We start from the raw sequence: 138,850 nt of genomic DNA, 5'->3' as shown, positions 1-138,850 counted from the left end.
GTGTCCTCCTTTCATGTGGCCATGCGGCTAGCTGTGCTTTTGCTTCTGTCATCGTGCTTAGCTCGTCGCCGGTGTGCCTTGTCCCTCCGTGTGTATGGCCGGCCTTCATGCTGTGTTGCCTAGGGGCCTCAGGCCCTGTTTCTTTGCAGGTTGGCACCTCCCAATGCAGGGGAGGTCCTGCTCATTTTGTCAGCACCGTTGCCCTCTCCTTCGGCCGTCGTATGGTGCTGTTCTCATTGCCGATCACCGTCGAGGAGCCCCTAGACGTGTTCCCCGTAGTGCCTAGGTCGCTGGCATGAGCTTCTCATTGAAGAACCCCGGCGGGGCGCGTCTCCGATGAACTCCCTAGTGTGCACCACCGTGGATTCCTCGTCGCCGGCCATTTCTCCCTCCCCTCCGCCGCTCGCGCGCCCACTCGCCTGTGCTCTTGCACCGATAGGCCAAAGGGTCGTAGCTCGGCCTGGCCGAGTGGGCCAAGGCTCAGCCCAGTGGCTGGCCCAGCTTCAAAGCCCATTAACCAGCCAACCCAAGACCCGGGCAGGTCTGCACTGTGCGGGTCCGACACTGTGTAGCCTGGCCCATCCAAACCCAAGCCTAGCCCATCCAGGCCCGGTTTGAGCCCAACTCGGCCCAAACCAGTACCGTTCATATGGGCCCCACAAATTCACTGTTCAGTGGGCCCCACCCGTGGGTCCCACATATAAATAGTGTTATTTCGTAATTTTCTGATTTAAATTTAGATTTAATCTTTCGGAAATCATAACTTCTCCGTTCTGACTCCGATTTTGGCGATTCTTTCACCGAAATTTATCTAAATTCAAGATCTATCTATCAATCCCAGTGTGATATCCTTTAGGGCTCATTTTGGATTTCCATTTGGTGTTATTTAGTTCTTCCCTAGTATAGCCGTTATTGATCATAGTCACCGTTGCAAAATTGCCAGAATTCGACGAGTGCTGCGTGGGAAGTGGTAGGAGCGATAAAGATCCTGATTACAACCAAGACTTTTAAGATAACTCCAGAGAAGATAAGTCCTATTTTCTTTATCATATTGGACATATCTTTTCAAATAATCTACACAATCAACTAAAATTAGACTTATTATCGCATATGCTATGTATTGCGCTTTTACAAACTGCTTATGGTAGTTAATCCTATCATACACTTGCTATGCCTATAATATCATCATCCAAAACACATATCACCCTAGGAGTAACTGTTGTTTTCTATATTAATGATAGATGACGTCTTGATATCTAGCATGCTTAGGATTGAATACGTCTCATCAGAGATGCCGCTTTTAAAACACCTCTCCTCAAAAATAAGATTTACTGTTACTAATGATAAATCATATACCATGAATCATTGATGGTTGTGAATTCCGTGAAGGTTGTGAAATCCTTGATGGTGTGTGGAATATGGTGGATGGTGTGTAAATTGGGGGAAAACTGATTTAGCGGGGGCATGTGGAGTGGTACTCTGGGTGAGTATGCTCCTAGGGGCTTGAGTTATCTCTGTGGTATTCATTGCCAAAAGATATCTATCCTGACTGCTTAAGGACCGAGTCATTTCACCGCCATGCTTAAGCAACCCCGCGCAACCATGCGTCCTGAATGGGCAAGACTTGACTTTTCCTCACCGGACTGGATTGGGCATCATACTAGGAGGCTGCGGAGCAGTGAGAGGCCAAGTGTCCATCTGCCCTTCTGTTCGAATATTTCGAGAGACAGCATAGCCAATCTGGTATTCGGTTCAAAGACTCTGGGACTTGGGGTGTTTCATAGAAAAGCCCAACAGGAAAAGTATTTAAAACATCTCAGTATGATTCGCTCCTCCGCCTGCAATAGATGGAGGTAGAGCATATCGTATAGGTAAAGCTGTACAACCTATGCAGAGTGTAAAACTATTCGAATAGCCGTGTTCACAGTCATGGACATGTGAAGGCAAAACTTTTTTGACTAGACTCCGGGTGCGTGTGTTTTGAGGAGTGAGTGTGTGGACTAGATGTCTGTGTGATGAGGTTGTTAGCTCAATCTGCCAGGATCTGTGTGGTACTAGAGGTACACCAGAGGTGACAAAAGAGACTACAGAATGTGGTGTAGCCCCTCCTAGGACCGAAAACCCCATAGATATAACTCGTTACCTAGTTTTGGACTATTTAAAATGTTTTGAAGTCAATTATAGTTGATACAATTGGATGCCTGCATAAACTGCTTTACGCTTAAATCTAAACCATAAAAGCCTTATCCTTGAATAACCCCTTTTATGCATCTATCAACACCTTGAAGTAGTATATGGCTTGCTCAGTACCTTCCGTACTCATTCTTGTTGTCATTCAGATAAGGAAGCCGATGCCGACTTCGCCGAAGGTGAAACCGAGGATGAAGAATAATTTTATAAGTCGGTTCGCACCCTAGCTATTTTCGGCTTAGGGTTTTGCTTTCCACTGTGTTTTGTTGGCCTCTCGGCCAGGTTTGTAATATACAGTATAGTTTGTAAACTTTTTGTACTCTGAACTATAATACTTATGTATGAAGTTTGACTATGATACTACTACTGTTATACTGTGCGTATCAGCTACTTGATCTAGGGACTGATATAGAAAGCACATGAGATATCGGGTTTGGGGTCTTACACTTCTCTTCTCAGCCATGATATATCCCTCTTGCTCTCACTAGACGAGTGGAGGCACCATCCATCGCCGCTTCCTCCTTCTCCTACTATAGAGTTGAGAGATCTTAACATCGCGTCCGTCGCCATGGTGGTGGCCAAAGCCTTTATCGTTACACGCGAAGCAGCCATATTAGCTCTTCCTTCGAACATGATCCTAAGGGCTTGTTTGGGTGCTTAATCAAAAAATCCACAGGAGATTACCCCCAACTACGATTTGAGATGGTCATCATGAATCCCTAGCAAAACCCTAGAAAATAAATTGCTACATTTGGGAATTGGGAGGGTGAGCAAGAGTATGAAATCCATGTTCGTCCCGCCACAGACTCTAGGGCGCTCAATGGCACTGTCACAAAGAGGCCGCGTCGGATCACGACTTGAAGCTCATGCTCCATGAGGTAGCATACCTTCTCATCGTCGCTCCGTCACCACATGGATCATAACTCTATCTGTCGCCATTGTGACATACTTCGGCACCAAGGTGTGCACCTTGTTCGTGCTGGCCAAAGCTAGGCCGCATACGAGGCATGAGCCCCCCCCCCCCCCCCGGTGGAAGACCATCCATGCTCTTGGAAGACCGTTGACACTCTTGGCGGCCATGGCTGCGCTCCTCGTCTGCCTCTTTCAGAAGCTGTCGTCGTCCTCAGGCTTGAATGCTCCTCCTGGAAAGGCTACTTCTCCTCGTTGCTGTCGTCTTCCTCGTGTACTTCACCTTCCTTGTGCCCTCAATGTCGTGGCAGAGATGGTGGCACCCGTAGAACCGCGCGAGAGGAGGAGGTGTTCATGAGAGGGAGACGAGGTCAAGAGGCGCCACCCGCCGCAATCTTCCCTTAGCCACAGAGGAGGCGAATCCCACGTGGATCCGTGAGAGAGACAAATCGAGATTTGAGGGATCGAGCGAGCCAAAGACGACAGGGATAACTTTTCATATGTGAGCAGATATTTTTTTATTTTCCCGTGGATGAAGGAGGAATGGAGTGGAACGGCTTGTGAATTTTTCAGCCTGCTCTGTATCTAAATAGCCACCCAGACTGAAAGGGGAGTATATCCATAGGCCAAACTATCACAGGGAAGAGCCCGGGATCCGGACGGGGAACAGAGTATCCAAACAAGCCCTTTCCTCAAGCAGCACGGGATGAAATAAATAAAGGAATGATGAAGGACTAATGAGCGAAAGATGGCATGCCACTAATAAGGGAAAACTGCAAAAACCCCCCCAAAAGTCACTTGGATTTTGACTTTCCCCCCCAAAAGTTGTTTTGTTGCAAAAAGCCCCCCAAAAGTTTGACTTTGTTGCAAAAAACCCCCTAAAAATTCAAAAAAATAAAAAAATCATTAAAAAAATTCTAAAAAAAACTAGAGACAATTCTAAGACCTTCTGTGAAATTTGTTTTCAAAAATAATATCCTTTGCATCATATTTCATGGAGAGGAAGTTTGGAAAAAAAGAAAAATGTGCAGCTCATTTATTAACTCATGTTATTTTAACTTTGTCATGTCTACCATTATTTTTCTTACACAAATAATTGTTTAAGTAAACTAATAAAAGTGGTTTCACTAATTTTGGGGGTGTTATGGATTAGTTATGAATTAATCTATTTGCAACCCATTTACTGAATCCTGCACGTTACAATAACTATTTCAAGATTTCATGTATTTTTACAAGATAGAGGATCATGTAAGAAGACTAAAAAATTTTGTTTCATGATTTTTGGATTAGTAAATAATTAACTATGCATTTAACTCGAATTAATAAATGAGTTACACGTTTTTCTTTTTTTTCAAACTTACTCTCCATGAAATATGATGCAAAGGATATTATTTTTGAAAACAAATTTCACAAAAGGTCTTATAATTGTCTCTAGTTTTTTTTAGAATTTTTTGTGATTTTTTTTAAATTTTTTTGAATTTTTGGGGTGTTTTTGTAACAAAATCAAACCTTTGGGGGTTTTTTGCAACAAAACAATTTTTAGGGGGGAAAGTCAAAATCCAAGTGACTTTTGGGGGGGTTTTTGCATTTATCCCCACTAATAAAGACTACACTACCGTCTCCTTTTCCGTCCCGTCCGGTCCGGTCCGGCGCAGATCCGATCTCTCCCTCCCTTCCCTTCCCTTCCCTTCCCTCCCACGGGAGAGACGAGTGGAGGAGCCTGGCACCACCCGCCTCCGCCCCCTTCCACTCCAGACTCGAGAGAGAGAGAGATAGAAAGATCTTCCTTCACACCGCCGCCCGTCGCCATGGCGGCGGCCAACGCCCCCATCGCCATGCGCGAGGCCCTCACGGTAACACCATCCTCTCTCTCTCTCTCTCTCGTGTCTGTTTCCCTCGCAGATCTCCCTGCTTCGGCTTCACTGATCCACTAACCATGCTGTACCCGGCTGTTTGCTGCAGCTGACGAGCCTGGGCATCGCGCCGCAGTTCGTCACCTTCACCCATGTCACCATGGAGTCGGACAAGTACATCTGCGTCCGCGAGACCTCCCCGCAGAACAGCGTCGTCATCATCGACATGGCCATGCCCATGCAGCCGCTCCGCCGTCCCATCACCGCGGACTCCGCGCTCATGAACCCCAACACCAGGATCCTCGCACTCAAAGGTTCCCCACCCACCGCTCCTAGATCTACTAGAGTTACCCACTCGCTCTGTCGCTCCACTCCACCGGCTGGGATCTCATGCCCTAGCCGCTGAAATTGCGATCCCTAAGGATCAGGCAGCGATCCATGCTGTGGTTTTGGTTCCTTCTTAGTTGGGGCCATCTGAATTTGCCCAAGTGAGATCAAGCTTTGGATTGGGATCTGGCGGTGTAGTGCGATCCATCTCATAAGGCCTAGCAGCGTTTGATCAGCACCTTGCTGTTCCCCTCATCTTGTACAAGTCGTGTACCTTCCCGTTTGGATAATATTCTGGGGGCGGGAGAGGTAGCCAGCTCCGTTGGACTATAATTCTAGCCTACCGTATATGTTGTTAATATAGTTACCATCTCCATGAGTCAAATCCCCTTCAATTGAACATACTATGGAAATGAGATAAAGGAGCAGTAGAATTCTAACACCCAAGTTCGTGAGGCTTCACTGCTGCTCTTGTCATTGATTTGACGACTTGTCTACTGGCTTGCTTGGCATTAGTTGTTTGAAATATGTTGTTGCTAAAGAAAGTGCTTGATTGTTAACTTCACAGTTTGTTTCGGTTGAGTTAGTTGTGACTGAGTGGAGATTTAATTTGGAATTTAGTTCAGTTGCTCCATTTTTGTACATAAAATGCTTGCTTACTGGTTTCAGATTGATGCAGCCATCATCAGTTGCAAGTAAGGTGATACCTGCATGAAACTGTGCTCTCAAAGTCAGTCCAAATTAGTGTAACCATTTAGGTTGAGACATTGACACTGAATATCTTACTAGCCATAGTTCCTTTCATAAATTATATAGGGAAATTGCCACATCCAAACTTCCTTATGTCAAGCACTGCTTGCTCTCTACTTCAAACCCTATTTTGGTTACTGTATAATTTGCAATAACGATAAATCTTTGCTGAATTTTGCAGCCCAAATACCTGGAACAACACAGGATCACCTTCAAATATTTAATATTGAGGCTAAGACCAAAATAAAGTCTCACCAGATGCCGGAGCAGGTACACAAGTCTTTCCAATATTCTTGCACCTGTTTTTTAGATTCTCGATAAAATCTACTTGAGGTAATGTGCTGTGCATCTGCACTTTTCAACTGCAGGTTGTGTTTTGGAAATGGATCACTCCTAAGTTGTTGGGTTTAGTAACACAAACATCAGTTTATCACTGGTCAATTGAAGGCGATTCTGAGCCTGCCAAGATGTTTGATAGGACAGCTAATTTGGCAAATAATCAGATCATCAATTATCGATGTGACCCAACGGAGAAGTGGCTTGTGCTTATTGGAATTGCACCTGGTGCTCCAGAGGTACACTCTTACTGATATTTGTTGCTAGTGCCCACATAATTGACAAATTTCGCGTCAGCGAGATATCATGCACAAATATTACTCTTCTGTCCGTTCCTGCTAATGTTTGTTCCAATCTTATGATTTGGAACATTGTGTTTGTAAAACCTCGTTTTGAACTAAGAGCAGTTTCTTTAGGGAGGAGAGGAACTAGTATTACATAATACTTTGTTTTATGTGCTTCTCATATTGGCATGCCCTCCATTTCATGCAATCAGAGGCCACAATTGGTGAAGGGAAATATGCAACTTTTTTCTGTTGACCAGCAGCGTAGCCAGGCACTTGAAGCCCATGCAGCATCTTTTGCAACATTTAAGGTACCATTTCAGTTATTTTGTGGTGCTTATATCCTTATATTCTTGTTTTATTTCTAGTATTTAGTAATTTACCAACCTTGCCTTTTCTCACCTGTCCAGGTTGTTGGTAATGAGAACCCATCAACCCTTATTTGTTTTGCCTCAAAGTCAACTAATGCTGGACAGATCACTTCAAAGTTACATGTGATTGAACTGGGTGCCCAGCCAGGTTTGCATTTAAGAATCTCAAACTTATTTTGTTTTTGATTCTTTTAATTCTTTTTAGTGCTGTATTCAAATTTCTAATAATGCAAACAAGTAGACATGCGCCTTGTTCTCTCTTGCACTACTTATTTGTACCTTGTGGGCTTCCCCTTTTTTTTTAAAAAAAATATTCCAGTCCACTGTTTAATGTTTTTCTTGTTGATCGCTTTATTGCAGGGAAACCTGGCTTTTCTAAGAAACAAGCTGACCTCTTCTTTCCACCGGATTTCCAGGACGATTTTCCTGTAGCTATGCAGGTGAGCATCTTAGGTAAAAATTATGCACTGTTAAATTATCACACTATGGATCTAATGTGTTTTTATTCCACTACTACAGATTTCACAAAAGTATGGGCTTATCTATGTAATTACAAAGCTTGGACTTTTGTTTGTATATGACTTGGAAACTGCCGCAGCAGTTTACAGAAATAGAATCAGTCCAGATCCTATATTCTTGACAGCAGAATCTTCCTCAACTGGTGGGTTTTATGCCATCAACAGAAGAGGGCAGGTTTTACATGCCACAGTTAATGATGCAACCGTTGTGCCTTTCGTCAGTGGTCAAGTATGATCTCCTACCCTTCTGGTCTTCCTTCCCTGATCTGTATATTAGATAATTCTTTTAACACAATTTCCTCAAGCAGTTAAACAACCTTGAGCTAGCTGTGAATCTTGCCAAGAGAGCTAATCTTCCCGGTGCAGAGAACTTGGTAAGCTATGTTACATCTATGACTTTTGTGGATGCAATTATGTTGGCAGAACTTTCTTGGCTGTTATCTATGCTAGTTTTTTAAGCAGTTTTTTGTACCAGTTTTGGACTGACTAGTGACCAGTAACCTATTTTGTCCTGTGAACTACTGTTACTTGTTAGACCACTGAACTATGTCTCCCTTCTTTATTAGTATGGTGTATCTTGTCAAAATGTTTGCTTGATCACTTCTTAGCACAGCTTTTATTCCCAGATTAGTTTATAGTTAGAATTGTCACAAACTTGACAAAAGGCTGATATGGCACTAGCTGTTTTCCACCTGTAGCTATTTTGTCAATGGCACTGCCACAGGAGTGCTTATTACTTATGCTGCTTGTACTTAAGTGATTCACAAACACCTCTTGCACCATTATCCTTAGAGGCACACTAATTTTGATGTTCTACACTGCTTGTGGAGGTTACAGACTGTGCGGTTGGGTTTACATTTCCGCATTTCATTTGATGTGTCAAAAGATTGTATGAGTTTTCTTATTTTCTGGATTGTATTTGCAGGTTGTGCAAAGGTTCCAGGAACTGTTTGCACAAACGAAATACAAGGAAGCAGCTGAGCTGGCTGCAGAATCACCTCAGGGCCTCCTGAGAACACCTGAGACTGTTGCAAAATTTCAGGTGAGTTTCTGTTTCTTTTGCCTATGAAACTATTAACGTATATGTACCTCCTTTTCGCTGGTGCCACATTTGTACATTCTCAATGTGCTAACAATTCTTGATGGTACCAACTGTGTGAAATTATGAAGCGTGCTTGATATGCTGTTCGTAGAGATTAGTCCGACTCTTACATAGTAAACTCAGCAAGTGACTACTGTGCTAGAATGTTGATAATCATGGGGCTTTGTTAACTAAAGTTCTTCTGTGTACTGCAAATGAGAAACATGTGCTTACTAGTCATTCCTTGGAGTATTGTTTGTTGGATACAACCGAAAAGTACTATAACTAATCTTATCTCATTTACTCTTCTTTCAGGACTAATTTACACATGTACAATAAATCAGATTTTTGTGCAGGTTCCTTTGTTTAACTGAATTGTTGTTGGTATGCTTAACATTGCAGAGTGTTCCTGTGCAAGCTGGGCAAACACCCCCACTGTTGCAGTACTTCGGTACATTGCTAACTCGAGGGAAGCTCAATGCTTTCGAGTCTCTTGAGCTATCTCGACTTGTTGTCAATCAGAACAAAAAGAACCTTCTTGAAAATTGGTTGGCGGAAGACAAGCTAGAGTGCAGTGAAGAACTTGGAGATCTTGTGAAGGTAAGACGTGTGCTGTGCTGTGTTTATTGATTGCATGGGTTTCACTGTTTTACCAAATTGCATTCACTGTTTAATGTCTGGATTGTCCACTAATAATTTCTTGTGCCCTTTGATGTAGACTGTGGACAATGATCTTGCACTGAAAATATACATAAAGGCTAGGGCGACCCCTAAAGTTGTTGCTGCTTTTGCTGAAAGGAGGGAGTTTGACAAAATTCTTATATATTCAAAGCAGGTATGTTGTTTTTGTTTTGTTGAAGTCTTGATTTCAGTTGTTACTTGTTAGACCCGAGTTGAGCTTTGAAATGTACTATTGACCTAAAACTTTCGGTTTTCCAGGTTGGATACACTCCAGATTATCTCTTCCTCCTCCAGACCATCTTACGTACAGATCCACAGGTAATTGGTTGTTTAGACAAAATTGGGCTTAAATGCGACATTTGGTTTGTGTTTGTGGGGTTCTTTAATCTTTATGAATCCTTGTCTCACTGTCTATCCTGTATCTTGTTGAGCAGGGAGCTGTGAACTTTGCTCTCATGATGTCACAAATGGAGGGAGGTTGTCCAGTAGATTATAATACTATAACTGATCTCTTCCTTCAGGTATCCTTTGTATCCATATATAAATGCATTTCTGGCTAGCAATATTCCTTTTGGTCTTTCTTGTCTTTACTATGAAATTCGGTTGCACGCCTTGGCTTATACGCTTCTGTTAACAGAGAAACATGATACGGGAGGCAACAGCTTTTCTGTTGGATGTGCTGAAACCAAACTTGCCAGAGCATGCTTTTCTTCAAACCAAGGTTAGCATTTGTTTTTCCCCTTTGAATATGAATAGTTACCCTACACCTGTACATTGTTTCGTTGCTCAGCGGCTTCTGTCTGAATGTATTGTAGGTTTTGGAGATCAATTTAGTGACTTACCCAAACGTTGCTGATGCCATTCTTGCTAATGGTATGTTCAGTCATTACGATCGCCCTCGTATTGCTCAGCTGTGTGAAAAGGCTGGCTTGTACTTGCGAGCCCTCCAGGTCGGTACCTTTGCACTGGTGTGGTTGATTTCTTCTCTTTGCTTCTCTGTTTAGCTAATCTTATATGTTGTGATGCAGCATTACTCAGAGTTACCTGATATCAAGCGTGTCATTGTAAATACCCATGCCATTGAGCCACAGGTTTGTGTTGTAGTCTTCAGTTATGTTCAAAATATATCATGTTATTGTCTTTTCCATTAACAACTTTCTTGCACAGGCACTCGTTGAGTTCTTTGGCACCCTTTCAAGAGAGTGGGCATTAGAGTGCATGAAGGACCTTCTCCTGGTCAATCTGAGGGGAAATCTTCAAATTGTTGTTCAGGTAATCCTGTTCAGTTTCCTGTAACCTTTATTTTCCTTTCCCCTGTTGCTTCTTTCTTCCTTATTGGTTCTAATAATTGCAAAACCTGTGGCACATCTGCAGGCTGCGAAAGAATACTCTGAGCAGCTTGGAGTTGACGCTTGCATAAAACTATTTGAGCAATTCAAATCTTACGAGGGCCTTTACTTTTTCTTGGGATCCTATTTGAGCTCCAGGTAGTTACTCCTGATGTTGATACCTTTCAAATGCCTTTGTCTTAATGCGACACACCTTAATATTATATTTCTTTGCATGCAATAGTGAGGACCCAGATATCCATTTCAAATACATAGAAGCAGCTGCAAGGACTGGACAGATCAAAGAAGTTGAACGTGTAACCAGAGAGTCTAACTTCTATGATGCTGAGAAGACAAAGAACTTTTTGATGGAAGCAAAACTACCTGATGCCCGCCCACTGATTAATGTTTGCGATCGCTTTGGTTTTGTTCCAGATCTAACTCACTATCTGTACACAAACAATATGCTTCGGTATATCGAAGGCTATGTACAGAAAGTATGTACCTCTTTGAACTCAGTGTTATTTTGGGTGTCATTATTCCCATAGTATGTCGAGCATGAGAATGATTATTTATTTTTCTCTGGTTTGTAGGTGAATCCTGGAAATGCTCCCTTGGTAGTGGGGCAGCTACTCGATGACGAGTGCCCTGAAGATTTTATCAAGGGTTTGATTCTCTCTGTTCGTTCTCTCCTTCCTGTTGAGCCACTTGTTGATGAATGTGAGAAGAGGTTTGATTCCTTTATTCCTATAGTCTGCAGTCACATGATTGACATCCCCCTTTCCCTGTTGGTCTCATTTGTTTGATATGTTAACCAGGAACCGCCTACGGTTGCTCACACAGTTCTTGGAACACTTAGTGAGTGAGGGTAGCCAAGATGTGCATGTCCACAATGCTCTTGGGAAAATCATCATCGACAGCAACAATAATCCAGAGCATTTCCTTACCACAAACCCATTTTATGACTCTCGTGTAGTGGGTAAATACTGTGAAAAGAGGGATCCTACACTTGCTGTTGTTGCTTACAGACGTGGGCAGTGTGATGATGAACTTATTAATGTCACTAACAAAAACTCACTGTTCAAGCTGCAAGCTAGGTATGTAATTATTTCTGTTCCGATGCCTTGTGTTTTTTTTTAATATCCATCGAGTGACTCTGACATGTCCATATTACATTATTTGAAATGTCAGATATGTAGTTGAAAGAATGGATGGTGATCTGTGGGATAAAGTTCTTCAGCCTGAAAATGAATATAGAAGGCAACTCATTGACCAAGTGGTTTCTACCGCATTGCCTGAGAGCAAGAGCCCTGAGCAAGTGTCTGCTGCTGTTAAGGCTTTCATGACAGCTGACCTCCCTCATGAACTGATCGAGCTTCTTGAAAAGATTGTCCTTCAGAATTCTGCTTTCAGTGGAAACTTCAATCTGCAGAACTTGCTCATCTTGACTGCCATCAAGGCGGACCCATCCAGAGTCATGGATTATGTTAACAGATTGGACAACTTTGATGGGCCTGCCGTTGGAGAAGTCGCTGTTGAGGCTCAACTGTATGAGGAGGCTTTTGCTATATTCAAGAAGTTCAACTTAAACGTGCAGGCTGTCAATGTTCTCTTAGATAACATCCGAAGCATAGAAAGAGCTGAAGAGTTTGCATACCGTGTTGAAGAAGATGCAGTTTGGAGCCAGGTTGCTAAGGCCCAGTTACGTGAAGGTTTAGTAAGTGAAGCAATTGAGTCCTTCATTCGTGCAGATGATGCAGCACATTTCCTTGATGTCATTCGTGCTGCTGAGGAAGCCAATGTGTACAATGATTTAGTTAAGTACCTTCTGATGGTAAGGCAAAAGGCAAGAGAGCCCAAAGTTGATGGAGAACTCATCTTTGCATATGCTAAGATTGATAGACTCAGTGACATTGAAGAGTTCATTCTTATGCCAAATGTTGCCAACCTCCAAAATGTCGGTGACCGTCTGTATGATGAAGAACTGTATGAAGCTGCAAAGATCATCTATGCCTTCATCTCAAACTGGGCTAAGCTGGCTATTACCCTGGTTAAGCTGAAGCAGTTCCAAGGTGCTGTGGATGCTGCTCGCAAGGCTAACAGCGCTAAGACATGGAAGGAGGTCTGCTTTTCTTGTGTTGATGCTGAGGAGTTCCGTCTGGCACAGATATGTGGTCTCAATATTATTGTCCAGGTATACAAGCAGGAGCAACATACTTGATATTTATTCTAGTCTCTGAGAAAGCTTTTTTATCTTTTACTTTCTGACATACCTTCTTTTTCCTAGGTTGATGACTTGGAAGAAGTGAGTGAATACTACCAAAATAGAGGATGCTTTAGTGAACTTATATCTCTCATGGAGAGTGGTCTTGGACTTGAACGTGCACACATGGGCATCTTTACAGAATTGGGAGTACTGTATGCTAGATACCGCCCTGAGAAGCTAATGGAGCACATAAAACTTTTCTCTACCCGTCTCAACATTCCTAAGCTTATCCGGGCTTGTGATGAGCAACAACACTGGAAAGAACTTACCTACCTATACATACAGTATGATGAATTTGACAATGCTGCCACCACTATCATGAACCATTCTCCGGATGCATGGGATCATATGCAGTTCAAGGATGTTTGTGTTAAAATTGCAAATGTTGAGCTATATTACAAGGCAGTGCACTTCTATTTGCAAGAGCACCCTGATCTCATCAATGATATGCTAAATGTGCTTGCACTTCGTTTAGATCATACCAGAGTTGTAGACATAATGCGCAAGGTTTGTATCTGAATGAAAACTTATTTTCTTTTTAGTTGGATCTTGTGGGTTTCATCTCTAGCCTACCCCAACTTGCTTGGGACAAAGGCTTTGCTGTTGTTGTTGTTGCACTTGTCTCAGTTTCAAATTCCATTCCAAATTTTAACTCTTTTGTTGCTCTTTGAGCAGGCTGGTCAGTTGCATCTTGTGAAGCCGTATATGGTTGCAGTTCAGAGTAACAATGTCTCTGCTGTGAATGAAGCGTTGAATGAGCTTTATGTTGAGGAGGAAGACTATGAGAGACTCCGTGAATCAGTTGATATGCACGATAACTTTGATCAGATAGGTCTTGCCCAGAAGGTAAAAAGAAACTAGATAAATGTGCAATGCTTGTTGTTTTGGCTTATTATAATTTAATAACCTGTGCGTGCATTTCTGAGCAGCTAGAGAAGCATGAATTGCTTGAGATGAGGAGGATTGCTGCCTACATTTACAAGAAGGCTGGCAGATGGAAGCAATCCATTGCTCTATCGAAGAAAGACAACATGTACAAGGATTGCATGGAGACATGCTCACAGTCTGGTGACCGTGAGCTGTCGGAGGACTTGCTTGTCTATTTTATCGAGCAGGTTTGTTTTGAACCCATTCTATTTCAACATCGCTGTGACACATTCTTGATGAATTGAGTGATGACTGATGATTTGGGACCTTGCAATAAGCCAATTCAACATACACAAAAAGCCTAGCAGTAGTTATTTTCTGCTTGGCATTGCATTCTGCTTAGTCACCATATCCAATTATGTAATGCAGGGGAAGAAAGAATGCTTTGCTTCTTGCCTCTTCATTTGTTATGACTTGATTCGGCCGGATGTTGCTCTTGAGCTTGCATGGATGAACAACATGGTGGACTTTGCTTTCCCATATCTGTTGCAGGTATCTAATCTCTGTCCATATCTTTGCCCGCTTTCATTTATGTACAGTTTTTTATAATGGCATCCCTTCTGTGTATGCAGTTCACTCGTGAATACACCAGCAAGGTTGATGATTTAGTGAAGGACAAAATTGAGTCACAAAAAGAAGAAAAGGCCAAAGAGAAGGAGGAAAAAGATCTTGTTGCTCAGCAGGTAATCTGAAGTGCACGCACCTCTTTTTTTTCATTAACCAATCATTCATGCTTGAACAGTTGGGATGACAAGTTGCATTCTGTTGTGCAGAACATGTACGCGCAATTGCTCCCTCTTGCCTTGCCTGCTCCACCGATGCCTGGTATGGGCGGTCCTCCACCTCCCATGGGTGGAATGGGCATGCCTCCAATGGGTGGAATGGGTATGCCTCCGATGGGTCCTGGTCCAATGCCAGCATTTGGGATGCCACCAATGGGGAGCTACTAAGTTGGCTTTCGGATATGTCAGATGATTGGAAATTTTCAGTTTAAGCGGAAGTAAAACTTGAGGTTCCAGAGGCATCTTTGGAGTTGTAGATGATTTGTTGTTTCAATTAATATTCTTTTTGGTACCAGGACAATTTTGGCGAGTAAATCTCTAGCCGTGTTTGAGATTGTTACTGGTTGATATATATTAAGATCGGATAGGATCAGGATGATTAGGCTCAGCGTGAGCTGTGCAACGCTGGTACCATTTGTATAGCTTGTGATAATATCTGTAGACATTTTCTTGTACACTTGATCATCTCAGCGTTGGTGTTGTTAGACATAAACAATGTATATTATTTACCTCTTTACGCCCAAATTTTTAGTGGTTTGCTTATGGTTACATGAGTGTTTTTCTTGAACAAGACGAGTATTTAATACTTTTGTCTGTGTTGATGCTCATTGTTTACGCCGTTTCCTATTGCTGTTTTGTTGATAGATCAGTATGGTATGAGACGATATTTCTACTTGAAGTTTTAATTTGGCTTGATTGGTGTGTGTGATATTTCTGGAGCTAACACAGACTGCGGCGATAAAGGAAACCGCCGCTTTCTGGAACATTGTTTGTCAGTTCGCATCTGATCTTTTCCTTTAAGTTGCTCTGTTGTTACTTGTGGAAAATATGTGCCTTGGTTCGTTGACAATGACCGGATCCGTTCTGGAAGTTGCATCCATGTGAGTGGCAATGGTGGCTAGAGTTGTTGGAGAGTCGGGTGGGTCAATGAAGGTGACATGCATCTTCTTCCTCCCAAGTTGCATTGCACAAATCAGGCGCCCTTCCTGTCACACCTTTGCACACCATGAAATTCAAGTGCAGTGAAATTTGTTTATGTGGGTCCCGGTACTCTGAAATGGACGTCTCAAGACTTCTGGAGTCTGACCGGTGCAAGAGTCTGCGACAATCCTACATGGTCCACTAATCCTGAAGCTTCCTATTAGATCTATATATTTTTAAAACAAACCGGCATGAGATAGCTTGACGGGCTGATCTGCTTGGTAATTGAGAGAAAATTAAGCGAAAACCTATCTAACTAAACTAAGCCGGAGCACCGTAGAAACAACCTATACTCTTGACCATCTATCTAGCTAGACTAAGTCTGCGATGGTCAACAACATCTCGAAACAGAAGAAAACCCACAGGGAATGTCTCCTAGATGACGCCTTCAAAGAGGGCACGACGCTAAAGATGCCACCGTCGACCAATTCGAAACATCAGAAATGAGTTTTCAGCCAAAGACCCTCTCGAGATCTATTCATCTTATAACCCTAAAAGCCGACGAGCTCCCACACATTGTCACCCTTTTTTTTTTCTCGAATAAGCAGGAGAGATACATATTTTTATATTAAGTAGAGGAATAAGACATCGAGTTTGAAGCAGTGACCTCCTAGAGGTCTAGGTACAAAGATACACAGAACAAGTTAATGCGATGATACAAAGCAGTAATCAACATATAGGCTAGACATAAATGGACCCTACAGGACCAAGCCCCAGGACCGCAGCCTAATTAAGATGATCGACAAATTCTACGCCCTAGCTACGCACCAATGATCAGCGCCCTCCCAGATGAGGGCCAATAAGGAGTCAGAGGAGGCGCGGCGGCCGTTGAAAATGATGTTGTTGCATGAGAGCAAAATGCACCAACATGTAAGAAGAATGAGAGAATCCAATCCTCTACGGAATTCGTCGGCCACGCACCTACGGAGATCAACCCACCAGTCGAGAGAAGGAGACTCCTCCACTGGAACTTGAATCCCCAGAACTCTCCACCAAACTTCACGCGCAGTGTAGAAGCATGTGTTCATTCATCTCCAGCAGCTACGAGCAATGCGTGCACGAGTCATCCGGTTGAAGTCCATGTCGCTTCCTTCGAACCGCGGTCCAGAGGCAGCCATGGAGGCCAAGCTAGGAAAAAGTTTAACTTTCGCCAGCGCCCATGTTTTCCAAAGAATTGGAGCACCTCCGAATCGGATGGATCCTTGGAACATGAGGTGGTAAGCAGACCCTGCCGAGTATTTCCCCAAAGGACACCATTTCCATGTCACACAGTCCTACTCGTCGCTCAGGTGAATGGAACCCAGTTGGGACAAGAGGCGCAAGAACTAGGCGATTGAGCCGGTGATGTCCCTTACCCAGGAACGGTTATGAAGGGCGTCCTTCACCGTTGTGGTCTTCAGGCGCGAAGGAGCAATGCAACCGAAGAGGTCCGACGCTAACAAGCAGATAGAGGTGCTGTCCAACCAGGCATCAATCCAGAAGAGAGTCGATTGCCCATTGCCGATCTCGAACTTGGTCGAAGCATCGAACAGGGCAGCGACTTCACGCTCATGGACAAGGGGGAGGTTCGTCCATGGCCTGGAGGGGTCTGTGTGCTGCTACCAGAGCCATCTAAGGCGCAACGCAAAGCCGGTGAGCCAAAGGTCTTGAATTAACAATCCACCATAAGCCAACGACCGGCAAACTTTTTGCCAAGCAATAGCACATCGACCCCCAATCATCCTCTTGTCGCCGGCCCATAGGAAGGCCTTACGGAGCTTGTCGATTTCCTTGATCACCCGCGGAGGTACAACAATGGAGATGATCGTGTGCAGTGGGGTCGAGGACAACACCGCTTTGACCAGGGTAGCACGACCATATTTGGAGGTGAGGTTTGCCTGCCAAGTTGGTAATTTTGCGGCAACCTTGTCCACCAGAGGCTAGATATGGACTTTTCACAATAGACTGGTCATGAGAGGCGTTCCCAAGTATTGGATGGGGAAGGAGGACATCCCACATGGGAGGATCTCGCTGGCAACTATTAATTCATGGTCGCCACAACTAATGGGAACGACTGTGCATTTATCCAAATTTGTTCTTAGACCGGAAGCCTCACCGAAGAATTGCAAGATGTCAAGGTGTGCTCGGATGTCTTGAGTTGTTGGTGAAATGAAGATCACAACGTCATCGGCGTAAAGAGAGAAATAGTGCTGGATGGAGTTGTGGCCCGTGGAGTCAAGGATGCTTGCCTCCCTCGCCTTATTCAGCAAACGATTAAGAGTGTCCATCACCAACACAAACAAGAACAAGGAGAGGGAGTCTCCCTGTCACAACCCACACACATGGTTGAAGGAAGGCCCTGGAATAGAGTTAAGAAGAATCTGAGTGGATGAGGATCCAAGAATGGACTCGATCTAGGAGCACCAACGGTGGTCGAAGCCCCAAGCGTGCAGAATCTCCAAGAGGAAGGCCTAGCTCATGGAATCGAGTGCCTTAGAAATGTCCAACTTGAACAAAATCTTAGACCTTAGTTTCTTAAGCAGTCTCGCGGTGGAATGGAACAATTTGAAGTTGTCATGAATTGAACGACCGGCGATGAAAGCACTTTGACCGCTAGTGATTAAGGAGTTAAGCCAAGGTGCGAGCCGGAGAGCGAGAGCTTTGGAGATAAGCTTACCAACACTGTGAATGAGGCTAATGGGGCGGTAATCAGAAGGCGAGGTGGCCCCATCCCTCTTCGGCACCAGGGTGATGAGTGCGCTGTTCAGACTATAGAGGCCTCGACGGTCGCCCAAACCGAAAGCACAGATGGCCAGAGTGACCTCATGCTTGATGATAGGCCATGCAGTGCGGTAGAACTCCACCGTAAAACCATCCGGACCTGGAGCCTTGTTGAGAGGCAAGCGCTTGATTGCCCCAAGAATCTCATCCTCACTAAAAGGGGAATCGAGCAGCTGCAAATCAAGAGGAGTGATGCCAATACTAGCCAGGTCCAAGAAGAAAGCTCTGGATGGGTTGACGCTAAGAATAAAAGTGAAGTGGCCAAAAAGAGCCTCCTCCATAGCGGAGTGAGAGGAGACGGGGCTGTCCGACGTGGCTAAAGAAGTGATGGTGTTTTTTCGTGCCCGGAAGTTTGCAAAGGAGTAACTCGGAAGAGCCTTGTATTGGCATCCCCATCCCAAAGCCAAGCCAGCCCCGAACGACTACGTGCAATTGTGCATTCAAGAGAAGCAAGGCCTAAATAGGGGAACTTGAGGTGCTTACGCAACACGGACTCTGTGGATGAAAGGCACCTACACTCCTTAGCGGAATCGAACTGGACGATAACCTCACAAGCCATGAGCAACTGATGCCTAATGTTGATGATGCATTTGCATATCCAACGTTGAAGGGCTTTAGCAATACGCCGAAGCAAAATGTCAAGCTAGGAAAGTGGTGGCTTGGTTTGCTCTCCTGGCGGCAGCACCCATCCATTCCACATGATGTCAAGGATGTCCAGAATGACTTGAAATGAAAGTGTATGCGCCTTCTGGTGGACACCGAAGATGAGAGCAAGAGGGGGTAGTGGTCCGAGCAGTCAGAGGACAAGGCTTGGAGGAAGCAATCCGGAAACATATTGTCTCAATCCGTGGACGCTGGCGCTCTGTCGAGCCTCACAAGAGTGGGAGAAGCCCTCTCATTGGACCAAGTATAGCGATGACCGAAAAGGTGTAGGTCCTTGAGCTCAAGTCCTATAATGAACTGCCGGAACTGCGCAATGGACCGTGTGTTGAGGTTGGCGTTGTTCTTGTCCGCGGATGCAGCGATCATGTTAAAATTGCCAGTAACCAGCCATGGACCAGACATCAGCGCACAGGCATTTGCAAGTTCAGTAAGGAAGACATCTTTAAGCCTCGCATCAGTAGGGACATACACAACTGCTAAGAGGAAGGGGTCGTCTGTAGGTGAAGCTATAGCAACGTTGACCAAGAAATGAAGCACTTGAATCACGGTTAAGGAAAAAGGTTGCCAACAGGCCATGATGAGGCCACCCCTGGTGCTGTTGGCAGGCAAGAAGGAGAAGTCAAAAACAGCATGGCCGCATATCTCATTAACAAGAAACAGAGTAACAACATCGAGCTTGGTCTCAAGCAAGCATACAATAGAAGAACTGTGATCGTAAATCAAAGATCAAACGACATCGTGGCAGGCCTTGAAGTTGAGGTCGTGAACATTCCAACTGATAATGTTGAAGTTTTCCATATGAATTGGCAAGGACAACCGCATGGAGAGGCACCTAGCAGTCTGGGGACTCCGCATTACTCACGGCAGCCTCAACAGGCAAACCTTGGCCAGGAAAGAGTTCACTGATCGCCTATAAATGTTCTTCAAACAGAGGTTTGTCAAAGAGCACCATGTAATCTTGGTGAATTGGAGTGGAAATAGTCTCACCGTCCTTGGCGAGGCCGAGGCGACGCATGAGCAGCACCTCCCCTCTCTTGGATGGCCTGATCGATGAGATGCATGGTTGAGCAGCTAGCCGTTTGCTCCGACGTAATGTGATAGCCGAGCATGGAAAAGCAGTAACAGCACATGTAAGAGATGCCATGGGGTGGTAATCTCCCTCATAAGCTTCTGGACGGTCAAAACAGCACAAGCGTTGCCAGGAACGTCCACCTACAGCTGTGGCACGGAGTAGATCTTCCGAAAATGGGCTCATCGATGAGGCTGGCTTCCCAAGTGCAGAGAAGAGGATCGCTTGGTAGAGCGCGTGGCGGACCAGCATATTCGACCCACAGAAGGTGGGCTGTCGCGGTGATGGCCCAAGTCACCCTGGGAACTGAGCACCATACTGGGACCACCGGGGGAGAGCGTGGATGCATCAAAACCCAGCGTTGGAGTAGTAGCAGGCGCATAATGCCTACATCTCGAGTAAACAAGAGCGAAGTGTCGAGAAGCAACCGACCTCTCGCACGTTTGATTGACCTTGGTGACGCATGGACTGAGCTCGTCCAGCATAGGGTCGTAGGCTCTCAGGAAGGAGTCACGTGAGTGTGAATAGAGTGCAATGGGTTTGTGCTCCCCATGCTACAACATGTCAAAAGCAGTTGGTGCCCCTTCAACGCCAGCAGGCGAAGACATGTGAGCGGGGCGTGCCTCAAGTGGTGCAACAGGAACGATCCTGCAATAGCACGGAAGCCGAGAATGGCAAAAGGACGCCATCCGCCATTCGGATGCCATGGGCACTGCCATGAATCTGCGATGGACCAGACCCAGTCGACAGGCATGACAAAGGCAGAAACGACAAACACCGCCTCGGCGGAAGGCCGAAACAACCCATGCCACCTTCATCGGGCTCATCCCCGGAAGAGAACGCGTCGCTGATACCGGAGGGGGAGGAGGGGACCTGGAATTCTACCAAGGAGATGAGTTGGATGCAGACATCATATCTCAAAGTCGTCACCTCCATGAGGTATGGCGAAACGGAACTGAAGAGCTGCTGCAAGTCGAGGTCATCGTAGCGCATGGCGAGGCCCGGTCCTGAAACCTCCATGACAGCATTGCTGGGGATTTTGTCCGAAAAATCACACCAAGCAACAACGCAGAAATCGTAAGGTTTTCCCTATCCGAAACAACGACCTCGTCCTCGAGCCGCTTGGCCCAGCAGTGGTTGCCCAAGAGGTGCTGGGCCGTAGAAGCAGACCAAGTGAGGCGGGACTCCACGGAAGGAGATGATGACGCATTAAGGCAAGACGCTGCTGGTCGCGTAGGCCAGCTACGTCCAAGGCCTGAAGAACCAGAGGGCGTCGGGGGACAAAGGCTTGACGCTGGCGACGAGGATTGCTTCACGTGCAGCGAGCGACTGGTAGAGGGGAGAGAGGGGAGGAGGCCACCGGGGAGGGGGGGTGAGGTTCGAGGAGGGGCCGGCGGCGAGTGATGGCTGGATGTCGAGCTCAAGGTGAGCGTCGGCGAAGGGGGAGGGGAAGCTGACATCTCCCTTTAGTAAATTTGCATTGTCACCCTTGTTCAGCTACTCCGGCGCCGCCGCGGCCAACACCTCGTACGCCACTGGGAACAGAGACGCCATTGGCTGCTGGTTGTTCCCAGATGGTAATGGCACATTAGTGATGACCTCATCGGTCTTGATCCGGCATACACCTCATATGGCTGTATGCAGTTTCTCAGACTCAACAGTATGCATACATATGCATGTTCGGCTCAGTGGAATGGTCACTGGTCAGCAATGATCTGACAACTACGGAAGTATAAGAAGATTATTGATTGACTTATTGTAGTGCAACTGAAGGTGAATGCATGGTGATCTGTGACTGAGTAGAACAAGAAAGACAGACACAGTAAATGGAGCTCTCCCTGGAATCTTGGCAATTGTGTGTAGATTCATGTAATGTGAGAGCATCGTATCCTGGGGTCCGGAACCATGGTCTGCAGCCCCAAGGCAAATCTACGCTGACCTGTCTCCTATTCCAGTATTGGGTTTAGTGTTGGTAGTAGCAATCAAGATGTGGAATCACTCAGACCATATCGTTTTTAACCCCAAACAAAGTCAAGCATGGAATGGAGCCTGGCCCCATCCCTCTCCTCACAGCAGTACAAATGTTTAATGACAGGTAAACCTATCAACAACACGCCCTACCGTAGAAAAAGAAAATGATTTCAACAGCAAAGTTCTAAACAAAGCTGACGCCATGACATTAAGCTTGATTCAGCATACAACTGAACTCAGAAAATGAACCAGACATAAAAGCCGCCGCTTCATCCCTAGTTACGCATACAAAAACCTCGTGGAATATCAGAACCAATCGCATTGGAAGTGCAATTACTTAGAAGAATAAACACTATGATATGCTATATCAATCAGCTTACACCATGTAAAGAGTTCAGAGAAGACGGAACTTGTGCAGATCACATCCTTCTGATTTCCAACGCTCGGGTACAAGGCCGCACGCACAATAGCAAAAACTGTCGGAACACAAGACAGCAAGTGCGTTCTCATTGCATACGGGAAATGCAAGTCAACAAACTTAAGAGGAATCATCAGCTCCTAGGTGCACCAAGCCTTCTTTGTAAACTTCGAAGTCATCAAAAGACCAGCGGCAGACAAGGTACAGCCGGAATGTTGCCATCTGTATCCCAAGCAATCGCTGCAGACAGAAATCAATGTGGCCTCAATAAGAAGAAATAGACTGCCAAAAAATGGTCAGATGTATTTAAACAGTTACAACATAAATGGTACTGGAACACCCTAATGAAGAGCAAAATTTCAGTACCAAGTGAATCCCCAATCAACGTGTTTTGGAACTTACTAACCAAGATACATAATTTAAGAATGAGTTGGAAATGTAATTCTTAGCAAATTAATAGATTCTTCCCTTAGTTCGATCAAAAGATTACATAATCAACTTATGAAACATTTTCTAAATCAAATATGTAGATAATATCACATAGTATGTACTCCATACCAGAGTCTGTGCTGCTTCTGGCGAAAGGGGCTTCCCTTCTTCACACACTACATGATCTGCAACTAACTCTACATCACCTGCAACAACACCACTGAACTTTATAATTGTTCTGTGTGGTAACTAAAAGCATGTGTGTAAACGGAGGGGACACTACAGACCTTTGTTCAGGCGAACCGGCAGTCCTTGCTTGCGTAAGAAGGGTTCCATTTCATGTGTAAACTGTTCCATAGGGCCTTCCTTAAGCTCAACCTGGGGCATTGTAAAGTTGTAAATTGGTTAACCACATTATACCAGCAATTTAAAATGTTAGTTATCTGAGAACAAGAACAGAATCTAAAATAGCATTGAACGTTATTCAGACTAAGCAGCTATTGCTGTCAAAAGAGTACTACTTCAAGTGCAAAGTCATACTACTACTTATATGTCAAAAGTCACCAAGAGCATAAGCTTGCCATTGGTAAAAACAGTACAAGGTTTGGTTTAAAAGGTCTTACTAGTTGTTTGCCAAAACTAAGAGGTATGAATATCAGAACATCTACATGGAAAGAAAAGCAACAGTAACAAGAATACCGTTTCTGTTGCGGTACTTCCCGTTCTTGCAAAATCATGCTCCTCAAATTCTCGAAACAATCTGTATGCACAATATATGGTCATAATGTTCATATAGTACCATCATGTATATGGACAAAATAGATAATTTTCATATGCAAATAAAAATGTTAAGATCAGGATACTACCTTTCAACATCATCCCTGGGAAGATTAGTAAAGAACAGTCCAGAATCACCTTGGAGGAACTAAATACAGCAAAGTTACTTACTCATATTGATGGTGAGGAATACACTATCCACTGAAAGCTGACCAAGAAACTCACCTTGGAAAGTTTATGCAGGCCTGTTTTAGCTTCATCAGCAGCTGAGCGTCCCAGCGCTATCTGCATGACTTTCTTTCCAGCAAGGAATATCCTGAAAAAAAGATGTAGCCGCTAAAAACACGTACAATGGAATCAATAAGTTTAGTTAGCATCACAAATAGTTCAACTAGCAAGGTGCGCTTCTCTACGGAGTAACTTTGTGTTCGTTCAACCTGGAATATCTTAATAATACATGCACAGAATTGTTGTGGGTAGGAAGAAAAAATCGAAGACCAAAGCGCGACCCAAATTGCTTGAGTCTACCATAGCATCTGGGATATTGGATGGGAAGACATAGCAACAGACAAGCAAATAATATAATAACAGTACCTGCTAGAGGACTTTAGCTGCTCCCTGAGGTCCTTGAGCTTCTGATTCCTCATGTTGCCGTAGGTAAATACATAGACACTGGTGTAGTGCTCAATGGCATCTTTGATTTCGGTGACTACTTTGCCCTTGCGCTCTAGACCTGGCTTCTTCTTGGTCTTTGATAGGGTCACTGCGTCCACCCAGCATAGAATTGGTGCACATTAGCAAAATTGACAACAAAACTACCATTATTTTCTCTTTTTTTCTTCTTTTTATTTTGGTTTCAGATGAAACTACCATTCTTTGGAAGCTTATATTTCTTCTGTTCTTAATTATCATAAAAGTAAAAATATCCTCACAAGAAGGGACGAAAAGGCAGACAAAGTACAGTAGGAAACTAGGAATACAGAAAAAAGATGATGCTTGAAAAAAAAATTATTTTTTTATACAGGCGACAAACTAAGAATCGGCGAAGGGAACAAGCGAGGAACATACAAGAAATTTCAGCAAACTGATATGAATTAACCCCCTCCACAGTTCAACCAGCATACTAGTGTTAGTACTGTACATGGAACTCGACCAGTTGAAGCAGATACTCGTACGACTAGATAGCAAAGAATCGAAGAAGAGAGATCTCAAGGAAGGGAGAGGAATCCCAAGGGGATGGATCACCTGGGCGGTTGCGCTTGGATTTCGGCATCGCTCTTCCTGCCGGTTCTGCTTCTTTCTTTCTTGCGGCGGCGGTGGCAGGGTTTAAGTTGTAGCTAGGTAACTGGAGGGAGAAAGGACAGTTGAGTGTGAGAGCTCAGAGGCCAAAGCAGGCCCAGCCCAGCCCATCCCAGCCCGATTAGGAGCCCATCAGGCCCAAGAAATCAGATATGTAAGTTACTGTTTATTATTTTATATGTTACAATATTCGCAAAGCAACTACCGTGTTATGTATTCGAGCATCACAAACGCATTTTTTACCTATTCCCCTTCACATTTTCCCCTCTCTTCTCCTGTCTAATAATTCAGGTTACAACTTACAAGAATGCAGACAGTTGTAGCGATCCTATCATCACAACAGAGGGACGAAGGATTTGAGAAGGAATCAGAGGAAGAAGGAGCAAGAACGGAGGTGAAGACGATGGACGGAGATCATCTCATTACAGTGTTCAGAGTTTTGTTCTTCCTTGTCTTTCCCCTCACGCACACCCACAGTTAAATACCCCCCCCCCCCACACACACACACAATCCTATTACACAACCATGCTTTGGGCCCATTCCTAGTTAAGATGGCGCCTTTTCCTCCTTGCGCGCTTGGAGCTCCTGCCGAGACAGCGTCCGTGGCATCCCCCTCCTTGAGACACAGCTTGTCCCCAAGCCGCGGAAGAAGGAAATTTGTGGCACAGCTCCGTTTCATCTTCCCATGTTGCGAGCTCTGGTGATTGACTACTCCACTGTACCAGTACTTGTCTTGCTGCCTTGGAACCTCGACGATAGAGACGATGATGTAGGACCATGATTGGACCACCTCATCGTCGTCCTGATCAGCTGGAACCGAGTCATGCACTGGTGTAGAAGAAGGCATGCCTTTCTTTAGCTGGGACACATGCACAACAAGATGAATTTTGCTTGCTGTCGGCAGTTCGAGCTTATACGTCACTTCCCCAATTTGATCTTCCACCTAAAATGGATCGTAATAGCAAAAGGAAAGTTTGTGATTAGTGTGATTAGCAATTGACGATTGCACATATGGCTGAAGGCCCAATCACCAATAGAAAATGATCTTTCATAGCTTTCTTGTCGGCCTGATTCTTCATTCTTTGTCGTGCTCTCTCCAAGTGCTACTTAAGCAGATTAGTTTTCAGTTGTTTGTCAGCCAATAACCGTGCTACATTCGGCACCGTGCAAATAGCAGAGTCTGTCAGGCCAAAATGCTTGGGTGGATGCCCATAGAGATGACATGTGGAGTTATACCAAAATTTAGCAAGAGGGAGCCAGACATACCATTTCCGGGGGCAAGCACGAATGAAGAAACGTAGGTATCCCTCCAAACATTGGTTCACGTGCTTGGTTTTCTAGTCCGATTGAGGGTGATAAGCCGATGACATACACAACGTTGTGTCAGCTGATTTGAATAGTTCCTTCCAAAAAGCACTGATGAAACACATGGTCGCGATCAGAGATAGGTGACTGAGGCATACCGTGGAGCTTGTATACTTGCTGCAGATAGAGATGTGCCACTTGAGCTGCAGTGAAAGGACGCGCTAGTGCCAAAAAGTGGGCGTATTTGTGAGCTTGTCGACAACCACCAAAATACAGTCAAAACCAACCGATCGAGGTAAACCTTTGATGAAGTCCCAACTTGCCATGTTGTGCTGGGTACCGAAAGAGGTCGGAGTAGGCTGTGGTACTTCATGTGTTCAGACTTGGCTTGCAAGTAGACTGAACAGACAGCAATGAAATTTCGGATGCACTGTTTCATTCCCAGCCAAGAGAATAGCTTCCTGATTCTTGTGTATGTCACTTGAAACCTAGAATGCCCTCCAATAGCTCTCGAATGCAAAGCTTCTATAATTGATTGTTGAACTTTGGTGTTGTTACCCACCCAAATTCGTCCTTTATAACACATGATGCCATCTTGTAATGTGAAGTGCCTTAATATAGCACCATTTATCGCTAGCTGGGTGATCAAGTTATTTACAGTATCATCATGCTGATAACCAAGCATAATATCCTCCAACTAAGTTGGCACTACCAAAGAAAAATCATAGATTTTAGTGGTTTCAATCATTGGGCCCCTGGACAGGGCGTCTGCCGCTTTGTTGTCCAATCCCTTTTTTTTAAGATAAGATGGAATTGGAGTCCTAAGAGCTTGGTCATTATCTTTTGTTCCATGGTGTTGCAAGTCGTTGATTTTCCAGGTGGATGAGGCTCTTTTGATCTGTGCAGATGAGGAATTCCCCATGGATGAGGTACTGGCGCCAATGATCAACAACCATCAGAGTAGCCATTCCCTCTTTCTCGTATGTAGAAATGCTTTGGTTGCGCTGGCCAAGTGCTTTGCTCAGAAATGCAACTGGGTGACCATCCTGAATCAGCACAACACCAATTCCCTTGTTAGAGGTGTCTGTTTTGATCACAATCTGTTAAGTGAAATCTGGTAACAACAGAACTGACACTGACACTAAAGCCTACTTCATCGCTTTGAAAGCTTCCTGGTGCTCGGCCGCCCAATTGAACACTGAGTTTTTCTTGAGAAGATTGGTGAGAGGATGGCAAATCCAACCGAAATGGCACACAAATTTGCAGTAATACCCCACTAAACCCAAAAAACCATGAACATCTTTCACGCACCTGTGCACTGGCCAGTTTTGGACTACTTGCATTGTCTTGTCATTCGTGGCCACACCTTGCACGCTGATCACATGTCCCAAGTATGTGAGGCTTGATCGAGCGAAAGCACACTTGGAACGCTTAATCTTCAAATTGTTCATAGCCAGAATTTAGAAAACTTAGCGCAGTAGCTGCACATGGTCCGACAACGAGCCGCTATAAATAAGAATATCATTGATGAACACGAGAACTCCTTTCCGCAAAAGAAGTGTCAGTATCTTGTTCATAACACTTTGGAATGTCGCCGAAGCGCCTGTCAATCCATACGCCATGACAGAAAATTCATAGTGTCCATTGTGCGTTTTGAAAGTGGTCTTTTGTTCATCATCTAGATGCATCCTAAACTGATGGTACTCGGCACACATGTCAAGATTGGAGAAGACACACGCATCCCCTAATTCATCGAATAATTCATCGATTACTGGAAGAGAGAAACGATTCTTCACTGTGATTGAATTCAATCGATGGTAATTGACACAGAATCACCATGATTTGTCTTTCTTCTGTACCAACAATACCAGAGAGGCGAAGGGGTTGTTGCTTTCCTGTATAACACCCTGCTCAAGCATCTCTGAGACTTGCTTCTCGATTTTGTTTTTCTGAGCTGGGTTGTAGCAATATGGGCAAAGATTCACCGGTTTGGCCCCCAATATTAGTGGAATTGTATGATCACAAGAGCACATGGGTGGCAGTCTAGTGGGCATGGCGAACAAATCCTTGAACTCATGCAGTAGTTGAGCAATTAAGGCCGACAAGGATTCAAGCTGATCCTCCTGCTCAGATTGAGGGTCGAGCTAGACTGGGCACAACTGAACCAACTCTGATATTGTGTCACGCTGTATGAGGTTCCATAATTCGGCCGTTGTCAGCATGCTGCTAAGCCTCGGGGTTGCCTGTGTACCGCATAAGGTAACTGGTCTACCTTGATGATCGAATGTCAAGAGCTTGTTTCACTAATGCAATGGGACTGTAGCGCTCAAGCCAGTCCATCCCGAGGATTACATCGTATCCTCCAAGCGTGAGCACCTTCAGATCAATGCAAAACGATACACTCCGAACCCACCATTCACAGTGCACCATCTCTCGGTCACACCTCATGATACCACCATAAGTGATCTTCACTTTTAGATGGGTAATACGGCGTTTGTGTCCTTGTAGCTGCTCGACAAATTGTGAGATCACAATGCTATGAGAACTTCCCTAGTCTATTAGCATTAAGACCTCTTTCTTTTGTATGAAACCTTGGAGTAAAATGGATTTTGGCCCTTCTCTGCCAGTCATGGCTACTTCTAAAATTGACAATAGTTCTTCAGAGCTCAGCTATGACTGTTCCTCATCCAAAACTTTCAGCAGTCGCTCCTGTCCACGCCAGAATTCTAACGCTTCGTTGACCACATGCAGCTAGACGGTGGGGGCACATTGATGGTCTCGTGCCCACCGTTCACCACACCTCATGCATAGACCTTGGGCCTGACGATGTGCGCATAGTGCCAACAATTGATCATCAGATGATGCAGTTCTGCCAGCTTTCATGTCTGGATCTAGCAGGTGATAAAGGAAGTCTAGAGTGTGAGGAAGACTTGGAGGTTGAGTGATCAGCTCATCAATGATCTCGAGTCCGAATGCTCCACACACTCTGAAACTCACCCCTCCCAAATTAGTCACACACCAGTTGCTTAAACCTATCCCACTCAGCAAATTGAACAGATGGATTGTCCTGCAACCACAACGCTACACTACGACCTAAATGCAAAGTGGCGATGCTCACCCAGTGTTCACCATGCATTCCAAAGACTCAAAAATAAGCTTCACATTTGCCTAACCATGCCCGAGGATTCTCTCCTTTAACGGAGGAAAATCCATCCGAGGCGGCTAATGAACATGCCAACCACTCCAACAGCGAAATTGACCTTCCCCCTTTGAGTCAATTGAACGAACATGTTCATGCATATAGTGCTTACCCTTGTTTGGAGGTGGTATGGGGAAACAATTCCCCATTCACCGATACCCGGTTCCATTACTCACGCGGTGGCTAGCCAGCCCGGGTGCGACATCCTTGCGGAAGATGGTGGACTTGCACTCCGCATTCCCATCTCCCGTCGAAGGGGTCCTAACCACGTTCGAAGAAGGTAGCATCGGTGGTGTGGTGATCAACGGTGGTAGATTGAACGGCTTCACCGAAAATACCAAGTTCCTTACGATCTGGGCGACTTGCTGATGGAGCTTGATGATTTCCTAATGCACCTCCTCCATGGTGGAGTCTATCTTCAGCTTCCACCCCACCAAGCCTGCCACGGTCTTGAGGATGGCCTTGTTTGATTCCTGTAGAGCCACCAACATCTTGCTGAGCTCCGCCAATTGCTTCTCGATTTCCATAGCTTAGCGTTGCTTGGGCTCCCACAGGTATTCAGGGGGCTCCAGGATGATGGCTCTGATACCAATTTGTAGCGATCCGACCGGCACAATAGAGGGATAAAGGATTTACAAAAGGAATCAGAGGAAGAAGGAGCAAGAATGGAGGTGAAGACGATGGACAAAGGTCATCTCATTAGAGTGTTCAGAGTTATATTCTTCCTTGTCTTTCCCCTCACGCACACCAATAGCTAATATACCCGCCACACAGTCCTATTACATGGCCCATTCCTCGGCCGAATAATGTGCACTGGGCCTCGCCAATCTCATGCCGCGTGCTTATGCTTTCGGACCGTTCCTAGTTAGGATGGCGCCTTCTCCTCCTTATGCACCTAGAGCTCCCACCGAGACAGCGTTCGTGACAGGAGTGTACACACGGTCACGAAACAAGATTCCAGCACACATCATGTTTGCACAAGGATAATATACGCTGTGAGATCCTACTCGTGCGATGTGGTTAATTTTTTTGCTGCTGCTGATGCATGCAAAGATCATTTCAACGATCATAGGAATGTTGCTCCGACCACTCACTACCCCAGAATGGGTTATTACATATAGATTTTAAACCCTATCATAGACGATTATAGGTTCCATCTTTGGAAAAGTGTCTGTGATATCGATCTTGTTACAGATGATTTCAAAACCATCTATAATAGAGTTACACACAGACGAATTTTTTGTAAAACTGTCTATGTGTAATAAGGATAACAGACAAGTTTTGTTGTAACCCGTCTGTGAGTAGTTAGAGTCACATATGATTTTTGCTTAAATTCGTCTATGTTAATTGTCACAAATAGAGTTTTTTTTAAAAAAAAATCATCTGTGTGACCCTTTCCCTCTTATAAGCAAATTTTCTTCCTAGCTGCCCTCATGATTGCCATACACACTTCATGATTCACAAATTAAACAACGCACTGATACATTGTTCAGAACATCGATTAAACATTGTTCATAGCATCCATCACACATTGTTCAGAACACAAAACACAAGTATTTACATATCACAATGGCTATGAACATCACACAAATGCACATCACACATTGTTCAGAACACAAAAAAAACTAGCTAGCTAAACACAATCCCTAGCTATACATAATTGATGACGTTATCTTCCAAAAGGATGAGATAATGTCGTCTTTCAAAAAGATGAGATGATAGACATCATCTCAGCCTCATGCGTTTTAGCACAACATCAACCCAAGCATCATCTTCAATGAGCAGCTCACAGTCATCCGGATCAGGCTCCACCTTGACTAGCTCACGCATGAGCCAGAACCAGACTGCGTTCCTGCCAAATTGCTAGCCATGGTTCAACAAGAAATATGTGTTCAAGATTGTCTTGCAATTGACGAAAATATCTCTATTGTGACGAACAACAATGGAGAAATTTCCATCTGGAAGAACATAATGGAGAACGTGATTCACAGCATACACAAGGTCCATGGAGGGGGCCTTCGCAGCAGCAAACAAGACGAAGTCCACTCGGCCGAAGTCGAAGCCAAGCATCCGCACTATCGAAGCAGCCATAGCGACAACCATATCCTACCACCGCCTGATACTGTGAATTGCACTATTGTATATCTATGATGGAAACAAGACTTTGCCATTAGTTACACAAATCGAATCAATTAAAACCTAACAAACCCTAACTAAACTACGATGAGAACCATATGATACTCACCCCGGTGCAGTAAAAGGGATTCGGCCCTGAGATCTCACTTCTTCGACTCTGATGGTGAGTGAGGATGACACTTCGCAGTGCAGTAGAAGATATGAATGGTAGGATGGTGTAGGATCAAGGAGGCCGACTAGAGGGGGGTTGAATAGGCGGTTCTAAAATCTATCTATCAACTTAACCGATAAAATACGAAATTAAAAAGATCGGTTACAACATATATAAAACCCCCAAAATCTATATCTCAATAAAGTGATCAATTCTATGTCTATATCAAGGTTTGCAACCTAGGGTGACATGTTAGTAATTATAATTCTAGGACTGTAAATTGCACAATGTAAATAAACTTAAGTAGACAAACCACAAAAGAGACGCCAAGTTTTTTACTATGGTATCGAAGACTTGCCAGTCTCCTCTAATCCACGTTGAGGTGGGTTCAAACTTTTAATCGCTCCTCTATTAAGTATGCAATTCTCAGCATGAGAAAATGTTCACCATGAGCAACTTGATCTTGAGCCGGATTAATCCAATAAACCACTTACTACCTCAATTTCACTAGAGTTGCACTTTACAGCTCTAGCAAAACCTCTCACAATCATACTGAGCCTTCTCACAAGCTTCTTTGAGAAGATCACAGGATCACAATGCCATCGCACTGTCTAGGTGTTGGCAAACATCAAGAGTAACAAGTTAAGACAAACTTGATTCTCACCAAGTGCCTAAAGTTCAATCTCTAATGCAAATGCACTTGATTCTTGCCTCATAACCCTCTCTATGTGCAACACATGCACAAATATATGAGGAGGACTTAACTTAGCTCAAGGATGCTCAATGTTGGCAGAAGTCCACCTACAAGTCGTTGGACAAGAGGTATATATACGTCACACCACCAAAAACTAGCTATTATACCCGAGATGACCCAAACTTCTGTTTTTGGTCAAACTGCAGTATAACTGGTGGTCAGATCGTCACTCAAGCCAACAACTCTAAAACTAGCCGTTACAATCTTTCCAGGCCTCTGACAGTCAGACCGGCCACCTTGACGGTCAGATCGTCAACCGTTCCAGAGATATAAAAGTTCTATGTTAGTTCTAGTTATCAGACTGGCCACCTTGGAGGTCAGGCCACCAACCTTGACGGTCAGACTGCCAACCTCTCCAGGAAAACAAAGTTTTCGTGTCAGCTCTAGCGGTTAGACCGGCAATCTTGACGCTCAGACCGTCACTCTCAGAACAACACAGCTGACACTCAGAGAAACGGCAATAACTTTTGAACCTAATATCCGATTTTGGTAATGTTGAACTCTACAGTAAGCTTATTCAGAGGGCTACAAATCCTAACTAATTGCTTAATCTCAAACACATTAGATCTCATATCTATATGTTCCTTCAAAAATTAATCAAAGTACATAGAATGTTGTTGAACATGACAAGCATTCTTATCCAAGGTGATATATATACTGTGTTGCTATTCTGTGCCTATGCGCAGCGTATGTGCAGCATGCAAACAGCTGCGCATAGGCACAGAATAGCAACTCACGAGTTGCAATTCGCCGTATACTGTATTGCAGCTACAGATTGAGCGGTTACAACTATTAGTTGCAACCACAGACAGAGTGGTTACAACTATATGCATGTTGTAACTAGATTATCTATCATATTGTAAATGTAGTGTTCAACATATTGTAACTGTTTTTAGTTGCATGATGCAATTAATTTGATTTGATTTTTTCATGTTGCAACTAACTGTAGTGTTCAGTATATTGTAACTAAAGAGTTCACCATGTTGTAACTAAAGTGCCTATCACCACCAGAGAACACTGCAGTTCACCATATTGTAACTACAATATTCACCAAGTTGTAACTGCGATGTTCACTATGTTGTAACTATATGGACGTAACTCCTTTATGATTTTAAAACTTCATCAAAATATAGTCTTGATGGATCTTATTTTGTTAAGCACATTTATTCCAACAATATGCATTAAACGGATCGAGAATCGAATATGTGGTTCTAGAGATATTGCATTTTAACGATTCGAATCAACAAAAGATTCTCCGCATGCAACGCTCTGATGGGTGGATGATGGGTGACGTGGCACAAGCTGGTTGGCTGGCTCATGTTGTTTGGTGCGTGTTGGAGGTCGAGTTGTAACTAGTCTATGTAACAAGTTGTAACTCCCGATTCTTCAGAGTGTAACTGGCGGTTGCGGGATGTGCGCAGCATGAATGTTAGCTGCGCATAGACATAGAATAGCCTCGTCGTGTGTCTATATATATCTATATCTATATATGTATGTATATCTATATATGTATATGTATATATATATATGTATGTATGTATATATATATATGGGAAAATATCAGGGATATGAAAATGTATAGTTATTGAAAAGATCATGGCCTAGGGATGTATATAAGAAAATGTGACAACACTATTCTACATAAACAGAAGTGTACTATATGTAGGCAGTGTTGATTAAATCCTAACTATATACTACATGATTAATCACATACATTACTTAAAGTAGACGTACAAAGACTTGGCTAGAATCAAAAGATCATATATAATCATCAGCAACATATGCAGATAGAGTACAAGTATCTTCCCTCTACACATATATGGGTAAGTACCACAAGATATCACCGCATTATTGCACCAGATCATACGGTGAGATCAAGAGTACTTGCCCTTGTTGCATGCGCTTTCCCTTTATCCATACTGACACCTAAGATTGTATGATCACTATCACTACTTGTCCTCGCAGGAGGAGATGAGAACAAAGAAAGAGATAGCCCAGTTGCAGTAGTATTCTCCACTTCTTTATCACCGCCACTATCGTTTTGTTTGCTCCAGCTGCAACCTGATATCTTTCTCTTCTCCCGCCGCGGCCCGATATCCAGTGTGAGTTCGAGATCAAGAGGATCATGGTTATCCCCATTATGCAGAAGTGTCTCTTGCAGCAGTCGACGTCTTTGATGATTCATGATTTGATCATTTTGAGATGAACAGCCTTGAGGGATCAAATCTGGTGTTCCAACTGCTCTAGCTAAATGTCGAGCACGGGTTCTAAGTAAAGCCTCGGCTTCAGCTGTTGAGTAGTAGGGTTTCGATCCAAGAAAATGGTGGCCATGAAGCAAGTATGGTTGGTGATGACAATTATTCCATGGAGGCCAGGCACCACACCTAGTGCATTATCAAGGAGATTAGTCAGAACAAGGACTAAAACCATGTGTGCGCTGGGTGCTAGACAACAAATTAAGGTGTAGAAATTTAATGGATTTTGTTTGCAAGGGTTCCATCACCATGGATCCAACTACCTTGCTGACAATATAATGCCAGCACCAGTCTGGTTCTGATGAAAGCCATGAGGCAAGGAGAGACCGAGGCTGTACACTTGTCCCCCATCTTGCAAGTGATCTCTCCATGAACCAGCTATCACTGCAAATGAATAATCTACCAGGTGAGGGGGGAATTATATTAACCGAGTCTATAGAAAGAACAAGAAAAGGAAATTTATTCAAGAATCAGTCTCACCCTGGCCCGAGTCGTCGATCTTCTTGCTCCTATACATCTGAAAATCACCGAAAAGGAAAAAAATGGCACATGATAAATGAGAGATTCAACCAAAAGCTATGAAGGAAGTACTAAAATTAGGAGCAAAACAATTTTGAGTACAAAAGAAGGTGAAGATATATCCATATATACTTGGAGATGGCTCTTGACATGGCCTATGCTAAGCCCTTTAACGTTCATCAGTTGAAGAACGAGCTTGGGAGTTGCACCTGTATATACATGTACAATCAGAAAATCAATCGACATCACGCTTGAGATATATACTTCGGAAAAACTAATTACTTGCGTGAAGAAAACTGAATATGAAATTAGGTGGTGATTGCTTACGATCTTGGCCGCCAAGCTTCTCGACGGCGCGGAGGAAGCAGAGGTGGAGCTCCGGCGTCCAGCGGAGGCGGGGGTTCTTGGAGCGGACGTAGGGGCGCACCGACGACGAGGAGGCGCCGGTCTTCCTGCTGCTGTCCCCGCCGGCTTCCTCCAGTTCCACCGTGCTGCTATTGCTCGAGCTTCCGTCGCGCCCGTGGGGAGCATCGGCAGCAGCGTCCTCCTCGGCCTCGCCGCCGGATGGAGGCTGATCCGTAGAGCTCTCAAAGCCTTTGTTACTTTCCTCCATGCTCGATGGATGGATTTCTCTCATGCTACTAGTAGATGTTGATGGATGAGGTCCAACTCTCCGTTGTTACATGGATCTTGTTGTTGCTGCATCAATACCGGCGCCAGCCATCGCCGATCTAATAACCCTCAGCTGGAGAAGAAAGAGAGGACCAAAATAAAGGTGAGGTCATGGATCATTCCAACTATATATCTATCTACATATATATGTCCGCATATGGGCGTGTCAGATAACAAGTGATCTCATATATGCACATAGATATGGCTTTAATTTCTAGCTTCGGAAGGAAGCGTCATCAAGGCAAGATTGGGCGGAAAAGGTGAAACTATAATGAACCCTAACTTAAAAACCTTATAGAACATATAGTACTATAGTGGACTAATCAGTTACCCTAAAAGTCTTTTGTTTCTGATATTAGTCATGCTGCTATAACTATTACTTTGGTCTGTAGCTTCTTCCTGTCTCGATCTAGTAGGAGCAGCGTAGAATACTAAAAGGTGTGAATGAAAGAAGAGTAGACCAATCTTAGACAAAAAAGAAGAGCCCCATTCAATTTTTAGCCCCATTCGATTTTTTGGTATAGAAGAGGAAGACAAAAAAGAAGTAAAGGAAGACAAAAAGAGAGCTCTTATGCCCTAGATCCGTCACTGAATATAAGCTGGTCCATTGCATATGCATGCTGGTAGTGACTAGTCTGAGGTGAATCTGCTCATGGATCTCTCTGGCGGGCGCGTTTTCTGTAATATTTATCCAGTGGTTAGGCGTGTACAATTAGTATATATATCTTGGCGTTGATGCATGGAGGTATCACCGTGCGCGCGCGTATGTAGGTACGCTGCATGCATGCATGCACATATACAAGGACCACTAGCACTCTATATCGATGAATCATATTTCGAAGGTACAAGAACTCTATTTGTCTACGAAAAGAATTGCGATTAATTGCATGCTCGTGCATGTGCGTTACGTAGTACCTGCGAGGCAGGAGAGACCGCGACCATTCAAACAAACAGAAGAAAGAACTAAAGGTGACTAGCTAGTACAGTTAGGTAGAACGGCTCATGCACGCACACCCAATTCAAGGCCTCCAAAATAATTAATTTTCCCCCAAAAAATATAATTCAGTTTTAAGTAATAGGCAAACTGGAGACTATGAAGTCTCATTCGCAACTACTAGGAATAAGCAAATGCAAGAATAGGGTAAGGAATGCATGTGTACACAGAGGACTGAAAAACACAAGAAGAATTTCTAAAAATGGTCATTTCGATGACCTTGCCTCGATTCTACGTGAAGATAGAAAAAATGAGGTTAAATGTGTGTTTTGATTTCTGTATAATTTCTATTAAACCAAGTAGAAGATAATCATATCATACTTTTTTTCCTACGTGAACTCTTGCATTCCAAACCCTGGTAAGTGCAAATTCCTATGGATTTGTCAATCCCGTGTTTTTCCTTCGAACCAAACGGGATCTGGGTCGGTTTTGTCACAACACCATTAATCCATGGGTGAAGTCATAGAACCTTAAGATTGCTCTAGATCAATGAACATATAGGTTCATGCAAAGTTGGCAATATGTATCTTAGATTAAGATTTGAAGCCTTTAGTTGCATGCATTTGTGCAAACGGAAGATCATTTATTCTTTTCTTAATACAAGGATAACATATCAAAATATGAACTGATAGGACCGTTTTTGTATAACTAGCTTGAGGGTAGGCATTTGCTGTTGGACAGCCCAAGAAACTGGTTTTGCTGGCGGACACCAAACTTTGTAATAATTTGCTGACGAAGAACACCGAATGATGTCCTTCACACTTGCCAGAGGACATACTTTGGTGTTCACTAGCAAATTACCATATAGTTCGAGTGTGTTCGCCAACAAAACGAGCTTTTTGTGTCTGCCGGCAAATTACATGAACAAAGATGCCCTAGAACAAAATTCGCCTATTCTTTAGAGGGAGGGGTGACCCAAACCATTATTATATTGTGTTTGTGCAACGGGCTAGCTCTCTGTAGACGAGCTACGTTGTGATCAGCTGCAGAGACATACCTGAAGCTTGATGCCTGGAATTAACTGACTAATCACGTACGAATTGATACAAGAAGGACCAATATATATAATTCTGCAAATGCAATAGTACATGAGGATTTGAAGAGAAAGCTCAGCTACGGTGGTTGCAGAAAAGTTGAGTACGTGCCTTTTTCAGTCCGCACATTCATATGGACCGACGGCTTTCCCTGGACGGGTCCCACTGATCTGACTTCATACTTTTAGAAAATGCATAAAGCATATGGCTTTTTCATCGGAGACACGCATACAGCCAACAGTTGAATATTATAATATTTCAGCCTATGTAGCTAACATTATACGAGAAGAAAATAAGATAAAACAAAATAGAGCGTCGTGAAACTGGTAATCTATAACTATATGACCGCATATGCTTGGCGAAGAGTTCTATTGCCGCCACCTCCAATATATGGTAAATCTTCGAAAACTCTTCCCTTTGATTCTCTCTGTGTAGCAGTCTTCAGAACCTTAACCAGTAAGTACCTCTAAATAGAGCTTGCATAAATGACATATTTGTTCTTTTATGAAACACTATATTATTACGACAAAGTCAAATAGTCCAAAACATTACCGCTATCCCAACTAAGATTCTTCTCTTTTTCTTAACATCTATCTCATATAACCAAGTAACCATCATATGTGAAATGTTCCTCGGTTTCTTAATCTCTATGGCTATTCTGATTATATACCAAATTGTCTTAGCCAAGTTGCATTCAAAGAAAAGTTGCTGGATATTTTCATTATGATTACCAATGGAGTACTTGAGGCTACCTTTCATGTTTCTTTTGGCTAAGTTATCTTTGGTCAAAATCATCTCACGCCTTATGTACCATAAGAAGATTTTTATCTTTAACAAAAGCTTGAGTTGCCAAAGCCACTTGTCTGGGATGCTGATGGGGTGATTTAACATTTGCTTCTTTTGAGCAAATGTTTTTCAAACCTTGGTTCAATGGTAATTTGTTGCCTTCTCGGTTCAAACCAAAAAAAGAAAGAAAGATCACGTAACCTTTTTAGTGATGGAACGAATTTACAGATACGAACCGAGAGCTATTAGATCAGTCTCAACCCACTGTAAACCACTCCTTTTTTAATTGCAATCAATATAAATTATAACTGGATATATTGGGTATATATGGCCGGAAAACATAAATACTTCGAAGATGTTAGTATAGTCAATCATATTCACATATGTAGCACTTATGACACACGAGACAGCTTAACTAAAATTGTGGTTGAATGATGGATATTAAACTCATGGCACTTTATCTTTTAGGTACCTCTTGTACAAAATTAATTCCTCTTTTGACTCTTGTTTTTTGGATTTCAATTTTTTTTAGAGAAATTGAAATCTCCTCCAAGTATAGTAAGTACCCTTTAACAGTGCAATCGTTGCCTACTGCTCATCTCATTTTATTTTATTTTTGCATTTTCTCCTTACATATTCTAGACAATAGTATATATGCGCTTTGTTTGCCATATTGTCATTTAGTTTTCCGACACTTCTCTTGAATATCTCTTGCATTCTAATCCCTGTTGTAATTTTCACTAGTCATTCAATATTCTATTCGTTCTTTTCTTTTATATCATGCACTTTATCTCCAATAGACCAATCTATAGTACTAACAAAACAAATTGATCACCTAGGAGGAACAAGGTGATTATTATTTAAGAAAGAAACAAATAAATTTGAGCTGAAGAGGACTTTAAGCTGAGTGGAAAACCAAGCCATATATTGTTGTGTGGTACTATGTGTGCACCAACCTAGCTGCCATCTCCATCCATCACCTCATACATCGTAGGTTCACCCATCAACCTATTCTTCTAGTAGCCAATGATTTCCAACTGTATAGCGAGTATGCTTACTTTTTTCGAGTTCTTAGACTTCGTGGTGTTGATCGGAATTGCTTCGTTGGCTGTTGGTTCTGTACCATCGCTTCTTCCAGGGCATGTGGTGTGAGAAACAAGAAACATCTTTGTCAGAGTGATGATACATTCTTATGTGTCCAGCAACTTCACCAACCTGACCTGTGCTGCGTCTTGGCTGTGTCAAACACGGTGGCTGCCTCACCTGCACCTGCAGAAAAATGCCGCTCCTCTACGACTTGTACATAGCACCTGGATAGAGATGCCACAATCCCCTTTGATGTGTGATGTCACGGCATTATTCACTCACCCAAGTTCAGCGTGTGTATACATTCTAGAAAGTGTAAAATACATTGACGGTCCTCAAATTTATTCTAACGTGTCATTTAGATTAGGAACTCTGAAAATACATTTCTAAGTCATTAATATTGTCAGACCGTGTCAATCAGGTCTATTCCAGCTCAGAGGGGGTCTTGACATTAACATAGCATACTACACGGTACCTGCATAACAAAGGCGATATAGACATAGCATCTTTCCTCCCTATCTCTCATCCGTCAGCCCATCTGTCGGCCTCCTCCCTCTCTCTCTCTTACTTCAGATCGCGTGCAGAACTCAACTGCGACGTGAATGCCGATGACCTGCCAGACGGAACTCCCCCACACGAAAAGTTGAGGATACCCTCGTCTCCTGTTGCTTGCCGTCCCCCGACCGTCATTCCCCACCATGACAAGACAAGTTCGAGGACCACTAGCTACTGCATTTTACTCTTCTAAAAATATCACACTTCGGTTTGAGATCAGCAATACTGGTATTACGCAGGGAAGCATAACTGTTCCAAAATTCTCCCTTCCCCCTCTCCCCAGGAACCGACCGTTTGGATGCTGAAAAGGACTGATGTGTCTACTATGTATATTACATTGCAAACAAGTTCTCGTCCGACGACGTTCTATATGACAACACTCTAGTTATGGCAGCAATAGATCCTTTCTGCCCATGCATTCACATCGGAAAGAAATCCAATATGCAACATATTCATCATGATTATGGTACAATCTTTATTCAGTATGCCAATTCATACCAAACTTAGCCAGTCCCAGCCATTCTCACAACCTAAACTGGGACAGATATCAGGTAATACACTGTACTGCATAATCTACAGGATGGCATTCCAGCATCTGCATTACCCATTCCTACTATTCTACAGAAACAGATCCCCATCAATGGACCCCACTACTGTTGGCTCATTGACAGATCTTTGTACAACACTATTTCATCAATTGCAGTCCAGAACATGCAGATCAGCATTGAAAACTGAAGCATCCCTGCCTCTTTTGCTTTCCTTTTGCTTTGAGGCTTTACAAGTCACGATATTAAATCCATAAGCCAGGACAAACAATTTATCACTTACAGTTTGCAAGGCCCTTTTCTTTTGGAGAGAGCTAGAGAGATTTGATAGATAAGCTCTTGCCAAAAGGAAAAAGAAATCAGAATAGTGAGAAAAATACAACCATTCATTTTGATGAGAACATATTGACAAAGAAATTAGGGTGAAGAGAAGTTAAACTGTATGCCTGTCTTTCCCTTGTCATGATCAAACTGTTTCAGGATGTGGCAGTAATTCATCTGGATAAGAGGAGAAACACTTGTTCAGAAAAAGTAAAACAACAAAATAATGTAGTTTCATTGATAACTTCAGTGGCGCAGCTGAAGAATGTCAAGGGCAAACCTCTATGCGAAACAATCTGGTTGGCACAACTACACCAAATCCTGCAGAACTCCTGAATGTTTGTATGAAGTCAGTAAGGGGAAATTTCCGAAGATCACACTCAGTTAATTTAGCAAGATTTCCAGCAGAGACAAATGCATGGCCATGAACCCCCAGATCCCTGAGTAGCTTCAGAGGTATATCAAATGACAGGTCAGCAAAGGCTGTCACTGCTATGTCCCCTCCCAGCCCATTTAGCCCTGGAGAACTGGAAGCGCCATTTTCACAATTATTCAGGCCACAGATTCTGAAGTCTCTCGGCCCCAGCCCTCTTGCTTTGAAGCCTAAGAGTGATGATGGTCCACCCAAGCGGCAAACAAGAGACCTGTTACCACCCAAGTAAAACCTTTCTGAAAGTGGTGAGACAGATCCTGTGGATCCCCTTTCCAACGGATGGATGACTCCTGCAGCCACTCCAGCGTTGAAAGCACCATTCAGCACACCCAGCGGCAGCGCCACTCGAAGATCAAATTCCTGATAGGCAATCGAGAAAATGAATGATGCTAAGGAGAAATGAATAAATATGTTTCAGATTGAATCGTTCAGTTGTGTAATAAAAAAAATCTGATGTGCATGAATTAGATTCTAGAAAATAAAAAATGGTGAAGTTCATTTCATTGAAATTCAAAATTGCCGAATTTTGTGCTAGAAACAAGGACTGAAAACAAAGGGAACTGCCATTAGGATGCTTTAACAGATCACAGAACTTTGAAAATTTTGGTCTTTGATCCACCAATATCATACAAACAACCAAAAGGTATATTTGAAGGGAGAAAATATGGACTGTGACCACAGACTATATTGTTAGTATTAATAGTGCAGTTGGCAAAGAAAGCAAGACGTACAAATACAATAAAGAATAAGTACAAAATGTCCAAAGATTCATAACGCTATCAAAGAAAAGGCAAATAACAAGATTTCTTTATGATATAATTAAAAGGTTACATGGTTTTCAAGGGAAACAAAGGATGGAGTACAAACAATACCTGCCTAAGAAACCACGAATTTTTGCTCCCTGGTGCAAGGCCTCCAACTTGAGAAGACGACAGAAAAGCATACCCACGTGTAGGTCTTATGGTTGAATCCCTCTGGTCAACCTTGTACACGTACTTAATAGAGGACAAAAGACTATGTCCTAATTGCTCTTGTATGGAATTGGATGGCATGCGTGCTTGGTCAGTTAAAGTTCGCCATGTCAGATTATAAGCAAGGTTATGGTTCATGGTGGAGAGCAAGCCAACAGAAACGTCCATCAGGTATTCTTTGAGTGAGGACTTTAACCAGTCCTTAGACAGAAATGATATGCGGGCCATCAGCGGAGTTGGTATTGCTCCGATTCTTGGCATTCCCACTCCAGCGCTTAGTTCTGCTGTCTGATCTAATTCAAGAGTGCCTGATGCATCCTAGGTCTCACAGAATCCAAATAGGTTCTTCAACTTCAGTGAACCTTCCAGTGAACATGGTCTAGTCTGCAAAAGGTATACACGAAGAAAATTGGTGAGACTTGAGACAAGTACATTCGGGAACCAATTGAGGTCATACAAATGAGGCATCCTCTACCTACGGAGTAGGTCTGAAGATTGATTATTTAACAGCGTGCACAAATCTGTTAAATGAGCATGTTCATCCAAGCTATGTTGTGGAACATGTATGACTTTGACATAGAGGGATATAACAACAAAATTACTATAATGAAGGTTGTTAGAAATACTGCAATACTGAACCAGAAAATAAAGGAAACTACTTGATTTTGATTCAGGAACCAGAGCAGGGGGATTCAAGAAACTGCGATCATATAATCATTCCGCAAAGCACCTGAAGAGACCTGACTCAATCCCAATTAAATGCAATTACTACAGGCCCCATTCTTCCTAAAAATTCACACTAACTTAAACGGATACACATCAATAGTCCTAGTTCTATACATCATCCAAGACAATGTATTGGTACCGGCATAACACCTGCTCACATCAAAATTATGTAAGCAAGGGCCTTGTCTGATCCTTCTGAAAGCAAGCACATTAGTAAAATCCAATTAATTGTATTGACCAGCAGTCCACAGGACTGCATAGTTCAATGAAAGCACCCTCTTTTAGAGTCAAATTAGCTTAGATTCTGGACCGAGGTCTCTAAATTGAAGCAAGAATAAAAGACTGTGTGAGTCCTAATCTGAATTGCTCAAGCAAAGGCAGTAAACTGAATCCACTTTACTCCTATTACAACATGGATAGTGCAAGACAACTCAATTCTGTAGAAAGAAGGCATTTTGAGTTGAATGCGCACCTGGGCGTTGGCGAAGACGCCGAGTTCGCCGGCAGCGCGGCCGCGTGCCTCCGCGACGTCAACGAGGACAACGACGGCGCCCCCGCCGCCGCTGCCGGGGATCCCTGGCGGTGCCGCGTCGAGGGTGATGGAGACGGTCTCGAAGGTACCGAGGCGCCGAAGCCGCTCTCCGGCCGCGGCTGCAGCGCGCACCAGGTCTCGGACGGTGGCGGAACGCGCGAGGTCTGGGCCCACCGCAGCCTCCACTGCGGCACGCCGCGTGCGGGCGCAGCCCCGGATGGCCACCTGGTGCACCCGGATCCGGACGTCCTCCGCCGTGAGCCGCCGGAGCACGGCTTCGAGGCGGGCCTCCTCGGACGGGGAGGGTTCTTCATCATCGTCATCCTCCCCATCGGCTTCGTCATCGAGGTCGTCGTCGTCGAAGTCTTCATCATCTTCCTCGTCGTGGTCGTGGTAGTCTTGGTTAAGGGGAGCAGAGGGATGGGTGCTGTTCGATGCGGTTGCCATTGGAGACAATTGGGGAGGGGTTGGTTGCTTCACCATCACCGGTGAAGGTGAAGCGCACCGTCCTTGGATGCTTCTGAAAGTTCTCAACTTCTGATGGATGGAGGAGGCAACTAATGCTATGCTACAGAAAGAAAAAAACTTGGAAAATGATTACAATATTTGCAACTTAAATAGACGAGATTTGTTACTTTACTTTGTATTTTAGGGGAAAACATGCTGCGTCTAGCATTGTAGCAATAGATGGAATTGGACTTAGCAGAGAAACCATGCCCTGCTGCATTGGCCAAAACATGCAGGCTCAAATCCATTGGACTCGGTTCTCTCGCTACAACTCACTATATAATATAGCTCAGGTATACATCTCATCAGGATCAGAAACCTTCAAGGACTAGTAATTTTATACAGATTAGCAACCATGATAAAAAAAAAATTAAAAAAGCTTGCAGATTCACAGTGATCCGCAGCAAAAAAAAAAAAGGAAAAGAGACATCAAAATAACTGAAGACGAAATAAAAGAAAATTCAGTTTAGCTATCCTTGCTCCCTTGTCTCTGAATTTCAACCGGTTTCCGCCGAGGCAATCTCAAGCTCGGCCCACCACAGGGGGTTGTCCCGCGGGGTCGCCTGCTCCGGCGACAACGCGGTGACACCTCTCATCATCCTCGCAACCTCGCCCGTGGCTGGTCTCTTCTCTCTCTCCGGGTTTATGCACAGTCTCACAACATCACACAACGCCGCCACATCCTTGTCAGGCACAGACGACTTCAGAGTTGGGTCAGCCATCCCACTGAGCGGCCTCCTGCCGTCCAGGTAGCTCGACGCCCACAAGACGAGCAGGCCGTGGTCTTCAGAGAACGGTAGCCGACCGGAGATCACCTCAAGCAGCAGGATGCCGAACTTGTACACGATCATGCTTTCTTGGTCATTAATAGGATTTTGCAAAGCGGCGTCTTTGTCGTCCTTCCAGAATTCCATGTCGGAGATCTTGGCCGCGTAGTCATCGGTCAGGTAGATGGATGAGGAGCTCAGGTTTGTTGGGGTGACAGGAGGGTCTAGCTGGCTCATCTGCTCTAAGCAGTATGCTACTCCCATGATGATGCGAAGCCGTGTAGGCCAGTCCAAATCTTCTGCTTCTCTAACTGCACAATCATTCAGAGGATATATTCCGTCAGCACAATCAATAGTTACTTCATTAACTTGTTCAGAATCAAGGTACCATAAAAAAAGGATGGATAAAGATTAGGAAACAAGAATTAAAGTAGCACAGTTATTTCTGAAAAGAATTTTAACCAAAATTAAGTCTAGAACGCCATTTGGATGGTATCAAGATGCTGAGGTAGGGCTATAGGACACTCACTATGCAAATGCTCAAAGAGGGAACCGCAAGGAGCATACTCGAGCACCATCATCCTTGTGAATGGTTCCTCGCATGTGCAGTAACCGAGTAGGTTCATGAAGTTCTTATGGTTCACTCTGGACAATACTGAGATCTGAAAGAAGAGCAGTTAGTAATACACAGTAGTAACATGCTAGCTGTCTTGACAGAACGAGTACCTTTGTATTTTTGCATATTACACGTTATTAGTACCTTGTTCCTGAATTGCTCCTCGGACCGATCTGACCAATCTTCGGCAGAGTTGACTGAAGTGGAGACAACAACTATTTCAACTCCACTTGACAGAATTCCCTTATATAACGTGCAGTCGGATGAAGTGCCAATCACATTGATGAAGTCCTCGCATGCAGTCTGAAGCTCTGCCCTTCCTAGAGAAGGCACACCTGCCCACAAGGTACAACAAACCCATCTTCAAGTTCAGTTTTATCACACCCTGTAAGTAATTTTCTATATATGCTTGTTGGATGAAATGTGCTGGGTAAAAATACAAAATTAGACAACATACGCGATCGTATTTACCGAAATAGATAACATATCGTCGTATTTATAATTTTAGCATACGTATTCGGCACCTCGTTTACCGAAAATTGACTTTCGGTACACCGTACCTCAAAAATAGCATATTTGGTACACGGTGTGCCAAAAATGAGGCTACAGTGCCATTTTCGAACAGTGTCGTGTATGAACAGTAACAGCAGTGCTTTTGAATTTCGTTTTCCCTCTTTTTCCAAACGGTAGTCTTCTGTTATTCCAAAAAATTTAAAACTTTTTTCATGTGTTCCATAATCCATGTGCAATCCACTTTAATTGGATTCACCGAAAAATCGTTTGTATATTTAAAACTAAAATTCTCCAAAAAAAAGACTACTTTTATAACTTGTAACAATTGTTAGCGTCTCAAATAAATTCCAAAAATCTAGGAAAATTCACTAATATTCTTCTTATATGATGGACTAATTTCTAAAATTATTTCCAACCCTAGTTTATATGATGAAAAAGTGAGTTCATTTGTAATGCTTCATTTATATGTATTTTTATCATTTCATGTGATATTCTCTTTTTAGTTCAATTTGAATAAAAATAAATTTAAACATGCACAAAACCTACAATCAAGGGGTAAGTTTACCAAAAAATTATCGTAACCAACTCATCATCTTTCTGACGTACTCCACGACGAACATATTATTTTTTTGTGTTTGGATAGGTTTAGAGATAGAACTCAGAGATAAACTCGGTTTTGTATCCATGCATTATTTCATGTGATCGAAATCATCTTTATGAGGTGTAATCCGTTTGTAACTCTAGTTGTGGTTCGGCTATACATCCACACAGTCTCGAGAGAGGTGACAACGCTTCCCAATATGGCATTAGAGCATCTCCTCTAAATTTCATCGATTCCATCTTCAATTCCGTGGGTTTTCACCCGCTGATTATTTTTACTCGGTCGCTCGCATCCTCTTGATGCGGGGCGACTTGGTCTAGACTACTCTAGATAGTTGAATTTTGTTCGAATTCAAATTGAATTAAAACAAGAATATGACATGAAATGATAAAAATAGATATAAATGGAGCATTACAAAGGAACTCACTTTTTCATCATATAACCTAGGGCTAGAAATAATTTTAGAAATTAGTCCATCACATAAGAAGAATATTAGTGAATTTTTCTAGATTTTTAAGAATTTATTTGAGACACTAACAATTGTTACAAGTTATAAAAGTAATCTTTTTTGAGAATTTTAGTTTTAAATATACAAAGGGTTTTTTGATGAATCCAATTAAATAGGTTGCACATGGATTATTGAACATGTAAAAAAAGTTTTAAAATTTTTGGAGTAACAGAAGACCACCGTTTTGAAGAAGAGGGAAAGCGAAATTCAAACGCACTGCTATTACTGTTCATCAGCACATGGTGTGCCGAAAATAGCACTGTAGCCCATTTTCGGCACAACGTGTGCTGAATATGGTATTCCCAGTGTACGGTGTACCGAAAGTCAATTTTCAGTAAACGAGATACCGAATACGAATACTAAAATTGTAAATACGACGATATGTTGTCTATTTCTGTAAATACGGTCGCATATATTGTCTAATTTTGTATTTTTGCCAATGTGCTGTTTTAGTTTACCAATAAGCTTCAGATGATACAGATACTGACCTGTCACGAAAGCAGTCCTGAGTGGTCCACTGAGTCCAGTAGTCCATGGCATGACAGTGTTATCCTTCTTTCGATGAAAGAAGAATAGATATATGATAGTAGCTACAACCACAAGGAGAACTGCTCCCGTGATGGCCCATGTGTAGATTTCCCGGTGAGGTAGCATGAAAGACTTCCTAGTTTCAGGTTCAAGACCAGCAGGCTTGGACGAATGATCAAAATGTGAGTTTTCTCCTGGTGCATGGATAGAAGATGCCGGACCTAGATGGTCATTTGGATGTAGGAGTCGCCGTTGGATGGCACTCTGAATTGTTCTGTGTAGTGTTACAAATGAACATAGGTGAAGGAATGTACTTGGTGAAGTTGTAGAGTACAGTTAGGAAACTACATATTGTGTAAAAAAAAAAAGACTGACTTTGTTAAGAATTTTCTGCAAGATTGTGTCCCTCCATCAGAAAGAGCCTCTGAAATCACTGTATGTTTATGCAAGTCAGGTGGCAATTCACCAGATAACTTGTAGCCTTTGAGTATGCTGCAGAGATCATCAATCATCATGTGGTTTTATATTATGTATCAAGAACTGGTGAAATACCAGGATTTCATGTTTGGTATGCAATCCTTACTCATGGGCCATGCCAGTTACAAAGGCCCTATTTTCCTAGATCTGACGTAATTGCTCTATGAGGCAGTTTGACTTAGTAGCTCCACCTCAAGTTACCCATTTCTCGAGGTATGGGTCCATAAAAACAAGAAGAATTTGTCCAGTTGTAATCTGGCTCCACAAAAGTTAGCAGTGTAGACCGTTCTCTCTTTCTCACGATTAATGATAGAATTTTAATATTTTTCTTCTTAGTTTCCCCTGTTTAAAGATTATTTTGGTGCCTTGAATCCTGCCAAGTGTATATATATACAGTTTGTTAAATTCGAAGAAGAAAAAAAATAGGAGCATCAAGAAATGCTCAAAAGTCAAAATTCTTCTTTCACAAGCATAGCTTCATCTAGAAGTATTTGACTAATCCCTAGTGTTACAAGCTAAAATAACAACGGTGGGCGATAGCAAATGTCTCCTGAACTCAAATAAGGACCTGTCCCATGAGTGGTTTAAATCATGACTAACTAAACATGCTTGGCTACAAGCTACTTATAATTTATAAACTATTTGCAATTAAGAGACAGCTTGGATTTTTTCTCCTCTTGTAGAAGGAACTATATGCATCATTAACAATAACTATTTACCATGAATTCAGAATCTACCGAGGACTGAGATTAGCAGAAGAAAAACTGAAGATCGAACAAAAACAGCACTTATGGCCCGGGCTTCCTCCTTATGGCCCGCGGGTTTCCTCGGTGCAGTATTTTTGGTGGTCATGTGGTGGGAGCTTGATGCCTGCTGCGCTCCCGCGTGGCCAGGGCCCCTTCACCATCGTCTGCTTTGTTCCCTGAGGAGCCGACGTCGTTGTCCTCCGTTTGGGTCGGCTTCGCCGATGTCTTGGCGGCCGCACTGTTCCGCCTTCCCCGTGCCCACCCCATCAGCCTGGGCTGCTCCCGGCTTCTCCCCTCCTTCACGGGGGCACCTGATGGGGCTGCGGGGTCTCTAGCTCTGGGGAAGCGTTAGGAAGGTGCGGCTTCGTGGTCTGCTTTGGGCCAGGCGTGGTCTTGCTTGGTTTCTGCCTCTTGCGTGGTCCATGGGGCGGAGGAGTCATGGACGAAAGCCTTGCCCGGTTGCGGCCGGTGCCTATGATGTTTGGCGTCCTGGGCGTCATATCCTTCCTGAAGACGTCATTGGGCGACTCCTCCCATCCCTTGCGGCTTCTCTGAGTGAAAACCCTGACTGGTCTCCGGTCGAGCGACGGCGGCGTTTTCGTCGCTCTCTTCCTTAAGGTGTCGCCTCGGATGGCCACCGCGCTCTTCGACGTCTGCCTATTTCTTCAATAGGATGACCCCTACGTCCTCGTTCCTCGGCGACTCTTCATTCTATTTGGCGTTTCTCGACAGCGTTTTGATCCAATGTGCGCTCCTCCGAAACGACGCGCTGCCGACTTACGTGGCAGAGTGGTGCGCCGTGGGAGCAGGGCTCCGCCGACCGTGTTTGTGAGGGGGTAGAGAGGTGTGGCGTGGGAGCAGGGCGGGGCCACCTAGAGAGATGCGGCGTGGGAGAAGGGCTCCGCCGACAGAGTTTGTGAGGAAGTCTGTTGTCCAGTCGGCTAGTGCGCGAGTTGAGTTAGGTTGGTCCTGTCTGTTGTTTGTTTGTGTCGTTTGGTGAGAGCGTCGTCTGTTGTGCTGAGGTCGTATTGTCGTCGTGGGGTTCCGATGCCAGTTTTTCTCTATGAACCTGTGCATTTGTTTAGAGTTTCGGGCCCGGTTTCCCCTAAAAACTGGATCAACTCTATCTTCTTCTTTTTAATATATGCTCGACTCGAGCTCTAGCTCACCGGATTCTTTCAAAAAAAAAACAACACTTACAAGTCCACCATCTTTCCATCATCTGAGCAACTCACTTCCCAATTCGACGAAGATGGATCTTCTGCTATGCTATCTCTGAATCTCAAAAGAGGTCTCCCTGAAACAGCAGCAATAGAAATGCTCAGGCAAGAATCCATTTCAAGCAACCAATTTGTGATCTCTATCTATTTTTTCATTGCCCATGAAATTCTTCTCTCACCTTGCCCATTGATGGAAGCACAAGACCCAAGTCTATCAGACACAAGCAAGGAGAAGAATAGGAAGTAGGCCGCTCTAATGCTCCATGACTCCATTTTTGTCCCAAGCCCAAGGGAAGAGCTCAGACCTCTTCTTTCTTCTGCCTGCAGGATGTTGAAAGATAGTAAATTAAAGCAACGGAAGGAAAGTTGGGGAACAGAATAAAAGAGGGGCACCATAGATTCCAATGTTGACCTGTGAAGCATGGTGACTGATGGTACTAGCTAGATGTCGGAAAGCTCACATCTTTTGCGCTGTGGAAGGGGCGCACACACCATCGCATTGCATACCACCTCAAGAAACGAATCAAGTATCATAACCTCCATTTCCCCCCCCCCCCCACCTCCCCCTGCTAAACAAAGTTTTTCATAATGAAAAGGGATGTCAAAAAAGTAAAACGAAACAGAAAAGTAAGATTTTGAAAACAGTACAACTGCAACTGTTCAAGCAACGAATCCATACTCGTGCCCCATCAATTTGAAGAATCAAAAGAAGAACAGGCACAAGGACTCACGAAAATCAAACCGGCAGCAGAGAAAAGCTAGGAGGATCCCCTGATCTGTAGCCCCTACCCTGCCATTTCTTTACTGTTGGGTAAAAAGAGCAGAGAGAGCAAGCAGCACTAGGGAGGGGACGCAAGCAGTCTTCCACCTCAGGAGCCAATGTCTTGTTGGAAACGAATTCGAGAAGCCAACGAAAACGAACAGCTAGGATCTTCGAGTACCTATAAAGCCTCCAACTTTCATCAAAAAAATGAGTCAGGAGCGTAGAATATTGAAGTGCAGTTTGGCGGACTAGACTTGAGGATGTCTGTCCGTTTGTGGCCAGGCAGGTATGCAGTTGAGATGTGAGTGGAGGACTCGATGCAGAGAATGAACCGTTCTCTGCATTGGAAGAGGATTTTAATCGTCCGATTGGGAGGCAACAGTTCAGATTTACTGTGCAAGCAGACAGTGCCTCTCTGTAGTTACTGCAGATTGCGCCGACCTAAGGACAACTCAAGATTTCCTCCAGATCATCAAACGTGACGGGTTAAAAATTTATCGGAAGCCAACGTACTTCAATAATTCAGAACACACGAGCTAAGTCTAGGATTGAAACTCCTAGTGGACAAGAGTAGTTGCAGACTAGACAGCTTCCAGTAGCTTTGAGCCTTTGATGTATTTTACTGGTGGCGAATTGCTAGACAGTTTTAAAGAAAAAAGGTTTTCGAACTAGCATAGGTTTCTGGGTTGGTAAGTCCATTTCCATGCCGACGCAAGCATGGTAGGTGAGGTTCGGATAACTTAAGCTTAAACTTAAGTGTGTAAAATATCATAATAGTTATCACCAAAGGTTCTTGCTCCAGCTATTTTTTTCCCCTATGATTGATGTCAGGGATTATCATTTAGGAAATAATGCAAATGGGGGGGATTTTTGGAATTTTCGTATCAGAGAAATTGTTTGTCTTTTGTGGACTTGTTCATCTGAAGCGTGACTATCAAGAGTCATTTTCCTTTGCAGGAACCTGTTTTGCAGTTTCGTGCCAATTCTGCACGCACCTACTGGCGTGTTTACTTGTCATGTTCAATATTCATATGGCCGGATAAATCCAAACTGCGTAGTATGATGGTGATGTGTGCAGGAAATTGTTTATTTGGTACTTGCCGTCGCTCCTTATTTACCCGTAGTTTTTTTTTTAAACTTGTTCATATGTAACCTTTCTTTCTCTTTTCTCCGTTACAACAAGACAAGTGCTTATGCACATCACCACTCACACTATGTGTCCTCTTATCATACGGCTACAAATAAAAAGCTAAAAAACTAAGGGAGGAGTCCAATAGGTGAGGGTTTGTTTCTGTCGGTGGTATGGGAACCAGGGGTCTCTGAGTCCCGAGATCAGAACAGCAAATACCACGTGGCGCCCTCTCTCGGGGGTTATCTCCCCGAGATCCGAGAAGACCAAGTCCCGAGAGAAGGTGCTCGATGCCATGTACAGTGGTCCCTGAGTACCCGAGTTCCCCGATGATCCAAGAAGATCGAGTTCTAGAAGAGGGTGCTCGGAGTCATGAATGGTGGCCCCTGAGCACCCGAAATCCCCGATGACAAGAGAAGTCAGTTCCGGGAGAGAGTGCTTGGGGTCGTGAACAGTGACCCTCGAGCACCCAAGTTCCCCGAGGACCCGAGCAGTCAAGTTCCGGAAGAGAGTGCTCGAGGCCGTGAACAGTGGTCCCCGAGCACCCGAGTTTTCCGAGGACCAAGAGAGGGTATATCCGGGAGAGAGTGCTTGGGGCTGCGAACAGTAGTCCCCGAACACTCACAGTTCCCCGAAGGCCTAAGAAGTTCTTCACTGGTGGTCCCCATCGGGGCTCCCCACCGGGGCTCAGCGGTGAGGTGTCAACTGGTGAGATGTCTGATGCTGCATTTAAGAGGGCGCGTGGCTTGTCACTTCCAACCACTCCCCCCACGCTTATTGGCAGTCCCTGTCACGGGCTGGCAGAGAGGCGTGGGGACATTTAATGCGCGGGTCCCGTCGCGCGTCATCCGGCGTGCCTCTGGATAACGTCGCAGGGCTCGAGGCGCAACGCCTGTCACCCTGCTGTGTCAAGTTCGCTCTGACCGGGGCGGACCCTCATTGCTACGCCCGCTGGAAAGCGGAATGATGATGATGAAGACCAGACGGGGGCGCGTTTTCAACTCTCCCCATCACCTTAAGCTGCAGCTCATGATAGTTGCTTTCCATTTATGGCGTCTTGGAACTTGCATCAATCCTTTCTGGTCACGCCACCCGCCCCGCTGGGTATAAAAGAGGGGTGGGCTCCCCGGAGAAGAGGACGAAGAACACTAAGACAGAGCCTGAAGAACACATCGGACGGAGATCGGTCAGGGCACATCCGATGAGAGCGAACGACAACGATGGAAGAAGCACGAAGTTCTAGACTTAGACAAATATTCTTGTAACACAGCAGATCCTCAGAGAGACATTCTCAGAGCATTTATAGCATACACATAGGAGTGGGGTGTTACGCTCAGTGCGGTCCGAAACTGTCTAAAAATCCCCTAAGCATTTACTTCCTCCTGCATCCGATCATCCACTTCACCTGCATCTCATTTACTCCCATTTATTTCACGTACGAGGCGGATTCAGAATCATCCCCCCACCAAATCTCAAAAGAGGTCCCTCCGGATCCCTACTTGAGGAGTTCACCTTCCGACGGTCCCGCACCCCTGTCCTCCTACAAGGCCACGCAGTTGAGGAAGCGCCGTTAAAAAACACTATGTGTGTGTAAGAAGCTTTTTTTTTTGTGTTCACATTTGTATTGAGTTTTATTTCTAATGAACATATATATGCTGGCTAAGTTTTGAACTCAGGACTGTTTAACCGTATCGTATTAAGGTCAGTTTGTTTTTTGTTTTTGGTTTTGGTTCTAGTTCTACTACTGTCAGAAGCTAAAAGCAAAAATAAATAGGGTTCTGGAGAAGCTTGCTGAGAGACATTTTTTTAAAAGCTATGTACTGAGAAGAAAAGAATTTATTATAGAAAATAACAATCTATTTTTAAAAATAACTTTTTAGATAAATAAAAAATATAGCTTTTCAGAATTTTTTTTTAAAAAAAAACCCAAACAAGCAAGCCTTGAGTTACATCAATAACCCGTAAATAAATTTTTATAACTACCTTAGGGAGAGACTAGAACCATTGGATCGGGATCCGACAGTTGATTCACATAAATTGTCTTGGGTTATTTCCCACTTGCAGTATATATATAGATATTGTGTTGTATCCAATAGGTACATACATACATTACTTGGAATAATCGATCCTAGTTGTGAGGAAGCTTAATTCGCGCTCTCTCTGAGTATATCCTTCCTTGTACGGAGAAAATAAAACTTGTCCTTTTTTTGGAAAATTGAGTTTTATTAACTCACTGGTACAATCTACAAGAATTTACTCTCACCAAGATGCATACAATCACATAAAATTCGTGATGGACGGTTGGCTCTTCATATCATACAAGGACGTCTGGACTAGACATCATAACTAGTACTCAGTATGTTACAACATGCAAAATTAAATTCGTCATGTTGGGGGTTCCCAACCCACATGCTGTAGACTCGTACAGTATATCCTATACAATCAACGCGTCAAAGTTGTCACGTAGTTTTAAATATTTTTACATGTACACATCATCAGTCGGGTGTTTGGTCTAGTGGTATGATTCTCGCTTCGGGTGCGAGAGGTCGCGAGTTCGATTCTCGCAACACCCCCTATGCTTTTTGCCATTTTACATTCAGGTCCTTCTTTCTGCACTTGTATATATATACACGACAAGCTAGCTAATCTCTCTCAATTTTTGCCCCTCCTGTCATGACAGAGCACCTCCTCGCAGCACGCCAGTATTAGTTGTAGCATTACAAACAAAAAGAAAGATGCATGTGCATCTGAATTGATGGATGACAAACTTAGGCATCATGTGCATTCATATACTACCGAGTACCGACCCCTACCTCACGAACCACACAGCAGAGCGTTATCAATATCTGGACCGATTTCCTGGGAATGAGCCCTTTTAAGTTCAAGCCCTACGATAAAAAATTTTGGTTACAACCTGTTTCGCCAAGAAGAAATGCACAGCATGCGACGAACAGAGATGAGACTGCCGCAAACAAAGCCCTTACGATTCACATCACAGGGATCGCAACCAGAATATATATGATCCCACTTCGCACCAGTACATGCATTCAAGTACTAATTAAGATGACGATATTAGGTGATGACAGTACCATGCATCAACTATCAAGATCGTATGCTTAAAAAATCTTCATAATTCGGACACCAAATCTCCGTGAGGATTCTCCACGACCTCTACCCAGATGGAGATGGTAGCACGAGAAATCACTAGTATGTGACTTGAACCCCACCTAGTTCATAGTCGCTGCTGCAACTTATACACTGTCCTTACAAGATCAAACACGAGCCCCTCCTCACCGGAAGTAAATTGATACCAGTGGGATGTCAACGTCATTGTCATCGTCGTCCTCACAGGCCACCACAACATCTAGATGGCGCCGATATGAGGGCACCTCCACCTTGGCCACCTCCCTGGCCACATCCACCACCTTCTTGTCCAGCCGTTCCTTGTGCCTGGGGAACATGGAGTTGTACAGAAGCGAGGCGCCGCAAGATATGCTGTATGCGTTCAAGCCCTTCTCCTTGAGCCATTCCAGGAGCTCCCTTAGCGTGATGTTGCCAGTTATGGTCCAGCGGTCCCAGACCGTCCAGGACATGTCTTGGTGCTTGATGGTCTGGGGAGGGACAGGCTCCGCCATAGAGAAGAGAGGGATTGCAAGGTTTGCAAATGTGTTCCGGTAGTCTTCAACCTTGTGCCCACCAGCAAGGACTTTGTAAAGCTCTAGGCAGACGAGGCCGGTGGCCATTGCGGTTGAGGTGGCGATGGCTGGGATGATCCTGCCCGCTATAAACTTTGCCTTCAGCTTGTCAACTTCAGGGATGCTGTAGTTCCTCGCCCGCATGTTAGCAAAGCCAGCAATCAAGTCCATATGGAAATTGGTATCATCATCCTGCATATAAAAAGTATAGCTCAGCCATTCTGAATCTCAAGATGAAGCTTCATTTAAGAGACATATGGATACCCAAGAAAACAGCTAAAAGAAATTACGCATTTAAAAGAGCTACAGTACATGAGTGTAAGAAAACTCTTCAGAATAAAGCGTTGAAGTTTTAGAAGTGATTAATTGGACATACTGACCTTCTCAAACTGTATTGGGTTCATGTGGAATCCTGGTGGCAATGTTTTAGAAATTGCTTCCAACTTTGCAATAAGCTCTTCAATGATGGCATCATCATCAACAGATGCAGAGGATAGGCTAGTAGCCTTCTCATCTGTCTCTATCTTAACCCCTTGTTTTGGTTGGAAATCAGGTACAATGATCTTGTCGACAGCTTCAGCCAGTTCCTTTGGGTTTTTTGCCCAATCGGGTATGGGTATTCCAAATGTCTCCGCCCTTAATTTTGAGGCAGCCAACAAAAAGCTAAGCTGACTTGGGTCAGCCGACGAGAACTCCAGAGGTCGTGGGAACCGCTTAGGAGCAGACCAGAAAGGAGCGCCAGAGCTGGTCATTGCGTCTTCAGGGAAAGTGAACGTCAGCTGCTTTACACGGTTGGAGAAATAATCCTCAAACCTAATATAAACCATCAACAGAAAACAGTAGAGCAAGCAACATTAGATTTATACTTCATCGGGAGTGCATGCTGTGAAATAGATAGCATGATCAAAAGGCAAAGGCTTTGGTTGCAGTATTTCAACATTTCAGAACTTTGACACACATTGTAATACACATGAAACAAATGTGAAACTAAGCAGGTGTTCACAGCACCGAGATGGACTATACCAATTAAGCAACAATTGTGAAGAGAGAGAGAGAGAGAAGGGGTGCACAACTTACTTAAGCCGGGCCCAGGTAATACAATCTTGGAATGTCTCACACTTCTCTCTGTCAAGGCATTCAATAACTCGCTCAAGCTGATCCCTAGCCTGTGCATCCCCAGCGGTTCTTGCCGCAGTTGCATATCCACTAGGATTAGACAGAAAAGCATTTACTTCAGTGGGAGACTTCTCAAGAAGACCCTCAAACTCGGACCTTGCCCACGTTAGGCAGTGATCAATATTATGAGGAAATGAATGTACAGTGCACATTGGTGCCTGCTTTTCAGGTGGATCTCTGGATGCCCCATAGTTTTCTGTTAGGTGAGGTATGACCATCTGTGTGTTGCATTTAGCACCCAGAGTCCCCGATTCAAGAAGTGGCTTCTGGAAATATACACATCTGGAGTCAATGTACATTCTTGCGGTCACATTGTCCAAGGCATTCACAACAGCATCCAAGCTCTCCCAAAAGGCATCATTAAACACATTTTCAGTCTCAGGACTTGCTCTGTTTTGAAGGGCCTCGACATGAAGCTTAGGATTAATTGTCATAGCAGCAGTAGCAGCAACTGTGGACTTGGGCTGCCCAATGTTCCAGTCACGGAAGAGAAACTGGCGACTGAGATTGCTCTTTTCTATGACATCATCATCTGTCACAGTCAGCTTACCATTATGACTGCAAGAAATGCCCATTAGTGCAAGGTTCTTCAAGAACTCACATCCAAGAGCCCCAGAACCAACCATGAAGATTTTTGCATGCTCCAGTTCATTTTGAAGCTTAGCCCCAAATACACTAATTTGTGCATCATATCTACTGTTCTCTGGCTTCAAATCACTAGGCTCCAAGGGTTCAACTGGGAGAGATGCAACAGAATCAAAGTAGAAGAACTGCAGAATCAAGACGGAACAGCAATATTAAAAAATTTCTGCAAACAAATAGAATATTAAATTCAAGAAAGGAGCAACAGGTTCTAACCTGGTAAAGTGGATGGAATTTCCCTGAGCATGCTTTAACAACCTCCTGACCTACAATACCTCCAAACATTGCAGCCATAGGATTCAAAACAGCCCTGGAACCATTTGCAAAATGGTGCAGGAGCTTTTTGTCAATTTCTTCGAGCTTGCTATCACCAAGAGTTTCATTAATATTAATAGCAAAATCAATCAGCTTTTGTGCATCGTCAGACGACCCAGCAATAGGGAATCGCATCAGCTCATTCCTAAACTTGTCCAAAGCTTGGAAGGCCAGGTGCAAAAGAGGTGGGCGATCGAACTTGGAGAAATCGCTCATGAGAAATTCTCCTGGTTCCTTAATTGCCTCCTTCAAGGGTTTGAATTTAAGGACCTTAGGTGGCTTCACCTGTGTGACAATACCACCTCTAATATAAGTGCCGTATGAGGTGGTGTCTTCCTCTAGAGTAAAGGAATAAGGCCTAGCATTCTTAATCTTTCTTGGCTTTCCATCATTTAGCTCAGGCATTCCCTGGACTTCAGAGAAAACAACAAGATCACCATCCTGGAACTCTAGACGCTCATCATCCACACTAGAAACAAGTGCTGGGTTGTCATTGCTGATCGATGCCACGATTCCTGTATGTGGTTCCTCTCCATCGATATCCAAAACAGTAAACTCAGGACCAAAGTCACAAAAGACACTGCCAAAAAGACCACGAACTTCAGACTTAATGAAAGCAATCGGCGGCTGATGGCTGTGGCAGTAACTGTCAAACTCAACTGCTTTATCTAAGCTGATGTCAGTAAAGACCACAACCTATAAGTTGATCAGAAAATTAGTATTGCGAGAATTTGTTAACAGATTTCATAATGCAAAATACAAAAATCATCTAATCCTACTGACAAGTACAAAAGGCACTTCCATAGGTCCAAACAGGAGTATGGCTTCAAAATTCCAATTATCCTGACAAGAGTGAACATCTTTGCAGAACATGCTGGCATGATGGAACATGTCGCAAATTTAAAGTAAAATGATAATGAGTCTAGAGATTCTGAGAGAGCATTTTGCAATTTTTCAACTATTTTTTTCTTCTCAGCAGCACAATACAATAGAACCGTATGACTTTGATGAGGGTAGTACTATCCAACATTCCCTTGGTCTCTATTCTATCCAACATTCACAGTTAAATAATAAAAAAACAGTGCTATTTTCTGACGAAAATCAGGCAAGGAACAACTGACAAGGTAATAATTAGAGGCCTATGAATGCAATTTGGTTTTAAGCTATTTCGAATAATCATGCAGATGAAGCATACTTAGAAACTAGCAGCAACAGCAATTGATATGCACGGCTCCTAGTAAATTTAACACATTTTGACAGAGCATGCATTTATCAATACATTAATTATGTAGGTCCTGACCAAAGATTTATAGTCATTGTGCTCAATAACGCATTCAAAGAAGCAATTTACAAATGCTAAAATTGCATTGACTCCCTTCTTTTTAACATTTTAGTCTTCTCTCAACCAAATAACAGGATGGACCCCCTGTTGCTACAACTCACATGGACAAAAATACAAGCAATGTACCAATTTCATATGGAATATTCGCCGAAGAAGAATAAAGAACAGCAAATCAAAGCGACCAATTTCATGTTCATGTACCTGAAAGTTAGAAAGCTGCTCCTTGGTCAAATCACCAGTTATGGTAGAGATAATAACAGCATTGTTAAGCTCTTGTAGTTTTGTAACACAAGCTTGAGCACGGTTTTGTCCAACATCCTTCTCTGAGAGGAAGAAGTTGCTTGATAAGTCCCATAGCTCCACTTTGTCATCATCATGCAAGGTTACGGACTTGACACCCGCGAGGACAAGGTTCTTTGCTGCAGGAACACATGGGCATAAAGTAAACAGAGTGCCTCGGAGAAAGACAGATAAAGAAAAAGCCTTATAAAATTGAATAATCTGGATTCCTTGAAACCACTTCAAAATTCACAAGTTAAACATGGTATACTGAATGCCAAGCATCGATACAGTAAAAGAACTGACAGACTAGAGCACACATAATTTTGCTTCAGAAGCTCCCAGATTGTGACAGTGACTAACAGCATTACACCAAAAATCCAATAAAAATAGCAACAAGGTTAGCTACCGTTTGGTGATAAATCAAGCCCAATCATTTGATCACACGACACAACAGATCTAATTGACCAGCAATCCAGTGCAGCTTCTAGATGGCAATTGGAAATGTGGAGCAAAACTAAGGGTGAGCTTAATGCACGTGTGTCATAATTCATGTGCAATGCAGAAATCTTTCCCAAGATAAGGTGTGTAGAGACCAACGTTACTGCTGCACTAACACAGATTTCCCTTCACAAGAATTAAGATTGCAACTGATTTCAGAAAAATAACCCCGCTACATCATTTTCATATATAATGAAAAGCAGTAGCAAAAGAAAAACTAGGCGAAAAGAAGTTACAACTTGATGGTTTGAATACAGTCATAAGCGCGCATGTCGAAGAATTGAAGAATTTTAAGACAACTGCCCCTTTTTCATAAAGCTTACAATTCTATAAGTTCAAATGTTATTGAAGCGTTTAAACAAACATGGAAAAAAACCAATGAGAGGAGCACTTGAGGTATGTCCTGTCTGGCGGAGATGAACTAGGGGAATTGAGAATTGAGGAAGTAACTCGACATATGAAATCCTAGATATCATCAATATATCAGTGGGCGGCGACAACTTTTTTTTTTTTTTTTTTTTTTGGAAGGGGGAAAGGATCAACTTTTGGATGGATACTAACACAACAAATAGTGCAACTTGGCTAGATCAGATCAGGCAAGGACCAAAAAGAGCACAATTAATGTAACCAGCAGGCCCCTATCTTACAGATTGGCGCTTGAACCACGCTTACCGATCTCAGCGCCGAGTCCCTGGAGACCAGAGACGAGGACGTTGGAGCCGAAGAGTCGCTTCATGGTCTCGCGTCCGTAGACGGCGAGCTGGCGGCTGTGGAGGTCCTCATCGATCTCGGGCGCCCTCCCTAACATGGCGTCGCCCCTGGTGACCTCCTCCTCCTCCTCCTCCTGGTGGGCGGCGGCGCGGGGGGCCTTGTTGTGCAAGTCCTGGACCTCGCCGTCGACGAACCCCCGCTTTCGGGGAAGCATATAGTGTAGGAGGCCGCCGAGGAGCAGGAGTGCGGCGGCCGCCGCGAGGACGTAGGAGGCGAGGGACGGCAAGGGGAGGCGCGTCAGATCCAACTCGTGCAGAGGCTGGGAAAGCGGCGGAACTGCACGGATCGGGTGGTGGTTGGGCGGAAGAACTCACCTTGGACTCCAAGCCAATCGAGCGAGGAGACTCCACTCCGCTCTGCTCTGCTCTCCTCTCCTCTAGGGTTCTTTTTGCCGGAATCGGTCGGAAAAATGCTTGTATTTGTATTTGAAACCATTTTTTTCTGAAAGCGGATACGAATATAGACCGTTCGGATATAAATATGATTACGGATAATATTGGAAACCAATATAAAATAAATATGAATAAAAAATGAATATTGCCGGCATAGATTACCGAAACATGAAAGGACACTCAAATCATACATAAGACTGTAACAAAAGTAAAAAAAACATATTCATACCAATAAGTTACTATGCAATACAATTTAATTTATCATAATTTCACAAGCTCACATGTTATATACAATTTTAAAATATATATATATATGTATATATAAATAAAAAGATTGTGATGTTGTATGGATTCTTATCTTAAAATGGACCGTGCAAACCAGCTAGTAAGACGATACGATTCATGGGCTTCTTTTGTCTTTTTTTTCTTATCTTGCGTTGCCTATATCATATGTATCTGATATGGGTCATTCGGATAATATCTAAACTTATTCACTCTAGCTAGTTTATTTTAAAAAAAATATTCGACGTCAATTCTGAGCAAAAAATATCTGATTCTGATTTAAAATAACTAGCCATTTCCGATTTCGACTTGGATGGACCGGAAATTATCCGACCCATTTTCACGTTTATGTGCTTAAATCATTAGCAACCAAAATCTGAATATAGTTCGGCAGACCGACCAACACAAGTTTAGTTTTCATAAGACACTATTTAGCGTGGTTAGAGCATGCATCATACTATTACAATTCTCTAGAATTATACTTAACACAAGCGCTAATAAAAACACATATGTAACAAACTCCTGACTTTAGCTACGAGGCACACCCAAAAGCACACACTACCGACTAATCCTTTGAAATGATTGAATGGTCTAAGAAGGGGTTGAATTAGACTCTAATTAGAAATATTTCTATCAAATTTTAGAACAAATAGTAATCTTATCCTTAGATGAAAGATAATACAACTACACGAACAAACTAGAAGAAGATAAATAAACAAGCAAACTATAACATAAAGTAAATTGCGGAATTAAAAGATTGCAAAAATATAAATGCTCAAAGTAAATGCGGAAAAGTAAAGAGATGGATAAGAAGACACCAAATTTTTTCCTGATATATCGAGGAGTTGGTACCCCCTAGTTCTCGTTGGAGCATCCATTAAGGATATCGCTTCCTTTTGAGCCACCAAGACTCAAGTGCTTTCTCATAATTGTCAATTCTCCATTTTTGGATTGACGGACATCAAACCAACCATAAAGCTTCTGGAGCTCCCACAAGATCTTCAAGAGTTCAACAAGACACTTCCAATCATCAAGACTGACTAGGTATTACCAAACACCAAGAGTAACAAGCTAATAGCTTTACTTGATCAAGATCAAATCTAAACTACAGTTAGATGCACACTTGCTACTTTCTATACACTAATAACACTCTTAATAATCAATTAAGAACTTTACAAATCACTCTAGTGCACTCTCTTGTTTCTTGATAACACAAACAGTCTATAGGCTCTTATGAGTTTGCAAGATCATTAAGTGATGCGAAATGAACATGTATTTATAGACTAGAAGTCTAAATCTAGCCGTTATCTAACCACCCATATTTTCTATGAACATCGGATGATTCGGTGTACACCTTCTCTTACACACTGGATCATTCGATGTGTACCTTTTACCAATGACTGGCCACTGCCAGCTATCACTAGCCATTACTACTAAAATACTTCGATAAAATTTTCCATCCACACACCAGACCATCCGATGTGCACTAGTCATCACTGCACCGAGTCAACAAACAAAAACTCTAGAAAATACTCTGGTGAGGCTATCTCAGTGGTCACCGAACAATCCGATGAATTCATTCATCTTCTTCTGAAAACTACACTTATCCTGTAAAACACTTTAGTGTACATACCACTCTAACACTGGACCATCATGTGAGTGTAATTTTCTCTAAACTGGTCCAATTCCAACGATCTTGAGCTCTAACTTATTGACATCTCAATCATGAACTTTTTTGAGGTACCTAGTGTTAAAATTTTATAATTGTATATCCAATCAAGTCTAGACTCAACTAGATCAAACGATTACTCTTAGCCACTCTTTATAATAAAATCAAAAAAATAAGAAAAAGATTTATACTACTCTAAATATTTTTCATCTTTATGTAACACTTAGAATGAGAACATCTTTAATTTTAATACTTATATCCTTTGATCATTGGAAACATTTATCGTAAAGAAAGTAGATACTTTATCCTAGTGCATAAGCATGGGCGTACTCCTAACTACCGAGGGAAAAAGCCAGCGCTTGAACTTACTATAAAGAGGGATGGTCAGATGTGGCCAGTGGCGAATCTAGGATTTTAGGTAAGGGTGGTCCAGGCACCTGGCCAGATGACACTGCAGCCCAGCCCCTTGGTCGGTAGCGTGTGCTGCAGTCGAGCCCAGGCCAGGATGCAAGCTGAGCTGCTGAGGGACGGCCAAACGAACGGGAGTCGAGCGTGTCGATGTATGACACCCGTGCCACCCATTCGCAGAGAAAGGGAAAACATAGATCAATGGCATGCATATTGTAAAGAAACATCTCAAGGTCAAGCATATACAAATCAGAGATGAGAAAATAGAAAATCTCAAAAAACACGGCTCATGATGCCTTGCGCGGACAGCCAAATATATGTTAGCGTGTAAGCTCCTGCAAAATTTTCATTTGGTAAATTTCTCTGCTTTGTTCTGCAGCAGAAGCAGCCCATGGCCACACTATCGTCGCCGCAGTCAAGTGACTGTACACACCCAAGAAGCAAGAGCAGGAGCGGGCGAGCAGCAGGCCCCATCGAGCTCGCGCAACTCCGACTCGTCGCGCCAGACCATCGGCCACTCATCTGCGACGTCCGACAAGCCGATGCCGTCCTTCCTCCACCTCACCGTGAGCTCGTCCCCTGCACAACTCCTCCTCATCTACAAGCAAATTCTTAGGGTGGTCCATGGACCACCCATGCCACCCGCTGGATCCGCCTCTGGATGTGGCTTATCTTTTTGTTACGATGACAGATGGGTCATAGAGGTTTTGGGACCACTTGACAGAGACTGGGGCGCATCTTGTGCTTTCCTTGCAGGCCGGGGAGGAGAAAGGAGAATCTGGTTCTCCACCCAACTGTCCTCTCCAGAAATTAAAATTAGAGACTGCAAGGTGGGCCAATATGAAAGATGACACGTGGGCCCAATTATTCTTGGCGGGCCCTCCCCGGGTCAACTATACTTGACTTGGGTACAATACGTCTACGTATGTAGCACATATGGATTAGGTGTCGTTTGCATAAACAACAGTATACGTGGAAGGGGATGGAAGCCAGTTTTCAATCACAGCCGATTCAAGCATGCGCATGTTTGAATTTACAAAACAGCATCGTCAGAACTGAAAGGGTGCTTCAATCTGGGACCTCCTTCAACAGACCATGCGATTTCCAAAGAATTTTTCCGCGTTCCCTGGATCACCAATGGAAAGGCACCAGTCCTGACAGACGAAAACACAACTCTGCACCTCCCGTTTTTCAAAACCAGAAGTCGAATCAAACAGCTCCATTATGAGCTGACTTTTAAAAGCTGAAAAAGCTAATTTACGAGAAAATAAACTAAAAACTAAAAAACTAGTTGGAATGAAATTTTCTGACTTTTGGTATGCTAAGAAACTAAAAATACCAGTAACAAAATGTCAGAAGACAAAAAAAAGCCAAAAGTCTCGCCTCAACCAAACATACCCTAAGCATTAAGCACCAGCAATGAAAAATGAAAATGACCATCTCCTCAATGCTCCCAACAAGATGTTGACATGTGCAGGATGGGCAAATGAGACCAGTAAGGTTAGAATCTAAACCAGAATATATCGCCCCTTGTTTTATTTCGAATAATCCCATCCCAAGAGGGGTAGCAACGTCTCTAACAACAATGCAATAACATCAGGTGTTCTGCTGCTTTCAGTGCCCCATGTTCCTATCTTAGTAGATGGACATCACGTGATCTATGAAATACCATACGACTACTACCCTAAACCGATTGAAAAAACCCGCTAAAAGTCGACACCCAGTGCTTGGCTGATGCAACTCGCTATTCCTCAATTTGATCTCTTCACACCTCTTTCCTTGAGCAGCGTCCCCTTACTCCATGGTCTCTCCTTCCTTTAGGCCTCTTCCTCAAGCAGCATTTGATCAAAGTGCCACACCCCTGCACACAAATCATGTCAACAATAAGAACCCACAGTAACCGCAGACAAAAGATACAGCAGGTCAAAGTGCCTTGGGCGACAAACTAACCATGCCCCTTGCCCACTCTTCTCAGCTGGGCGACGTACTCTGAGATCATTTTGATGGCATCAACCTTACACAAGGAAATACAAATTTTCAGCCAAGAATTACTTCAGGTCTTAGGCAAAGCACAAACAATTGTTTTAAAAAATGGTGCATGGTCGTTCTTCTACTGTGAAGAAAAGAAATGTTTGGTGGATTTACCTGCTCCTGAAGAAATTCACTCTCGATGAAGTCAGTCAGCTGAGGATCATTACACCTAGTCGCCACCTGTTAATTATGGATGAAAACCGATTAGAAGCTATGTATAGTATAGGCGAATAACAATATTGGTTCCAATAAACTAATCAACTTTTAATGAATTTTAAATAGTCCTTAAGCACACAATATTTCTCTGTAGGTAAGCATGTAAGACAGTAGAGAGCAACTTACACTATGCAGGTTGTGCAGCTTCTCATTAACCAGCTTTTCAAGAGCCAGAGCCACCTCCATAGCTGAAATAAGACAAAGGCACAGATTATTCGCCAAAAGAAAATTGCAAAATAAAAAGAGACAAGCACAGATTGAAATATCTTTAATATCTAAAACACATCGTTTTCTCTCTCCTATGATCCTAGTACGACTAAATTTGCAACGTCCAATTCGAACCAGTAGAGCGAACACTGACATCGGGCTCCCCCTCGAGTCTTGAGTCTTCCTCCCTCCGCGTCGTCATTGGATTCCCGACTCCCTCCCCATCCCCGAGCGCGTCTGCCTCGCACCACTGCCTCCCCGCACACCCCTTCCACCGCAGCCGCCCATCTCCCCAGCCGCTCTCCGCCGTTCCCCCAACCCCATGACTACTCCGCCCCCTCCCTGCTACCCCCGCCGTGCCACCACCCTCCCCCTCGACTCCATCGGCCAGCCTCACGCTCCCTAATACACGTTGCCCACATCCTCCGCCGCCGCCGTCTACACACGCCGCCTGCCACCACCTCCACCTTCCCCACTTGCGCTGTCCTCCACGACTCCTTCTTCCACCGTGAGGTAAGGGTGCAAGGACGGCAGCAGTGATGATGGCAGAGAGAAAAGGAGGCAGAGATGAGCGTGGCATGAAATAGCATAGGGAAGGCTCATCAAGCGTCACGGCCTCCCTCCCCGTACTACTTCCTCGCAGGCCAGGTGCTAGGCAAAATTCCTCTACTAACAACGTCAGCGGGCTGGGGGCATGGGAGAGGCGAGGAGAAACAAGGCGGCAGCAGGCCCCTCCCTTTCCCCATGTCTCTGGTGACCTCGCTATGGCCGCTTGCGCCTCGCTGATGTAGACCGCAGCTCCCGTGCTGTCCGAGTCCTCGGTCCCCTGTACTGGCGTCGTTCTTCATCCCCTGTGGCTGCGGCACATCAATCTGAACTTGCTGCTGCTGCTGCACTTCATGTTGCCGTTTACAGCTATGGTTGGTCTACATATTCCCTACTTTTATCCTCAATTTAATTGTGTACATTTTTTTTAATAGGAATGGTTTGAGATAGATGACATTTAAGTTGCCTATAAATTTTCCTTGTGCATTAGCTGACAGTTGTTCCTGACATTTAGGTTTTGCTTAATTATGGAATTAGTCTACTGGAGCAAGCAAATAACAAGTTGAGCCACTACTCAGGTATAGATGCTCAGAGGTCACAAAATATAAGACTAATAAATAAAGTTTGATGCATTCTGTTTTACTTTTCCTTTGTTATTGGACTGCAGTAAAGCTACTGAATAAAACTATATGATTCATTACAAAACTTGCTCAATACAGCTGCAATAAACCTAGGATACTCTCTGGTTTCCTTGCAGAGAATTAGGAAGTTCTTAGCTTCTATCTTTCAGATTTCCCATTTTTTAGTAGTCAAGACCATCCAAAAATTTAATCTGATACGCATCACGCTCATGCCTTGGCATATATACATAACCTCTACATGGTCAGGTTATTCAAGATAGTCAAAAGTGCTATTGAACCACGAAACTGACCCATATTTTGTCATCAAGCAAGAGCACACAAATGTGATTAGTGCGGTTAGAAATGCCTTCCACAGTAATGCGGCATTCAATTTCAGGTAGTCCAGAGCAACTCTGCAGGAAAGTATATTTTTTATTCTCAATCCAGGCAGTTCACGAGCTAGCTCATGAGCATCTCATGAGCTAGCTCAAGCCAGCTCGTTAACGAAACGATCTAAATCTTCAGCTTGGCTCGTTAAAAATTAAATCGATTCCAGCCAAGCTGAGCCGAGCCAAAAACAAGCTAAGCCGGCTCGCGAACTACGAGTTTTTCGTCCAGCCCTACATGCGATAGACCAACGAGCCAAATTAGGCCCCAAATTTATTTTCTAATTCGGCCCAATATAACATTTCTTTTCTACCTAAATCAACTACCTTGACAGGCGTTAGCGGGCTGGACACGCGCGGCAAATAAAAGCTTCCAAATACATCACACATGAGCAAAAGGCCAGTATAAGTTCCTACCAATCGCAGCAATCAACCACGTAACTGATAGTTTGATACACAACTAAACATTTACTAAACATAGCTGAATTCTATTCTACGAAAATTCTAACTTTTCCAATCACTATCAATCTTTATACTGAAAATTCCAACTCATACAACTAGACTCGTTGTAGAATAAATTCATTTTGCAATAACAGTGAATGTTTGTTGCTTTGCCTGATCTAGCACAACACGTAGCCTCCTCGGGGACATTTAATTTTTAGATGAATAATCAGTTGAAAAAATTTATAGAATAAGCAGCAGATGCACCGATGCACCTCTCATGCAAACATATTGTGAAAACACCTGGAACCAGAAAGCAACTTACCGTACAAAGCATCGCCTTTCTCAGGGTGATCAAACTCTGTTATAGGTGTCACAATTGATTGGAGCCTCACCCTCCCACCACGTTTGTTCTGATGGCACAGTGATATGCAAAGCATCAGTAATTCAGTACTGCGGTGCAATGGTACAGACCAAATAATCACATCAACTAGTGGGGCAAGGGAAATAATACCTGGTACTTCATGAGTTTTTCAGCATGCCCCCTCTCCTCATCACTTGATTCCTTAAAGAACCTGGAGAAAAATATGTGCACAAGAACATCATTACAGAGATTGTGCCATGATATATTTACAGATGGTTAATTGAAGCTCTGTGAACGTTGCTTACTTGGCAAAGCCCTTGAGAGCTACATTATCACGGTCGAAATAGGCGAAGAGGGAGTGGTACGCATATGAGGCATTGAGCTCCACACTGCAATGATAAGGTTCGAGCATCCAGAGCCAGATTTATGACATTTATTTCAGATATAGGATTCACATACAAAACCAATTCCATATTTCGTGGAAAAAAATCATACATGACTAGAATGGTTGAGTGCTAACATAAAAATTAGGCAAATAATGAAGTATTTTCTCCCAATTTGCATCCATTTCAATTGAAATTTTATACCATCGGTGGATATGTGGTGAACTTGGGGGAATTGTGAGCAATTACCACCCGCACACACAACGGTAGAAAAGAAAATACGGGAGCAACACATTATGCAAAGAAAGAGTCATCCATTAACAAATATCAGACCCCCAGATACTCGTCAAAATCCAAACAACTCGAGAAGTAAATCCGCACATGAAATCCAAAGGCGTCACAGAAGGAGGATGAGCGAGCAGAGCACTGACTTGATCTGCTCGTTGATGGCGGCCTCGCAGTCGTCGACGAACTTGTGGCGCGCGAGCGACTGGTTGGGGCTCTGGGGCACGAGAGAGAGCTCCCCCTTGATCTCCTGGAAGGGCTGGAAGACGACCCCGCTGAGCAGCTCCTTCCCCTTCCCCGCCGCCCTGCACGCCGTCCCAGCGGACTGCCGGCCGCGCGGCGCCGCCACCCTCGCAGAAACAGGGGTCGGGCCCGCACCAGCGAGCTGGCTGGCGGCGGCCGGAGAAGGCGAAACCCTAAGCATCATCTCGGACTGTGCAAGATGGGAGGGTGGTGGAAGAGGAGTGGATTGCGCGGAGGAGACAGGCGAAAGAGATAGATAGGCGCGTGTGCCTCGTGGATTGGAGCCACGTGGACGGTGCAGATTGGGAGAAAGCTGAGGGAGAGCGTGGCGGATATTTTTCTTAACTCTGTTGTTGATAAACTCAACTGAAGTGAAAAAGCTACGCTAGAGTCCCCTGCTTCAAATTAAAAACTCTTTTAATTTTATTTTTTAAATAAAAATTATAAATATATAAAAATTATAAATCTAAACTCTGTTAAAATAGCCATGAAAAATTATGAAAAAAATATTAAGATAGATTTAAAAATAAAAATATTACATTCCAATACTTAAAATTCAAAACACTATCGAAATACCATGAAAAGTTTTAAAAACAATTATATGATGTAAAAGATGCTATAATCTAATTTTAATAAAAAATAATTTATACAATGAGAAAAAAACAAATTTCAGAATACTTCCAACGGCGACACGAATGTAGATTCGTAATTTTTCAAAAAAGACACATATATTTGCAATTTTGTAGAAATAAAAAATCAAATTAAAGCTCTGGTCGTCCATTTTTCATCATGGCCGGGCCGGGCCGGGTCGGCAGAGCAGATATGGCCCGGCCCATTCAGTTCAGCAGCCATCCCATCCCACTCCAACAAAATCCTCCTCCGTCCCGGTCCCACTGAAATTCAAAATCATCAAGGGTACCTTGCTCGCCGCAACGGAATGGTGGCGGCGGAGGAGGAGGAGGAGCGCGACGCCGCTATCCCCGAGCCCCTCTCCCTCTTCGCCTCCTGCCTCTCCCAACACAGGTACGCCCGGGCCGCTCACCTCCCACAAAGCTTCTACAACCTTCCACTCCAACTCCTCCGTCTCTCCAGGTTTGGGGATCAGGAGCTCCGGGTGCTGGAAGCCGCGCTTTCCGCCGGCGGCGACGTCCCCGCGCTGCTCGCCACGCGCGCAGAGGCCCGGTGTCTGCTTCGAGCGAGCGCGGTGGAGGCGTTCCCCGCCACCGGTCCGGTGGAGGAGGATGGGAGGAGGTTCGCCACTGCCGATTTCTTCGCACGCGCCTTCGCCCTCGTCGGCGATGTCGAGGTGAGCGCCGATGAAGACAATGGAATTAGTGGTTTGTCCCTACAGCGTGGTACACCATGCACTCTTCTTAGTATTTCTGACTGTCTGCTCTGGGGTTTGCTTCAATTTGGGGTGCACTTTCTGTGCTTCGGTTCAAATTGCAGCATGTTTGATTCAAACTAGCAAGCAACATTCTTCAATCATGATGCTTTTATCATTTATTTATCCTGTTGTGACTTGAAAGCATCATGTTGCCTTCTGTCAACAGAGCTTGTTGTGCGCTGTTCTCTGCTACTACTTCACTAATTGCCTTCTTGTACACTGTTAGAGCTGCCTTGCTATGAAGTATGAAGCCCTGGTTCTGCGAGAGTCTAAATACTCCGATGACCATCATCTGCAAGTGTCCCATGACGAGTGGTTAACTTTTGCAAAGGATTCTCTTGATAATGGGTTTTACACCATTGCGTCCAAGGTAATTTTTATTGAGTTGCACATATTGCCACTTCACTCTTCTTATCGGTTGGCATGTTGGCAGTCAATTTGCAAGTTTAATTGCACAATCCGGTAGTAATTTGCAAGTTTAAAGCAGAAGCATTACTGTAGCCTGTGTAATCAGATCACTGAAGAGCTACGTTTCTACCAAATGTATCTAAGCATATATTAACTCATACAGCATAGTTTCATACCCTAAATTGAAACTGGTTGTCTTATTCAACTGGAAAAGTATCATCTCTTAGCACATTCTTTGAATGAAGTGATGAAAGGTGCTTCATGACTGCATGTAATATTGTTATTATTACCGGTGAGTACTCTAGGATATGACATTAACCTGATTTAAAAAATTTAGGCTTTTGCAAATGCTCTTGCGCACATTCGTCCCAGCCACGCAAGGCACTTGGATTCCGCTAATTCAATCCAGGAGAAGGACAGGATCAATAATATAACAGGACTCCAAAACTTGGCCAAGTCGTTGTCTGCACAACATTCTGGTGAGTTTTGCAATGCCATGAATAGTTTAAATTACATGGAGAGAAAGTGAGAAGCTGAACTTCCTTTAATTTTACAAGTAAAGTAAATGCAAACATTGTATACATGTTTAATCAATATAGACCATAATCTGACTGCTTGTATGTCTTCCTTTATGTTTGAGTAGCTAATGGCTCGTTTTATCAAACATTAGCTGGGACAATTGGGGGACTGAGTCTGATTTTGAGCACATTTGTGTTTACGCTGGATTAAACATAACATTCTTGAACATACCTCAACTCACAACACAGGACACTGAATCTTCTCTTAGATCTTTTAAATGTCTGAACATATTTTTCCAAGTAGCTTTCCAACTAATACTTCTTCTGTGACAGTCCAGACACAGTCTGCTGAATACATGAAAAGGAGAACTTCAGGTGTTCATGAAAAGTGCAATTTGCAACCAGGAAAACCAAAACTGCCAGGAAGTTCAATGTTTAGGTTAGGGATCAAAACAAGGAACATAAAGAAACTGCTTCGTAGTCAAGAAAGGAACTTGGACGAGATTTGAAGCAATCTTAGTGTGTCATCTTCCACAAGACCGAGAAGAGCGGACATGATCTTTCGTAGGAGCTGTTTTTTTAGATACCGTAAGAGGTGAATTTTATGCCTTATTTTTGCTTATTTCTTTCCTAACTTTACCTTTTTACTTCAGTCTAGTGCTTAGTTTAACATCTGCAGGACATAAGAACGATATAGACTTTATTCAGTTTCTTATTCATTGTTTTTTCTGGGGCCTTCTCGATAGCTCGAGATGTTACCTTCCCACCATTAATCTTTTATTCGTTAAATGACATACCTTCATATGTGGTTCTATAAGACTGCAGTGATTAGTGCTTTGATAAAAAACATAGGGCCACTTTAAATCTTTTTGTAAGATACTATTTCATTGCATTCATCTGATTATCAAAAATGGGTACGTGGGTGTTGCATTGGTAACATGTGCATGCCAGCCGTCCTCATTTTCTAAAGTAATCTGCAGTTATGCATGTTCTATGTGGAGACCCTGTTCATCCGTCCTCCAAAATAGAACCTACATTTTTTTCCCTTACTTTCATAGCATTGGATTCCTGAAATAAAAAATTGTGAGTAGACCACATCTGTTGTTTAAGCTTAAAATTTAATAGAAAGTCAATCTCATCAAATTAGGACTCTTACGTGGCATCAGACTATTGGCATATTCTCTGTAAAAGGTTTAGTGATTGCATTATTACAATGTTTAACTGCGTATGTGCACAGTGTTACCTGGACACATGTATCCAAATTTTTTTTGGCGAGTCCACACGTACCCGCGCATTGACTTGCGTCTGACACGGTGTGACACACATCGGACTCTTCTCTGCCGAGTCGCCACCTTCGCTTTAGCTGATGGCAACTCCAGCGGCAGCGACAGGGGAGAGGAGGAGGAGGCGGCGGCTGGGAAGGATGTGGTGGCGGCTAGGACGGGCGGCGACGGCTGGGGCGAGGAGAGGGAGTCGAGAGGGTATGTAGGGCAAGAGACGAGCTGGAAATGACAGCCCAGTAATTCATCTAATCCTTTTTTTTACTTAAATAAATATATGAGAAATGGCTTAGACTTCCACTGAACATGCCATCCTACAGTGCCTGATTACTAGTTTAGCATTGATATTTGCCCAGGACTCCTTGTGGTGGTCCCGCCTAGCCGAGGCGAGCTCGTCAGCTGCCTTCTGCGTAGCTCATCTTCGGATCCAACGTCGGACGTGAAAGTACATCTAGCCCCTATGTGTGGTTTTGGTAATTAATGACAATACCTATGGACTAACAATGGTGTTAAGTTTGTTAGTAGATTGTTCCATAGGTGATGCATGGATGAGAGACATGCATGACCTCTAGGTGAATGGGAAGATTTAAAATATGCATCTAGATAAATGAGCTCTTGGTGATGCTCATAAAAAGAAGAAGAAGCTTGAGTGATGACAATGCCTATGGACTAACAATCGTATTGAGAATTGCTATTAGGTTATTCCATAGGAGATGCATAAATGATGAAGCATGGATTCTTTGAGAAATGCCATGAGTTCAAAGAATTGCATCAAAAGTAAATGAGCTTTTAGTGATGCTCATGAGAAGAAGAATAAGCTCAATAAGATTAGCAACAAGCTTGAAGGCTAAGTTACTTGTGGAGATCAAGTAACTAAAGGTATGACTTGTCAATAGAGTTTTATGGACTAACCCGTGTGCTATGTGTTTAAGAATGAGTGGGGTTAGGTTCTATATGAAGATTGACAATATGCATGAAGGCTAATAAGTTACTTTTCGAGATCAAGTAACTTAAGGTATAAATGTTGTCATTTAGGTTTTATGGACTAACCCATGTACTTTGTGCTTGAGAGTGAGTTGGGGTTAGGATCCATAAAAAGGCATAAGTTGAATTGAAATCATATATGCCAAGAGTGAAGAACAAGAGTGGACTCCATATATGAAAAAATGAATTCATTGAAGATGTCGAATACAAAGTGGTTTTCTATGGCAAGACGGTGAAGGGCAAGCAAGACTCGGCTGCGATGGACCATCCGTGGTGAAGGGCAAGCAAATGGCTTGGCGCCGAAGGACCAAGGCGGTGGTGAAGAGCGAGTGAAGGCTTTGCGCCGATGGACCGTGCGAGGCTATGTGAAGCTATGGATGATTCACATCAATCATATGAAGAATCAAGAAGAGATAGAGTGAAGAATATATGGAAGTTGGTAACCCTCAAGGTTTGAAAGAAAAAGAAGCGGTACTTGAAAGTTTTCAAATGCTCAAAGTGGTTCAAACGAGTTTTATCTTTGAATTTGAGTATAGGTATGCCGCACTATTAAGAGGGATGCAACGTGAGCTAATTGTCGCGTCTCAGTGCTCAAGAGTTCCCAACCAAACCCAAAGTGAGAGTTTGTTGTTAAGAGTCCGGAGCGGAAAGTGCGGAAGTGTCCAAAATGGGTCTTGGAGTGTTCCTAATTTGATCCTATGTGTTTTAGGTCATGAATTCAGTTGGGATGTGTAGCCCTCTGAATAAGCTTTCCATAGAGTCCAAAATCGTCGAAATCGGACTCCGGAATCAAAAGTTATCGCCGTTTTTCGGAGGTCAGCTGTGCTGTACTCGGAGACTCCGGTGAAGACCGGATTCTCCGGTACCTGGAGTGGCCGGAGACTCCGGTGTAGGCCGGATTTTCCGGTAAGTTCCAAAAAAGAGCCCAACGGCTAGTTTTTTGAAGTGGGCTATTTATACCCCACTCACCCCATCCTTTGGGGCTGCTGCAAGGGCACGAAAGAAACACTTTTTAGAGCCAAAAGAACTCCATCCCACTCCATTCTAGTGTGTGATTTGAGAAAAAAAGTGAGTTGGGTTGAGAGATTGGAAGATTGAGTGCAAGTGAGCTAAAATCCAATCTTGAGCACTTGAGTTCTTGACAAGAAGTTCTCGAAGCGTTTGTTACTCTTGGAGGTGAAGCCTCCTAGCCGGCTAGGTGTCGCCGGTGAGCTCCCGTGCTCGTGGTGAGCCGCGGGAAAGTTTGTGAAGGGCTCGATTTCGCCTCCGCAAGTGAAGAAATCAAGAGTGGATCGAGGAAAGCGGTTGAAAGAGACCCGGCTCGTTGGAGCTTCCTCAACGGAGACGTAGGATTCACGGTGGTGAATCCGAACTTCGGGAAACAAATCTTGTGTCTCCTATCTTGTTTCTTTACTTTTGAGTTCTTGTTCAAATCTTTGTGCATATTGCTTGATCTACTTGTTTGTGTGTATTTGAGTGTAGGTTCTTCGTGGATTTACTTGGAATCATCTCCGGGAACACACGATATCACTTGGTTTGAGCTAAAACTCTCTACACATCCATTTCATTCAGTTTCGGGCTCTGTTCTGTACAGAACCCGGAGAATCCGGCCTTTACCGGAGTTTCCGGACCTGTACACACCGGAGTATCCGGACTACACCGGAGTCTCCGGATGAACAGTAATTCCAGGCATATGAACAGTATTTTCAGCCTTTTTCAATTTAAGTTTTATTGCATATCTCTAGCTAGAATTGAGTAATTTTTGTCACCTTAGGATTGTAATTTCCACACTTATTTAGGGTGATTGTGCACTAGTTGAGCCTAGCATATTTAGGTTTTTCTCTTGTGAAAAACTCGTTAGTTTATATTCCGCTGCAAGTTTAGGCCAACGGTAGAAAGGGTTGAATTTTTGTAAAAACGCCTATTCACCCCCCCCTCTAGGCGACATCATTGTCCTTTCAGGACGTACGAGGTCCGGTGGCGAGGACGTACAATGCATCTCGTGTCGGCGAGCTCCAGGCTGGTGCGCTCCCATGTGGGTTGCGACCCTGGGTGGAGGTATGCAACTGCCTCGCTCGAATTGGGGAATAAGAAGGTGCTTCTTCTTGCTCGATTGGGGAAAGACAGGGCTGCTTGGGTCTAAAGTGCTCACGTGGTGAAGAGAAATGCTGGTGTTTCTCACAGAAGAGCAGAGAGAGGATTGTGGCTACGTTAGATCTTATGGCGGCGGGGGCGCGAGATCGAGATGGTGTGGGCTCCACAGCACGGGACGGCCTGCAGGTCGAGGCCTAAGTGGAAGGAACCATGGAGTTCACCCCTCCGCGAGATCTGCGGCACGGGTGCCAGCTGGCGTGTGAAGGCACCCGTGCGCAAAGGGAGGCAATGTCCCTTAGCTGCGGCGCGCGGAGGCGCGAACCAGTGGTAGGACCGCGTCGATGAGCGCATCGGGTGCGAGGCGCGTGTCCAGCATGGCAGCCGCGGTGTCGGGGTCATCGGAGGGAAGATGGTGGCTGGCTCGACCAAGTGACGGAGTGGTAGGACGGGTAAGAAACGGGTCAAAACCAGTGCTAACTTGGTAATTGGGCACTGTAGGATGGTATGTCTGAAAACCAGTTCGGTGGGAGTGCTATCTGAACAATTTTCCCTTAAACATAGGATGTATTTGCTTGTGGATTTACATGAATTAGTTATAATGTGAAAAAAAAAGTATAGTTACAATGCAAAATTAGTTAGCCAATATATTTTCTCCAATTTAAATTTCTATTTTTATTTTACAAAATAATATATATATATACACACACACACATTGTATATATATTCTGTAGGTATGCTCACTGTAGTTCATGTCTGCGCACACCCCACAAGTTGTAATTCACAGTGTTTCGGGTTATAACTAGAGGATGTGCGCAGTGCGAATAACAAGTTGTAACTCACAGTGTTAGCTTCTCGAGTTGCAATTATACATGTATGGACGTGAAGTTGTAACTAGTCTACCTAACAAGTTGTAACTCACAGTGTTTCAAATTGTAACTGGGGGATGTGCGCAGTGGGAATAACAAGTTGTAACTCACAGTGTTAGCTTCTCATGTTGCAATTATGCATTTCTGGACGTGAAGTTGTAACTGATTTACTTATCGTGTTGCAATTATACATTTCTGGATGTGAAGTTGTAACTGGTTTACCTAACAAGTTGTAACTCACAGTGTTTCGGGTTGTAAATGGAGGATGTGCGCAGTGCGAATAGCAATTGCGCATAGGCTTATATATATATATATATATATATATATATATATATATATATATATATATATATATATATATATATATATATATATATATATATATATATATATATATATGGGAAAACTAGTATGTACTCCTGGGTGTATGTACTCTCACCTCTCATATACCACTTTTACACGTGTGTTATACTTCTTTATCACTTTAAATATACTTCATTAGTCACGTGTGTTATACTTCTTTATCACTTTAAATATACTTCATTAGTAATTATAAGATACTACAATACAAATCCCACGAAAATTTTTATGAAATTCCATGATTTTTATCATAATTTGCGTATATACTTCTTTTATGTATAAAAAAGAGTATATAGCAAAAATGAAAGGCTAACATTGAATTTTTTTTCATACAACTCATATTGGAGTATCTTAGAATTAGTATTAGAGTATACTAAAAATGATAAAAGAGTATAAAGTGTTTGTTTAAGTGGTATATTGCATGTGGGAGTACATACTCCTAGGAGTATAGAATAGGTGTCCTATATATATATATATATATATATATATATATATATATATATATATATATATATATCCTCGAGTCCTGTTTTGTAGATGAGATGAAATATTTCTAGCTATGTACTATTTTGCTTAGCATATTTCTGTACAATTAAATTTTTTCTTTAAGTTTAATTAGGTGTGGTTTCAGTGCATTGGAGATAAAATGCGAAGTTCATGAACGAGCATATGATTCAACGTAGGACGAAGAGTGTCCGCCTCCTTCGTTGCTATTTTCACTGTGAAAGTAAATTGCTATCTTCCATATTTGCTGAACATTGTCGTGTTCAGAGCAATAATGTACAGCTGTCATGCTTTACACATTTTGCATTTTAATCATGTGAAACTAAAATTCTAGTGCTGACTGCTGAGTGTTGTTAAACAATAATTGTGACGACTTTATTTCGTTTTGAGACTATTCCTTGGGAAAATGTTGATCTTTTTATTATTGTCTTCTTTCAAGAACGGTCACGAGCTCTGTTTATCCGTGGAAAGGTGGTATGAGCACAATAGAACAATTATCATAACACAAGGCATTAGCTACATTTCATTGAATACTTTAAAAATCTGAGTTGGCGGTGATAGTGGTCGTCCGTCACCACCCCACCTCCCTTGCTCAGAGACAGCTCGTACTGACAAATGGGCCTGCAGCACATCCTCTGCCCCGACAACGCACGCTTCAAACTCAAATCACCCACCCCCGCCAGTGCAGATAGACTGTGTATATCCAATTGGAAGTGTTTAGATGGGAACAAGTCGTCGTGTCGGGGAAAGGACATGTCCGTTGCATGTTCCAGTATTGCATGCTCAAGGATACTTGGTGTAGCACCCTTTGTTTTGGCAGCATTTAAAAACCACCAAATTTAAACTTTGATTTCAAAAACTTGCACAAAGTTCACACTCTGCATTTTTGGATTTTCTTGGATTTCTATTTGGAGTTTTTGTCGGCAGTTCAAATTTGAATTCCTTTCAAACTTGAACTTTGCTTCTTCCTAAAAATAAAAAACCTGTTTCTAAAACCCCTCTCGACTCAACTCAGTTCCCTCCTCTCTTTCCCTCCCTCCATCCCTTCTCCTATCAGGTCGAGCCCACCTTTTCTAACCAAGCTAAAGCCTATATTTTTCCCTCTCCTTTTTCTTTTTCTTGGCCTGGACGAACACCTCCTCAATCCCATCTCCTGCTTGCCTTGCTCGCACCGGCCCACAACACTATACAATGTCGTCACCTTCCTCTCGTCTCCATCTCCCGATCTAAATCTCTCTCCCGGATGGGATCCTCTAATGTACTGCACACCCACTAACACGTAGAACCCCAGGTTTGCATGTTAGCGGATGTACAGTAGCAGTGCAATACGTTAGAGGAACCGTGTCTCTCTCTCCCCACCGGTATGCAATGTCAATGCCTAGGAGGCACCCCGTGAGCACTTACACGCTAGGCTTGCCGCTAAGCGCCTGGACACCTTGTTGTTGTGCCATGATGGCGTTTTGCCCGCATGCGAACGTGCCCGCGCATGGTGCTCTCCTAGCCTCTGCCCAAGCTGTTCTGTTGCTGCGGCCGCTAGCATTCCGAGTCCTCCCGTCGAACCATGCAATCGAGAGCGTCACAAAGCCACCACCATCGTAGTCGATGCGCCGAGCACTTGCTGACACGTTGTGAAGCCCACCGCCGCATGACAGAGCGTAACCTATCTGGATAGCCGTGTCCGCGGTCACGGATGCGCGAAGTTTTGGCCACACAATTATTAGCCTTTAGTGAGTACCTCCTTGATGCGTGAGTGGACAACTTGTTCGTGTTTTGGAATTGTCGGGTTTGTGCCGTGAACTGGTGAGAATTAAGTGTCTGTCAGTTATAAAATTTGGGAACTAGCGGGATGGATATATCCCCCCCCTGGACCATTAACCCTAAATATGGATAATAACCTTGATTTTTCTAAATTCTTTGAAACCTACTTTGCAAAGAAATTGTCTTTCCGCTAAAGCTAAGGATCTGTTTGGTTAGGCTGAGGCTTTTCTAAAAAGTAATGTTGAAAAGCTGATTACAAAAAAGCTGTTTTTGAATTGGCTTTTGATACGGATAAAATATATAATATATATATATATATATAATACCTCTCAGAACATCATCTCTCATAAGCTACAAAGCTCCTCTAGACTAGCTTCTGCCTTTTAGTAATAATGGCAGCTTTTGCTTCTTAGAAGCTATTTCCAGAAGCGGTATGCTTGGTTCAGCTTTCTGCTTCTGAGTAGCAAAAGCCAGCAGAAACTGAACCAAATAGGACCTAAGCCATATGGCCTTATCCTTGTCTCACCCCTTAACACATCTATAATCTCCTGAGGTAGGACTTGCTGAGTATTGTTGAATTCAGATGAAGGACCGAACTTCGACTTAGCTAATAGAGATGATGACAAGTAGCAGAATAAGGCTTCGTTCACACCTAAGTTGTATGTAGGCATTAGGCTTATCTACCGTTGTTCTTTTTTATTCAGTCTGTCGACATTTGTTGTAATGAAATAAATATTGTAATTCTTATGTAAGATTTTGTTATAGTATTGTAATGTAATCGAAGTGTAACTATGATGCTAATCTGTTAAAAATATGCATATCAACCTATTGATTGTTACTAGATGCATAATAGAACCCTAAAATCGGGGTCTGACGCTTGGGCTGCTATGTAAAGAGTTTAGAACATAAACATGATATGCACTTTATGCAGTACAAGAGGTGAGAGTTCGGTCGTGACTCATGTGGCCATCTATGTGGCATGTGGGTGAGCGCAGCACCAAGTGGTGGATCGAATTTGACTTGGAACAATATCTGAAGACTTTTATGAAACTAAGGTTCATCGGTTTGTTTCGACTTTGGATCGTGACTTTCAGTTTTTATAATTCGAAGCTAAAATAAATAGATAATTTTTTGCTATAACTTTTTACAATCCGTTTGTTAGATTGTGAGAATTTGAGAAACTAGTTTTGGATAGATTGTGAAAATCTATTTTACTAAAATATTCATTAAAATTTTTAGAATCTATAATTAAAAACTTTTCATAATTTAATTTTTTACAATCTAACTTTTTAAAATCAAAATCTATAAACTATTTTTCAGAACCCAACCGAAACCAACAGGCCTAACTTTTTAAAATCACAATCTAACTTTTTAAAATCACAATCTATAAGGCTGTCGGCAGCTTATTTGACGGTGGGGGTCTGGGCAGCCGCGGTTGTACTTGACTGCCATGACATGCCATGCATGCATATTAGGCTTCAGACTTGGGAAGCCTTTCCGATAACAATCGCACGTGCACGCACGCAGCGCAGCAACCTTCTTTAGAAGTCCTGCCTCCTCCTGGGACTTGCCGTTAGTTTGTAACGCTTCTAGATCTACATCCTGTTACAAGATCTATTGTCGTCCCTTCTTTTTCCGTGCAACAAATTACTTACTCCTCTATCTGTATCAAAATAGATAATATTTTAAAGATAAATACAAGTGTTAAGGTAAACGATAAAATAACTATTTTATCTTTTTTAAATACTATTTATTGTATGAGAAATAAGATTTGTATTGAGAACAAAGTTATTTAATGGAAGGGTAAAATTAAAATAATTACGCTAAATTTAGCTTGAAATATTGAAATCATAAAACATCATGTATTTTGAATATTGCAGAAGAGGGAGTATTAAGCACGGTGTATGCATTACACAATTGAAAAGGTGCCTTCTAGATTGATACGGTTTTGTAGTGTTGCTCCAGCGCGAATTTATCCTGTCATCCAAGCCGGAGACAAATCTTGGTAAAATAGGGGGTCGTCGTTGTTGAGTCTGCATCCAATTGCTGGTGCGCTCCGGATCATGATACACGTGTCACCCTCTCTCTCACTTGTACATGACACAGCCCAACAAGTGGAGGCCCACTCTCCTTATTAGACATGCATGACGAATGTATACAATACAGTCGTGTTTTTTTTATCTAATATAGTCGTGGTTTGGCAGAGTTTGAAATAGTGTTTAATTACATGCAGTTCACATTTCTGTCTGGTTAGAAGAAGTAGAGTCAGCTTCTCTTCTAGCTTATTAGCGTAGCCAGGCGGCAGTGCCGAGTGAAGTGAACGGAAGGTAGAATTTCCAGGTCGCAGCAAGTGGAAGATGTGCAGAAGATGCCATGAACGCGTAGACCAGCTTGCGCCGTGCATGTTTAGCCTTGGTGTTTCTAGCTAATTGAGGCGCTAAGATTTTCTCGATTATAAAAAATTGCGACCAGACGAATCAATCTTTTTTTTAAGAACCGGACCCCTTAACCCGGAGTTTTCATTGAAGACTCCCTTATGACTTTACCATTCTTTCTAGCAAAATATATATACAGACAAACAAAACATAAACCAGTACACACTCTGCCAGCACTAGTACTATACAGCCCCTAAGATGTGATCCAGCACAAAGGAAGCTCATTGATTTATTAGCATGATAATAGTATCTGTCATGTTTGTCGTGACCGGCTGGTTAGAGCTTTGAACTGCCTCTCCAGCGTCCATACCTACGACAGACCTCCTGCCTTGTTCCTCTGGCTCTATAAAAGCTGAGGCCCTGCACCCGGCAATCTCCCCCGTTCCCTTTGCAATCTCTCTCTCTCTCTCTCTATCTCTTCGCTGTTGGCTCCAAACCCCTGTGAGCAAACAGAACAGAGGTTGCCATGGCCGGGAGCGGAAGCGGGACTGGGAGCAGCTCGCCGTGCGCGTCATGCAAACTGCTCCGGCGGCGGTGCACGCAGGAGTGCGTGTTCGCGCCCTACTTCCCTCCCGAGGACCCCCACAAGTTTGCCATCGTCCACAAGGTGTTTGGCGCCAGCAATGTCAGCAAGATGCTGCAGGTTATTCGATTGCTTGCTCTTATTGGTTCCATCCATAGCCAGCGGGAACCTAGAACCATACCGTGTTCCTCGTCCCGGGAACGTCGTCCCGTTCCGAGAATGCAGTAACAATCTAGTCTCCGTCTTATCAAAATCTTTCACATGTAACGTACCGTGTTTCTCGACCTCATTGACCTGGGAATTACGTGACTATGGTTCCATCCCTCAATCATCATACCTCATCAAACTAACGTATCGTCCATGGGCCATTGATTCCAGGAGCTGCCTGCTCATCAGAGAGCCGACGCGGTGAGCAGCCTGGTGTACGAGGCCAACGCGCGCATGAGGGACCCTGTCTATGGCTGCGTCGGGGCCATCTCCTACCTCCAGCAGCAGGTCTCCCAGCTCCAGGTGCAGCTAGCCCTCGCGCAGGCCGAGATCCTCTGCGTCCAGATGAACCACAAAGGCAATGGACATCCAGCCGCTGCACCGGCGTCGGCAAAGCAACAACTTCAGCAGCAGCGGCAGATGGATGGCGAGGTTTACCATAGCCTGCTCTTGCAGAATGGCCTGATGATGAACACATTGAATAGCACTGCTGTTCATCAGCAGCAGATGCTGGGCAACTTAGGTTCCGCGGGGAGCACTGCAATCATGCTGCAGGACGCATGCCACGAGTAAGGGCCACTCTGGGCATGAATTATGTACTTACATTTGTCGATCAGAAAAAAAAGTCTCCATTTCTGGCTTGGTGTTATTATTGGTGCTATTATATTTAGGCCTTTCTGCGCGTTGTTTTGAAGAGAGATTATGATAGTATTTTATTAGATCGTTTTGAGTTAATCGTTATGGATAGTTCAACAACATAATTTGTATCAGCCTGATGGTTTCCAAATACTCTTTAGAATTTGTTACTTGGAAGTGAATGTTTTGCACTGGATTGAGTCAAGGTGGAGGAATATGAGAGAATTTTTTTTTCTTCTAATAGATACTACCACGTTTGGTATTGCAGATGCAATATGGTTTTGCTATATTCGCTCATTTAGAGAGGTTTAGTACAGAGTATGTTGTATAGATACTACAACATTTAGTACTACATTAAGTGCATTCATGTTTTTTTTTTGACTCGTGAGGTCTATTGCAAAGTATTATTATACTCCATTAATTATATGTTATGCCTTTATTCGGACTATTGTTTCAAAGGAGCCGTTAATGACTATGTCATGGAATTCATATTTTTTTATGGTTGTTAGTTTGGTGTACGTGATGGTCACACATGCAATTTACTCTTGTAAAAGCGTTGTTTGCTGAGTTTTGTGTTTTAGATGGAGCATATATAATTCATGAGATAAGTTCTTCACTGAAGTTTTTATTCAGCACCGCGGGTGATATTTTGGCTATGCTTTTGATGATTGAGCGTTGTTCCAATTTGAATGACAAGGTCAGTTGCACAGACCCAGACTTTTGTTGGGGTTATGAATTCGTGAAAGCCCAAATTATTCGTCTGCTTTGTTGATAGATGTGCGTTGAGATCTACTAATTATTTGCTTAATTTAGCTTCGTATGAAGTGTTTGAAGACTAAGTGATCATATTCATTGTTTATCCTTTTGGAGTTTCGGAGATAATTTTTTAGGGATATATTTATAGGGATTTTGAGTCAATGTGAGGTTTGTTAGAATATTATGTCTTAAATTATAGATAGACTCCTAGTGAGATACGTTCCGAATAGGGTCTATAAATATAGGCCAACTCTTGTACTTGTATCCTGAGCCATCGTAATACAAGCTTATCTCCTGTAATTTTTTGTCTCCAAATTGAAGGATTTTTTCACGTTAAATCTGTGCCTTTTAGATCCTAAATTCCTAACATCTGAAAACATGGAAAATTAAGAGAAAGAGTTAATTGGGCCCCATGAACATCATAATCTCTCCATTTCTACTCAAAGATCGATTAAGAGTTAAGACAAAACTGATGCATCTTCTGAAGTAAAGTCATGTCCAAAGTTGCATGCCAAGTTCCAGAGGTGCCTTTTTCAGACGCTATTGCTGAGAGTCAGCGATGTGAACTCATGCATTTGGATTCACATGGTATGCACAGTAGGACCCTATAGTTTGTTCGTGGACAACTGGACATGAAGCTTCACAAAGCCTTTTTCAAACCACGACTGAACTGTAAGATTAATCGATCAAAATGTAAGACCTTACCTACTAGATTCCTAAGCTTTGTGCATAAGGCATGTGTCCTGTTTGTGCTGGTTGTTGCACTAGGCCTTACCTGGCTTCCCTAATCTCTGACCTGCACTATGCTACTTGATAAATGCCATGACAGTAGAATAAGTTGATTTTAAAATACTTGAGTGCCTCGTGTCATGAAGAAACCAACACAGACAAACCTAATTTGTGCTTTTCTTCAGAAAAGAACGATTTCTAAGAACTGCTCTGATGGATCTGTCAGAAATGATTTGTGGAGATGAAGCCTTTTACTATTTATACATCTTTCGCAATGATTGGGTTGGTTATGATATTGTCAAGGTGCATGCATGTAATCGTCTAAATCTAGGACAAACAAAGTATCAGTTGTAGCCCCCACGGTGTTGATTATAAGAATACACCTTCTGTACGGGTTTTGGCTTTTTTGCTTCACTAAAGATTTTTAATTGTTGCGTATGACCACAGACCATTGCGAAGCTAGAAAGGACTTGTTTGAGAAATACATGGTAAAGACTTATTTATGTCGATAAAAATCATATAGTTAACAGGGGTAAAATCATCTAGTGATGTGTACGTAGTCCCTCTCCAGAAGATAAATAAAGGATCAATCGTAATTTGTTTGGTAGCATGTGCATTTAGAATCAGATAAGGCTGCTCTGTTGTTAGATTTTTCTTTCTGTCTTTCTTTCTTTCTTTGAAGGAAGAAAGTATATATAGCTGTTAAGCTGATGCAGACGGTGGATTTTGTTTGGCCTTCTGAACAGTTGTGTTAATTCAATTTGTGACGACGTGACTCATCCCACAGTAATTAAGTATATAATGTGACAGATAGCATTTGCTCCAACCAACCGTTTCAGTAATATTTTAAGATCAATCAATGAATGGTTAAGAAAAGATGAAACAGCAACCCCTCACTCAGTCAGGCCCTGTTCTTGCTTTACACTCTTGTGTCCTTTTGTTGTTCTTCGTGGGATCTTTTGGGAATATGGGATGCACATAACTAGTGTGTAGAAATGAGATCGACGATTAAAGAGAGATGAATAAATATGTCAATAATTTTTTTTAAATCAATGATCTTCTCCCATTTAGATCACCCAACACACCTCAAAACTCAAACGGAAGTAAAAATAGAGAAAAATTTTAACAAGAGAAAATCGAGACAATATAACTCCACGGATGTTATATGAACTATATGTTCCATTTAAGATCAATCCATATGTCTTAGCACTCGAATGATCATAACTTGTAAAGAAACAAGAAAAGATGAACACTGAGCAACGAAACTCTCCAAGTTTATTATCTAGAGGCAAGAGAATTCGAAACCTCATCAGATAAGCATGTGTATACGAATTTTATCTCTCTAGTAATAAGAAGAATGACATCACACTATGCTGAAATTTCAGCTCATTGATTGCTCGGCCTCCTTGATTGTCCGGCACCAGCACCTATCGTCGATCGCTAAGTTGCATCCGTCACCTGCACACCATGAGACAAGCAAATACATATCTCTGACTCTAATTCCAGTTAGTCCATAATCAATATACTCAAATGAAATCACAAATCAATTAAAATCACATCAAAACTCATACAAAACCGAAAATTATAGAACCAAATAAATACCAATATCAATCACTCATCACAAATAAACTAAACCATATTTTAACTTGGTTTCTTACAGTAAAAGACTTTTAACACATTTATTCTTGCTTATTACTTCACTAGTTATGTCGTTACTGACGTTGCCTTACTTTGTAGTCTTGATGGGCCCAAATCAATTACACGTAGGCAGGGATCGATGCAAGCTCAGCACAGGAGTCAGAACTGGGCCGAGAGAGAATGTATAATGTATGTAGCCCAGCAACATCTCTTCTTTTGGACTCTTCTCCCTGAATAAGCCGAGGAGGAGGCTGACTATACATAACTCTGTGTGCGCACTTTCTGGAAAATCATGTGATTTCTGTGCGTAGATTCAGATCCCTGTTCAGTCTAGCGATTCTTTTTTCAGAACATTACTCGACAGTAACGAAATTACAAACAGTTTTCACCGATGAAATAAAACGTAGTCTAGCGATTCCTGAACAGAATAGTTTACTTGTACGTACCTGGTTGTCGTGGATTGGTCGGTATCCATTAAATCCAAGGCGTCCTGGCAACATCAGTTGTTCAGATTGATGATGCACTGCAGATAGGACAATTTGATGGTCCCTTCTCTGATGCACGCATGTACCGATGTACACACACTTGGGACCAAAAAATCTGTAGCGCCTGGCTCACAACTCAAGTAGCTTATAGTTACCCTGCTTGATGCACTGATAGGCCAGTACGATTTGCGCTGTAATGGTCTCCGACCAAAACTTTATTTCTTGAAAAAAAAGCACTGATAGGCCAATCTGATCATAACAGACTCAATTTGATCAGGATTGGGCTGAATTGCACATAGCATGGCAGCAGCATGTTACGACTTACGAGTGGGAAAAGCATTGATCAACGTTTGAAGCACATTGTTGTGCACACATCGTCGGTGGGATTGAAAAGATACGATGCTAAATAATGTTTCTGAGTCCCACACTTCAATCTGTGTGTAGGACTAAATAAACATGGTTTGGTGAGGTGGTTGAGGCATGCATGGTGGTAGTACCTTTTTTGCTTGCCCTTGTTGACTTTAGTTGTAGGTAGGGCAGGCCCTTGATGGACTCAGCGTCCGGGTGCATGCAGCATCAGCCTAGGTGGCAGAAACAGTATTCTACAACATGCTCACTGTAGCTAGATGTTGCTCTTCCAGCTTATTCGTCTGATGAAATCCAACCCCAGCCAATTGGTAGAGTTTCTGTATATCCTTGCACGCTGCCGACTTGCCAGTCAAGCAGGGATGGAAAATCCCCTTGTAGATGCATGGTATTGATCTCATCTGAATATCTTATGCATGAGCGGCACTCATGCAGAGCTGCAGTGTTCCAGATTGGTTAGCCCTGAAAGTATATTCGTGTGTCATGCCATTTTCTTGCAGTGAATATTCATCAAACTGACCAGGTACAGGTTTCTCCCTGCATTGTTCTGCATCATCATTTGACACATCACTAGTATATCGCTTTATTCCATGTGAACACTGATGCAAGAAATAGCATTCTAGAACATTCAGTACCATGCAAGATCCACATGCTAGTGATTTTATTTTGTAGGTAGTAACAAACTTCTAACTGGGAATGACACCGAAAGAATACGCAAAGGTTTGTCAGTCACCTCCTAACTAGCTATGAACCAACCTACCAATATGCTAGCTATATTACCGCTGTGCTGTGGACTAATTACTTTGGTAGAGGATCACAAATCAAAGTTCCTTTCTGTTTATGCTAACACGGGGTGCATTTGTCGGTAACATGGCAATAACATCACAAACCGTCCAACTAATACGTGCCTTAAACTGCTAGCTCATCCATGCTTCAATCTTACACCTTTACCTTGCCTCTCATTCATGACAAGAAAATACCTAGACACCCAAATAATTGTTGCAGTGCCTCTTCCTCTTGGACTTATGCAGGAAGCAACTCTGATCCGTAGGGAATCATGTGGACCAGCATTAGGTTGCCAACTACTACTGCAGATCTTACTAGCCTTCTAAGGTTCAATCAGCTGTTGTGCAAAGCAGTAATAATTGTACCATCCTCCAGTCCTGCAGCCATTTGTTCCCCAAGTTTTGCTGAATGCTGATGCTCAGTATTCATGCTTTCCATACCTATACCTGGCAGAATGAATTTTTGAGAAAATGGCAATAGCAAATCAGATTGGCACCACATATGTTATATCACTCAACAGCCATTCATTCTCATTAGACCCCACCAGACTAAGTTAGGATACAAGATAAAGCAAATGTCACTACCGAGTTTCACCTAACCCTTCATTTGGTCTTTGGAGGCATTCATTTTATTCTATGCTGAAACGAGATATTGCAAACGAGGCTATTATTTAGCACCCAGTAGGATCATATTAAGATTCAGCATCAAACCATATTGATGCTAGAATGTGTTGATTTGTGATGAGTCATTTACCTCTAGGTACTTGCATCGGAATGAATAATCATAATGTCCTACCAATTGCAATAATATTGATCTGACCGTACCTTTTTGTCAAAAAAAGGATGGAAAGGAAGGCGGATAAAAGACTGGGCCAATAATTGATGGTCCAATAACTTTATGTATATCAAAAGAAGAAAAATATCTGATTCACACACCACCATGCCGAAAAGAGAAGCATTCTAACACCAGTTATTTGGATTGATGCACTGATAGTGATAGCCTGATGGCCCAATTTGATAGTCCGTTTGGTCTTGGTATACACATTTAAGCCAAAAGTCTGTACCGGATGACTCACAAGTACCTTATAGCACACAACTGAATTTTGAATTTTCTCTGATTTATGCACCGATAGGCCAATTTGATCATATCAAGTTCAAATTATTTACAAGTGTAGTATTGTTGGACGGAATGGACCACTTGATTTGCAGGGAGTGTTTTATGCTTCAAAACTTAGGAATGCTAAAATCTCTTAGAGTCCTCAGAAAAAAGAAGGCATATATTGGTTTACTAGAATACAATCGATAATATAATACTATGATTGAAACTTTTGATCTCGAACATCAATGGGATTTGCATTTAGGATCTTTAATGGCTTTAGATTAGCTTATTGTTCATGCCAGGTAAGGAAGAACGCAAAATATTTCTTTGGTGGCGGTCGCCTTTTCTTGAGTAGCAAATATTATATTTTCAAAGTGATATGATCAATATTTATGTTCTTGGTTATCAAGCGATAGCTCAGTTGGTGGAGCCTCCGGTTAAGAAGCCGTTCATCCAGGCTCGAATCTGAGTGCTCGCATGTAGTGTAAGTACCTCTAAAGAGTTTGGTACTCTCCTCTTTTAGACCATCTCCAACAGAAACTCTAAAAATTCATTCCCTATAACACTATTACAGCATCCTCTATTTTTTTTTATTTTCAACAGACACTATATTTCCTACCTTACATACTCTCCTTCTTTCCCAGACCCACACGCATACACTGTGAACAGTGTTACGGGAGCTGTTTTCAAATTTGGGATGTCCCTCATCTATCATGCTTTACTGTAGCGAAGTAAAATACGGTTTGCAGCCTCTGTTAGAGATAATTTGCTGACTGAGATCAAACCATATTCCACTGTAACACTCGAAAAAGGCAAAAATGCCATGTTAGAGTTTTAATAATGGTTGGTGTGATACTGTAGGGGACTGGCAGAGCTGTCGGTACCCGGACCGAAATAAGCAATTCTACCTTCTGTCATATTTTGTCCTTCTCTTGCTTTTGGCAAACAAACAAGTGGCCTATATTAAATATGGAACAAGCATGAATGCATGATACTCCTCTTAAATCTTGCAAATTCAGAAGACAGTCGAACAAACATTCACCTATATATACAAGCCTATTCAGTTCCCGTACTAAAAGGGGCAACATACTCAATTCTTCGTTACAAAAGGGCTGCCGATGATGGTGGGGTTTCAGTTTCACCACCACATTCCAAACCGTGAGACACTGCCTTCCTTTTTGTGGTTAGCCCAAGCGTCAGTGTTTAGATTGCTTGAGTAATACTACTTTTCTGGACCTGGGCCATGTGCAGGTACATTGCTCCCATTGTAGGGACTATGGAGGTGCACAATAAGAGAGGGAGCTAAGCAGCAAGCACCATGGTTTCTCAAGAAAGGATGAAGGCAGAGGCCACTCCCAAGGCGATAGTAGCAGGTGGCAAGATGACGGTGCTCCAAGCTCCGGTTGGAGTGAGGAGCATCGTGAGCTTCCTAGTGGCCTTCTTCGTCGTAGCCAGCTCCGTCGTCTTCTTGTTCGACAGAGGCCAGGAAGCGCAGATGCAAATGGCGGTCGAGCACGGGCGCCAAGGAATGCAGGCGAAGGTGGCATCTGGGCACCAGGAGCCAGAGATGAGAGGGGCGACAGAGGCGGGTGACGCCGGCGAGGAGGAGTGCAACTGGTCGAGGGGACGGTGGGTGTACGACAACGTGTCCCGGCCATTGTACTCCGGGCTCAAGTGCGCCTTCATCTTCCCCGAGGTGGCTTGCGACAAATATGGCAGGAAGGATGTCATGTACCAGCACTGGAGATGGCAGCCCCATGGATGCGACCTTCCGAGGTATGATTATTACAGTAGGAGTATTTCTAGTTCAATTTTGTCCTTGTCAACCCAAATGTTCCAGCATATCTGAAGGTGCAGGACCAGAACAACAAGCTGTGTCAGTATAAGAGAATTAAGATTTTTCAAGGGTAGTAAAAAAAAATAGTTTTGTGGAAGCAGGAAAACATTCACTTAATCTGTAACTGAAAAAAAAACACAGTATAGTACTGCACAGAGAGAGAGAGAGAGAGAGAGAGAGAGAGAGAGAGAGAGAACAACAGCAGCAGCAGTTACCTTGTTAATATTGCAAAATTGATCTGATTGTAGAGGCCAACAAGAAACCAAACATTTAAGGGAGCTAAGCAGCGAAGAAAAACTCCATCTACTTCTTGTTTTATTATCCATGCCATTTCAAAAGCCAGAAAGGCTAGAAAGGAGATAACATCTGGCATACCATTCACTCATTCACCAAACAAGAGATTGGTGTTTGAATTTCTAGGTTATGACATGATGTCTGAATTTCGCCATGTGGAAACAGGTTCGACGCCACCAAGCTGCTTGAAAATCTGAGGAACAAGAGATTGGTGTTTGTGGGTGACTCGGTGAACAGGAACCAATGGGTTTCCCTGGTGTGCATGGTGGAGGCCTCTATACCTGATGACAGGCTCAAGACGCGTGTCTTCAATGGCTCACTCATTTCCTTCAAGGCATTGGTGTGTTTCCTTCACAAATCTACAGGCTACAGAACACCAACAATTTGGGTTAGATGATTTGTAACACATAAATTATTTCAGGAATACAATGCGACGATAGACTTCTACTGGTCGCCGCTGCTGCTGGAGTCCAACAGTGACAACCCCATTATCCACCGGGTGGAGTACCGGATCATAAGGGCAGACAGAATTGAGAAGCATGCCAGTGCCTGGAGGGATGCTGACATCATTGTCTTCAATTCTTACCTGTGGTGGAGGAAGCAGAAGGATGACATGAGGATGAAGGTCATGTAAGTACATTTCTTTCCTTCCTAGCTACTCAATAGTAGGTACCACACTGTCAGTTTCGCATATCAGAAAAAGTTGTCAGAACTGATAAAGAAAATACAAACTAACAAAGTTTCCAGATGCATGAATTGGGTAGCATCATTTGTACGTGCAGGTACGGTTCATTTGAAGATGGTGATGCAAGGTTAGACGAAATGGAAATGATCGATGGTTTCGAGATAGCTCTCAAGAAACTAACCGAGTGGCTCGGAGAGAATATTGACAAGAACAAGACTAGAATCTTTTTCGCAGGATCATCACCTACACATTCCTGGTGAGAGAGATACCCTTGCATCATTTAATCTGTCAACACAACACAAAGAGTACAAAACCTACATCTCCATGGCATCAGGTGTTCGTATCAAAGTGATGCAAGATCTATGTATTTTTCAGGGCTAGCGACTGGGGTGGAGAAGACAGCAACAAATGTGTTAATGAAACGGAGCCGATCTACAAAATCGGATACAAAGCCGCAACTACAGATTACAGCTTGATGGCCATGGCTAAGTCGTATTTTGGAACATTGGAGCCGAAAGGTATGCATGTTCAGATACTGAACATCACGGAGCTGTCTGACTACCGCAAGGACGGGCATCCGACGGTGTACAGGAGACAGTTCGTTCCTCTAACGAAAGAACAGATTGCAAACCCAGCCAGCTATGCGGATTGCACGCATTGGTGCCTCCCCGGTGTTCCCGATGTCTGGAACGAGTTTTTGTATGGCTACCTTATGTACAAATGACATACTATGCCAGATTATGTACAAATGGCATATCTAGGTTAGGCTGCTTTGGTGCAGACTGCATTACATTACATGTAGAGAGAAAAGGACAACTCAAAGCACATATAGTGTGTATCAGACCAGTTCTTGGCATCAGACAGAGCAATCGAATTCTGAAAAAACAAACATAGAAATTTGCCATAACAAGAAACAACACTTTTCAGCAGTCATAGATGTCCAAGACGAATCTAATAGCTGTCATAAATGTCCCTGAAATTTTTGCGCGCATTAGCACCCGTCGCCACCTCCATGGCTGCGTGAACCTAACCGGGGATTTCAATTTTGTTTTATAATTTTTTTTCGTTCACCAATCGAAATTCGTGAAATTTCAATCACTTTTTGTCTCTTCTCTATGAGTCGTACATTTCAGTGAAAGAAAATTTTGATATTAGATATTTCGTTTCTCTTCAAAATTCACAAAATTCGTAAAAATTCACTGAAAATTTGGCAAAATTTGAATCCCTAGTGCGAACAGCTGGATTCCCACCCAACTTGGGAGGGTACCGGTCCAGGCCCTACCATTTGGAGGAGCAGGCCCAAGCCAAGCCAACTTGTTGGACTGGGCCTCGCTAACAGACACCATTACCCAAGGATTTTTTTTATATTTTTTAAATAAGAATTTTTTTAAAAAAATCTTGCCTAGGCCGAGACCTCCGTACTTATCAGGCCACAATCTAGACATCGTGTACATACACGCATTCATCAAATTTTCCGCAAGCATCTAGATACTGAATTCCCATTTTATCACACTCACACATACCAAGATCTTCTTCCGCAATACTTGCCACTTTTTCACCGTCATAATTGTATTACCCGGTTTTTCATAATTCTATTACCTCAAGTGCGTCGCCTGCAGTACTTGAGATTCCACAGCACGTACGTCGGCCATGGACGGCCAGCCGGTTTAGGCACTAGTCCGCCAGGCGCTTCTCTGCCGTCTCGGCGATCCTGTGCAGCGAGCTCTCGTTCATCTGCTTGATTACCATCGAGTCAGCGATCTTGTCGAGCTGCCCTTCTGCGGCCATACGACGGCCTACTCGGCGAGTTCATCTGGTCTCATCAATCACCGGCAGCGCGTGCACAACACCTTGAACAGCAAGATGCCGAGAAGGAGCTTCCCTTCACCGCCGTGCTTGTGCGTCATCACCTCATTGCGAAGAAACCATTGTCTCCTCACGTCCGGCCATGCTTCAGCCTCCTCCTCCTCCTATCTGTCTGCCACCGAAGCTCATCTCTAGTTGCTTGCTCGCGCTGTGCAAACGCTCCCTCGCGTCGGATCGCCACTGCCTTCTCGTCAAATCCGGCAACATATTGTTTTCATAGTAGTTTATCCGATGAGATGACTCATGGGCCTTTTGTATTATAATCAAAATATACCTCGTATGCAGACTCCCGTCCGCCAGATGTTGTCTTCGTATCATTGATGGATTTCTTGCCAACGTGAGCTTATTAGCATCATATTCTGAATAGATTTCATAATTCTTAACTTAAACTCTAGATTTATTTGGCGTTTTTGCCAGCATTTGGCTCCAGTTTTTAATATGTCAGATGTGGGTAACAGAGAAACATGTACATGTGTATTTTGGGTTTCTTTTTTCTAATAGCAGCAGTAGTTAATTTATAAATATGTATAGGGATATTTTGATTTTTTCACTCTAATTAACGTGATAATTTTTAGTCCTTGAGATCGAATGAGGATAATTCTTTTGTTGGCCTTGATAATGGCAGAGGTGGGTAATAGAGAAACAAATACGTGGATAATTTGGGTTTATTTTTTTAATGACAGTGGTGGATAATTTATAAATATGTAATGGAACACTTTGATTTCTTTTTTTCTCTGATTAACATGGTAATTTCTACACCTTGAGACCGAAAGAGGATGCTTGTTTTGTTGGCCTTAATAGTGACTGAGGTTGGTAATAGGAAAACATATATATGGGTATTTTGGGTTTATTTTTCATAATGATAGTGGTGGCTAATTTATAAATACTAGCAATTGCACGTGTGTTTCATACACAGGAAATCAATCCATGATATAACAATTCGAAGAAGTAAAAGAATATAATATAATAAAAATATGATTTGCATACACTATGATTGAATTCATGTGGTCGTGTGATGTGGAGATGGATGGTGTTGAGGAGATGGTCATCATCAATCAATTGAGACTGCCGATGTTGATGAGGTGGGTACGAGCCGATGAGCGGAGATAGCCGACGCCCATCCGCGGAGGTGATTGGTGCATGATTGAAGTTGAGATTGTTGTCCATTGATTCATATAGGCGGCAGTAGGGACCGGAGACTATGGCCGAATTTTGAAAATAGACTAAGAGAAGTAAATAGAGCACAATGTTAGAGATCCTGTCGTAGTTTTGAAAGAGAGGAAGAAAATGACACACCCTGATTGGCCTTGGCTTTTAATTATGTGATAATCATTTATCTTGATTTAAATTTTGAAAATAGTGACAGAAGGAAAGAGAGTACTTTGCAATTAAGGAAGTCAATCAAGGACGACTCGTGGAGAGTATGTTGTTTGTTAATTGGCTAATTGATTGTGACTTTCCATATTATAGGAGAGGGGAGGAGACGGGTGACCAACTTTAATTGTGGATCGTTTGATCGTGTAAGATGTACGGTGAAAATTGTTAGAATCTACCACAACTCGTCTATTTTATAGAAGTATAAATATAGATGTATAGGGATACCTTGATTTCTTTTTTCTCTGATTAACGTGGTAATTTGTAGGCCTTACAACCGAAGGAGGAGGTTTCTTTTGTTAGCCTTAATAATAGTAGAGGTGGGTAATAGAGAAACGTGTAAAGGGTATTTTAAGTTTATTTTTCGTAATGACAGTGGCAGGTAATTTATAAACATGTATAGGGATATTTTGTTTTTTTCTCTGATTAATGTGGTAATTTATAGGCCTCGAGACCGAAAAAGATGGCTTCTTTTGTTGGCCATTTAGTAAGATAATATAAGTATTTTCCGAGGCAAAAAAATTGTTGGAATTATCCCATTTATGTCTCATTCATAAAATTCTAAAGCATGCACACTTTAATCCCATATTGCTAGTCCAAAAAGAGTTGGATATGTTTAAATAGTAGTCTATCTCTCTTGTTTAAAATAGAAACACATGGGAATGAGAGAGAGGGGGACTTTGGCTATACATGCATACTCATTTTGTGTATTTTACTTGTGAAAATCGCGTGACTTGTAACTTGCGACGAGCGCGTGCGTGTAGATATGACAACCAATCGTGCAATTATATTTTTCTTTTAATGCGATGATTCTATTTAGTGAGATTAAAACAAATGTTTGAAATCAAGGATAAATATGTAATTTTCTTCTAGCGATTTAACGAGATTGAAGCGTCTGCTTTGATTATAATTAATTATCATTTGTGACTGAAACTACCAATCTAATGACTATTTGAGAACTATAAGACATCCTGGTTGACATTCTGATTTACATCTCCTCATTTTCCCCAATCCTCTTCTCTCTCTCTCGCTCGTTGTACTGATTTGTTCTGTTACCTAGCCTTGTCATCCTTTTTTATTAGCGTGCATCGAGAAAAAGGGAGAGCGAGATCTCCGAAATCACTGGCGCGTAGAGACCTATATGGGACGGTAATCAGGTTTTTAGCGGCGCTTGGCGCAACTGCTATGATGATTGCGACCTACCTTGAATTCTTCTTTGTTGACGTGCTCTACTTTGACTACGTACTTGAGTTCATCTACGTCCTTGACTTCGACTACATCCGAGGATCTGCTTCCATGACATCGATCAGATTGTCCTCGCGGAAGCTCGCCTTCTTCAACCTAATGGGTAAGTTGTGCGTGCAACTTTTACTAATTAGAAATACTCTTTTGATATGAAATTAATGATAAATCTGCTGGCTCTAGTGTTTGATCTAGTTTATCCTATGTACTTTTCCTCCTTACAAAATCTGGACTTAAAATTTGTTGCATTATACCAACACAAATCTCATTGTTCATACAATCAACCTAGATATTTCTAGATGTATAGCAGCTAAAAAGTAAAAATATTTTCATGTATAGATGGAATACGGGGAGTATAAGTTTATATATTTTGATTGGCTGATACTATTTATTTTTCACTCCTAGCACGGCCTGCAACTCTTGTTATCTACAACTACTTTAAACGTTGGAGTTAGTGACGGCCGCAGTGACCCATCCACCGCGTCACCTATCTAAGAAACTTGTAGCAGAAAAAGGTAAAAAAAAGAACTAACTCATTAACAAATAAAATAAAATCGTCACAAATCTAGATCTCGACAAATGAACTCTTCTCTCACAAAGAAGAAAAAAAAAATTCCTCTCTCACAAAATTAAGTTCCTTTTCTCGACTCTTCAATTCTTCATCCTCTCGACCGTCACCATCAAAAGAGGAATATTGTAGCAAGCTAAAGGGCAGGTAGCGCAATCAAATACATACGAACAAGGTAAACCTAGGTAGATGTTGATGTACGAGAGTAGAGCCAGGGCTGTCATACGTCTTCCTTTTGTCGACACGCGTGTATACCGGTTGCAGAGCATGAAAACTAGCAACAATCTAAAACACGCGTATATCTGATGGGTTTGGAATGAATGTGTCTGCATTGCAATAGTATCCGAGAGACAGAGATGGTCCTGGATTCAATTGGGCGCTAGCTGGTTTTGCTTTCCGCGCGCGACGCTACCTGATTCATTCCATTCCATTCCACTCCAATATAATGGAGACCACCTGGTTTGGTTTGCTGAGCGCCTAATCACATGCATTCTTTTTTCTTTCATGCAAGCAGACAATTTAGCAAGCCTAGCTAGATTCGATGGCCACAATTGATTCATTCATCGATCGATTAACCAACCAATTAACAAGCTGGCTGGGCCATCATATTCAGGGAGGGGAGATGCCCTTCAATATGCATACATACATACATACATACATACATACATACATACATACATACATACATACATATATATACATATATTCTATAGGTACGTGTAGCTGTGTACCTGCAGAATACGTATAGGCCGAGCACGCGTGTTCGACTAAGCAGCCAATTAGACCAAGCGCCCTGAGCGCGCTTCCACCCATCGATCCTGCGGGTCCATTGAAGACCGAGTGACGATTACAACTAGTTGTAACTTTATGCATAAAGGGGTTACAACTATAAATATAGGATGATTACAACTACATGTTGTAACTATAGGCATAAAGCCCGGTCCCACCCTGTGAGCTCATTGGATTACTGAGCACATTCCCACTTTGTGAGCAGTGATTTCAACCAGTTCCAACTACGTGCATAGAGGAGTTATAATATGTATTATAGAGTGATTGCAACTATTAGTTGTAACTACAGACATAGAGTGGTTACAAGTATATGCATACTGTATTGTTCAGCATGTTATAATCGACAATGTTGTAACTGTATTATTTAGCATATTGTAATTAGATTGTCTACCATGTTGTAATTATAATCTTCAGTATGTTGTAACTATAGTGTTTATCATGTTGTAACTATAGTATTTAATATGTTGTAACTAGTCCACACTAAAAAAATATATATTGTAACTAGAGTGTTTACCATGTTGTAACTAAATTGTCCATACTATAATTGTAGTATTCACTATGTTATAACTATAATTAGTACTTACTCGATCATGCATATCGTAACTAAGTGTTTACCGTATTATAACTATGTTGTTGAGCATATTATAACTCAGCTATTTCTGAATCACAACTACAAACCAAATTATAACTATAGTATAGCACAAGTAAACACAGTCGGATACGCGTCGAAGTGGTTAGGGGGCGTGAAAGGAAGGCCGGCTCAGTCAGGAGCATGGATGGGTCGATCGACCAGTGCGCAACTGAGTCCTATTTTGCACGTATGCAGAATAAACTTACTGTATGTCTATATATAATATAATATAATATAATATATCATGGCATACATAGTAGACACACTAGCAAGCGTCATGACTTTTTGTGCGTGTGTCAGCCTATATATATAGGCAGCGAGCGATTCGGGAGGAGCAGAGGATTTATTTATAGGTAGCTATCTAGAGCAATTGAATTGATATTCGTCCAGGAAGACGAGGGAGAGGAGATGATGAAGGTGGATGGTCGGAGGAGCAGCGGCGGTCAAGAGGAGTGGCGTCGTTGGGCGGTGCTGGTGGCCACGGTGTGGATCCAGGCGCTGACGGGGACCAACTTCGACTTCTCGGCCTACTCGTCGGCGCTCAAGTCGTCGCTGGGCATCTCCCAGGAGGCGCTCAACTACCTGGCCACCGCCTCCGACCTCGGCAAGGCCTTGGGCTGGTCGTCGGGGCTGGCGCTCCTCTACATGCCGCTCCACGCCGTGCTGCTCCTCTCCGCCTTCCTCGGCCTCGCCGCCTACGCCGCGCAGTACTACTGCCTCCTCTTCCTCAACGGCGCCCTTGCCATCCCATACCCACTCGTAAGTCTGATTTATGAATCCATCCCTCTCAAAATTAAATCCATAGCCTGCCTGCATGCTTGTTATTTCGTTTAATCAGTTCCGTTCTCATCAATTCAAGCATATATTCTGTTCATGAAGCATCGTCCGGGAATTGAAGGTAGAAATGAAAGAAACTGGGATTGCAACTGCAGTAATGATAGGGACATGAGATAGATGGTAGACTTTGGATTAGAATGGGTGGCGATGGCGGAGTTGGAAGAATCCGGAGCGATCATATCGGTCGGTGGAGCGGCTGGCGGAGCTGAAAGGGAGGACCGGAGTCACTCACTCTCACTCTCCCTTCCTTCCTTCCTGTGGCTGCCCTTGTCGACCATTCTTGTTCATTGCTTTGTTTCTGGCAGTAAAACACAACACTAGCAGCAGAGTAAGTAGGGAACGTTTTGGCGCAAAGGAGGAAGCCAGGGTTCAAATACAAACACTAGATAGGTCGCTTTGCTATCTCTGTGTGTACTGGAAGCCTTGCCTTGATGTGATTCGTGTCCTTTCGTTTTCTTGGACGAGTTCAAGCTCATCCAGACCACTCGACTAGCTCCATGGCTCCCATTATTTCTCCTTACATTTACCATCCTTTTTCCCCGAACAATTACATTTAACATCCTCACCTGAAGGCTGGAGTATAATTAACACGTTTACTAGCCGAATAACAAACTGTCTGCAACTCGGATCGGGTCATGTTTGTAGTAAAAATAACTGAGGAGCCTCACTTCACTGCATGCCCCTTGAGGAATGGTCCACTGCACGGCAGCCCCACATGGCAGTGATCTCAAGCTTGAGTCTGTCAGTCATTCACTCACCTTATGTGCATGTGTCGCCTACTCCTCCAACATCACTTGTTGTCGCACCTCAACTCCACGTCACTTCAGTACAGCATGCACAAGCCCCAGCCCCCGACCGGATCGGATTCCCTCAATTAAAAATCTGGAGTAGCTACCAAGATCGAGTACCAAATTACTGGACTAAAATAAGTACTGTTTATTTGTCATCTATAGTAATCTGGACTAAAATAAGTACTGTTTATTTGATCTTACATTTTTTTTTCTATAAAATAGGCATATAAAATTTTCATATAGTTAGATTTATCATAAAATATATTTTATTAGCATTGTATATTTTTAAATATTTATAATTTTTTAAGAAAAAATATAAGATCAAAATTGTTACTTCCATGTATGTCCTCACCAACAACAGTTGAGTTCACGATCAATCAACCATTCATGTCAGCCTCACGCAGTGCTGGTGCAGGTGCAGGTGCAGGCACAGCTCCTCTCCTTCCATTACTACTGCTACTACCTGCAACCCAGCTACTCCTAGCAGTTCCGACCCTGCTTTGCTTTGCTTTGACTGGCAGATGAGCCAGCTACCCTTCTTCTACTACTGCATAACTCATCTAAAAAGCACGAGAAATGTCACACACTTGCACTGTTTTTAATATTAATTTTATCTTTTATCCTTGATTGATTGATAGGTGCTAAAACCTAATCTCTCTGTCAAACTACAGTACCAACAATAGAAGCTTCTTTCCTAGCAGCCACCAGGTAGCATCAACACCCTGAGGAAACCATCCTATTATTACGTCTACGTATTAAGCAGTACAACTATTTAACTTGGTTTACTACTATAACAGCACTATAATATTTTATTACTATTTTCCCCCCTGAGGGGACACAGTTTCTTATTCAAACTAAAACAAACTTACAGCACAGCAAAGGCTCTCAAGCACTGCAAATCTGCCAGATACCAGAAGATCACCTCCATATCACGCACGCCTCTTGCATTGCATTCTTGCAACAGCATCATCCACCGGCTCCGCATCTCCTTCCTTCAGCAGATCATTCAACAACAGTATGAAAATAACATATCAAGATACACATAGATAAGATCGTAAAATTTGGGGCCATAAACCATGCCATCACTGGTCTAACTCTATTCTTCTATAGTGAATTGCAGGAACTCCTTGCCCTTTCGAGGTTTCTCGAGAAAAAAACATGCCATCACAATTTTTCCACAATACCCACGCACCTATTCATAAACAAAATAAGCTAGTTGGATCAAATGTTTAATTCCCTGCAACCAGAAAATTTGCCCTGAAGCCATCTCTACCTTTTCTTCAGTGTTGTCTGAGCCATTTTGTTCCATTCATACCACATGTCCAACTACACATCAGAGTTCTCGCAAAACTAACATATAGATGTCCTCTTCCAGAAACATTTTGAACAAGAGTATCATGATTTATCACTTAATCTATAGAAATGATCTATCACTTTTGTTGCACAATGCATTGCATATTAGATAACAAACATTAGATTCATGAATTGGTCATTGGTGCATATATTACCTGAAGAGGAAACTGTTTGCATATGCTTCCACCAAACAACATTGAAACCAAGATGGGACAACAACAGATGTTAAATTGTGAATATGCTACCATATGGAATTAGTGAATTGAATTAATCAATTGATTGAGTAATTCTGATCCATGTGTTGCATGGCAGGTGTTCTTAGTCTGCCTGACAGCCGGGTGCAGCATCTGCTGGTTCAACACAGTCTGCTTTGTGCTCTGCATACGCAGCTTCTCTGCAAGCAATCGCTCCCTGGCCCTCTCCCTCTCCATAAGCTTCAATGGGCTGAGTGCTGCCTTCTACACTCTCTTTGCAAACGCTCTTTCCCCCTTCTCTCCATCTGTCTACCTCCTTCTCAATGCCATCCTCCCTCTCGCTGTCTCTATTCTTGCACTCCCAGCGATCCTCCTCTGCCACCCTCAAGACAGCCACCTCCACAGCGTGCCCAAGCATGACAGGCGTGTCTTCCTCGGCCTCTACATCCTTGCATTCATCACCGGCATATATCTAGTTATCTTTGGATCTTTCACCACAACCAGCTCCACTGCATGGGTCATCCTCACAGGTGCCATGGTCCTCCTCGTCCTTCCTCTCATAATCCCAGCCTCGTCCAGTTGCTCACATGTGGATACACATGGTCCTGACCCTGTGTCGCCTCTAAACCATGATGATCCACAGAAGCCACTCCTACTCAGTAACAACCATCAGATGGAGTCCAATGACATGATGCAAAAGGCAGTGGAACACCAGCTGCAAGGCTCTTGCTGTGGAACAATACTGGAGAAGGGCCGTGTAGTGGTGCTTGGTGAGGAGCATAGCGCAAAAAAGCTCATTTGGTGTGTGGACTTCTGGCTCTACTACACAGCCTACTTCTGTGGTGCCACTGTTGGGCTGGTCTACAGCAACAACTTGGGGCAGATTGCACAGTCATTGCACCAGCAGTCACGGCTCACCATGCTTCTTGCTGTCTACTCCTCCTGCTCCTTCTTCGGCCGCCTTCTCTCTGCACTCCCCGACTTCCTTCACAGGTCTCTCTTTCTATATACATACATATATCTTAATCATCATCACATGGCCTCCTAACTATGTATGCAATTTGTGCACAGGAAGGTGTCATTTGCTCGGACAGGGTGGCTTACAGCTGCATTGGTGCCCATGCCAATGGCGTTTTTCCTTATGTGGAAATTGCAAGATGGAAGTACTCTGGTAGCAGGAACAGCACTAATTGGCCTAAGCTCAGGGTTCATCTTCGCTGCAGCAGTGTCAGTGACCTCTGAGCTCTTTGGACCGAATAGCATTGGTGTGAACCACAACATCCTAATCACCAATATCCCTCTGGGTTCACTCCTCTATGGCCAGATTGCTGCCCTGGTATATGATGCAAATGGTAGAAGGATGACCGTACTGGATAACCACACTGGCATTATTGACACCATGGTGGTGTGCATGGGGGCGAAGTGCTACTCGACCACATTCTTTGTGTGGGGTTGCATCACATTGCTGGGGTTGGTGTCAAGCATATTTCTATTCTTAAGAACAAGACCAGCTTATGCTACTGCTGCTGGTCGGACTAGTTGTAAGCACCTTCACCAAGTTTCAAGTTCACAGAGGAATCACGGTTAGCTTGTACAAATTTTGATTTAGTTCTAGCTGGACTGGGTTAGATACAATACATGAAATGAATACCATCATGAGAGTCATCAAGAGGACAAGAAATGATCAGCTTAGCAATTGGTATGTAAAGTACATAACCAGTGTTCCATTTACAGGGCATTAGTACTAACAAGTCGGCCCAAAATTACATGAAATCAGTTTGGACAGTTTGTTGCTAGTTGAATGGAGTTGTGTGCAAAATTCTCCATAATTACTGTTGTTATGTACTACTGAACAACTTAAAGTACGCTGGACTTTGTAGATTGAAGCTGAGCTTTCTGCCTAAAATTGAAAATCAAATAACTGCTCTTTCAATCTTTGTCAAGGTGATAATGATACAGCAAACAAGGGGGCAATGAGTTCTCCGAATAGCACGAAACGACACAAATTTTTTAAATTTGGGAAGGATGGCCTAGATGGATTACTCCAGTGAGATGTAATCGAAAAGAACTATACTTCAATAAGCAATCCATGGAGCATTCAATTATCATGCAAAGAAATAGACCTCTTTCACCTTTGTAAATATATAATTGTTAAAATAACATATAGCAAGTGAAATCCAGTCTGAACGTGTACATTTTAAATTTTTTGCGGTGTTGCCTATAAACGTTTAAACTTTCCTGGAAGCTACCATCCACCAATTTCAGAGAAGTAGGACAAATTATTCACCAAGTGCAAAATTCACATTCATATTACCTCTTTCAAGGGTCTACAAGTGGAGGATGTGAATGCAAATACTTGACAAGACCCATGAGCCTATGACTATTTCCTCTGTTGTTCATCATGCTTGTGCCATGGATTCAAGGCTTCTCTCGTAGCTTGGGCCTCTGGACTGCTTTCCCAAGCTCGTTTTTCTGACTCCATGACAGTAACCTTCTCATCTGTAGCATAGAACCATAGAGAAAAATATCATTGGCATTCCTATGCACCAGTGAACAATTGAGAAACCAAATGAACTTGACAGGGATGAATGGTACTAGACTACAAGATAATCTGAACTAGTTGTGTGGCCACCTCAAAATCGAATGTTAGGATTGTTGTTGATGGGAAGATGCACTGAACAGTCCAATTTAGCTGGTTATCAGTTACTTGAGGTAACTTTGGGAACCTTGACAAATCATGAAATTTCCCAATGGTTTATACGAGTCCCAGTATTGGTCTCATGGTAAACCGCTTACTGGTTAATACTAGATCTAGATACTGAATTGAACGGGGGCAAACTGCAAATGCCAATTGGTCCTAGGCGAGTAGCAATGCAGCATTAAAATTAACAATCTGACTGGGCGACATCTAAAGCTACCCATAGATAAAATGGGGATTTTTGATAGGGAAAAGGGACCGCGCGACCAGCGAAGGGAAGAAAAGAAGATCCATTTAAGTCTGTTTATTAGAAAGCAGAAAAGAATTTACAAGGGGGCGGGTGGGTATGGGTTGGATGTATGATAAGCAGGGAGGGAGGGAGGGAAGGGACGTACAGAAGCCGGTGTGGATCATGAACAGCTCCATGGCGGCGCCTATCGTCGCTCCGACTGCCGCGATCTTGAGGTACCACCCCGCGAACCTCATAACCTCTCTCACTGAACCGTCCAAGGCGGAGGCGACCGGAGCGCCGCGGCGGCGGCTTTGAGGTCGAGGGCGGTGAGGCGGCGAGGTAGGAGACATACAGGTCGCTGGCGAGAGCGAGAGAGAGAGAGATGGGCCCAGCCCAAACCCAAACACAAATGGCCTCGTAGTCTGCGATCTACATAGGCCCGGCCCGGCCCGGCCCAGTCCACACCCAAAGGCTGGCCCGCATCGATTGCTAGCTCAATCTCCTCTCCACTCCCACGCCACTGTAACCATACGCTATCGCGCGCGCATGGCGGCGACCTCGCCGCCGACGAGGCCTACAGGCGCCGCGCTTATCCCAGCCCCTTCTCCAGGCATCAACCACTTTTTCATGGCCTTCTTCCCTGGCCGCCGTGCTAATCCTGGGTGCCGGTCCCCACGATGCAGTCGTGGTGGGAAGCCGGTCGTCGAGGGCAAGAGACATCGCGGGAGCCAAAGCCCGAGAGCAGGGGGGATGACGACGAGGCGTCCGTGGCAACGGGGCCCGGGATAGTTCAGGCTTGACGGGGTTGCAGCAGACATCCTGAGCATCGCCGCGCCCGCCGTGCTCGCGCTTCATCACGGCTCTCGTCGACACCGCCTTCGTAGGCCATATCGGTAAATGTTCATCGCGATATCCCGAGCGTAGAGTGGTCGGGTCTTCTTGTTTCTGACAACTGCCCTATGAAATTGTGCCCCAAATGGCGAGGACATACCATATGACTTGCTGATACCCCCTACCCTAGAGAGAAACTGAAAACATTGCTAGATGGAAAATACGCAAACTAGGTGGCTCAGGTCCTATGTTCTGGTGCCAAAACGCTGCATTGCGTGATAAGACTACTAGAGTAATGGCATACAAAGTAATCTTTACAGGCTGTTGGCTGTACAAGTTGCAGTTTAGAGTTCAGCAAATTTACAATTTGGCTGAGGTCAGCTTTTTGATTCATTTGATGAGCTGAGTCTTTCTTCAGGCTCCGCTGAACTTGCGGCAGTTGGTGCGTCCGTTTCTGTCTTCAATTTGGTATCTAAACTGTTCAACGTGCCCCTGCTTAATGTCATCACATCCTTTGTTGCTGAACAGCAGGCAGTGGACGCTGATTGTAATAGCACAGGAGAAAGTAAGCAAATTAAGAGTTTTTTTCCTTTCTGAAAAGAAGCTCTGCTGTTCGCATTGCACTGATTAGTGTTTAGTTCTCACCTAGGAGATGAATTTTTGGCACCTCAAGAGAAGGCAAGTAAACAAAAGAAGATTCTTCCGGTCGTGTCAACATCCTTGGCTCTAGCTGCTGGCATTGGATTGTTGGAAATGGTGGCACTGATTTTTGGATCTGGGACGCTAATGAACATCATTGGTATTCCCGTCGTACGTAAGACTAATTTATTACCATGCTCAGATTTCTAGGATCTGTCTCTTCTCTGGAACTCAATGCCAGCACTGGGTATTCTTTAGGGTGTTTCATGTATGTTTTGTTGCCTGTTGGTCTGAACCATCTGATGTCTATGTAGCTTTGGTGCCTAGGTTGTTTAGGTGCCACTTTTGGTGCTTCATTATGTCTTGAGTTACTATTCCTGCTGTTTAACCGAATCTCCAAAAGTGTTCTTTTGGGCCTTTCTTCCACGTACTTGACCAATAATTGGGAGCACTCATAAATTAATTAGCCTTTAATCATCTGGCAATAGGGAACAGGCTATTTTCCCTTAGAAAAAAATAGGGAACTGGTTACAATGAGAGTTATACCACTTGGAGCCTTGGACATGTGATATGGCATGGTCAAAATGTTGGTTATATCAATATCTCCTCAACATTGAGGTGTGAGCACCTTGTATCCTAAGATTGATCACCTTATATTATAAATCTAATGGGAAAATAGAGCACAAGCATTTTCCTATCATACCAGCCATACTTTTGGCACTGCAAAAATCCAACAGCAAAATAGCATGGCTAGCCTATTTACCTTTTTTTCATATGTGGTGGGTGGGGTCCTGAATTTAATCTATGAAACCAGCTTTCCTGTGGTCCATTTATTTAAAATTTCTGCCTTTAAGGTTCTGTAATTTTGGAACTATTGTAAATTATACTTAATGGTAGCCTCTGTAACTAATTCCCAATACTCTTGTGGTTTTCTTTAAAAACACTCTTGCGGAACATAAGTTTGTCTGCTTACTGCTTACACAGGATTCACCGATGAGGGCACCGGCAGAGCAATTTCTTACCTTAAGGGCATATGGTACTCCACAAACACTTGCAGCTCAGGGTGCATTTCATGGATTTTTGGATACAAATACACCGTTGTCTGCTGTGGGTAAGAGTATGCCAGCTCAGTTTGACAAAATAATGTAACACATAACACTAATTTTATGTTCATTTGGAGTTGCTTGGACCTTGGTATTTAAATACATATTTTTGTTGTTACTATTTTGGGGTTTTTATTTAAGATGTTGTATTTAACATACAGGTGCTGGCAACCTATTAAATGCAATACTGGATGCTATACTTATTTTTCCACTTGGTCTTGGAGTAAGTGGCGCTGCACTGGCCACGGTGACCTCTGAGTATGTTGACGCCATCATGATATTTTTAGCAATCAAATTAGCTTTCCTTATTTGGAGTATCTTTGTTGCCTCTTATTCTCATCTATACTTATAATTATAAGCCCCTAAACTATTTGCATTACTTTGTATTTAGGTACTTGACAGCGTTTATACTCCTTTGGAAGCTGAATGACGAAGTAGCACTGTTCTCATGGAATATCATTGGTGATGGAATCATCCGCTACCTGAAATCTGGTTGGTCAATATCCCCCATGTTTCTTTTTTTAAACTAATACCCCCAATGCTCAATATCCCTCATGCTTTATTGTAAGAAAGTATTGATTTTAAACAGACAGATAACTATCCATTAATTCAACTCCATTTAATAGTCATCTTATTAAGCACACCTGAGTTACATCGTAGTGTAATAGACCTTTATGACAACCACTTGAATGATTTTCAGGTGGACTGCTAATTGGCAGAACAATTGCAATACTCCTGACACTGACACTAGCTACATCCCTGGCTGCAAGGGAAGGACCTGTTCCAATGGCTGGCTATCAGATATGCCTGCAAGTGTGGTTGACAATTTCTCTCCTCAATGATGCTCCAGCCCTTGCTGGTCAGGTCTGCAAAATCACTTGAATGGACCTTTCATCGAGCTTGTCACCTGTGTATTTGCTTGTAAAGTATCCCTAATTTGTGCAGGCTCTGCTTGCATTGACCAACTCAAACCCAAGAGGTTAAACTAGCCAAACTAGCATTTACAGTTCTGATGCATAATTGTAAAGACTAGGTGATGGTAAAGGTGGGGTGAGACGTGTCGCGATCGCTAGGCACTAAGAATCAAATGAAACACGAGAGTGAGTAAAAACATTCAGCAAGTATAATATAAAATCTGAAAGAATAGCACATCATGGAAGTCAATGAAGAACGAGAAATAACAAAGTTTCCATTTTTCAATTAGATAGTAGTTTCCGTCTGAAATGGACAAACCTGAATATATTCTTAGTATTTACCGGTAAAACCGAGCAAGTGGGATCAATATTTACTCACAGGAATATGAATATAAGATCTAAACTGCATATCCATGAATTGGAATAACGCATGGAACATGAATGCTATGAAAGGAACAACCTGAATCTTAAATCATTTTTGAAAGAAACATAATCATGAATCTTGAATCAAACCAATACATGAAAATATGAATATTGAAATAACATAATTGAACAAGTCGAGAAAACAATCAACAAGCGAACCATGTCATCACACATAAGTTCGTCATGCACTTGCCTTAACTTTGATGGAAACCTGGCATCATGCCGTTGGCACCAAAACTCTCCAAACCTAAGGAGTAAAATTACACTTAGAACTATTCCAAGATAACCTTGAGTCTGTATAATAAATACTCGAACTAGTCTCTCAAAAAAATCCTAAAACCCATTTTATTTGAAAAATCCGTCTAACCTTTTTGCGTTGCTTGTTATTTTGCAAATATCTTTTAATTTGCTTAACCGATTGCTGCAAAAAAATACATCCACAACTTTGCTATTATGGATTTTGGCAAAATCCTTCTCCAACTAGGTCAAAAACAGATAAACAAAATACTATGCAGGTTAAACTTAACTGAACAGTAGCATTGTTTTGATGATTTCTCCTAAACCACTTATCGGAATTGAACATGACTAGAGCCATTGGAAATATATCGACGAGACCTTCAACTTTCGTTTTGGCACTATATTGAAATCATATGCTGTTTAATCCCTAAATTTCATTGATTAAATCTGCATAAATAACATGGAACCAAATCGATCTGCGAGTGACCAAATCAACCCCTACTCGAATTCTTGTTTTTGAAGGGAATACGGAAAGGGAAACCCCTTCCACGGAAATGAAATGCCTAGATTACGACCCCAAGGTCTAGGGATTAAGTAGAGATTATCCTGATGCAAAGAACATGGATTTGCGATGAATTTTGATGAATTCATGAAATCCACAAAATTTTCCCTTCTTCCTCCTCTTTCTTTTCCTTCCTTTCTTCTTCTCTTCACTCCTCTCTACTGTTCCTGTACAGGTACTATTCATGCCTGGGAAATCCGATGGCCATCAGCAGCAGCAAGCGGTACAAGCAATACAGATCAGATCAACCAATCGCAGAAGGGTCTCCTGCCTCTTCTTCCTGCCTCCCTTCCCTGCTCCCTTATCACCCAACAGTAGCATATGGCAGCAGCAGCAAGGAACTGAGTAGTAGGAGCAGCTCTACACTCCGGCGAACTCCAACCAACTCCAGTGAGATGCAGCAGGAGGTGGCAGTGTGGGTGCAGGGATCAGCTTGGTTTGTCTAGGGCAGAGGCGTCTCAGGTTGGATTGTGGGCTCGAGGCCTAATTAAACAGTGACGGCCGACTGAGTCGAGTACGACTCGGTCGTACTTGAGGTATTACAATTTGGGCGTTGGAAACGTGTTTTTTGTTTTGTGCAATGTTGCTGTGTTTTAGTGCTGATAGTCTGTTTGTATAGGTGGTAGTGCCTCTGATCGTGCTTAGGCGAGCTTTCTTTATTGTCTTCATTAAAAGGCAAGTAAACTAGCGGGTTGCTACAGCTATAACTTATTATTTTTACTACATCCACTCTTTAAAATGAAGCAAACATGATGATCTTAATAAACAAAATATGATGAGTTTTTCTGCTCTAGCATGATTACTATTTTTAATGATCTTCTTGAAGTTATGAAGTATTTGTCATTACTGCGCCTTGTATAGGAGACGGAGTTTGACTTGTTTCTTACATATGAAATTGTTGAAGTACAAATTGTGCTATCATTTATGATTGTCATATGCAGCATACCATATGCATATTATTTACATTTGAGATCAATGCCTTTATAATGTCTTGCATAGATGATGATTGTTGCTTTTATTTTATTCCCATGAAAGAGATGAAGTTTAGAATATATAAGGCAGAATACAGTTAAAAAATGAAGTATGTCTTGTGCACTTGCTTAGCCACTATTATGCAAGTGAATCTAGCGGTTGTACTATGATTTATCTTACTATTAGATTATCTTCACCTTTTTCATTGCATCACATAAATATATTCCAATGAATTGGATTTACGCATGTTACTGGTTTGCCTTGACCGAAGTTTATATGATTCCTCAATCATGAGGTTAAGGAAGTGGAATGTGTTGTTCTTTCATATTCTTCATTTGAAAATTCATGAAGCAGGTAAGTATGTTGGAAGTTGTGCTGTTTAATTATGCACAAAGCATGTCATGTGCATCTCATACATTGAAAGTTATGCCGTAAAGTATTCACGACCGTACTAGTACAACGCCGTATGTTATTCAAAAAGGGGTAGAACACACACTCTTATATTACTCGAGAAAGGGTAAAGGTGAGGAAGAGCATGACATGTGCATTCGTATGCATCTTTGCAATGCAGCGGTATTTTTGCATTGAGATTGTGGATTAAGTGGAGCTTTGCGGTGCAATAGCGAATTACAATTGAAGTACTATTCAAGTTGAGGTAACTCTTATAGGCTACTCGAGCAGTGTCACTTACTGCAAATTTCGTGGTTGCTTATATGTGGAATTGCATTGCACATCCTTCATAAGTATCTTTGCAGCGCAATGATACTTATGCATTGGAATTGTGGATGAGACATCGTATGTTATTAATTTGAGTAATCTTACTACTTAATGATGATATGAGAATATACATTGTCTAACCTTGTGGAGCGCCGGTGTTCGTTGTCTTATAGTTTCTAATGTGGTTTAGGATTCCTTACGATCTATGATGTGGTAGGATGATATTAAATATAATTAAGTCTTATGCCTTATAATTGTGATGATGTTGAAACCCATGTTTTCACCGTAAGAGTAGTTTTGGGTAATTGCAGTAAGAAGTCTATAAAATACTCTTGCCGGTATTGAATTATGAAATGCTTGAGCATGGTACCTGAGTTGGCGATGCTATATTTAACTTGAGCTTTATATGATGTTCTTATTAGTAATGGAGCCGGTATATATTTAAATTGATGCTTAATCAACCTATAGTTTAAATAGTTTGTTATATTAGTTTACTTGTCGAGATTTTCATCTCTTTGTTTTATCTCTCGCCCCAGATTTTGCCTTGAGCTGATGAGCATCGGGACGGGTAGTAGCGTATTTTTTGCATGTCCACCACCGTCCTTGTCTAGTTGTGCTGTGATGTCATGGTGTGTTTGTATGTTGGATGCATGTCTCTATTACTAGGATGTTTATTATTGTAAGTGTGATGTTGTTTATATACCTATCTCTATGTTTGTGGCTTCTGTTTATACCCATTTTCAAGAAAGGTACTATCGATTTTTTTTTATTCGGTAAGCCTGTAGCTAGTTTTATAGCGCTATGGGCTTGTACAGGTCTCCAAGGTGTAACACCCCTCCCCCAAATCATGTAGTGTAGTAATATGTCCTGTCACAGATACACATGTAACTAAACTATTGGAAAACCGACTATCAATACCACTTCAAAAATTTAGATTGAATAAAATATCATGTGTACAGTTAGGGTCGGCCTGGAGGGGGGCAAGCGGGCCGGCCACCCTGGCCCCCTAAACCCAGGGGTCTCCTATACATGAATACATGCATATTATTTGTGACCCAACAAAACATAATAGTCTAAATTACAATCGACTGATAGATGCAGTTACATGATCGTGTATGGGTTTTGGTCTTTGACCGGTCTAAAAGAAGCAACTTTGCTAGTTTGGTTCCTTCGCAATATGTTACTGGTTGCTAAAATTAGCAATCCTCTCATGCGCAGAGAAGTAGAATTATTTATGAGATTGCTTTCTCTAGTGCAGTCTTGATCCACCTCCTACGCCATCTCTATGGACAGGCAGACGGCCCTGTGCTCCGCCTTACTAAGCACCTCGCGCCTTCGGCAACTAACATTGCTGCCACCTCCACCTATGTTGACAACATCGCGTTATCATCGGTGCCCGTGTACATGGTACTAGCGTTGGTGGGCACAGGCGCCATGCTAGAGCATCTACTCGACTTCCTCGGTGTGCCCTCGCCTCCTTTGGGTATCACGTGGCAGACTGTGTCCTCACTAGCCGGTGCGGGCTGTTCGACCATGTGGATATAGTTTAAGTGTTTATCGAAAATATTTTTTAATACACCGAATATTATCTTTATAATTTATATATTAATTAATTTTTTGATATTTCAATACAATGAGTCTCGTTTTTAGTTTTGCATTGGGCCGACCAGTCCTGTGTACAGTTGTGCTGAAAAATATTACCATGATATTATGATTTTATGAGGAGAACGTTGGAAACCGAGAATTGTGTCGTTTTTCTTTCAAACCGTGGAAATTGCAAATAAAACTTTGCGATATGTATGGAAATAGAACTGTGGGAAGAAGAAGAAAAACAAAGAATAGCAACGGCCTTTGTTGGGGGCCTCAATACCTTTGGTTTCATGCTTCGTCAGACGCGGCCAGGTATCTTCCCAACTAGCCGTTGGGAACGTACTACAGTAATTGAAGTGCTTTGCCTCGTCTCGTGTACGCAGGCGGCAGCGGCAGCATCGCTCCACTCCACTCCACTCCACCCCTGCCATGCCTGCCGCTTTCCAGTACTAGCCGACCGTTGCACTCTCGTCCTCTAATCTCCCTCGCTCCCTCCAGAAACTTGCAGCAATCGCAACTGCTGCTGTTCCCTCCTCTCCTCCAACGCTCGCTCCGACTCCTCTGCCTTTTGCTCTGCTCTGCTCTGCTTCAATCCAACATGTTGCTGCTCCGGCGCCCTCCATTGGGCCGCCTCCTCTTCCTTGTACACTGCTTCTGTGCAGCAGCGACGCTCCTCCTCCTCGCGCCGCCGCCGGCCGCCGCCGCTCAGCACCACCACCGCCACCCCGCGGGCGACGGCGTCGTCATCAGCCAGGCCGACTACCAGGGCCTGCAGGCCATCAAGCACGACCTCTCCGACCCCTACGGCTTCCTCCGCTCCTGGAACGACTCCGGCCTCACCGCCTGCTCCGGCGCCTGGGCGGGCATCAAGTGCGTCCGTGGCACCGTCGTCGCCATCACGCTCCCCTGGCGGGGCCTCGGGGGAAGCCTCTCCCAGCGCGGCATCGGCCAGCTCACCGGCCTCCGCAGGCTCAGCATCCACGACAATGCCATCGCCGGGCCCATCCCCGCCGCGCTCGGATTCCTCCCCGAGCTCCGCGGCGTCTACCTCTTCAACAACCTCTTCTCAGGCGCCGTCCCGGCCTCCATTGGCGCCTGCGTCGCGCTCCAGTCCTTTGATGCGAGCAACAACCGCCTAACAGGCTCCATCCCGCCCGCCGTCGCCAACTCCACCAAGCTCATCCGACTCAACCTCAGCCGCAACGAAATCTCCGGCGGCATCCCCGCCGAGGTCGCCGCCTCACCGTCACTTCTCTTCCTCGACCTCTCCTACAACAATCTCTCCGGCCCCATCCCCGACGCCTTCGCCGGCTCCAAGACAGCGCCTTCTTCGTCGTCCTCACTGAAGGAGGCCATCACAGGGAGCTACCAGCTCGTCTTCCTCAGCCTCGCGCACAACTCGCTCGACGGGCCAATTCCGGAGTCGCTAGCGGGACTCAAGAAGTTGCAGGAGGTGGACCTTGCTGGCAACAAGCTCAACGGCACCATCCCCGACCAGCTCGGCTCGCTCGCCGACCTCAAGACGCTCGACCTCTCTGGCAACGTGCTCACCGGCGAGATCCCGGCGAGCCTTGCCAACCTCACTGCCACTCTCCAGTCCTTCAACGTCTCCTACAACAACCTCTCCGGCGCAGTGCCGGCCTCGCTCGCCCAGAAGTTCGGGGAACCCTCCTTCACGGGGAACATACTGCTCTGCGGCTACTCTGCTTCGGCGCCCTGCCCGGCGTCTCCGTCGCCTGCGCCATCTGCCCCGGCATCACCCGCGCAGGGCGCCGCCCACCGCAAGTTCAGCACCAAGGAGCTCATTCTGATCATTGCCGGGATTGTCGTCGGCGTCCTGATCTTGCTGCTCCTTTGCTGCCTCTTGCTCTGTTTCTTGAAAAGGAAGAGGTCTTCTAGCAGTACAGGAACAAGGAGCGGGAAGCAGGCGGCCAAGGAAGCCGGTGGAGCTGGCGCCGCGGCGGCCGGGCGCGGTGAGAAGCCTGGGTCAGGAGCGGCGGAGGTGGAGTCCGGTGGCGACATGGGCGGCAAGCTCGTGCACTTCGACGGGCCCCTGGCATTCACGGCGGACGACCTGCTGTGCGCAACGGCGGAGATCATGGGGAAGAGCACGTACGGGACGGTGTACAAGGCGACGCTGGAGGACAGCAGCCTGGTGGCCGTCAAGCGGCTCAGGGAGAAGATCACCAAGGGCCACAAGGAGTTCGAGGCCGAGGCGGCGGTGCTCGGCAAGATCCGGCACCCCAACCTGCTGGCGCTCAGGGCATACTACCTGGGGCCCAAGGGGGAGAAGCTGCTCGTCTTCGATTACATGCCCAATGGGAGCCTCTCCGCATTCTTGCATGGTCAGATTTCTGCTCTGCTCTGTCTTTTTCTGTTCGGCATTATTAGTTTTTGTGATTTGCATGGTTTAGCTAATTCTTTTAGCTATTATTGTTAAGCAATTGGTATATATGAGGAAATGCTTGGAACACTAGTAATTGATAAGAATTTTTCTCTTTTTAGTATGTAGTTTTCATGTGAACTCTTCTAGCTTGTTAACTGCTAGCATGTTTCAGCAAATGCTTGGTCTGAGCATTTACAGATTCAATCTAGCACCTTGTGCAATTTGGGGCCTAACAATTAGGTATTCGTAGTCAATTTTCTTACTTGAAATCTCTTGATAGATTTGTTCCCAACTCGACATTCCTCACAATTACCCTTCTGAACTGAAATTCTGCACTTGACAGTGGAGGGCACTCATGAGCTGCAATTCTGAATTTGTAACACTTTGTGTCATTTTGGGCCTAACGAACTCTGAATTAGATTGGTTCTGTCCAAGTAAAGGACAAGTATTTAATTATTTATCAAGATCAATCAAATTCCTAGCTTGAAACTGATTTGTTCCCGACTCAACATTCATTCCTCACATTTCAGTACCTTTCTGAACTGAAACTATGCACTTGTACTAACACTTTTGGACTGAAACTCTGCTCCGCACTTTCACACTTGTGAACTGAAACTCTGCACTTGTACTAACACTTGATGTTTCCTGTATTCAGCTCGCGCCCCGAACACGCCGGTGGACTGGGCAACACGGATGACAATCGCCAAGGGCACAGCCCGTGGTCTGGCCTACCTCCACGACGACATGAGCATCGTCCACGGCAACCTCACAGCCAGCAACGTCCTCCTCGACGAGCAGTCCAACCCCAAGATCGCCGACTTTGGGCTGTCCCGCCTCATGACGGCCGCCGCAAACTCGAACGTGCTCGCGGCCGCGGGCGCCCTGGGCTACCGCGCACCGGAGCTGTCTAAGCTGAAGAAGGCGAGCGCCAAGACGGACGTGTACAGCCTGGGCGTCATCATCCTTGAGCTCCTGACTGGCAAGTCCCCCGCGGACACCACCAACGGCATGGACCTGCCGCAGTGGGTGGCGTCCATCGTGAAGGAGGAGTGGACAAGCGAGGTGTTCGACCTGGAGCTCATGCGGGACGCGGCCGGGGACGAGCTCATGGACACGCTGAAGCTGGCGCTGCACTGCGTGGACCCGTCGCCGTCGGTGCGTCCCGAGGCCCGGGAGGTGCTGCGGCAGCTCGAGCAGATCAGGCCAGGGCCGGAGGGCGGCGCCGGGCCGAGTGAGGAAGGTGGCGGCGCGCATGTGCCGGTTTCTGCAGGAGACGATGAGTAGCACAACTAAAACGGCCAACTGGCAGGAATTACAAGAGGAAAAGGAATGGTCACTATTTAGTTAGCAATAGAGAGATACTATATATCTACGAATTCTTTGATTTATTTGATTGCGTAGCATTAGTACTACTACTAGGGGATTGGATCATCCATTTCTGCCGTTTTAGTAGCTTGTATAGGCAAATATAATTCGCACTAGGATCGCTGTACGAACAACGATGAAAAAGAGAGAAACTAGTATCATCCCTTTGGTATTTGATTTACTCCTACACACACTGGTCCATTAGGGTGATCATCATCTATAGTTTCTGAATTTGCTACAGTACTGTTCATGCCGTCCAACAGGCAAGTGTGGTTGATCTGTTGCTGCAAAGCTAGATAGAGTACTGTTGTGAGGTCACACACAGATTGACACTGAGCTTGCTTGCTGCATCGGCGGAGCCAGAGCTGTATGGCACAGGGGGGGGGGGGGGGGGGCGGACAGAGGGGCGGTGGCGCTCATGTCCCGGCTCTTGTTCACGCAAGACAGTGAGCTGAAAGGCAAAGGGGGCCGGAGCCCAGCGTAGTAATAACTTCAAATGATCAAGGGTGTAATCCTATACTAACAACAATGCTGTGATTGATCTCAGGAACAACAAGTACTGAGCAGCGAGGAAGAATGAACTTCCTTGATCAGTGAAGAGTAGCCCTGGACTTCAGGGTGGCAGAAAGCACCTACTAACTACTAGTCAACTGAAGGTTCAGTCACTTGTCCCGTAGATGAGTTCACTAAATTAACTGAGGAATTGACACTGCTCCGTGCTCATAGATGAGTTCCTTGCGTTAACATTTTACAGAAGGTTAAATTGGCGCATACGGTGGGGGGCATTTCCTTAAAAAGCTGCATGAATTGGATCTCACCACCGTCTCCGATGCCAACCTTGGTGCCTCTGCCTCACAGCCCACAGTGCTGCCTATCAAGTTCTATCGTCCGAGGAGGTTTGTTTCCCGCCAGCGCGTCCAGCCACAATCCTAGCAAGTAGCAACACCGCACCCCCGTTTTGGCCTTCCGTTCGCTGGTGCCGTGGCTTGCCGGAGCTTGGGCAACGCGTCGTCGAGGCTTCTGAGGGGGAACATGGCGATCGAGCGAGGAAGAAGAAAAGGATCTCCTTCAGCAATTCCTGGGCGCCAATCTTGACCGCACCAGCCTGATTGAGTGGCCACATGAGACAAGGGTGGTCGGTATTTCATTTACCATCCTGACGCTCATTATTTTTTTTCCTCTTTCTTTCTTTTCCTTTCTTCTTTTCTCTTCCCCGCCTGATCGGCCCTCCCAGCTCCCCCCACAGCCCCTCTGCACCACTTACGCTCACCAATCGACGGTCCAGCCACCGATCGGCGGCGGGGCAGCTACAACTGGGCGTGGTGGTAGCCGAGGCAGCGGCAACGGCCAAGGGCTATGGCTAGAGGCGGTGACTGGGCGAGTCAGGCGGAATGAACGAAGTGTGGGTGGGATCGGTGGGCAAAGATCCCACCGAGGCTTATCCTATATTTTTTTATTTGATCCAACGGTCTAAATTTATTGAACTCACCACGGACTCAACGAGTGCTCAAACGCGACATTACATAGCAAAGCGGAATCATCTCGACGATATCTACACATCCGCGGTCTCCGATCTTCCAATCGAGCAACGATTTAAAAGGTCTAAATCCATACTCCCTTATGGTCCCACGGTCACCAAATGAATTAATTTCACATCTTCGGGTATTACAAAAGGTCCATGTAACATGTTTTGTAAACATGAGAAAGGAAAAGAGAAAACGGGGCTAGTTGTGCCGCACCACAATATTCTTGAGTTCTTCTTGTTTTCTCCCACTATGTGTGTTTCTCTATTCGTTGATCCTGGTTTAAAGTCAACAGGACTATTCCTGTGCGCCAATCTTGGCCGCACCAGCCTGATTGAGTGGCCACATGAGACAAGGGTGGTTGGTATTTCATTTACTGGTCCTACGGTCATTATTTGTTCTCCTTTCTTTTTTTCTCTTTCTTTCTTTTCTTTTCTTTTTTCCTCTTCCCTGACTGACCGGCCCTCCCAGTTCCCCCTCAGTGTAACGCCTGTTCAAATTTTGCCCGCGGCCCAGCCCAATTTTCCGATTTTGGCCCAATCTCCGAGCTCAGCCTAGCCCAACCTCCACCGTACTCTCTCGCCGACATCCGGGCCCCACCTATCGGCGCTCTCTTCTCCACCGCGTCGCGCCCGCATCTACGCTGCCCCCGCAACCGCCGCACGCCCGCACTCCGCTTTCGTCGACGCACTCCGCCCCACGCGCCCACACCCACGCGTTCGGTTGCGCACGCGCCTCGCCTATTTAGCCCTGCAGCGCGCCGCCACCCCGTCTGCCTCAATTCGTCGAGAACCCGAGCTCCACTGCCGCCGTCGCCGAGCTCGCCGAGCAAATCCACCTCGCCCGAGCCTCCCCCTCCGCGTCTGAGCCCGCCGCCGGGTTCGCCGAAGCCCGTGGAGCCCATTTCACCGTTCGCCGACGCCTCTCCGCCACCGGAACCGAGACTTCACCGATCGCCGGTAAGCTCCGCCGCCCCTTCGTCGTTGCCAGCCACCTCCGTTCATCCCCGCGGTCAATTGATGCCCTCTCTGTCTCCACGTGCCTCCCAGGAAGCATTTCCGACCTTCAATTGAGCCGTCCCGTCGTCGCAGCTGGGTTCCTGCCGAGTTCCGACCGCCATTATCGTCGCCGACCACCGCCAAGACCTCCCCGGCCGTCGACAAGCCCTCGGTGAGACTCCCCGTGCCCTCCCCGTTCTTTTGCGCCATTTACCGTAGAGATTGGTAGCCCGTAGCGCGATCTAGAGTGTCTCCGGCGAGATTCCGGCGAAGCCCGAGGCGGCGTCGCCGTCCTCTGTCGCCGCCGGCTCTGTTTCCCCCCCCCCCCCCCCGATCAACCTCGGCCATCCAATCTGAAATGAATGGCCTAGATTAGAATACCCCGTACCCTTTCGCAGACCAATAGGAAGCCGCCATGTGTCCTCTTTAATACAGTCAGCAGTCGAGCCACGTCAGCGTGCCACGTGGGCGTTCCTGTCCTACGTGGCAGAGCCATGTCAGCCCTGGAGCCCAGTCAGCCGCCATGTCAGCCAATGACGTCAGCATTGCGCATTAAATAGGGTTTTCAATATAAAAATAAATCAATTTATTCTTTGAAATTAAGCAAACTTGCAGATAGACCCTTAGACTTCACTGTTTTCACAAAAAGCCCTAAGATAGTTCTGTTTTATTGTAATTAGGCCCCTGAACTTTAGGATAATTGCATTTAGACCCCTAAACTTTAGGATAATTATTGTTAGGTCCCTAAACTTTGCTCATAAGCCCCTAGAAATTTCTGTTTTCACAATTTAGTCCCTGCAATCTTTCAGAAAAGCCCCTGTAGAGTAGAACTAGCGTAACTTTTTCATACGAACTCCGATTTAGGTCATTTTTGCGCTCCCGAGATCGTAGCAGCGTGTACTTTCCTTTAATAGCCTTTTTAGAGTTAATTGCTCCTATTTGGTGTGTTGTATTTAGCTGTTTGTTTGTTGCTTTCCGGTGTGTGCTTTGGCTTTAGGAGACGAGCAGAGTGTCAGTGTTCAGGACCAAGCTTTTGAAGATTCCGAGCAGCCTACTTTCGAAGGCAAGTGTTCTTGATCACTTTGATTCCACTATAGGTCATTATAAGTTTTATTTTCCTTAGCTGCATGCTTGTCCAATTATGAAATCCCATGAATAGGGTTTTACTAGAATTTTGTGTGATCATTCCTTGTAGCCTCTTTTGAGTCTTGGGACATGAAAAGGGTAGTCATGCTAGTGCAGTCAGGGATTGGAATAATTATGAATTTTGACTAATGTCTATGAAACAAGTATTTGGGGAATGATAATCTTGTAGTAACTTGAACTAGGGATCCCAACTAGATGGCTAGTATGTGGTGGAGCTACACAGCAGGGATTGTGTACGTTCTTGTGTGGGATCCTAAGGACCGGTTCTTGGAGCCTGTAACCCGGCATAACAGCACAACCATGAGGCCTATATGGGTACAGCCTGGCTAAGTAATTAGTGCCCTTCACATTCTGTACGCACTAATGGCCGGTTAAGTGGCACAAGAGGGGGCCTTTGCAGTGGATGGAATCCCTGTTAGCGGTGAAACCTCAGTGGGTGCTTATAGATGTGGAGGTACTTTGTAACGGCCTTGTAGTGAGACCCCGGCTCTACACTCCGGAAGTGTGAGGCAGAACGGGAATCACGACTCATAGGTAAAGTGTGCAAACTCTGCAGAGTAAATAAACTGATCAATCAGCCGTGCTCACGGTCAAGAGCGGCTTGGACTTCTTCATGATTAGATGGGAATCTTAAGGGTTGGACTGGGTAGTCAGGTGGTGGTACTCCCGATGAGTCGGTAGCCGGATATGGGACATCTGGTGAGTCTGGTAGTCGGATGAAATCTGATGAGCTATGTTCTTTATTTGCTGGAATATAATTTAGTAAATAGGTTGCTAGGTTATTTGAGTCTGGTTTAGTTGGGCATAGTCGCAGTAATCCCCAAGTCAACTTTTCCTTGTCATTAGCCTGCATGTCATACTTTTCCCCCACTTGCTGAGTACTCTATGTACTCACGCTTGCCTTCTCCCAACTTTCGGATGCTGCTCAGAAGGTGAAGCTTTCGAGGATTTTCTGGACGATGATGCTAAATTCTAGAAGGAAGGAGGCGTCGATTGAAGGCCATATCTTAGACTGGTGTTTCCCTCGGACAACGCATGTGGATGGATGGGAGTTCCGCTGCCGTTTGAAGATTTCTTAGTATTTTCTTTCAGACCTTCAGGTCCTTTTGTAAGGAATGTTTACGTTATTTAAGACACAGTTTATGTTATCACTAATGATGTCGCTACATGTATGAAAAACTTGATCCTGATATACATGTGGAATACATCTGGTTTGTTTCCTTTAAAACCGGGTGTGACACACAGCCCCCTGCACCCCCTACACTCACCAGTCGACGCTTCGGTCACCGACTGGTGGCGGGGTAGCTACGGCTGGGCGTGGTGGTAGCCGAGGCAGCGGCAACGACCAAGGGCTATGGCTAGAGGCGGCGGCTGGGCGAGTCAGGTGGAATGAACGAAGTGTGGGTGGGATCGGTGGGCAAAGATCCCATCGAGGCTTATCCTATATTTTTTTATTTGATCCAACGGTCTAAATTTATTGGACTCACCACGGATTCAACGAGTGCTCAAACGCGACATTAGATAGCAAAGCTAAATCATCTCGACGATATCTACGCATCCGCGGTCTCCGATCTTCCAATTGAGCAACGATTTAAAAGGTCTAAATCCGTACTCCCTCACGGTCCCGTGGTCACCAAATGAATTAATTTCACATTTTCGGGTATTACAAATGGTCCATGTAACATGCTTTGTAAACATGAGAAAGGATAAGAGAAAACGGGGCTAGTTGTGCCGCACCACAATATTCTTGAGTTCTTCTTGTTTTCTCCCACTATGTGTGTGTTTCTCTATTCGTTGATCCTGGTTTAAAGTCAACAGGACTATGAGTGGAAATTTCTCAAGAGATCGATTGCATGTTGCTACTTGCTACATTGTGTTCCCCTACAAGCGATATATTATTCTGACTGACCATCTCTTCCTGGCCCTTAAGGCCCCAACCAACTACTACTGTTAGTCTCTTACATTTTGTAAAACAAAATAAATCTGGACTCTGATAGGTGCATTATTGATCAAATGGGTTTATACCATGGTGTTCCAAACCTCATTTTAACATTTTTTTTTAATAAAAGAGAGAGGCCGGTGCACTGCTTATTCGTTAAGTAGCGTGAAAAACTGGAAACTCGTGTTAACCTTAGCTACTCAATATCCACCAATAAGGATTCTCTGTTAACTATAGTGTCATGGAAAATGGTTCATTACTTCCAAAACATATAACAAATGTTCCATAAAGTACAGTCTTAAAAGCCACAAGGCTTAGCCAACTGAACGGCAAATGATGGCCTTCGCAACCACATGCAAATATACAATGTTCTGAACCAATTTTGGCATTCCAATGCAAGTCTGGAGGAAAGAAGTCTCATGAAGACTTGCCAGTAGACCACAGGTTCAAAGAAGAGGGGGCAAAATCATTGCGTCTACCTTTGTGATTGAAATTATGCTATCTAAATGATATTTGATGATTCTTTTGTTGGATAAATCAGTACTTTTAAGTTTAATTTAATCCATAGATCAATCATGAATTTGAATAGATAAACTAGCAAGACCATATGATAGGAGCATATTCTATATATGTATGTAATAATGTGATCTTCTGCAGAGGAAGTAGCAACAAAAGAAGATTGACCTCCCTTTGACGTCGTGATGTTGATACTAAAGACGGCATAGAGAAAATAGATTAGGAGCAGTCATATCGAGCGTTTCCTAAAAATCTTATTCATCATCTCCTAGTGCAAGATCTCATGGACGATAGGTTCGGAGACATGCTTTCCCAATCACCGGTGCACGTCGACGCAAGAGATGGAGTAGTCTACTTGTGGCGGTGTAGTAAAACGAAAGAGGCAAAAATCCTAACTCGCTTATGTGTTGTAGCAACGACCGGTAGGTATATATAGAGAAAAATCTGCGTGGTTGAGACGTCTCTCAACCGACACGATATCCATATATCATAACCGTGTTGACCATCCTATATAAAAAAATAAAAAATCATTCACGTAGGTGCCACACGTCCACTCCCTCCGCCCCAGTGAGGCAAGCGAGCGTGTGTGCGTGCGCTATTCCTTTCCTCCTATCCATCAAGCTAATAAGATAGAGGATACAACTCTTATAAGTTAGTTTTCTCCCAACTCTATTTAGTAAGGTGGGACTAAAGAGGTTCGTACTCTCTTTGCATGGTTGGGCCTGTGAGATTTTCAGAAATTATAAATGGGCTAGTCCCATATATCTAGCATCTTTTGCTTCAGTTATTTCCAATTTAAAAGGTTAATAAATGTGCCTTCTGCTTGATTAGTAGAACTCTCGTTACTTGGCACATTGGAGTGGAAGACAATTGGACAGCCATTCAGTAAAATTCTGCTTGTTGGTTGCGCAACTGCACAATCTCTTTGCCTCCCAACTTTATGCTAACCGTGCGACTAATCATCAGTAGATTTCAGGTGATCCAACTAAACACTAGCATTATTTCAGGTCAGTGGGCATTTGTTCCAACTTATTCTTTGTTGTTTGATATTTGTCTCACATGTCACCTTCATTACATCTCCAAAAAAGGTTCAGACTTAAGCTTGATCAGTCGAGCAGTACTCAAATTTAAGACAAGAGAAATTGCATCGTGATTCTTGAGATTTATTGAGAAAGTAATCATCCCATGTATTTTACTTAACATTGATGGAAGTTAAAGAAATCTGCGGGATATGCTTGCACCAGCATGTGAAACATCTTTTCGGTTTTTGAAGGACATGTATTGGAGCATAGGAGTTGTTAGATGCCTCCAAATTGGCATCAAGCTACATCACAGCATCAGCTTAAAATATTTCTTTTTGTCTTTTGGCACCAAGCAAATCTCTCCCTATAATTTTATTCCAAATTGCATCTTCCTTCCTTCTCAAGATTGCTGCTGTTGTTCTGATTTTACTATACACTGCCTTGAATTGCAAGAAACTATCTGAGGGTAAGGGTAGCTCCAATGGTTAGAGCTAGTCGCTAGCATTAACTATTAGAGCATATTTTTCAAAATTTATATAGGTCTTACTGTTTATAATTTCTCATACCTCACACAGAAGAGATATGTTGAGATAGGACCCGTTTCGTACTTTTGCCAATCACGGTTCGTGAAAGTGAATCATTCGATGGAATAAAGGATTTTGGTTTGAAAATAATTTTACAGGTATAATCCATGAACAATATTCACAAGAAATTATTAGGGGCAATCATCCCCAGCCTCTCATATCTGTTGTTTACTTGGTCTAGTGGTGCAAGCAACAAAAAAGAGCACATCTAGATGTACTTTTGATATCTGCCACATAGAAATATTATGGTGGTCGAACAGTGTAGTTATACTGCTCCAATGTAAAATTTGGCAACGCAAGGCAAGATCAACAACTCGTACCAACACAAAGACTCAGTTATGCTGGGAATTGAAAGCATGGATACAAACTAAGATAGATTCATGCATGCAACGTACGGTTTGATTTGATAGTCAAAAGGAAGGAAGGAAAGAAGGATGGAAGAAAGTTATTAGTTACTAACCATGGGCCTTTAGATGTGAAAAAATGTTGATGCAGGAACAGAAGTAGGCATGAAGTCTTTGATTCTAAACAAAATGAAACATAAGCCAAGGATCCTTTGTGGCAAGTGGAAACATTTGTGGGATCAGTGGCTCCATTGGCTATTATTCCTTAATCTGTGCACAATTATTGTTCTTCTAATGGAAACACGCATGCTCAGCATAATTTGAGAACTAGATAATATTGGTTGATTTGACATGAGAAAAGGACTTGGAATGAAGTACATGGTGAAGATGATGCGTGTTGGTTCACTGATTCAGCTAGCTATGAAAGAAGTGGTGGCCCCCAACGAACATGACAAGGCCATATATCCATCCATGTACAGATAGCATATGAATATACAATGCAAAATAATTAAGGGCGCATGCATGCACACAGTGAACTGAAGACGACATTCCTGCGACGATGCAACATTAGGTCATAGAGTATATGTATATGCCATTTGTTTCCTTTCAGGATATAAGATATTTCCGACAAAATGTCACACTCGTTAATCTTGGAAGTCTCTCTAAATGGTGATGTTTCAGTTGTCAGGTTCATCCATGAGGAAGACTAAACTTGTGATGAAAGCATCATCACAGAAGTTACTAGCTGAGGAGAAAGGATGAGCCTATTACTGGTACTGATCTGTTTCAGAAACGAGCTGAAATGGAAGGGTAGTGGGTGCAGCAACTTAAATGATCGATCGAGTGCTTGTTACTGTCATTGCGCAAGTTGAATAACGGACATGGATCAAGTGAAGGATCAGAAGGCAAAGCTCGACGACAAGGCAGAATGTGACCGAATGTGAAATAGCTAGGCATTCAACCAGAATCAACTAAAGGCCGTACCTAATCATGCCAGGCACAAAACCACCGGCCGGCCGTAGCTTTCTTTGGTTCCTTTTCCTTTGAGATCTGTACATCATCGATGAATCCTGGGCTCCCTGCCCCTATATAAGCATGCATATTCTTGCACACAATTACGTCCTCCCAAGAGGGGATCGAGACGAGTTAGCAACCTACCTAAGTAGCCCCGGGAGGCCAGTCACATAGGAAGCATCCGGCATGGCAGGCTCAAGCAGCAGCAGCATTTCGTTCTACTTGTCCCTGCTCCTCTTGAGCATGCTTGCTCTGCTCTGCTCCCAGCTCACCGCTGCCAAGGAGCAGTACCATGAGTTCGTGGTAATCGATCAATAATTTGTTGATAGATAGATTGTAGCTATTTATTACTGCATGCAAATCTGTCTGCTCATCAAGTTCGCTATCTGACTCCCATGCATGCAGATCCAGGAGGCGCCGGTGAGGAGGCTGTGCAGGAGGCACAACATCATGACGGTGAACGGCCAGTTCCCGGGGCCGACGGTGGAGATGAGCGAGGGCGACTGCGTGGTGGCGAAGGTGAGCAACAGGGGCAGGTACAACGTGACGGTGCACTGGCACGGCGTGCGGCAGATGCGGACGGGGTGGTCCGACGGCCCCGAGTACGTGACGCAGTGCCCCATCCGCCCGGGGCAGAGCTACACCTACCGCTTCACCGTCCAGGGGCAGGAGGGCACGCTGTGGTGGCACGCCCACAGCTCCTGGCTCAGGGCCACCGTCTACGGCGCCCTCCTCATCCGCCCCCGCGCCGGCGTCCCCTACCCCTTCAACGCCGGCAAGCCGCCCGCCAGGGAGATACCCATCCTTCTCGGTACATACGTAGTATTCTCCCTAGCTCACTCCGAGTCCTTAATTACCCACAGTTAATATAATATCGTTGGACTAGCCTTAGGTGTTGATAAAAGGAACAAATATGAGGTAGGAAATATACTTGATAGGAGTAGCTACTGGAGATCCTAAGTAGGGCTGCATAACGAGCCAACTCGGCTCCTTTAGATAACTTGAGGACTATCGTACACAGAAAGGAACTCATATATGGAAGAAACGATTGGCCAGGTTTTAATTTGCAGAGTGTGGGCCAAAGAGAATAAGATGATTAGCGTTTCGTTTCCCGCATGTTAACCAGTGTTATTGTCCTTGTCACTCTGTTGGTTGCCACGTTTTAATTTGCAGAGTGTGGGCCAAAGAGAATAAGATGATTGCTTTATTGGCTTTAATCGGCACGAGTCAAATTGAATGTGCATCATTAGTTTTAAGAAACACCAATAAAACTCGTAGAAACACGCATATATTCACACTACCACACATGTGTACTAACACAACGTCTATTAAAAACCGAAAATACAGAGTCACCGCATACTCTCTCTGTCGACGGGTTTAATATAAAAGGAACAAATATGAGGTTTGATCCTTAATAAGTAGAAATATAACCATCTCCACCTTAGGTGTTGATAAAAGGAACAAATATGAGCTACCTTTCCTCCTTTGCAACCTTAGGTGTTAATAAAATGGACTAGTAGTCCTTGAAAAATAAATAATAATGGAGAGCTAAGCATGTGCTACATATTTTATTTTGCACCTATCTTTGATCAAAAGAAAAGACAGGTACAGTGTGTTTCAAAGTACATTGCAACTACCTAAATCCATACTGAAAAGATTGTAGACCAAAGTTTCGGATTAAGTGATTCATGCATGGTCACTCGATTGCATTGCACCTTAATTTGACTAAGAATTCCATGCATCGATTTACCTACCACATGAAAGATAACATGTTCAAGTGTGTTTACTAGTTAACAAAAAATGTGTTATTAATCGGTGTTGGAACAATGTGATGGGAACAGGGGAGTGGTGGAACACGAACATCGTCGACGTCATCCGCGCCGCCACCCGCACCGGTGCAGCGCCCAACAACTCCGACGCCATCACCGTCAACGGCCAGCCCGGCGACCTCTACAAGTGCTCATCCAAAGGTAGCATGCACACACATCGTTTAATTTACAGCTTGCATTACTAGCTAGGTAGGTTGTCACTGCTTTAATTGCATTGCTCGGGTAAGAGTTGAATCACTGGTCGATGTTGGACCTACAGACACGACGACGTTCCCGGTGAAGTCCGGCGAGACCAATCTGCTGCGCTTCATCAACGCGGCGCTCAACACGGAGTTGTTCGTCTCCCTCGCCGGCCACACCATGACTGTCATCGGCGCCGACGCCTCCTACACCAAGCCCTACGCCACCTCCGTCCTCATGATCGCCCCCGGCCAGACCACCGACGTCCTCGTCACCTTCGACCAGGCCCCCGCCCGCTACTACCTCGCCGCCCGCGCCTACGCCAGCGCCCAGGGCGTCCCCTTCGACAACACCACCACCACCGCCATCTTCGACTACGGCGCCACCTCCAGCAGCAGCCCCGCCATGCCGACTCTCCCGGCCTACAACGACACCGCCACGGCCACCACGTTCACGACCAGCCTGCGAGGACTCTGCAAGGCGGAGCTCCCGTCGCACGTCGACGAGAACCTCTTGTTCACCGTCGGCGTCGGCCTCTTAAACTGCTCCAGGAGCCAGAACTGCAGCAGCCCCAGCAACACGCGGTTAGCGGCGAGCATGAACAACGTCTCCTTCGTGCTCCCGTCCACCGTCTCCATCCTCCAGGCGTACTACCACGGCGCGCCCGGCGTCTTCACCACCGACTTCCCCGCCAACCCGCCGGTGCAGTTCGACTACACGGCGCAGAATGTCAGCCGCGCGCTCTGGCAGCCCGTGCCGGGCACCAAGGTCTACAAGCTCAAGTACGGCTCCGTCGTGCAGCTCGTGCTCCAGGGAACCAACATCTTGGCGGCAGAGAACCACCCCATCCACCTCCACGGCTACGACTTCTACATCGTCGCCGAGGGATTCGGCAACTTCAACGCCGCCACCGACACCGCCAAGTTCAACCTGGACGACCCGCCGATGCGGAACACGGTGGCAGTGCCGGTTAACGGGTGGGCTGCCATCCGGTTCGTCGCCAACAACCCGGGGGTGTGGCTGATGCACTGCCATCTGGACGTGCACATCACCTGGGGCCTTGCCATGGCGTTCCTGGTGGAGGATGGCGTTGGGGAGCTGGAGTCACTGGAGGCACCTCCACCAGACCTGCCACTCTGCTGAAAGGCTCAAAGCATTAACACTTGAAGCTTAAAAGTTTTGGCTATTCATTTGCTTACCTGATGCTGATTATTTGCAACATTCATGTGCCAATTCACATTCGTTGCCACAGCCTAGCTTTCTAAAATTGATTCGTCAATAAACATTCTCTTCCATGTAATTCAGATATATTGCAACAAAGAACCACTTGATTAACATTCTCAAATTGACAAAGAGATTTGGTGGCACGCTGAAGCATTTGAAGCGCAGAAGGAAGTCAGATTGCCACTACAGTGCATAGATGTTGTTACCAGCCTGGTTGTCCACAAGGTTCAAAAATGCGTTTGGAGTGGAAAACCGAGAGCGCCGGTGGTTATCGAAAATTCACGGTTATCGCGATAACTAGGCAAAATTTGGACAAATTCATTTAATCAAATTTGCAAATTCGGAGTGAATGAATAACCGGTAACCGTCCGTATTTCACGTTTTATCGAGTGAATTGTATGATTTATTGATCGGTTTTAATGATAACCGAGCACACACTAATTCAACCGAATTGGACGATTTATCAACCGAATTACAACGGTAACTGACCGCATAATTTGAATTTCGACGAAATACAAGTAAAATAAAAAATGAAAAACAAGAAAACAGAAACAATAGGAAAAATATGGCATGAGATTTGCTATGTTTTTTTAATCGGAAAATTTTTTGGCATTACCTTTGCTATATTTTGGACATTTCAAAAAAATAAATAGGTATTAATAGTAATACGAGCATGACCATATAATTGTTTCATCGAATAAATGCATATATTACATAAGTAGTACCTCAAATTAATAAATATGTGTAATTGTCTATACAAAAGGTAGAAACACAATCACATGCCATCTATCAATACTTACCAAAGTGATGATCAATGCTTAAAATGTAGTTTGCATAGTATCCACGCCACGTGCAACCTATGATATGGAAAAAAAATTAGTACAATATCATGGTATGTAAATAAAATAGTTGTAGAATGTAAATTATCATCACCTTCAGTACTACCAGCTTCTAACGGGGGAGGCGATTAAATTTGGATGTATTGTACTTCTCGGTGGATATGAGCATTATCCGTCGTGTAGATAGTAACTCTGACTTAAACTCTGCCTAACTTTGTTCCATCCATGCAGAAGTGGTTGACCATTGTCCTTACAATATGGCATAAAACTCAGGGTCTTACCACTCATAGACCCACTGAATATGAGGCTCTAACTGAGCATCGGGGACATGATAGTCGTACGAATATGATCCAGAACTACGCTCCATACCATAGTTTCTAGAATAGCTCGCACTATTTTGTGGTCCATCATGATCACCCTGTATGACATGCCTTTGTGAGGATGGGGCATTGTGGTACTCGTCCTGTGTGGTATGTGTAAACTGACTATCACCAGTGAAGTGCACGGGAGCAACGACAGAGGATGGGCGTGGAGGAGCACCGCTCCCTGACCATCATCATCATCGCTATCTGCCTTTAAGTTGCTGTCATTAGACTCTTAGTAAGTTGGGCTCTTTGAGGCACTATCCGTGTCCTCATCGTTTTGTACTTGTCTTTTGCCCTTACCCTTAATCTTCTTGCTCTTCTTTGGATGCGCAAATTGCTTCTTCCTCTTTCACATGTGTGTATCACCTACCACTTTAGCAGCCTATTGTGATAGTATACGTTCCCCAGTCTGCCTTTGCAAATCATGTGGGTTCACTGTGTCTGTCACCATGTGAGTTGGCAGGAGTATGTCATTATCTGTGTCCTCCTCATCAAGCTCTGAGATAGCATTTGATCTATCGGTCTCCATCTAGGACGTTGTGGGTTCTCTATTTCGGAGCGCCGATAGCACTACCACTAAGCCGCAACACCACCACCACAACGCCCTACAGCATAGCCCACCATAGTGCCCAACACCAATCACCACTGCCACAATGGGCCGCCACGTCATCAACGCCCCACTCACCTCGCCGCCACACGTCGCCACCACGACATCACCATTCTGCCGCCGCACGGCACCGTGCACGCAGCTGGCCCAGCTGCCCAGCACCTGGCCGCCGCGAGCCACTGTCACCAACCTAGATCTGGACCTGGTCGTCTTCACGCCACCATCCCTACCCAGCCCAGCTGTGCCCCGGGGCGGTGGCGGCTCCGGCGAACGGCGACGCACGGGCAAGGCATCAGCGATGTCTAGGGTTTAATGGCGTGGAATAGAGATATGAGAGGGTAACTCTTATTTATAGGGCTAGGGGCGGCTGGTTGAGGTGGAATCCAAGCTGAACACAAATCGGATTCGAGTTCGAGTTCGAGTCGGTTACGATTTTCTTTTTCACAGTTCTCTATTTCGAGAATGATATCTCCATCGTCCGGCTTTCAAATTAGACGTTTCTGGACTCTAAATTGTAGTACTCGAAAAGATATAAAACTTTGGTATTTATTGAAACTTCTGAAAACGCCATCTTAATTTTCAAAAATACACCACAAGATAAACTGTTATTTTATTATTTTAAAATACTCATAATCCAAAGTAGGAATTTTGGGGTGTGAACCCCTGCAGAGCTAGCACCTCCCCGCTGTGCGATTGATTGTGTGATTTGGTGACTGTTAGCTTCTTGTGTGGGTGCTGGAAAGTGACTTTGGAGTTGGGGCCAATTAGCATTGCCGTTAGCTTGCATGAAAAAAAGGTAAGTATAGCTAAGTTCGAAGAATGCAGATTCCTAAATGTCTGATGAACGAGAGTGGACAGCCAACCTTGATTGTTTGTATTCATTTCATGTGATTATATAGAGTAAATACAAGCCCAACTGCCTTCCTAAGCTAACGGGCACGATCCTGAAGACTAGGACGTGCGAAGATATCCACCGGTATATACGCCTTTCGCTAACACCCTGTCGCAGTCACAGCGTCACCGGAGGAGATGCAGAGGCTGGACCTGAAGTCTTGAAACGTTGAGGAAGGCAAACCCTTCGTCATTATATCTGCGAACTGCTGGCTGGTAGGAACATGTTGCACTCGTACTTCACCGATGGCGACCTTCTCACGAACGAAATGGATGTCAAGTTCGATATGCTTTGTCCGGCGGTGATGAACCGAATTAGCAGCCATGTAAACGGATGAGACGTTGTCGCAGAACACCATGGTTGCTTTGTTGATGTCGACATGAAGTTTAGAGAGCAGCTGCTTCAACCACGTGCATTCCGCAACCGCGTTGGCGACGGCCCTATACTCGGCCTCCGCGCTGGACCGCGATACGGTAGCTTGCAGCTTCGATGACCATGACACAAGGGCTTCGCCGAGATACACGCAGTACCCGGACGTAGAACGCCGTGTGTCCGGGCACCCAGCCCAGTCGGCGTCGGAATAGGCGACGATGTCTAGGGTTGGTGAACGGCGAAGATGTAGGCCGAGGTCGGTTGTTCCCTTGACGTAGCGCAGCACACGTTTGATAAGAGCCATATGTCCGTCGCGCGGGTCGTGCATGTGCAAGCACACTTGCTGGACGGCATAGGCTAAATCTGGTCGTGTGATAGTGAGATATTGCAATGCGCCTGCTATGCTGTGGTAGAACGAGGGATCAGTAACCTTGTTACCACAGGAGCTTGATATTTTTGGCTTGACGTCGATTGGCGTAGATATGGGTCGACAGCTTGTCATCCCGGCTCTGTCGAGGAGTTCTTCTGCATATTTGGACTGGGAGAGAAAGAAACCAGTGTCGGATCGGGTCACTTCTACACCGAGGAAGAAGTGAAGGTCTCCCATGTCCTTGATTGCAAACTCGCCATGTAGCCGCTGAATGATTTTCTTGAGTAGGAGTGTGGACGACGCGGTCAGGATCATGTCATCTACATAGAGTAGAAGCATGGCCATGTCCGAGCCCCGCCGTAGTACGAACAAGGACGTATCCGAGCGCGTTGGTGTGAACCCGAGAGTGGTGATGAAGCTGGCGAAGCAGAGGTACCATGCCCGTGGCGCCTGCTTGAGGCCGTAGAGGCTCTTGGACAGCAGACATACAGCGTTGGGGTCGACTGGGTCGGCGAACCCTGTCGGTTGCTGACAGTAGACGCGTTCCACTAGCCGGCCGTGTAAGAAGGCGTTGGAGACGTCGAGCTGTCGCGCAGGCCACTGGCGAGAGGCGATGATGATGAGAATGGTTCAGATCGTCGCGGGCTTAACGACGGGGGAGAAAGTTTCCCCGAAGTCCACCCCGGGGCGTTGCGAGAACCCTCTCACAACCCATCGCGCCTTGTATCGGTCGAGGCTACCATTGGGCTTCAATTTGTGGCGAAAGATCCACTTCCCAGAGACAACGTGGACGCCCTGGGGACGAGGAACTAGAGTCCACGTATTGTTGGCTTGCAAAGATGTGTATTCGGCCTCCATGGCCGCACGCCAGTTTGGGTCGCGCAGAGCGGCACGAACCGATGATGGGAGCGGTGATATGGACTCCGTCGAGGTCACGTATGCATATCGAGGATTCGGTTTGAATACCCCGACACGTGCACGAGTCATCATCGGATGTGAAGTCGTTGTGGTCATAGGCGCTGTTGTTGAGGAAGCCGTGAGATCGGGGAGTGCCGTTGTGGAGGAGGGATGCAGTGGAGACGATGCGATCGCATGTGCTGAGGTTGTTGCAGCCGAGTTTGGAGCCGAGGAGAACGTAGGAGATGAGGAGTCGCGTGGACCGGGTCGCCCGCCTTCATAGATGGAGCAGGTGGGGGCATTTGCTGCGGAGTCTGCGTGTGCACGTCAGGGCCGCCGGAACGTCCGGTAACCATTGCAGCGCGCATACCTGAATGTCCGATAGTAGCGGCTGTCAACGGTGTGGAGTCCTGGATCATCGGAATGTGCTCGCCGTGTTGATGGGCGCTGTTGGTGCCGCGGCGCTGGCCAGGCACTGGTGGCATGGTGGGTACCTGTAAAGGTTGGGGTGCAGCTAATGGAGCAACATCAAAGGGTGCCGATGAGTAGTGAGTTGCTGTTGAGGGTGGTGCCTGGTGTTGGAGTTGGCGGAATGGAAAAGTATGTTCGTCAAAAACAACATGGCGGGAGGTGATTACTTGATGAGTTGCTATGTCATAACATCTATACCCTTTGTGATCAGATCAGTAGCCAAGGAAAACGCAGGGTGTAGAGCGTGGAGCAAGTTTATGAGCACTGGTGGATGTTTGATTGGGATAACACAGACACCCGAAAACACGTAAATGATTATAGGTCGGAGATGTACCAAGCAGCATTTGGTGAGGAGTGAGCGAGCCCGTTGCAGTGCAAGGACGCCCATTGAGGAGATATGTTGCTGTTGCAAGGGCTTCAACCCAGAAAACGGGAGGCCATGCCGGAATGGAACAACAATGTGCGGACACAGTTGTTGAGAGTTCGCAAGATTCGCTCGGCCTTCCCATTTTGCTGAGAGGTGTACGGGCACGACAAGCGTAGAGCAATGCCGTGTTTGGTGAAGAAGGAGCGAAGTGCTTGATTATCGAACTCACGGCCATTGTCTGTCTGGAAGGAGACAAGCGGACGCTGAAACTGAGTTTTCACGTATGAGAAAAATGCAAGTAAGGTTGGTAAGACGTCAGATTTATGGCGTAACGGAAATGTCCACACGTAGTGACTATAATCATCCAAAAGAACTAAGTAAAATTGATATCCGGAGATACTAGCCACAGGTAGGTCCATACATCCGAATGAATAACTTGAAAGGGGAAGAAAGTAACTGAAGTTGAAGAATTAAAAGGTAGACGAGTGTGTTTGCCGAGCTGACATGCGTGGCAAACATGTGCTAACGATTTATTACAAGAAAAATCGAAAGAAGAGAGATCTTTGGTGAGAGTGCTCCGGCCTGGGTGACCCAGGCGATGGTGCCAAAGATCAACGCTGGTGGTGGCCGTGAGCAAGTTCGGTGGTGAAGTTGGCCGAAAGGGGTAGAGATCTCCCGCAGAATCACATCGCAGAATGATCTCCTTGCTGCGAAGATCCTTAATCGAGAAACCATATGGGTCAAATTCAATAGAGACTGAATTATCACGTGTTAAAGCACGAACGGAAACTAGATTTTTGATAAGAGTAGGAGAAACCAGGACATTATTAAGATGCAAGGATGAATTTGCTGTAGGAATAAAAGAGGTGCCCGTGTGAGTGATGGGCAAAGAGGAGCCATTGCCAACCACAATACGGGAGGATATAGGAGAATTGTGGAAAGTGTGGAGAGTACCAGGGTTGGAGGACATATGCGAGGAGGTGCCGGTGTCGAGGAACCAGTCGTTGGAGCCGTGTTGTTGCGTGGAGGCGATGTTGTTCAGCGCGGCTACCAGAGCCGATTGATCCCAGACTCCAGTCTGAGGAGTCGACGGTAGCGTGGGCACTCCCTGAGATGCATCATGGGCATGTGCCGTGTACGCCTGTTGGGTTGGAGCTCCTGGACGAGGCCCAAGCAGACCGGCACCGGGGACGCGGAAGGGCATCGGCCAAGCCTGCACCATTCCTGTCCATGGATTGAAGCCGGCCTGCCACTGCGCCGGGGATGGAGCGGGGCCGCGTTGCTGAGGAGTGTTGACGCCAAAGGAGTGTTGGTTCGGCTTGCCCTTCTTCTTCCTGTTTTTGGTGCGCCCAAAACCGGTAGCAAATGCACCGTTCGAACCAGCAGCAGAGCTGGATGAGGTAGAGCCACGACCAGCGTATAGCGCCTGAGCAGCAACCTGTTTTTCTTCCTGGGCTTTGTTGATTTCTTCGAGCAGTAGATGAGACCGAGCTTGAGAAAAAGAAGGGAGGGGATCGTGGGAGGTAATGGCAGATATCGTATGGCGATATTTGGGGTTGAGGCCACAGAGCATATTAATCACCTGGTTGTCCTCCTTGACTGGTTGCCCGACGTCGCGAAGCTGGTCGGCCAGAGTTTTGAGGCGGGTGCAATATTGCGTGATGGTCATATCGTCTTGCTGCAGGGTCCGAAACTCCGCCTCGAGGTAGACGGCGCGGGTGAGCCTGTTGTCGCGAAAGACGCCTTCGATGGCGTTCCATACAGTGAAGGCGTCGTCGTCGGGTTGCATGACGATCTTGAGCATGTCATTGGAGATGGTGGTGTAGAACCAATTCACGATGCTTTGATCGATCATGACCCAGTCTGGGTCGTCGCGGAGGAGGGCGTCAGGAGCAGCGACATGATGATGAAGGCCGAATTTACCGAAAACGGTGTCGAAGAAGCGGCGCCATTGAGCGTAGTTGTTGTCGGCGAGATCCAGAGTGATGGGAACGTGGGCACGTATGTTCACCATTTGGATCTGCGACGCCGAGACAGCAGGAGGAGGCAGACCACGAGCGGTGTGGCGAAGGAGAGCGGAGACAGCATCGTGGGAAGAGGACGGATCGGAGGAGGAAGAGGATAGGGAGACGTTGGAGTCAATGGGAGGGGTGGTGTCCATGGCAGCGGAATGCGGTGAGGATCGGGAAGCAAAAAGGATTCTTGGACAATGAGTCCGTTTGGCCTCTGGATACCATGAACGAGAGTGGACAGCCAACCTTGATTGTTTGTATTCATTTCATGTGATTATATAGAGTAAATACAAGCCCAACTGCCTTCCTAAGCTAACGGGCACGATCCTGAAGACTAGGACGTGCGAAGATATCCACCGGTATATACGCCTTTCGCTAACATCTGAGAATTACGTTAGTATTGGAATGGGCAGAGTAATATTATACCAGCCTATCAAAATCATCACAGCATAATTGTCCGTCAGGTTTAACATGGTATTGATCCTGTATGCTCACCAAATATACATGTTGTTTAGTTTTCAGCATTGTCTCATTAACCTTTTGTGTGCACTATTCAGTTCAAAAACGCATGAAGTAATGAGAGTTCAAGCCGCTATTCCAGACTGGTCCGAGATCTTTCAACATTGATTATATTTAGATGATAGAATTGTTGCGACATTCTATATCTCAACTGCTTCCACTCTTATTGTAAAGTGCCATATACATTAGAAATAATTATGCTAAACCTTTCACATTTCCAAGAGAATATGGTTACCAGATCGTATACTGTGTTGGAACTCACAAGTACATGGCAATCAGGACGTTAGGGTTCCTGTAGTTCAGTAATGTCATCCATAGGCCATATTCAGTAATTAATGGTTGCAGTCTGAGCGCATTTCACACTTTGCTTTCAGGAAAACCTCTTTGGCTCAGGATACCCGTTCCGTTTCTTCTTCAGCTCCTTGTCATGAAGCTAAAAAGGTAAGCAGCGTCACAATATGAGTGCATTTCCTGCTCAAGGACCGTACCGAGTCTTCTATTATTGACTTAGATCACGGTGCTCTCTTTGAGGATATACATAGTGAACTACAATTATGCTTACTACCACAAGCTCATGGTGGTTTTTTTCAAACATTGTCAGGTGTTAATATGTAATCAGTTAAGCTGTAATGAGGTACGTGACTCTGTGTTGAAGTGTAGTCTTCCATGCTCGCTTGCGTAAGCGCATCTGTTCTTAAACATTTATGTTACACTGCATATCAAAATATGGTGACATGAATATTTTGAAGGTTAATACTGCCTTTGAGTGATGTAGTGCTGCTACTTGTGATGCCCATAACTCCAAGTATAATATGCATCTTTAGAGACAGTTTACGGATCATCTTGCTTGTGTCCTCTGTAGAATTGATTATCTAGTTTTTTGGTCTTGATGTCAAGGTCATTTAGTACATGGTCGAGGGGTATGAATTATTAAAACAGTGGTTAGTGTATGATTGGAATGACCTGAGAGCCAAAAGTGTTGAAAATGTTAGAACAACAGCTATGATATCAACTTTCTGATTGCTTGCAATTTTAAACAAAAGCGGCCCTCGTCAAGCAGACCCAAGTTGCCAGAAGATGTTGTCAAGAAGCAGAGAGCGTACTTTGCAGACATCGATGCCTTTGAACTGCCAGAGGAAGAGATCTCAGAAACAGATCTTGGGTGAAAACTGAAATATATGGCCTTTTCTGTACAGAAGTATACTCGACTACGGTTACAATGTAACTACTAGTTAAGGTAGCAACGTAGAGCTGTTGTAACGGAACAATAGTTATGGTTGTAACGGCGGCAGAGCTGTTAGGGAGGGCCCTGTTGTTTGTCCCTCTTTTTTTTCCGTGTTTTTTCTTTTTATGTAGACTCGTTTTTCCTTCTCATCTAATAATAACGACAGAACTTTTACCGCCGTTTCGGGGAAAAAATATATCGACAGTATCCATATCAAACATCTTGAGCTGCACCAGGGTAGTCTTAAGAATTTAAGGCTCGGTGCGAACTACAAAATAAGCCCCTAAAATTGGAAAAATCATATAACCAAATCATATAATCAACATTAGCAGCTGGAGTTTGATTTTCAAAATTAAATTGAGATTCTTTCACAACAAATCTATCAAAAACATCTTTTTGAGATTGAACTACTGCTTCTAATCTTTATTTCTTCTCACGCTTTTCAGAACCAGAATAATATTTTTTATTTCTAGAACACGTGATGAGAATTGAGGAAATAAACGTCTTCCTATTTTATAAATCAAACAACACTAATGATTTAATCAATATATGAATTCTAGGCTTAGCAATGAAAAAAGAAGATTGTGTGTCGCGAGAGAAGATGCATGCATGTGTCCTGTCACCGTGTATTACATATTCGCGGCCTTGAAAAACCCGCAAGCAGGGCCCCCGTCCTCAACCCGATGACGACAACGCCCAACGGCTAGGCCTGGAGGCGCCATGCAAGGCATCAATCAGTCGGTGCTATTCTCCCGGAGCGGCAGCAACATCTGCTGGAGGGTGCGTCAACAGATGCCACTCGACAGGCCTGAGCTGCACCACAGGACACAGAGAAGTAATGAAAATTGCTGGTGGCCCATCTATACATACGCAGCCCAATACCCTAACGCCTCCACCCGATCCTCCTCAGTCGCAGCCGCAGCCGCAGGGCAGGGCAGGGCACCAACGCCTCCACGGGCGGCGGAGCCAGCATCGCCCAGCCTCCCTTACCGTGCAACATTTTCTCAAGACTGAAGAGGCCAGGACACGCCGGCGAGCTCCGCGACGACACCCCGACCCCGACCAAACCGAGGAGAACTGGACGCCGGCCCCTTCCTCCACCGCCTCGGTCTACTCGCATTGGCGTCTCCGATC

At 44.0% G+C, this 138,850-nt stretch overlaps 14 protein-coding genes, 1 non-coding gene and 2 pseudogenes across 25 annotated transcripts in view; 10 read left to right on the top strand and 7 right to left on the bottom strand.

Moving 5' to 3' along the window:
- The first annotated feature begins 4,724 nt into the window (after positions 1 to 4,724).
- LOC133900438 (clathrin heavy chain 1) lies at positions 4,725 to 15,152 on the top strand. Its single transcript, XM_062341585.1, has 29 exons — positions 4,725 to 4,952; positions 5,062 to 5,266; positions 6,211 to 6,299; positions 6,398 to 6,604; positions 6,862 to 6,960; positions 7,060 to 7,168; positions 7,381 to 7,460; positions 7,540 to 7,767; positions 7,847 to 7,912; positions 8,464 to 8,580; positions 9,022 to 9,219; positions 9,338 to 9,454; positions 9,559 to 9,618; positions 9,735 to 9,821; positions 9,938 to 10,021; positions 10,116 to 10,250; positions 10,329 to 10,391; positions 10,468 to 10,572; positions 10,675 to 10,787; positions 10,873 to 11,125; positions 11,222 to 11,358; positions 11,447 to 11,725; positions 11,820 to 12,822; positions 12,916 to 13,401; positions 13,570 to 13,740; positions 13,824 to 14,009; positions 14,191 to 14,313; positions 14,394 to 14,504; positions 14,595 to 15,152. Exons 1-29 carry the CDS (start codon positions 4,908 to 4,910, stop codon positions 14,769 to 14,771), a joined length of 5,133 nt encoding a protein of 1,710 aa, XP_062197569.1. The 5' UTR covers positions 4,725 to 4,907; the 3' UTR covers positions 14,772 to 15,152.
- A 7,228-nt stretch (positions 15,153 to 22,380) lies between these two features.
- On the bottom strand, positions 22,381 to 25,004 carry LOC133900446 (uncharacterized). Its single transcript, XM_062341597.1, has 8 exons — positions 24,917 to 25,004; positions 24,266 to 24,434; positions 23,897 to 23,987; positions 23,761 to 23,819; positions 23,594 to 23,654; positions 23,182 to 23,272; positions 23,024 to 23,100; positions 22,381 to 22,705 (listed from the first exon to the last, which is right to left on the bottom strand). Exons 1-8 carry the CDS (start codon positions 24,942 to 24,944, stop codon positions 22,586 to 22,588), a joined length of 696 nt encoding a protein of 231 aa, XP_062197581.1. The 5' UTR covers positions 24,945 to 25,004; the 3' UTR covers positions 22,381 to 22,585.
- Positions 25,005 to 34,260: 9,256 nt separating this feature from the next.
- On the bottom strand, positions 34,261 to 36,255 carry LOC133899996 (transcription factor LUX-like). 2 transcript variants are annotated; one of them, XM_062341060.1, is made up of 5 exons: positions 35,617 to 36,255; positions 35,422 to 35,498; positions 35,251 to 35,287; positions 35,034 to 35,169; positions 34,261 to 34,899 (listed from the first exon to the last, which is right to left on the bottom strand). In XM_062341060.1, exons 1-5 carry the CDS (start codon positions 35,924 to 35,926, stop codon positions 34,377 to 34,379), a joined length of 1,083 nt encoding a protein of 360 aa, XP_062197044.1. In that variant the 5' UTR covers positions 35,927 to 36,255; the 3' UTR covers positions 34,261 to 34,376. The 2 variants fall into 2 exon arrangements, with proteins under 2 accessions (XP_062197044.1, XP_062197045.1); XM_062341061.1 differs by having other exon boundaries at positions 35,034 to 35,154; positions 35,617 to 36,251.
- Positions 36,256 to 40,801: 4,546 nt separating this feature from the next.
- On the bottom strand, positions 40,802 to 44,546 carry LOC133900135 (uncharacterized; annotated as a pseudogene).
- Positions 44,547 to 44,810: 264 nt separating this feature from the next.
- Positions 44,811 to 51,566, bottom strand: LOC133900136 (protein MALE DISCOVERER 2-like). 3 transcript variants are annotated; one of them, XM_062341270.1, is made up of 9 exons: positions 51,159 to 51,562; positions 50,889 to 50,996; positions 50,607 to 50,748; positions 50,408 to 50,504; positions 48,360 to 48,476; positions 47,945 to 48,258; positions 45,979 to 46,169; positions 45,748 to 45,880; positions 44,811 to 45,529 (listed from the first exon to the last, which is right to left on the bottom strand). In XM_062341270.1, exons 2-9 carry the CDS (start codon positions 50,925 to 50,927, stop codon positions 44,949 to 44,951), a joined length of 1,614 nt encoding a protein of 537 aa, XP_062197254.1. In that variant the 5' UTR covers positions 50,928 to 50,996; positions 51,159 to 51,562; the 3' UTR covers positions 44,811 to 44,948. The 3 variants fall into 3 exon arrangements, with proteins under 3 accessions (XP_062197254.1, XP_062197255.1, XP_062197256.1); XM_062341271.1 differs by having other exon boundaries at positions 50,840 to 50,996; positions 51,159 to 51,556; XM_062341272.1 differs by lacking the exon at positions 48,360 to 48,476 and having other exon boundaries at positions 51,159 to 51,566.
- A 3,254-nt stretch (positions 51,567 to 54,820) lies between these two features.
- On the top strand, positions 54,821 to 54,892 carry TRNAP-CGG (transfer RNA proline (anticodon CGG)). Its single transcript has one exon. It is a non-coding gene; the product is annotated as a tRNA-Pro (tRNA).
- A 392-nt stretch (positions 54,893 to 55,284) lies between these two features.
- LOC133900083 (ubiquitin-activating enzyme E1 2-like) lies at positions 55,285 to 61,427 on the bottom strand. The gene is made up of 6 exons (XM_062341189.1): positions 60,942 to 61,427; positions 59,691 to 59,908; positions 58,049 to 58,843; positions 57,092 to 57,960; positions 56,395 to 56,827; positions 55,285 to 56,206 (listed from the first exon to the last, which is right to left on the bottom strand). Exons 1-6 carry the CDS (start codon positions 61,192 to 61,194, stop codon positions 55,610 to 55,612), a joined length of 3,165 nt encoding a protein of 1,054 aa, XP_062197173.1. The 5' UTR covers positions 61,195 to 61,427; the 3' UTR covers positions 55,285 to 55,609.
- A 3,865-nt stretch (positions 61,428 to 65,292) lies between these two features.
- LOC133900412 (ferritin-1, chloroplastic-like) lies at positions 65,293 to 69,748 on the bottom strand. Its single transcript, XM_062341542.1, has 8 exons — positions 69,417 to 69,748; positions 68,908 to 68,991; positions 68,753 to 68,813; positions 68,564 to 68,651; positions 66,165 to 66,226; positions 65,937 to 66,002; positions 65,742 to 65,805; positions 65,293 to 65,652 (listed from the first exon to the last, which is right to left on the bottom strand). The coding sequence occupies exons 1-8, from the start codon at positions 69,695 to 69,697 to the stop codon at positions 65,609 to 65,611; spliced, it is 750 nt and encodes a 249-aa protein (XP_062197526.1). The 5' UTR covers positions 69,698 to 69,748; the 3' UTR covers positions 65,293 to 65,608.
- Positions 69,749 to 70,431: 683 nt separating this feature from the next.
- On the top strand, positions 70,432 to 72,638 carry LOC133900719 (protein DOUBLE-STRAND BREAK FORMATION-like). Its single transcript, XM_062341942.1, has 5 exons — positions 70,432 to 70,536; positions 70,606 to 70,819; positions 71,127 to 71,270; positions 71,646 to 71,787; positions 72,160 to 72,638. Exons 1-5 carry the CDS (start codon positions 70,451 to 70,453, stop codon positions 72,333 to 72,335), a joined length of 762 nt encoding a protein of 253 aa, XP_062197926.1. The 5' UTR covers positions 70,432 to 70,450; the 3' UTR covers positions 72,336 to 72,638.
- A 9,873-nt stretch (positions 72,639 to 82,511) lies between these two features.
- LOC133900785 (LOB domain-containing protein 12-like) lies at positions 82,512 to 83,606 on the top strand. The gene is made up of 2 exons (XM_062342022.1): positions 82,512 to 82,750; positions 83,009 to 83,606. Exons 1-2 carry the CDS (start codon positions 82,574 to 82,576, stop codon positions 83,408 to 83,410), a joined length of 579 nt encoding a protein of 192 aa, XP_062198006.1. The 5' UTR covers positions 82,512 to 82,573; the 3' UTR covers positions 83,411 to 83,606.
- A 6,742-nt stretch (positions 83,607 to 90,348) lies between these two features.
- On the top strand, positions 90,349 to 93,055 carry LOC133899911 (xylan O-acetyltransferase 13-like). Of its 2 annotated transcripts, XM_062340946.1 has the most exons (6): positions 90,349 to 90,489; positions 90,583 to 91,107; positions 91,628 to 91,802; positions 91,884 to 92,092; positions 92,245 to 92,403; positions 92,523 to 93,055. In XM_062340946.1, exons 2-6 carry the CDS (start codon positions 90,650 to 90,652, stop codon positions 92,869 to 92,871), a joined length of 1,350 nt encoding a protein of 449 aa, XP_062196930.1. In that variant the 5' UTR covers positions 90,349 to 90,489; positions 90,583 to 90,649; the 3' UTR covers positions 92,872 to 93,055. The 2 variants fall into 2 exon arrangements, with proteins under 2 accessions (XP_062196930.1, XP_062196929.1); XM_062340945.1 differs by lacking the exon at positions 90,349 to 90,489 and having other exon boundaries at positions 90,535 to 91,107.
- A 5,826-nt stretch (positions 93,056 to 98,881) lies between these two features.
- On the top strand, positions 98,882 to 103,588 carry LOC133900467 (protein NUCLEAR FUSION DEFECTIVE 4-like). The gene is made up of 3 exons (XM_062341623.1): positions 98,882 to 99,376; positions 101,911 to 102,785; positions 102,864 to 103,588. Exons 1-3 carry the CDS (start codon positions 99,026 to 99,028, stop codon positions 103,378 to 103,380), a joined length of 1,743 nt encoding a protein of 580 aa, XP_062197607.1. The 5' UTR covers positions 98,882 to 99,025; the 3' UTR covers positions 103,381 to 103,588.
- On the bottom strand, positions 100,788 to 105,072 carry LOC133900469 (uncharacterized). Of its 2 annotated transcripts, XR_009906540.1 has the most exons (3): positions 104,886 to 105,072; positions 104,107 to 104,291; positions 100,788 to 101,237 (listed from the first exon to the last, which is right to left on the bottom strand). XR_009906540.1 is itself a non-coding variant. In XM_062341625.1 (2 exons), the coding sequence occupies exons 1-2, from the start codon at positions 105,070 to 105,072 to the stop codon at positions 104,173 to 104,175; spliced, it is 306 nt and encodes a 101-aa protein (XP_062197609.1). In that variant the 3' UTR covers positions 103,940 to 104,172. The 2 variants fall into 2 exon arrangements, 1 of the variants encoding a protein (XP_062197609.1); XM_062341625.1 differs by lacking the exon at positions 100,788 to 101,237 and having other exon boundaries at positions 103,940 to 104,291.
- A 71-nt stretch (positions 105,073 to 105,143) lies between these two features.
- LOC133900468 (protein DETOXIFICATION 44, chloroplastic-like) lies at positions 105,144 to 111,845 on the top strand (annotated as a pseudogene).
- Positions 111,846 to 112,954: 1,109 nt separating this feature from the next.
- Positions 112,955 to 116,633, top strand: LOC133900466 (probable leucine-rich repeat receptor-like protein kinase IMK3). Its single transcript, XM_062341622.1, has 2 exons — positions 112,955 to 115,055; positions 115,752 to 116,633. The coding sequence occupies exons 1-2, from the start codon at positions 113,309 to 113,311 to the stop codon at positions 116,378 to 116,380; spliced, it is 2,376 nt and encodes a 791-aa protein (XP_062197606.1). The 5' UTR covers positions 112,955 to 113,308; the 3' UTR covers positions 116,381 to 116,633.
- A 9,033-nt stretch (positions 116,634 to 125,666) lies between these two features.
- On the top strand, positions 125,667 to 128,874 carry LOC133900543 (putative laccase-17). 2 transcript variants are annotated; one of them, XM_062341718.1, is made up of 4 exons: positions 125,667 to 125,847; positions 125,953 to 126,358; positions 127,389 to 127,517; positions 127,636 to 128,874. In XM_062341718.1, the coding sequence occupies exons 1-4, from the start codon at positions 125,734 to 125,736 to the stop codon at positions 128,697 to 128,699; spliced, it is 1,713 nt and encodes a 570-aa protein (XP_062197702.1). In that variant the 5' UTR covers positions 125,667 to 125,733; the 3' UTR covers positions 128,700 to 128,874. The 2 variants fall into 2 exon arrangements, with proteins under 2 accessions (XP_062197702.1, XP_062197701.1); XM_062341717.1 differs by having other exon boundaries at positions 125,667 to 125,850.
- Positions 128,875 to 138,578: 9,704 nt separating this feature from the next.
- Positions 138,579 to 138,850, top strand: part of LOC133900714 (pentatricopeptide repeat-containing protein At5g39680) — a 4,168-nt gene continuing 3,896 nt past the window's right edge. For all 5 annotated transcript variants that reach the window (XM_062341937.1, XM_062341935.1, XM_062341934.1 and 2 more), the window contains exon 1: positions 138,579 to 138,850. This exon is cut by the window's right edge and continues 2,224 nt beyond it. The gene's annotated coding sequence lies outside the window, so the exon portion shown is untranslated.

This window comes from Phragmites australis, chromosome 19, assembly GCF_958298935.1.
Source record: "Phragmites australis chromosome 19, lpPhrAust1.1, whole genome shotgun sequence".
Classification (NCBI taxonomy): domain Eukaryota; kingdom Viridiplantae; phylum Streptophyta; class Magnoliopsida; order Poales; family Poaceae; genus Phragmites; species Phragmites australis.
The sequence above is the reverse complement of the archived record's forward strand: the minus strand, read 5'-3'. Positions and strand labels throughout refer to the sequence as shown.

Bases quoted from the DNA above. Each gene is read 5' to 3' on its own strand.
- LOC133900785 (XM_062342022.1), top strand. From the start codon at position 82,574: ATGGCCGGGAGCGGAAGCGGGACTGGGAGCAGCTCGCCGTGCGCGTCA. The intron at 82,751-83,008 runs GTTATTCGATTG...CATTGATTCCAG, and splicing joins ATGTCAGCAAGATGCTGCAG to GAGCTGCCTGCTCATCAGAG.
- LOC133899911 (XM_062340946.1), top strand. From the start codon at position 90,650: ATGGTTTCTCAAGAAAGGATGAAGGCAGAGGCCACTCCCAAGGCGATA. The intron at 92,093-92,244 runs GTAAGTACATTT...TTGTACGTGCAG, and splicing joins GACATGAGGATGAAGGTCAT to GTACGGTTCATTTGAAGATG. The intron at 92,404-92,522 runs GTGAGAGAGATA...TGTATTTTTCAG, and splicing joins TCATCACCTACACATTCCTG to GGCTAGCGACTGGGGTGGAG.
- LOC133900136 (XM_062341270.1), bottom strand. From the start codon at position 50,927: ATGCGATGGTGTGTGCGCCCCTTCCACAGCGCAAAAGAT. The intron at 46,170-47,944 runs GTCAGTATCTGT...CCTTGTGGGCAG, and splicing joins CAGGACTGCTTTCGTGACAG to GTGTGCCTTCTCTAGGAAGG. The intron at 45,530-45,747 runs GTGAGTGTCCTA...ATGATTGTGCAG, and splicing joins CCTCTTTGAGCATTTGCATA to TTAGAGAAGCAGAAGATTTG.
- LOC133899996 (XM_062341060.1), bottom strand. From the start codon at position 35,926: ATGAGAGAAATCCATCCATCGAGCATGGAGGAAAGTAACAAAGGCTTT. The intron at 35,499-35,616 runs GTAAGCAATCAC...ATGTATATACAG, and splicing joins GAAGCTTGGCGGCCAAGATC to GTGCAACTCCCAAGCTCGTT. The intron at 35,288-35,421 runs GTATATATGGAT...GGTGATTTTCAG, and splicing joins ATGTCAAGAGCCATCTCCAA to ATGTATAGGAGCAAGAAGAT.
- LOC133900446 (XM_062341597.1), bottom strand. From the start codon at position 24,944: ATGCCGAAATCCAAGCGCAACCGCCCAG. The intron at 23,988-24,265 runs GTACTGTTATTA...TCTTTTTTTCAG, and splicing joins CAGCTAAAGTCCTCTAGCAG to GATATTCCTTGCTGGAAAGA. The intron at 23,655-23,760 runs GTAGTATCCTGA...TTGTGCATACAG, and splicing joins CCCAGGGATGATGTTGAAAG to ATTGTTTCGAGAATTTGAGG.
- LOC133900438 (XM_062341585.1), top strand. From the start codon at position 4,908: ATGGCGGCGGCCAACGCCCCCATCGCCATGCGCGAGGCCCTCACG. The intron at 7,768-7,846 runs GTATGATCTCCT...TTCCTCAAGCAG, and splicing joins TGCCTTTCGTCAGTGGTCAA to TTAAACAACCTTGAGCTAGC. The intron at 10,022-10,115 runs GTTAGCATTTGT...AATGTATTGTAG, and splicing joins ATGCTTTTCTTCAAACCAAG to GTTTTGGAGATCAATTTAGT.
- LOC133900412 (XM_062341542.1), bottom strand. From the start codon at position 69,697: ATGATGCTTAGGGTTTCGCCTTCTCCGGCCGCCGCCAGCCAGCTCGCT. The intron at 68,992-69,416 runs GTCAGTGCTCTG...TTATCATTGCAG, and splicing joins GCCATCAACGAGCAGATCAA to TGTGGAGCTCAATGCCTCAT. The intron at 68,814-68,907 runs GTAAGCAACGTT...ATTTTTCTCCAG, and splicing joins GCTCTCAAGGGCTTTGCCAA to GTTCTTTAAGGAATCAAGTG.
- LOC133900467 (XM_062341623.1), top strand. From the start codon at position 99,026: ATGATGAAGGTGGATGGTCGGAGGAGCAGCGGCGGTCAAGAGGAGTGG. The intron at 99,377-101,910 runs GTAAGTCTGATT...GTTGCATGGCAG, and splicing joins TTGCCATCCCATACCCACTC to GTGTTCTTAGTCTGCCTGAC. The intron at 102,786-102,863 runs GTCTCTCTTTCT...ATTTGTGCACAG, and splicing joins CTCCCCGACTTCCTTCACAG to GAAGGTGTCATTTGCTCGGA.
- LOC133900469 (XM_062341625.1), bottom strand. From the start codon at position 105,072: ATGTCTCCTACCTCGCCGCCTCACCGCCCTCGACCTCAAAGCCGCCGC. The intron at 104,292-104,885 runs GTACGTCCCTTC...TCTATGCTACAG, and splicing joins CATGATCCACACCGGCTTCT to ATGAGAAGGTTACTGTCATG.
- LOC133900543 (XM_062341717.1), top strand. From the start codon at position 125,734: ATGGCAGGCTCAAGCAGCAGCAGCATTTCGTTCTACTTGTCCCTGCTC. The intron at 125,851-125,952 runs GTAATCGATCAA...CCATGCATGCAG, and splicing joins AGCAGTACCATGAGTTCGTG to ATCCAGGAGGCGCCGGTGAG. The intron at 126,359-127,388 runs GTACATACGTAG...TGATGGGAACAG, and splicing joins GGAGATACCCATCCTTCTCG to GGGAGTGGTGGAACACGAAC.
- LOC133900083 (XM_062341189.1), bottom strand. From the start codon at position 61,194: ATGCTTCCCCGAAAGCGGGGGTTCGTCGACGGCGAGGTCCAGGACTTG. The intron at 58,844-59,690 runs GTACATGAACAT...ATCAACTTATAG, and splicing joins AGCAGCTTTCTAACTTTCAG to GTTGTGGTCTTTACTGACAT. The intron at 57,961-58,048 runs GTTAGAACCTGT...TTGATTCTGCAG, and splicing joins AATTCCATCCACTTTACCAG to TTCTTCTACTTTGATTCTGT.
- LOC133900466 (XM_062341622.1), top strand. From the start codon at position 113,309: ATGTTGCTGCTCCGGCGCCCTCCATTGGGCCGCCTCCTCTTCCTTGTA. The intron at 115,056-115,751 runs GTCAGATTTCTG...TCCTGTATTCAG, and splicing joins CCTCTCCGCATTCTTGCATG to CTCGCGCCCCGAACACGCCG.
- LOC133900719 (XM_062341942.1), top strand. From the start codon at position 70,451: ATGGTGGCGGCGGAGGAGGAGGAGGAGCGCGACGCCGCTATCCCCGAG. The intron at 71,271-71,645 runs GTAATTTTTATT...TAAAAAATTTAG, and splicing joins TTTACACCATTGCGTCCAAG to GCTTTTGCAAATGCTCTTGC. The intron at 71,788-72,159 runs GTGAGTTTTGCA...CTTCTGTGACAG, and splicing joins GTTGTCTGCACAACATTCTG to TCCAGACACAGTCTGCTGAA.